We start from the raw sequence: 125,636 nt of genomic DNA, 5'->3' as shown, positions 1-125,636 counted from the left end.
ATGGCACAGGCAGTGCTACAAGGATGGGGATGGGCACAAGTCCCCAGCTCTGTCCTGGGCTCCTGGGGGTGCGGGTTGCGGGGGGAGCCCAGCCTTTGGGGTTGCAGTCCTGGAGTCAGAGGAGGGCCCCAGCTGTGTCATCAGGGCAACCCCCAGGCCAGGCCCTTTGAGAAGGAGACGGTGGTGCCCAGGGGAGGCTTGGCAGGGCGGGGCGGGGCGTGGGCATGGGGCCAGGCCCACGGTCCTCCCTGGCCCTATCCCGGCGGTGATAAGCTGCTTCCCTGTGAAGCCCGGTGAACTTGAAAGGGTGGTGCAGGCTGTAACACCCCGGGTGTGACCCACCCCTGCCCAGCCCTCGTGGCTTCAAAGGGGTGCCTGTGAGCCGCCTGCAGCTGTCCTGGGGTTGCCTGAGCCCGTTGCCAGGGACAGGGTGGCAGTACGAGGCAGAGATGGGGAGGATGTGGGCAGCCCCACCCTGGGCCTGTGGATTGGAGGACTGTGTCGGAGGACTTGGCGGGAGATCACAGCCTTGTCCCAGGCCTGGGCTGGGGGCAGAGGGACAGGGTTGGGAATGTGGGACAAAGGACACAGTCGGGGGTCACAGCTGGGGACAGGGTGCAGGCCGTGTGCTTGGGGTGCAGGACGGGACTCCCTACATGGCAGATATCTGGCCCTGGGTGGTGGGGCTCCAGGACGAAGGGGTCAGCTGAGCTGCTCTGAGCCTCCCTGGGGCACTGTGTGGGCCTGGGACCTGCCCTGGGGCTGGGGTGGGGCTAGAGGCCCCCAGGATTTGAACATGGGAGTTCCTCCTGGAGGCAGAGGCAGGGAGGCCACAGGGCCAGGTGTGTGGGGCGCTGGGCTCCTCAGGCTGGGCTGGGACATGGGGAGTCCTATGGCTGGAGCTGGCTTTCGGTCGAAGCTTCCAGATGTCCTGGGGACAAGAGCGCCCAGCGGAGCCACGCTGGAAGAGGCTGGGGTTGGGGCGCAGCGGGCAGTGTCTGGTGGTCTCGGGCTGTGTCCTGTGCTGGTCTCATGGTGTGCTAGGCCCAGGTGACTGGGGATGCTGGGGACGCTGGGGAAGGGGCTCTCCTTGGGGCTGGTGGGCCTCGTGGAGCCTGGAGCTCAGCCATGCGGGACCCAGGACTGTGCTCGAGGGCTCCGGGGTGCTGATGATTAATTTTAGGCTTGCGTTTCTGTGCCTGAGGAAACCTCCCTGAGAGCACTGTCTCTGCCCGGAGGGTCCAAACTGGCCACTGTTGCCGCCTCCGCTGGGCCTGTCCCTGCCCTGCCTCCTGCCTTGGGAGGAGCGTGGCCAGCGAGGGTGGGCAGGTGGGCCTCCCTGGAAGGCCCCACTGTGCCAGCAGCTTTGTGCTGGGCCTGAGTGGGTGTGGCCAGGGCTGGGGCACCCTGTGGTCTCCTGAAGCAGAGGCGGTCTCCACCCCAAGGGACGTTTCCCAGGCCCGACTGCACTCTTGGGTGGGAGCCCAGGCAGGTCTAGGGTCTGGTCCCACCTCTGGCCTTGTGACCCAGGCTGGTCTCAACACATCTCCTACCCAGCAAAGCCTGCCCCTCTCCTGGGGAGCACGTGAAGGGAGCACCTCCAGTGCTAACTGGAGGGCCCTGTCAACCTGCAGACCCACACTCTCGCCACACAGGCTGGCCAGGGCCCCAACCCCCACCAGGTGTCCAGGTGGCCTCCTTGTGACCTGGGCCAGGGCCCTGCTGGGGCTGGTCCTCCTGGTCACTGACCAGATGCAGCCCCTCAGGAGTCCTGACCCCATGGTGGCTCTGTTCTCAAGCACCAGCTCCCCCGCTAGAGCCCAACTGGGGCAGAGAGAGAGGTCCTCCTCCTAACTCAGGCCCTCCAGGGGACCCCAGCTCTCTTCAGTCCTTGCCTGGGCTCCAAAACCCTCAGACCTGGGTTCCTGGGCCTGGGGGCCTGTGCTGGGGCCACCCATTCAGGCGGTTCCCTTCAGTGACAGGAGGAGAAGGAGGGGCTGGGGTCCCCAGAACAGCTGCCAGGTTCTGAAGCTTCCTTACCCCCAAGGCAAGGTGCTGGGATGGCTGGGCTTGGCACGCAGCATCCAACATCTGTGGGGAGACTGCTCGCCCGGGGGTCAAGAGGTGACCTCTCTGGCCCCCTCACCCTGAACTGCAGCCTGGGTCCCCAGCAGGACCTCTCCCTGGGAGCCGAATCCAAGGGTGGATTCCCATCTTCTGGGAAGGTGAGTCCCGGGTGCAGTGAGGCTAGGGCGGGGCACTCTGGGTGGCTCCTGCAGCCCGAGAGGTGGGCACCCAGGGTGCCCGCGACATCCAGCCCTGCAGGATTCTGTGACAGAACCGGGTCCAGCCTGTCTGTCCTCCCGTGCCGGCGTGTGGACGGCAGCAGAAACTCCCCGGTGTCCAGAAGGACGACCGGACTTGCGCGGTGGCCAGAGTGCCATTTTATTCTCTTCAAGAGGAGTCTGGCCGGCCAGTCCCGGCCTCTGGCAATGCGGCCAGGCCACAGCCGAGGAAAGGGGCGGTGAAGCTCCACTTTCCACAGAGGGAGCCAGGGATCCTGCAAAGGCCTCAGATGCCTGGGACCCCTGAGGAAGGCAGGCTAAGAGTGGGCACAGCTGTCCTGGGAGCCCAGGGCCCAGCTGCCGGGATCCTGGGACCGGGGCTGACCTGGATGTGCCCTGCTGAGCCTGCAGGCCGGTCTGCACTTTGTGGCCATCAGTGTGTGAAAGCCACAGACACAGGTGGGCTTGGAGTGCCTGTCTACCCTGAGGCGCCTGCCCTCACCTGGCCTCTCCTTCCTGGGTATTGGAAGGTCTTCCTTGGTGCCCTCACCCTGAGCAGCACCCCCAGCAGGAATTCAGTGCCAGCTCAGGGCAGGGAGAGGCCCGTGTCGGGCCCCTGTGCACTCCTGGCTGGGGCAGGCTGGTTCCCACTGGGGGATCTTGAGTCTGGGGCACCCTGCAGTGAGACAAAAGGCAGGCTGGGCTCAGACACCCCTGGCAGGCACTGTGGCCTGAGGCTTCCTGGGGCCTCACCCCGATGGAGACCAGCCCACAAAGGGGTCTCTGGCTGATTCACACCCCCTCTGTGCTGGCGGTGTCCCCACCCTGCACCTGCCTCAGTGGGCTGAGCATGGCCTGGGTATGGTTCTGAGGGACGACCCCACCGGCCAGCTTGGGCCCTAGCGTCTTCTCAGCGTCCGCCTCTGCGAAAGTCTTCTACTCCGTGAAGCAGCGGAGTAGGTGGGCCTCTCTGCCTGGCCTGCAGGGCCTGAGGGGGCACAGTGGCTGCTGGGGGCTGAGGCAGATCTGGGGCATGTCCTCAGGGAAGCTGTGCTCTCTGCAGATGTGCTGGGAGAGCCAGGGAGGAACTTTAGGACCAGATAGGGGCAAGATGCCCACTCCGGGGCCCCAGGTGAGGGCTGTTTGGGGGGGCGCCTGAGGCAGCTGCAGCCCTGCCTGCTCCCTGTGGCAGCCGCATCTGGCCCAGCCGGCAGGTGGTGACAGCCACCAGCAGCTGGCTGGGTGAGGGCTGGCGTGAGTCTGGGGTGGCAGTGGAGGTGGGGCTGTGCACCGGGGTCCTCCAGGAATCCCCAGAGCTAGAGTGGGTGGGTGGTGGCCCAGGGAAGGGAGGACCACCTACCCCCAGCCGTGAAGGACCTTTGCCAACCAAAGGCAGTGCAGAGCTCGGGGGACCGGTGGGGTCTGCCCTGGTGCCATTTGCCCTGGTGCTGTGGAGGGCTGGGGACTCCAGAGGCTCTGTCTGCCTCTGGGGGCTCCCCTAGTGGGGAGCAGAGCAGCAGAAGGCAGATGAATGATGGAGGCTGGCTGGAGTTGGGGTCCTAACCTCTCCCCAAGGTGCAAGTCTTTTCTTGAAAGCAGCAGCCCCGCAGTGGGACCAGGCCGGGTGGGCTGCGGCTGGGAAGCCCTGGGGAGAACCCTCAGGCTCATCCAGGAGAACTCAGCAGAGCCCACCCTAACCTTGACTTTCCTGGAAGGGTCCAGGGTCTCCAGCAAGCAGCTCTTCCCACCGCCTAGACTGTGGGGGAGAAAAGGGCAGGGGTGAGGACTGTGGCCTCATCGTCCTCCAGCCCCTCCCACCTGTGCCCAGCTGCATCTCAGTGGCCATTTCCAGACCACTGACCCGGGTTAGCTCTGGTGCTTCCCCTTGGCTGAGACTCTCCACCCTCAGCACCCTGGGGGCTAGGCAGGGTGGGGGAGTTGTGCCCGGGACCCCAGGGGCACCTGGCATCGGGCAGCACCAGCACGGAGGGTAGACCGCCTTCAATGCGGCAAGACCAGCCAGACCCTCGCAGGCCCCACCCTGAGCCACCTGCCCCGTGGGCCTCCCATCGGGCCGGGCACCTGCCATCGTCCCCTCAAGATGCAGCCTGTGCCCGGCCTGCCCTCTGACCCTCTGATGTGTGGCAGGGAGGTGGAGTGCCCCAGGGGTGGCCACCCCATTCCCTCTTGGCCCCGGGCTGCAGGGCCCAAGGACCCCAGCCTCCACCCTCGTCCTCCGTGTGGCCTGGCCAGTGCTGTGAGCAGCTCCCCAGCCACAGTGCCCCTGAGCCAAGAGTCCTCTGGGGCCGGGCAACCTCCCTGCACTGTCAGACCCCAGGCAACCACCTGGGCCCTCTGACCCTCGGCGTCATCTGTGACAGGGATGAGCTGCTGGCGACTGAGTGGACAGGAGGTGAGTTCCAGTGGCTCTGGAGCCTGAGGACCTCGGCCTGGGCCAGGCTCGGGAGGGGTGGGGCGGTCAGGGTGGCGCCGGCCTTCACAGAGGCACATTCCTTCTCTGTTCACAGCTTTTTCCTCCAGTTTTTTTTTCCTCTTTCTTCCTCCACCGTTCCTTCCTGGAGCCCCTCCAAGACAATCGGCACCCGGCTCCACTTGGCCACAAAGCCCCTTTGACGGCCTGGGCTCCCACAGCGGGTGTCGGGGGTGGAGGCTGGGCGGCAGACGCTGGAGGACCGCAGGGCCTGGGCTGGGTCCCGCTGGGTGGGACGGGACAGAGGGGTCTTCTGCTGGGGCCAGTGAGGGCTGAATCAGCCCTGGGGGGTGTTGGGGTGTGGGTGTCCCTTGTACACTGGTGTCAGACCCAGACTCCCCTGCCAAAGTCTCTGCCCAGATGAGCTTGCTGTGACATTGGCGCTCCCTGCCTAGCCAGCCGGGAGCTGCGTGCCCAGAGCCCAGTACCTCCCGCTCCTCTGGTGGGAGATCGGATGGATAGCGCCCGCTTGGGGCTTGCCCTTGTGCCCCAGGTAGTTTGGGGGCAGGTTCGACCTCACTGGCACCTCCTGGCCCAAGGCCTTGGAGTACCATTCCACTGACCCCCATCCCTCCTCAGAGCTGGGTCCTGAGTGTGGGCATCCAGCCAGCCAGGGACCAGACCTGTGGATACCCAGGTCCACCTGGGACGAGATGGTGCCTGCCCTTGGATCTCCTGTCCGCCTCCAAGGGCTGGGGTGGCTCGCGCGAAGTGGCACCTGCTAAATGCTTGGTGGGAGAAGCTGCCGGCTCGTGCTGTGAGGCCTGTAGGACAGGGCAGTGTTGGTGAGGCTTGGCCACTCTCCCCTCCTGGTCCTCTTTGACTTCCAAAAGCCAACCCTGTGCATGGGACCCCAAGGGCCTGGGGTCAGGGAGGCCTGTCCACAGAGGGACCACAGAGTCACTGGCTCTGGGCCTGGCACAGCAGGTGGGCAGTGGTAGGCACTGCCAGACACAGGGGTGGGGGTGCAGGCAGGGTGGGCCAGGGCCCGACACCCTTGAGCCAGGGGCTATGGCACTGAGTGGCCGCACAGAAGGAGGTGCCCATGGGCACAGGCGAGAGGCTGGCCACTGCCGGGATGTGTGGAGGCCAGAGGGAAGGAGCCGTGGTCCTCATGGCATGGGACTGGTGACCGGGCTCCTGGCCTGTGGCTGGTGCTGCCACGCTGTCCCGGCTGGCGGGGCCTACGAGAGTTGGCCTGGTCGGAGGAGCCTCGTTTGGCTGGGAGCACAGAGGTCCGCAGAGCGCTGCTGGGCGAAAGCAGGCAGGAGTGAGCATCGGCCGGGGCGGCGATCAGCCCGAGTGAGGCACAATCCAGCCTTTGTTCTGAGGCGCCCGGCCTGCAGGCCAAGAGGAAACCAGAGGTGAGCCAGCAGCGCCCCCGCCCGCCGGGCAGGACTGGGCCGCCAGGGCCCGGCCCTGCAGAGGAGCCTTGGGGGCCCTGCTCCGGGGGAGCAGGCACGGCCTCAGGCTGGCACCAGGACGTGGGTCCTGGAGCACAGCCCCAGTGCCACCCTGTTAAGAGTACGGAAGGTTCTGGAATTTGGAAGGCCCTGCAAGGCCTGGGGTAGGGTGGGTCCACCGAGGAATAGATACGGTGCTGGGCCCACGGAGGGCCCTGAGAGGGTGGCCCTGGATGAGGGTCCTAATGCGTGGACCGGGAAGCTCCAACCCTGACTGCTCCATGAGCCTGAGACCCAACATCCCACCCAGGAGGCTCCCACACCCCTCCCTTGGCCCCACACCCTCCCTGCCCTCCCCTTCCCTGCCCCGGCCCTTGCTCCTCCTGCCCTCCCCACCCGCCTCCACTGTGTGCTGACCTTTTGGGTGACTGTGCCAGGCACTCGTGGGAGCTTGGCCCGGCCTAGACCTGTAGGGTGCTTGTGGTGGCGGCTGCGTGTGCCCCGTGCTGGCTGCAGGCAGCTCTGAGGTGCAGGTCCTCGCAGACCCACCTCCCCAGGCGGCAGCCCGCACTCTGCCCTCACCCCTCTAGGCCCAGCCCTCTCCTGGCTGCAGTGGGAGGCGGGGTCAGCACAGTGCCCAGCCTGGCAGTCTGGGGGGCTCTGCTCTCCTTGCCGCTCCCTAGGGCCCCGGGATGTGGCGTAGGGGCCTGCCACGCACCTCAGCAGCCCCCCTTTTCCCTCAGCCCTCGCTGAAAAAGGGCAACTGGGGGTCTCTACTGTCAGGCCTTCAGGTCTTCAGGGATGTGTCCCTGGCCACCTCAAGTCTCACTCTCTGCCCCTGATGGGGGTTTGGATATGTGCTCATGTGTGTAGGGTGTACATTGAGACCCTGTCTGTCCCCTACCTCACCCCTTCCTTCCCTGGTGAAGCCGGGGCCGGGGAGTTGGGTGCTGGGGAGCCCCAGAGGGGCCTCGCTCATGTAGCAGTACCCCCGGCTAGCGGCTGCCTGGGGGGGGTCTCCCGGCCCAGGGCTGAGCCAGGACAGCTGAGAGGTCCACGTGTCTCCCGAGCCCTTTCAGGATGCATTCCAGCCTCCCCTGTGCCCAGCAGAAAGGTGGTCCCTGCAGCCCCCTTGCTGGGCTGGTCCTTATCTCGGCCTCAGCTCCTTCCCAGCCTACTTGGCTTCGGGGGCCTGGCTGTGACCCTGTAGGAAGGCAGCCTGGACTTCCTGAGGGGAACACGCGTGTAGGCAGGGCTTTCCTGTCGGCAGCCGTGAGCTCCTGCTCGGGGCCTGGGCTCAGCCCCCAGTCGTGTGGACCTGCTGGACAGCTGGGGACAGCCCCCCTGAATGGGAGGGACCTGGGAGGGGCAGCAGGGCCTGTTGGGGGCTGGGGGTTGTCACTATGTCGCTGGAGTGGTGCTAGGCAGACAGGGGCCGGCCGACTCTGGGACTGATTCATGGGCCAGAGTGGAGCCCCCAGGGCTGAGGGGCCCGGCCCAGGGAGGGTGATGGGGCAGCTGTGGAGCCCCCTCCAGTGAGGGCGCAGCCTTGGCCGCCCAGCGTGGTGGGACCAAGGATCTGGGGCCCCGTGAGCTGGGGAGAATAGGGCCCCTAAGTCTGGGACCCCAGCTCCCTGCCCGAGGCAGGGGCGGTCCGCCCAGGCTCCGACGGCCGTGCATGTGCACCACCTGAGTGTGGCCATGGAGGCGGAGGCCCAGCCAGGCTCCTGCAAGCACCCTGGGCCTGGCCAAGGTGCGAGTGGCTGCCTGGCACTTCGGGGGCCGCACACAGGGTCCTCCCCAGGACCACTTCCCCTGGTTTCTGCAGCGACCCAGCCCACCTGGCTGCCCTGCGTTCCTGATGCCTCCTCCTGGATACCCCCTCCACAGCCCAGGTGGACCACAGCCAGCCTGGGTGGCCTTCTGGCCAGGAGACCCCAGCGCATCCTGCCTCCCCTGCGGTGCTTCCCACTCAGTGCAGGCTGGAGCCTCTCTGATGTCACTCAGTGAGGAGCCTGAGCATGTGGCCCCAGCTCTGCCCAGGGTCACAGAGTCTCCACGACAGGCCGGTGTCCCCAGGCGAGGCTGCAGACACCCCTCTGCCCTGGCATCCCAAGGCTCACCCAGGGAAGCAGCAGAGCCAAGCTGAGCAGGTTGCAGGCCCTGCTGGCCCCCACCCCGCCTCACACGTGACCCTTCTGGGCCGTAGGGAGCTGACTCTGCCCCCTCCACTACCTGCTGGGAAGGGCCAGGGGTGCCGCACACTCAGGATAGAGGGTGCGTGTGTCCCTGACTTCAGGGGAGCTGTAGAGGAGGCACTGGGAAACCCCCGGCCCACCCCGGGCTGGTCCTACAACCCCTCCACAGACACCGAGCACTTCAAAGGACGCCCCAGTGGTGTTGGCCGAGGGTGAATTGAGACGGTTGAGCTTCAGGGCGGGGTGGAGGGAGAGCTGTGGGGTGGGACCTCCTGTCCCTGACACCCCACGAAACCAGGGAACAGGGGATTTTCCCTGGCAGGAATAGATGAAGAGCTGGGAAGTTTCACGCCACAACCTTAAGTATTTCCCAAATAGGTCAGGGCCACGGGAGACAGGGCAGCAGGTCTGGGTCAGGGCCCCACCAGACAGCCTGACCCATTTCCCCCAGCAGCCCCACCTGCTCCCTGAGTGCGTGTCAGCTCAGAGAGGACTGCAGCCCTGCTGGGCTCAGGGAGGGGCCTCGGCTTCACATGGGGCTGGACAGGCGGACCAACGGGGCACCATTCCCAGAAGCTTCTCTGAAATTCTGTTTTTTAATTTTTTTTTCGAGACAGACTCTAGCTCCATTGCCCAGGTTGGAGGGCAGTGGCACAATCTTGGCTCACCACAACCTCTGCCTCCCGGGTTCAAGTGATTCTCCAGCCTCAGCCTCCCGAGTTGCTGGGATTACAGGCGTGTACCACCATGCTGGCTAATTTTTGTATTTTTAGCAGAGATAGGGTTTTGCCATGTTGGCCAGGCTGCTCTTGAACTGCTGACCTCCGGTGATCTGCCCACCTTGGTCTCCGAAAGTGCTGGGATTACAGGTGGGAGCCACCGCGCCCGGCTGCCTCTGAAGTTCTGCCCACCTTGGTCTCCGAAAGTGCTGGGATTACAGGTGGGAGCCACCGCGCCCGGCTGCCTCTGATGTTCTGCCCAGCACCAGCAGCTGAGGTCTCAGAGGGCCACCATTTGTTTGATCTTCTCCACAAACATCCACACAGCACGGGGCGCGCTGCCTTCCAAAGCCCTTCCTGGGTGTGGGGAGAGGCTGCAGTCACGGCTGTTGTCTTCTGCGTTTATTGCTGAAGCTGGTGGCAGGGTGGGCATGCCGTTCCTTCCAGGATGAGCAGTGGCAGGTTTACCCTGCCTGGTGGGCGCAGCCCCTCCAAGGTGAGAAGATCACAGCGGCCATCCCAGCTGCCCCAGGAGTGTGAGAGCAATGAGGTCCTGCCACGTCGGGTGGCACCCGGGCCCACAGACCCCAGAGGCAACCTTTCTCCTGTGGGCTTCGACCACGGCGTGTCGGCCACAAGGGCCCTGTGGAGGGAAAGGCTCTGGCCCTCAGCTGCTGGCTTTCCGTGGCACCTGGAGCAGAGGGGCCTGTGCTGAGCTGCCCTTGAGTTGAGTGACCGCTCCTGAGATAGAGCTTACCCAGCCTTGGCAGGAGGTCCTCAGTGCCTCCCACTTGGCCCTTGCGCCCACGTCTGCCCCGGGCAGCTGCCCTGAGCCTCTCTGGCACACGGGTCTGAGGCTTCAGGTGTGTGGGGGTGGCCGACACTGGGCCGGGGCACAGGAGCTGGTCAGGCTGGGCCCCGAGTGAAGCCTGGCCCCAGGCGTGGCTGCGGTGGTGGGGTTGGGCCTCTGTGAGCAGGAGTGGTTCTGGGCTCGTGTTACACTTTCCACTGGAAAAACAGCCCCGTTTTGCATGTTGGCTCTGAGCTTTTTAAAAATTGCAAATATATCCAGTTTCCCAGATGACTGCTCACCAGGCAAATGTGGTTGTTCTGCCGGCTCTGTGCAGGGTGGGCGCCTGGCCCAGGGGAGTGACGGGCTGGGGGCCTAGGGAGGGGAGGGCTGGCACTACAGTTCTGGGGAACACCCGTCATCATGGCCTAGGGACACTGGGCCCCTGTCTAGGGAGGTGGGGAAACTGAGGCCCTGTGGTCTGGAGCTTTTGGGGGCTGTCACTGAGGAGACCTGGGTCCTGGGCAATGGTCCCTGTGTCCTGAAGTGGGCAGCACCAGCCATACCAAGTCAGGGGGCTCGGCGTGCGGGGCCTTGGCTCCCATGTGCGCCCCAGGTTCTGCATTCCCGCCGCTCGCTCATGCCCTCCCCTTCCCTGCCGGGCCTCCCTGGCAGCAGGTGAGGGACACCCGGTGCAGCCCCAGGCTTCCGACTCTGAGTCTCCACAATCCCTTTCTGCACGGCTGTCACCTGGTGCTGTAGCTGTGTGTGGAGGGCTGGGGTTTTGCGTCTACATGTGTGTGTGTACGTGTGTGTACGTGTACACATGCAGGTGTCCATGAGTGGGATGTACTCATGTGTACTGGCATGTCCATGCACTTGAGTCTGTGCAAACCTGAGTGCACATACATGTGGGGCCCGTGTGTGTGTGCATGGAATATGTTTGTGTGTGCATTGTGGGCAAGCATGTGCATGGCATGTGTGTATGCACACGGCATGTGTGGTGTGCATGGCAAGTGTATTTGTGGGCAAGTGTGTATTGCATGAGTGTGTGCACACATGGCATGTGTGGTGTGCATGGCAAATGTGTGTCCATTTGTGGGCAAATGTGTGCATGGCATGAGTGTGCTGCCCAGGGTCAGGGCAGTGCTCAGTGCCCCCTTTAACAGTGGGGCAGCCAGGACTCCAGAGGGACTCATGGTGAGTGGGTCCCAGGCTGCCTCTGTCTGTCCACCCAGGCAGGGTGGGCTGCCAAGGGTGCTTGTCGGCCCGGTGCCACTGGGATCAGGCTCCCAAAGGTGCCTGTGCCAAAGCTTTGGGGCCTGAAGGGATGTTCTAGCCAGGCAAGGCCCTCCCTAAGCCAGATCAGGGCCCCTGCCCAGTATACGCCTCCCACTGGTTGGCTGCTGTCCTTGGAGGGCAGAGAGCATTCTTTGGAGTGGTATGGTTGCCAGACCAGATGACAAATATGCCCAGTGGGTAGACCAGAGACCCCAGGTCTGCAGCCCAGCTGCACCCCCAATTTCACGGGAGGCACTTTAACGCCAGAAACATCTGGAAATTATTCCAAAAACTGGATTCCAGCCTTCGCCTTTGGAAGTTCAGCTGCCCCTGTGGAGGGTGGAGGGCCACTGGTTCCGCAAGGCTGGAGCTGGGGCCGAGTTTCACAAGCAATTCGGCCTCATGGGTGGAAGGTTCACGCCACTGTGGGGCTGGCGGCACCTGGTCTCCTCCAGCGGCCCTGGCTGATCCACTCCAGCTGCCCTCGCCGGTCCCCCCACCCTGCCGTGCCCCTGCCTGCTGGCGCTGGCCACTCAGGCCCCCGGGCCTCTGAGTGTGGCTCCTGATGGCCAGTCTTGAGATGGTGAGGGTGGTCATCCTAGAACTGTGTGTGTGCATGTATGTCAGTGCAGGTGTGTGCGCATGGGTCTGTGTGTGCACGTGTGTATGTCAGTGCAGGTGTGTGCACATGGGTCTGTGTGTGCACGTGTGTATGTCAGTGCAGGTGCGTGCGCATGGGTCTGTGTGCGCACGTGTGTATGTCAGTGCAGGTGTGTGCGCATGGGTCTGTGTGTTCACGTGTGTATGTCAGTGCAGGTGTGTGCACATGGGTCTGTGTGTGCACGTGTGTATGTCAATGCAGGTGTGTGCACATGGGTGTGTGTGTACGTATGTCGGTGCAGGTGTGTGCACGTAGGGGTGTGTGTGTGCTTAGCTGAGGCTGCACCCTTGTGGTGAGGAGCTGGTGAATGCGCGCGCGTGCGTACACGTATGTGCTGGCGCATCTCAGCTCCTCCCTGCAGGGTGCAGCCGAAGCTAAGCCACCTCCCCCAGCCCCACCAGAGCAGGAAAGGAGCCACAGAGGGGACCTCAGGGGGTGACCCCAGCCCCTGGGGGTCATGTGAATGGGCCTCCACCCAGGCCAGGAATCCTACAGCACTTTTGTTCCCTTTCACAAAGGGCGAGCACGCCGCCGCCCATCTCGTCTCACCGCTCAGTGGGTGTTACAAACGCTTTCCAACAGGCTCTGCGCTGCCCGACTGCAGCCGGCCAGGAGGGTCCGTCGGCTTCCACAGCTCCACTTGGCAAAGAAAACAAACTCAGCAGCGGGGAGGTTCTCCTTGGATGCTCCCGCTGTGCTCGCGAGTCAGCAGCCAGCCTGTCCTCAGAGGGGTCTTGGCTCACAGACGTCCTGCGCTGCTTCGTTTTCTGCCAAATTTCAGTCTAAGACGTAAAAGTGGAGAAACCAGAAGCACTGAAAGCGAAAATAAAATAAAGGGAGACACCACGAGTGGGAGGAAAATCTGAAAAGCGACCAGCACAGCAGGAGGGACACCGGTGCCCCCACACCTGGAGGAGCCGGGGTCCACACCCCACAAGTCCTGCCTCCCCTGGAGGCCCCCACCCACCAGGCCGCTGCTGCTGCCCCCACAGACTCCTGCTGGCCAGAAACATGGAGTCAGGACCCCATCAGCTGCACCTGGGGCCAGGAGGAGCAGAGCCGCCACCAAAGACCACTGCCTCCAAGTCCAGGGTCCCGCTGCCCTCCCCCACTCCCTCAGCATCCTCAAATACTGAGTCTGAGAGTGACCTCCAGCAGGGGCTGGGCAGAAGTTTGTGCACACACACAACACACCCACCCATCCCTCACACCTACGTACACGCACACACCCACATGCACACCCGCCTACCCCACACCGACATATACACACACCCACCCACCCTCACACCTACATACAGGACACGCCCACATGCACACTCACCCACCCCACACCTACATACAGGACACGCCCACATGCACACTCACCCACCCCACACCTACATATACACACCCGCCCACCCTCACACCTACATACATGCACACACCCGCATGCACACCCACCCACCCCACACCTACATACAGGACACGCCCACATGCACACTCACCCATTCCACACCTACATATACACACACCCGCCCACCCTCACACCTACATACATGCACACACCCACATGCACACCCGCCTACCCCACACCTACATATACACACACCTGCCCACCCTCACACCTACATACAGGACACGCCCACATGCACACTCACCCACCCCACACCTGCACGCCCGCATGCACACCTACCCCCCCACACCTATAACGCACACACCCGCATGCACACCCACCCACCCCTCACACCTACATACATGCACACACCCGCATGCACACCCACCCACCCCACACCTACATATACACACACCCGCCCACCCTCACACATACAGGACACGCCCACATGCACACTCACCCACCCCACACCTGCACGCCCGCACGCACACCTACCCCCCTCACACCTATACACGCACACACCCGCATGCACACCCACCCACCCCTCACACCTACATACATGCACACACCCGCATGCACACCCACCCACCCCACACCAACATACACATGCAGACACCCACATGCCACCCGCCCATCCCCCCACACCTACACCCATACACCCACATGCACACCCACCCCCCCACCTATACACATACACACACATGCACACACCCACAGCCACTCACCCTCACCTACACACCCACTTGCACACACCCACATGCACACTCACCCATCCCCCACACACATGCAGACACCCACATGCACACCCACCCACCCCCACACCTACACACCCTCATGCACATACCCACATGCACACCCTCCCACCCCCACACCCACACACACATGCATACACCCACATACACACCCACCCATCCCCCACACCATATACCCACACCCACATGCACACTTGCCCACCGCCCCACACCAACACACACATGCACACACCCGCATGCACACCTGCCTGTCCCCCACACCTACACACACATGCAGACACCCACATGCACACCCACCTACCCCCACACCTACACACACATGCACACTCGCCCACGCCCCACCCCTACACACACATGCATACCCCCCACACCTACACACATGCATATACACACATGCACTCACCCATCCCCCACACCTACACACATGCACAAAACCACCTACCCCCACACCTACACACCCATGCACACTTGCCCACACCCCACACCTACATGCACATGCACACACCCACATGCACACTCGACCACACCCCACACCTCACACCTACACACACGCACACACCCACATGCACACCCACCCCCACACCTACACACACGCACACACCCACATGCACACTCACCCATCCCCCACACCTACACACATGCAGACACCCACATGCACACCCAACCACCCCCACACCTACACCCACGTGGACATTCGCCCGCCCCCACCCCTACACACATGCTACACCCACATGCACACTTGCCCACCCCCCACAACTACATACACCCACACCCACATGCACACTCACTTATCCCCCACACCTACACACATGCAGACACCCACATGCACACCCAACCACCCCCACACCTACACCCACGTGGACATTCGCCCACCCCCACCCCTACACACACATGCATACACCCACATGCACACTTGCCCACCCCCCACAACTACATACACCCACACCCACATGCACACTCACTTATCCCCCACACCTACACACATGCAGACACACACATGCACACCCAACCACCCCACCTACACACACATACACCCACATGCATACTTTCCCATCCCCACCTACACACACGCACACACCCACATGCACATCTGCCCACCCCATACCTACACATAGGCACACCTATACACACACATGCACATCTATACCCATGCACACACCCACCCCCACACCACCCACATGTGTACAACCGTACATGCACACCCCTGCAAACTGCACACATAATATACACATGCAGACACACCCACACCCCTACACACAAGAACACAAACCTACACATACATGCACACACACCCCTACGTGCACACAGAGGCATACACACACACATGCACACCCCATATCCATACGTGCATACACTCGCAGACAGCCCTACACACACCTACATGCGTGCACACACACGTGTATGCTGGCACAGAGCCGTGATGTACAGCCACATTTCCCAGGCTGCCTGAGGTCTAGGTGGCTGCGTGTGGTGCCTTGTGGCTGGGGTGTGCCCCAAGGGGTCAGGAGGGGCTGGGCCACACTCTGAAGGGTCCACACACTGAGGGCAAAGGCAGCGTGGAGGACGTCGTCCAGCAGAGGCAGGCCTCCCGTGCACGGTGTGCAGGCTGCAGGGGAGCAGGGCCTTGGTTTCCCCGACTGCAGCCACAGGCCTGAGCGTGTCTATCCCCACAGCGCCTGCCAACACCAACACTGACAGTCTGTTTGGACGGCTCCAGTGACCACTGGCTCTGCGAGTGATGACTCACACCCATCACTCATCCCCTCCTGAGTCAGCCGAGGGACCCTCTGCAGGGAGGCGTGCGCGTCATCGAGGTGATGCAACCCCTGCTCAGTCACTTGTTGACTCATGGATGCCCCCCACCCCAGCCCAGGGCCTCCCCTTCCATCCCGGATGGGCATGGGATGAGCTGTGGCCAGGCTGGGACCGCAGAGCAGGGGCAGGGACCTGGGGGCAGAGAGGCAGCCAGGGTCTGGTGGTGGGAGCAGGGCTGCTCTGAACCCAGCCTCCCACCCTGCTCCACAGCACCCACTCTGCTCTCTTCATTGGTCTGAGGGACTCTCTGAAGCCCCATTCTCCAGGGCTCATGCGGCTTGAACCAGCCACCCCGTGCTCCCCAGTGGCACTGAGCTGGGTTGAGCCTGGCCCTGTCCATCCTAGTGTTCTGGCGCCAAGCCCCCCAGCCCACCCCAGATGCAGGTTCGAGCTCTCTGGTGCCCAGGCCTGAATCGCAGACAGCCCTGGGCTCTGCGGGGCTTAGGGTCACATTTCTCAGTGTTTCTGTGATGGCAGAAAAGACATTTCCTGAGCCTGGATTCCTGAGGTTTCTGAAGGTCCGTGACTCCAAGCACCGTATTCTTTCCAGTGCTCCTGAGTTCCTGCAGCCACGTTCCCCTCCTCGGGGGATAACGCTGGTCTGAAGGTCTAGAGCAGATGAAGGTCTCATAAGTCCCACCTCCCTAACTGCCAGGGCAGGTGCCTGGTGCTCTGAGGGTCTTGGGGAGTCCCAGTCCCCTGCCAGGCATGTGAGGGGCCTCCCCACCTCACACGTTCTGTGAGGACAGAGCTGGGTCCTGCGCTGCTTTCTGCGGTCTGGACGGCTGGGAACGGAGCTGGGCGTTCTCTGCTCTGCCGGAGCTGGAGCTGGAGCTGCCCTGATGAAGGCCAGTCCTGTGCTGTGAGCCCTGGTGGGGCCACCTGGCGGGGATCCACAAAGCAGTCCACTGACTCCAGTGTTTTCTGCTCCCGTGGTCAGATGGGCTCTTGTGAAAGCAGTTTTCCAGGTAAAGATGGTGAATATTTAAGTCTACTATGTCTGGAAAAATGAGGAGTGGACCTGTAGCCCCTGTCCCATCTCACAGGCAGCTTTGGAGAAAGTCTGTTCTGGGTACTGCCACTGGCCCAGGCCAGCTCCGGAGCTGCCCTTCTGTGGGACTCCGAGAGGGGCTGAGTGTCTGCTCCCAGCTTTAGACCCCTGCCCCGTGCCCATCGCCTGAGACTGGACAGACCCAGCCACGTGTCTGAATGAGCCCGACCCTGAGAGGCATCTGAGCACTGAGCCCCTCCCCACAATGCAGGCCAGGGGTGGCCTCTGCTCACCTGGAGATTCAAGGTTTTGTTATGACTTCCGGTGGCTCTGGCTATCCTCACCCTGGTGTCTGTGTGAGCCTCTGGTGCTAACGGCAATGGCCTCCCTCCCCTCATGGTGGGAACAGCAGGTCCCAGCCCCTGGGGTCCTGGCTCTGCACTGCTCTCTGCCCAACAGCCCCAGGCGCTTGAGGCCAGAACAAAGCCAGGGTGGGGACATCTGTCTCCAGCAGGCACCTGCCCTGTCCTGGCATCACGGCGGAGGTGGCCATGCGTCTGCGGCAGGCGAAGAGCACGGCCGATCCTAGGAAGCACCGGAGTTCTGAACAGGAGTGTGAGTGTGTGCAGCCGCATGCACACAGCTAGCGGAGAAGCCGTCAGCAGCGGGGAAGTCCCTGTTAGGACAGCTGGGAGCCGGTATCAACGCTAATATCGTTAACTTTCCTTTAAGTGTGGAATTCTTTCCTAGCTGGAAATCACAAAAGGCACTATGGATGGGGGTGTGGGCAGAGGGGGGCCCTGAGGGGATGTGGTATGAATGGGTGCAGCGCCCCTACCAGGGCGGGTGCCGCGGCTGTCTGGGCGTTATTCTATGCGCTGCGTCTGCAACGCTGGTCATCCCTATTTGGGGGTGTGGGGGCCTCTCCAGGGCTTCAGAGACGTACTGTGGGCAGTGGCAGGACCTGGAGTTCAGAGCCTGGTGGGGGGCGGCCGCCGAGCTGCCTTTAGAGGGAGGCTCTCAGGGAATGGGCTGCCTCCTCGAGCAAGGCTCAGTCCGGTGCCCTCTGCCTCCAAGCCCTTCCCGAGCCGTGCCTCCCGGCTCCACTCCAGTGTGAAGTTGGTGTGCAGTCTTGGATTTACCACCGAAGAATTTTAGGAATTTCCTCTAAGTCTGAAAAGAAAACGAGTTCAAAACCTCTTTGTGTTTGTAGCCACGTGGGTTTGAACGCGTTTTCGCGCTTCCGGCACTCAAGCTCAAACCTGGGGAGGGGATTCTGTGCTTTCAGGCTGCTGGACCCCAGCTCCCTGTGATTTGGGGTCCAGGCCAGGTCAGTGGCAGGGTGCCACCCGGGAGGCCGGTGAGATGCACGGGCTCCTCCTGCCTGGCAGTGGGTGGGCATACCTGCCTGGAGGTCCGTGTGGAGGCAGAGGTGGGGGACCTCGGAGGAGACTCAGGCCTGGGTACAGGGACTTGAGCATCCCTCGGAGGCTGCGAGCATCCAGGCGAGCGCAGGCTGCAGGGGCGTCCACTGTGACAGGTCTGCAGGGTGACGGGGCCCCCACTTCCTGAGCCCGGCTCCTTCCTGGCCTTCCTGTCAGTTCTGAGGGCTTACTGTCTTGTTCTTTCAATAAAATCAGGTCTGCTGGGGCTGGCGCTGGAAGCCCAGGGCTCCGCCTCCCCAAGGAGCCTGTTTGCTGCCACCCACCACAGGCCCGGCTCACCTGCTCCCGGGTTCCCAATGCCAGGCCTAGGGCAGGACAGCCCCACTCAGGCGCTGTGTCCTGGCGGTGCCTTCACCAACATCCCGTCATCACCCTCTCCAGGCAGCCTGCAGGTGTTTACTCTGCTGCAGTTGGGAAAAGAGTTCGAGCCGGATATTCTTTCACTTTTGAAAAACACATCTAGCGATTGTAAACCAATACCTTGCTTCACACTATTCATCATGGAGATTTTCAAACTAGGAGTGAGATTTCTGCCAGATGGCAGCCGGTTGCACTCCTCGGGGTGCCTGCCAAGGAAGGCCAGCCCCAGCCGGTGAAGAAGGCGGGAAAGGGCAGTGGTGGTCACAACGGTTCAGGTGGAGGAAAGGGAAGGCTGTTCCGAGGGCGGGGCCCCAGCATCTGTGGGGAGCGTCTGCTGCCCCTGGGGCTTCGTGCCAGCCAGAGGGGCCTGAGTATGAACTCGCTCCCATTAGAAATGGAAGCACACCGAGTGCTCCAGACAGACGCTCGTCTGCAGGAGCTCCTGTGGGTGGATCTGCCTCGAGCATGCACTTGTACCCAGGTGACCCAGCTCAGTTAGACTGAAGGGCCTCCCGGAGCACCAGGCACCAGGATCCTTGTGCCTCTCCGCCTGTCCAGTGGGAGGTGCCCACACAGGGGTCTCCTGGGAGGGTCCTTCTGCCTGTCCAGTGGGAGGTGCCCACACAGGGGTCTCCTGGGAGGGTCCTTCTGCCTGTCCAGTGGGAGGTGCCCACACAGGGGTCTCCTGGGAGGGTCCCTTTGCCTGTCCAGTGGGAGGTGCCCACACAGGGGTCTCCTGGGAGGGTCCCTCCGCCTGTCCAGTGGGAGGTGCCCACACAGGGGTCTCCTGGGAGGGTCCCTTCGGAAGGCTGCTGTGTGCGGCAGAGGCTCGGATGTGGCCAGACACCCACTCTCCTGGCCACATGTGGCTGCTTCTGCTTTGTAGTGAGGGATTTTCTAAACCAGGCCTGGCCGTGGCTCTCCACACGCATCTCTTAGGCTGCAGGAGAGACCACCAAATGTCCCAGCCCAGTGGCACTGGCCACTGTCTCCTGTCCCTGTCCCTGACTTGTACCTGACCCAGCCCCAGCGCTGCCCCTTGGCCTCCCACCTGCCGCCCTTCCCCATCTTGGCCGGGCTGGGGCCATCGCTCACGCCCTTCCTCGGGTCCATTCCCACACTGCTATAAAGAACTGTCCAAGACGGTTGGTAATTTATACAAGAAAGAGGTTCAATTGACTCACATGGCTGCGGAGGCCTCAGGAAACTTACAGTCATGGTGGACAGGGAAGGAGAAGGAGGCACCTTCTCCACCTCCACAGGGCAGCAGGAGGGCGTGAGTGCAAGCAGGGGACACGCCAGATGCTTATGAAACCATCAGCTCTCCTGAAACTCACTCACGCTCACGAGAACAACACGGCGGGGAACCGTCCCCACGTACGCGCACAAGAACAGCATGGGGGGACCCACGTCACTCACTATTACGAGAACAGCACAGGGGTGGGGGGGGAATCATCCCCACGCACTCTCACGAGAACAGCATGGGGGGAACCACCCCACTCACTATCATGAGAACAGCACGGGGGTTGGGGGGGAATCATCCCCACGCACTCTCACGAGAACAGCATTGGGGGAACCACGTCACTCACTATCATGAGAATAGCACAGGGGTTGGGGGGGAATCATCCCCACGCACTCTCACGAGAACAGCATGGGGGGAACCACCCCACTCACTATCATGAGAACAGCACAGGGGTGGGGGGGGAATCATCCCCACGCACTCTCACGAGAACAGCATGGGGGGAACCACCCCACTCACTATTACGAGAACAGCACAGGGGTGGGGGGGGAATCATCCCCACGTACGTGCACAAGAACAGCATGGGGGGAACCACGTCACTCACTATCATGAGAACAGCACGGGGGTGGGGGGGGAATCATCCCCACGCACTCTCACGAGAACAGCATGGGGGGAACCACCCCACTCACTATTACGAGAACAGCACGGGGGTGGGGGGGGAATCATCCCCACGCACTCTCACGAGAACAGCATGGGGGGAACCACCCCACTCACTATCATGAGAACAGCACGGGGGTGGGGGGGGAATCATCCCCATGCACTCTCACGAGAACAGCATGGGGGGAACCACGTCACTCACTATTACGAGAACAGCACGGGGGTGGGGGGAATCATCCCCACGCACTCTCACGAGAACAGCATTGGGGGAACCACGTCACTCACTATCATGAGAATAGCACAGGGGTTGGGGGGGAATCATCCCCACGCACTCTCACGAGAACAGCATGGGGGGAACCACCCCACTCACTATTACGAGAACAGCACAGGGGTGGGGGGGGAATCATCCCCACGCACTCTCACGAGAACAGCATGGGGGGAACCACCCCACTCACTATCATGAGAACAGCACAGGGGTGGGGGGGGAATCATCCCCACGCACTCTCACGAGAACAGCATGGGGGGAACCACCCCACTCACTATTACGAGAACAGCACAGGGGTGGGGGGGGAATCATCCCCACGCACTCTCACGAGAACAGCATGGGGGGAACCACCCCACTCACTATCATGAGAACAGCACAGGGGTGGGGGGGAATCATCCCCACGCACTCTCACGAGAACAGCATGGGGGGAACCACGTCACTCACTATCATGAGAACAGCACAGGGGTGGGGGGGGAATCATCCCCACGCACTCTCACGAGAACAGCATGGGGGGAACCACCCCACTCACTATCATGAGAACAGCACAGGGGTGGGGGGGGAATCATCCCCACGCACTCTCACGAGAACAGCATGGGGGGAACCACCCCACTCACTATTACGAGAACAGCACGGGGGTGGGGGGGGAATCATCCCCACGCACGCTCACGAGAACAGCATGGGGGGAACCACGTCACTCACTATCATGAGAACAGCACAGGGGTGGGGGGGGAATCATCCCCACGCACTCTCACGAGAACAGCATGGGGGGAACCACCCCACTCACTATCATGAGAACAGCACGGGGGTGGGGGGGGAATCATCCCCACGCACGCTCACGAGAACAGCATGGGGGGAACCACCCCACTCACTATCATGAGAACAGCACAGGGGTGGGGGGGGAATCATCCCCATGCACTCTCACGAGAACAGCATGGGGGGAACCACCCCACTCACTATTACGAGAACAGCACAGGGGTGGGGGGGGAATCATCCCCACGCACTCTCACGAGAACAGCATGGGGGGAACCACCCCACTCACTATTACGAGAACAGCACGGGGGTGGGGGGGGAATCATCCCCACGCACTCTCACGAGAACAGCATGGGGGGAACCACGTCACTCACTATTACGAGAACAGCACAGGGGTTGGGGGGGAATCATCCCCACGCACTCTCACGAGAACAGCATGGGGGGAACCACGTCACTCACTATCATGAGAACAGCACAGGGGTGGGGGGGGAATCATCCCCACGCACTCTCACGAGAACAGCATGGGGGGAACCACCCCACTCACTATTACGAGAACAGCACGGGGGTGGGGGGGGAATCATCCCCACGCACTCTCACGAGAACAGCATGGGGGGAACCACCCCACTCACTATCATGAGAACAGCACAGGGGTGGGGGGGGAATCATCCCCACGCACTCTCACGAGAACAGCATGGGGGGAACCACCCCACTCACTATCATGAGAACAGCACGGGGGTGGGGGGGGAATCATCCCCACGCACTCTCACGAGAACAGCATGGGGGGAACCACCCCACTCACTATTACGAGAACAGCACGGGGGTGGGGGGGGAATCATCCCCACGCACTCTCACGAGAACAGCATGGGGGGAACCACGTCACTCACTATTACGAGAACAGCACAGGGGTGGGGGGGGAATCATCCCCACGCACTCTCACGAGAACAGCATGGGGGGAACCACCCCACTCACTATCATGAGAACAGCACAGGGGTGGGGGGGGAATCATCCCCACGCACTCTCACGAGAACAGCATGGGGGGAACCACCCCACTCACTATCATGAGAACAGCACAGGGGTTGGGGGGAATCATCCCCACGCACTCTCACGAGAACAGCATGGGGGGAACCACGTCACTCACTATCATGAGAACAGCACAGGGGTGGGGGGGGAATCATCCCCACGCACTCTCACGAGAACAGCATGGGGGGAACCACCCCACTCACTATTACGAGAACAGCACAGGGGTGGGGGGGGAATCATCCCCACGTACTCTCACGAGAACAGCATGGGGGGAACCACGTCACTCACTATCATGAGAACAGCACAGGGGTGGGGGGGAATCATCCCCATGCACTCTCACGAGAACAGCATGGGGGGAACCACGTCACTCACTATCATGAGAACAGCACGGGGGTTGGGGGGGACTGCCTTCACTCACTCTGATGAGAACAGCATGGGGGCACCACCCCCGTGATGCAGTCACCTCCACCTGGTCCCACCCTTGCTATGTGGGGACTCTGGGGAGTACAGTTCAAGGTGAGACCTGGGTGGGGACTCACTCAGCTTCCCTCAGGTCTCCTGCCCTCTTCTCTGGCACTGCCTCCCAGCATAGCCGGCAGCTCCTGCCCAGGGGCGTGGGGCCACAGTTCTTGGCTCCTGTCCCACTACTCAGGCAGGCGATGCTCCAGTCTGTCTCCTCACTGACGCCCTTCTCTGCAGCAGCACTGAGCCCTGCTCCCCAGCCCTGTCCTGACAGGGGAACTGTTGGAATCCTGGTCACCCTTGCCCCTCCAGCCCCCAGCACCAAGCCCGGCCTCCCGCTCCCCTTGGACTCCTCAGCCTCGCTCACCTCCTGCTGTCCCGGGACAGGGTCTTTCAGGCACTGCCTGCTCATGGCTTGCTCAGGGTCTCAGCCCCCGGCCTCCCTCTGTGCCCATGTCCTCTGTCATGTGTTCCATCAGGTGCTGGGCACGGCGCCAACATGGAAGCACTGCCTGTCTGCCCCTCAGTGTGCCCCTTGCAGCTTGGCTGGTGAGTGCCAAAGTGTGGAGGAGGCTGGGGCTGGCAGGAGATGCAGCCCAGGAGGACCCCGGGCTTGGCTCGCCACTGAGGATGATGCAGTGCCCCTCACCGCTGTGCTGCTGTGCCTAGGAGAGGAGGCCCCGGCGCCTCTCAGAACGAAACGCACAGTCGTGGTTCACTCCTGTGACTGAGCTGCAACAGCTCACAGCACGGAACAGTGTGGCCCAATTTTTTTTTTTTTTTTGACACAGGGTCCCACTCTGCTGCCCAGGCTGGAGTGTAGTGGCACAATCTCGACTGCCTGAAACCTCCGCCTCCTGGGTTCAAGTGACTCTCCCATCCCAGCCTCCCAAGTAGCCAGGATTCCAGGTGTGCACCAGCACGCCAGGCTAATTTCTGCATTTTTAGCAGAGACGGGGTTTTGCCATGTTGGCCAGGCTAAGTGTAACACCGTTTTTATTAAAATGAAAACAAAGGACCCCAGTCCCACAGAACAGGAATTCTGAGAGACCAGAAACAGTTCTGGGAGGTGCTGTGCTGAGTGGAGGAGCCCCTGAGGGTGGAGGCCTGGGGACGCCCCTCGGCCACTCCGTCTCCAGGCACCTGCCACGAGGCTCAGAAGCCATGACGACAGCGAGTCAGTCGAATATTGATTTAGTGCCTGCTGCAGTAAAACGCCGATTGCACTCGAAGCGCTCACCGGACACATCTGAATGTCATGCATCGAGCCGCCCGAGAGGTTCGCAGTCGGTCCGTTTTATGCCCATGCTGTGCATTTGCTTCTGAAGGACCGTTTCGGGGTCTGCGCCTCTTGTAGAAACAAGAATCCAGGGTAAGGACTCACCTATGGCTCTGCACGGTCTCTGCGAACTGCAGCTTCTGAGCGCGGCGGCCTCCGCCAGGTCCCGTCCTCCAGTGCCCTCCTGCGGACCAGACCCAGCCAGGCTCAGGCACCGCGCGGGCTCCTCGGTCTAGCGCCCTCTGGCGTGGCCGGCCGGCATTGCCACGGAGGCCGTGGGCCGCTCGGGTGGGACTGGATGGAAACGTGGCTGGGACTGGATGGAAACGTGGCTGAGGCCACCGCGGGTGGGACTGGATGGAAACGTGGGTGGGACTGGATGGAAACGTGGCTGAGGCCACCGCTGACCCGGAAGTCTTTTCCTGCGTTTGTTCACCTGCTATGAAACTAGGCACTCCCCCACTGCCAGCAAAATGACCATTTTTCATTTAATTTGCGTACAACGGCATTACCGACAGCAAACATCTTGAAGGAAACAAAGTGTGGTCAAGTTGAGCCAACATCGCATTACTTCCCCAAAGAAGGCTGCGTGCCCTCGGGGGCTCTGTCGGCATCCGCCAATCCGGGGAACCGTTGCTTTGCTCTTGGCTGAGTTCCTTCCCCAGCATTACCTCCAAATCCTGCCCAGCACTAGTGACATCTGTCTATGAACACTAGTTTTAGTCTCAAATATTTTTTTCCCTCAAAACTCAGAAGCTTGGCAAGAAAAGAAAAATTACAATGAGAAATGTGTCGGCCAGGCGCGGTGGCTCACGCCTGTAATGCCAGCACTTTGGGAGGCCAAAGCGGGCGTATCGCGAGGTCGGGAGTTTGAGACCAGCCTGGCCAACACGGTGAAACCCCGTCTGTCCTACAAATACAAAAAAAAAAAAAAAAAAAATTAGCCAGATGTGGTGGTAGGTGGCTGCAACCCCAGCTACTCAGGAGACTGAGGCAGAATTGCCTGAACCTGGGAGGTGGAGGTTGCAGTGAGCTCAGATTGCACCACTGCACTCCAGCCTGGGGGACAGAGCAAGACTCCATCTCAAAAAAAAAAAAAAAAAATTGCTGGAAAAAAATCCTACTTGGATAACTATGGTAATTTTAGAAAAAAAAAAAAGTAAGAAGAAAACAAAAGAAAAAAGAGAAATGTGTCCACTCCACCAGCACTTCTGGACTTCCCGCAACACCCGCAGAGAGCTGGAAACCCATGCTCTTGTTGGCAGCTGCCTCCCCATGCTGTCGCTGAGGTCCTTGCTGTGCTGGCTGATGAGACGGACGTGGTGCTCAGACGGGCAGGTGACGTGGTTTACCTGTGTCCTTACCCAGGCTCATCTGTGGCTCCCATAATTCCCACGTCATGGGAGGGACCCGGTGGGAGGTAACTGAATCATGGGGGTGGGTCTTTCCCGTGCTGTTCTCACGATGGTTAAGTCTCATGAGACATGACGGTTTTGTGAGAGGAGTTCCCTTGCACCTGCTCTCTGCCTGCCGCCATGTAAGATACGCCTTTGCTCCTTCTTCGCCTTCTGCCATGAATGTGAGTCCATTAGACCTCTTTCCTTTATGTTACCCAGTCTCGGTTGGTCATGTCTTTATTAGCAGCGTGAGAACAGACTAATACAGCAGGGAACCACTTTTTCACCAAAAAAGGCAATTTAGTAAAACATTCAGACAGTGGCACAAACCTACTCTGTGGATAGAGGCGACAGACGCACTGCCCAGGCAGGACTCCCACCTGTCCTCACGCAGTGCATGCATCCCAGAACAGCAGCGCGGGCCGGAGGGAGGATGTGTGAGGCTGCACAACTCCTGGGGGACTCAGCCCAAGGTCATGTCCTAGCCCTGAATCACAGCTACCCCGTGAGTAGTGGAGACAGTCCCCATTGCCTGCAGCCCAGCCCATAAGACACCACCAGGCAGGACAACTCATGGGCAGTGTGTGGGGGGCAGGGGTGAAGGCCTGGCAGCTGTGCATCCACATGGGAGCAGCGGAGCCTGCAGATGAGGCACCGCCCACTCCTAGCCCAGGATGCACATGAAGAGCTGAGGGCACTGCCCCTTACTCTGCAGTCCTGCCCCCTGCCAGCCTCTGTGCCCCATCACAACCGCACGGCTGGCCCTGGGCTCCCTGCCAGCCTCTGTGCCCCATCACAACCGCACGGCTGGCCCTGGGCTCCCACTCTCTTCCTTTCACACAGCTTGCAGCTTCCTGCATCATCCCTCAGGCCTGCGCCAGGCTGAACGTGGGCTTCGCGCATGGTGTGAAGACAGGTGGGAGTCCCACCTTGGCAGTGCGTCTCTTGCCTCTATCCATGGAGTAGGCTTGTGCCACTGTCCAGATGTTTTACTAAATTTTGCCTTTTCCGGTGACAGTTACTGGAAAGGAAAGACAGGTGTGCTGGGGCAGGTCAGCGGCAAATCCAGGCATGGGGCTGCCCCCGGTGAATATCCGACAGAACCAGGGGCTGACAAATGCAGGCTCGACTGTGAAAAACGACAAAAGTAAAGAACAGGAAATGCTACAAGTATGGCCACAAGTTACGTCGACAAAGGTGAAGTGATGGAAGAAACTGAAATTTTAAAATCAGGGGCAATCAGCCCCCAGACAGAAGTGGCTGGCACTGCCTGAAGAGAGGGTGAGGTAGTGGCAGGTGGCCCGGGGGGGAATATTTCTGGGCAGAGTTTTCAAAGACATCCCCTAAGGAAGACCACAGGCATGAGGACAGCCCTGGGCACGCTCCTTCACAGGGCCAGCCCCACAAATCCACCTGCCAAAACCAAGGCAGCTGCTGCAGACCCAGGCCCGCGAGGTGAACCGTGAGAATGGTGGCTGAGGGAAGATAATGGGTCTCCATGGCTTATATTTCACCTGTAGCCTAGAGCTTAACACATGACCTCTCATGCACAGATCACATGACATGCACAGGTCACATACGCACATGGCAAATAACAGGCACAGATCACATGACATGCACAGGTCACATGACACACAGGTCACACGACAGGCACACAGGTCACATGACAGACCACATAACATGCATGGATCACATGACAGGTCACATGACACAGATCACATAGGTCACATAACACGCAGATCACATGACATGCAAAGATCACATAACACAGGTCACAACACAGTCCACATAACACACAGGTCACATACAGGTTATCACATAACATGCACAGGCCACATAACACAGATCACATGACATGCAAAGATCACAACACACACAGGTCATATACAGAGATTAACATGCACAGGTCACATAACAGTTCACATAAAATGCACAGGTTACGTAACATGCACAGGTCACAACACGCACAGATAACATGCACAGATCATATGACACACAGGCCACATAACAGTTCACATAACATGCACAGATCACAACACACAGGTCATACAGCACAGACAGATCACAACACACAGGTCACATAACAGGTCACATGACATGCTCAGATCACATAACATGTACAGGTCACATAACACACCATTCACATAAAATGCACAGGTTACGTAACATGCACAGGTCACAACACGCACAGATAACATGCACAGATCATATGACACAGATCACATGACACAGGTCACATGACACAGGCCACATACACACAGGTCACATGACATGCATGGGTCACATGACATGCACATGTCACATCACGTGCACAGATCACATGACACAGGTCATACAGCACACACAGATCACATGACACAGGTCACAACACACAGATCACATGACACAGGTCACATTACCGGGCACATGACATGCAAAGGTCACATAACATGCAAAGATCACATAACACAGGTCACATGACATGCTCAGATCACATAACATGTACAGATCACATTACATGCACAGGTCACATAACACACAGAGATGCGACATTGATGCCAAAATTCGATTCATGATTTTACAACATTTTGAAATTTCTGGAATGAAACTTAGAACATGAACATCACAAGATTTCTGCACATCTGGCTTCAGCACAAGTTTTCAGGACAAAGTAAGCTCACGGAGGGGACAGCCATGAGTGTGCCATGGCTTCTGGAAGGACCAAAGGCACATGGTGCAGCCCAGGCGTCCTGGCGTCTGAGGGCCCGTGGGGGCGAGGGAGGCTGCCGTGAAGGCAGGTGCGACAGGTGCATGCCTTGGCTTCGATAAAGTCTCTGTGCAGCCTGCAGTGCCACAGCTCCACCTGCAGTGAAGGTGAGGATGCTCCTGCCCCATGGGGTGCTCGGGTGCCATGAGACCAACTCGAGTGAGGTAACAGAGTTCTTTGATACCTTTTAGGTAAATGCAAACTAAAAGATGAGAACTAACCCCAGGAGTGTCTTTTCCAACCCAGTATGGTCCAGATCGGTGGGAGAGACCCGGGGTCTGAGCCTCTCTGGGAGCCGCGTGCACAGGTGTGTATCCTGCAGGGGCCCCACCCGCCCGACGGAGGAGGAGGCTCCCCACATGCAGGGCATTGCCTGCAAGGTGAACTCAGGTCCAGAATTAATCTCTGGACCTGACAGAGATTCCCCCACTGAACCTGGCATCACACGCCAGCTGTGAGTACTGTGAGAACAGAATGTGTCGTCATTGGGTAACACAGGGCATAGCGGAGCTGACCCACGCTGTGTGTGCACCTCACAACTGACCTGCCCGCCCATCCCTGCACCGCCTGCACCGCTGTCCATCCCCGTGCCGCCTGTCCCCTCAGAGCCACAGCTGGAACCTTCTCACAGTGACCTAACAGGCAGGTGTTCATTTTGCCTCCAACATCAACATTTTCAGGAAGTTCCAAGGTGTCACAAGTAAAGTTTAAACATATCGCATACATGCCACCCCGATAATCAGAGAGATACTTCATTCAACGACATTAATTATTTCATCAGGAGAGAAAGGACAGGCGCACGTGCTGGTGGGACGACGGCTGGAGGGCAGGAAGGCGGCGGAGCGGGTGAGCGCTGCTCATCTTTCACGCCTCACTGCCCCAAGGTGAGCAGGTCCTGCAGGAAGCATCGAGTCACAATAAAAACCGGCAGCTCTGTCTCTGAAAGGACCCGCAACTTCACACTGTGGAGGAAAGTGAGGGTGGGCGCGTTACATACAAAAAATAAGGGGGAAGAAGAGTTCACTCACTCAAATGAGTATTTAAAAATCCAGATGTCATCTTAGTGTTCTCATAGAGTATCGTCAATATGTTTAAGTCATAATTTGTGGAAATTCACAATGAATATAAAAGTGGACGTGACTGTGTTTCTCAGCTACGAAGGCAGAGCTCAGAAACACAGCTCTTGAGAACGTTTAGAGCTCCGTGTCTGCCCTTGGCACACGCCTAGGTAAAGAGTTCCTTGACACATGCACTTTCCCAAGAACGTTTTTCCGAGGCTGGCAGAGCACTTGCCTGAACACTGCCTCTGCAGCAGGTTGGAGATGCTGATGGGCAGCCTGGGGGGCAGCCCGGCCTGGGAGCCCCCAAAGCTTGGAGAGCCGCCTCCTGCCAGTCTATTTGGTAACTGTGGTGTTGGCGTTAGCGATGGTCCCTTGTAGGGGATTTGCAGAGGTGGAATCCTAATAAATTAAAGAAACACAAAATCACGAATGCTTCGAGCATCTTTGGTGACATGACAATGAGAGCACTGGCCATTCTTTGGTTTTAAAGGCTGGGATTAAAAAGCGCCTCTGAGCACCTCGGACCAGCAGGGCCCGTGTAGTGCCCACGGCTGATGGCCACATGGGCAGCCTCTCGCTGACTGTGGCGGGGGAGGCCCTCTCTGGCAGGACCTACAAGGATGGCCCCTGAGCGGGTGGTCAGCACTCCTACTGGAGGCCCCCCTGCATGGTGCTGACAGGCGAGTTAGAATCAGTGCCTTCTCCCGGGGCCAGTATCACTAAGCGGCTGAGCAGAAACAATAGAGAAGGCATCCAGGTCTCTGCCGACTCCCACTTGCAGTGCACACCCAGACCTGCACTTTTGTCCCCAGGAGTCGGCAGAGACCATGGGGTCCCCTGGCCTGTGGCTGCCATTGTACCGGGCTCTGACTCTGCCTCCTCATCAAGGCCGGCCCCCTCTCATCAAGAGGCCCTCACTCCATCCTCCCACATAGCCATCCTCTGCTTGCCCCTTAACCTCAGGGGTCCTCTCAGTTTCCACTCTCAGCACTCCCAAGGCTCTGGAAGCTTCTGTGGCAAGCTTATCCATCCGCATGCTTGTGACTGTGCCCTCCAGGTGATGAGTCCTGAATTATGTTCCCAACTCACATCCAGCCTCAGCCTCCTCCCTGGGCTCTGTTTCCTCGCCTGGATTTTGGTGCTCTATCAGTCTTTTCTGTATTTTATGATGGTTTGCTGTCTTGGGGCCTTGCTATTCCTGAAAACACAGGTCTGTCCAGAGCTGGCTAATTCCTGGAGGTGGCCAACAGTATTCATGAACACACTGTTGCCAGGCAAGCCCCCCGGGCCCAGGGCGCAGTCCCTAAGCCCCTCCTTCCTCTCATTCTCACCAAGCCACGCTCCCCTGCCCTGCAGACTGGACATGAAGGACTGCCTCCGTAGCCAGATCCACCACACAATTCCACACAGACGACCCTGAGCCGCTTGTGCTGCCCTGCCTTTCCCCGAGACACACAGCAGGGCCTGCGCACAGGCCCCTCGCCCCTGCCTCCTGGAGGGAACTGCAAGGGAGCTCCCTACAAAGCTGCTGCACCTGCTGTAACTCTACCATACCTGATTCCAACACGAAGCCTGCTTTGTTTTAAAACACATATGTGGACAGCTTTGTGTTCAACCAAACTCGTCTCTGCCTTGCCAAGACCCGCGCTACCCATGCGACCTGTCCATTCCCGTGACGCCCGTTCATCCCCAGGCCGTCCACCCATCCCCACGCTGCCTGTCCATCCCTGCGCCCCTGTCCATCCCGGCACTGCCTTGTGCTGCCCACGCCCCCCGCCTATCTCTGCGTCCCCGTCCAACCCCATCCATTCCCGCCGCCCGTGTCCATCCCCACGTCCCACGTCCATCCCTGCATCGCCCATCCATCTGCATGCCCCTCATCCATCCCCGCTGCCCGTCCATCCCCGCGGCCCGCATCCATTCCTGCGCTGCCCGTCCATCCCCGCGGCCTGCGTCAACCCCGTGCCACCCTGCGCCCCCATCCATCCGCCCACCCCCATCCATCCGCATGCCCCCCGACCATATGTGCGCCACCCGTCCATCCCCGCGCCCCCCATCCATCCGCCCATCCCCCCATCCATCCCCGCGCCACCTCATGCTGCCTGTGCGGCCCGTCCATCCCGGGGCTGCCTGTCCATCCATGCTTCCACTTACTAGAGGGAGACAGAGGCCAGGGTGAGGGGCTGCCATGGCAGGACCCTACCCTGGAGGGTGAGAGGGCAGCCAGTGGCAGACGTGGCAGATGCCACAGGGCCCGTGGGCACCCAGGAGGGTTGACAACCCAGGGCAGTGGGGGCAGGAGGTGAGGGCGTGAGAGAATGCTGAGGCCTGTAGGCAACCCAGGGTGGACTGGACCACAGGCAGCAAAAGGCATTGAAGGGCTCTGCGGGGGCTGATGCAGGAGAGCCTGCCTTTGAGAGACCGCTGGACCTTTGAACACGTGACTTCTGTTGAAAGAGACATTGGTGTGAGCTGAACTGTGCAGCAGATGGAGTGGAAGCCACCCAGAAGTCTGAGAAGAGGAGCACGGGGAGGTGAACTGCGGCCTGTCCCGGGGCTGGGGCCGGGTCCAGCCTGCCACCTGCTTTAGTAAATGAAGTTTCACTGGAACACAGCCACGCTCATTCATTTACACGCTGCTTGCCACAGCCTCCTCAGTACAGAGGCAGAGCTGAGCAGCTGCCCAGAAAGCCAGGAGTACTGCTACCTGCCCTCTGTAGGTACACCTGCTGAGCCACGGCCTGTTCCTCTGGTGAAAGAGCAAGCAGCGTGACATGGGTCTTGTGAAGTTTCCAGCAACAGGGAAAATGCCTACGTGATATCTTAGCTTCAAAACAGCGACTATAAAGTGGCATATACAGCAAGACCTCACTCAAAGTGCATAAAAATCGGGCTGAAAAGCAACATATTAAACTTTTAGAGGTCATTCTCCCTGGTGCATGAGATGACGAGCAGTTTTATTTTGCCGGGGATTTCCTTGAAGAGGCAGTAAGATACCTGAGAGGCTTTCCCACGCTCCTCTGACTCGGCGTCAGGCTGGGATGCTCGGGGCCCCGGGAGGAGACACTGCCTGTGGTGGAACAAGAATAAAACATGAGCTGTTTGCGTTCACATGTCCTGGTGCTTTGAGCATCACAACCAGGCCAGCCTGCCTCGCTTCCTGGTAGCCGTCTCTCCCTCCCCGCCACGAGGGCAGCAGCGGGCGGAGCCGCAAACCGCAAACCGAAAACCGGTCCCTCAGGTCGCTCACGCCCTGGTGGAAACACGACACCCTGAAAAGCCCTGGGTCTTCCAAGAGGGTGTAAATATCCTGCATTTTAACCTTTCTTTTAGGCACCTCTGCAGCTTAGTGACTACGTAAGCCATGTGAATCATTGGCAGCTGGACAGCGAGGCCTGAAAATGAACCGGCCAGTCCTGGCTGAGTTTCAGCCTCACTTAGGGGCTCTCGGCCTGTGGGCTCCTCGAGGGGGGCCTGCCTGTCACGTGGGCAGCCGTGGGCACACAGAGCATGCCTGGCATACACAGGTGCTCCACAAGCATCTGCAGCGGGAGCTCCTCCCCCGCCTCTCCCAGGCCTTGCTCCTGCTACCCGGAGAACTGCCGGACTGAAGGCAAAAGTGCATCCACAGTTCTTTCAGCGGCTGACCCGTGCTTTGCCTTCTCCAGGCGCCTTGTGACATGAAAGGGGAGATGTGGCAACTTGGTTCTCAAGCAGCACTGCTCATGGATCAGCAGACCCCAGGCTGGGAAAGCCCTGGGCAGGGGAGCCCGAGCCTTAGGTTTCCCCAGCACAGTGGCTGGTGAGTGCCAGTGCCCTGCCTGCTGCGGCACGTTGGGGGATGCTGGCCTGTGGGGCAGGAGGCCCTGAGCACAAGGCAGCCTCCATACCCCTGACTGGGGTCTTGTCTGCCCCGTGCAGGGCAAAGGTGCAGACCTTGCGAGGAGGCTGCCTGTGAGAGGCCCCACAACTCCCAAGTCTGCAGGTGACCCTGAGAAGACTCCTAAGAACAGCTAAGAACAAGCAGGAAAGCTGTTTGAGTCCAGCCTTCACTGCCTTTTATAGCTGTTTGGCATCGGGAGGCAGTGGACCTGCAGAGACTGTCCTCCTAGGACAGCCTGTTCCCAGAGGCAGGAGGCCACGGTGAGCATACTTCTGATATGAAAGCCAACAAATCCACAGCCCATGTCCAGAGCCACTCCCAAGCCTGGACGGCCCGTTCCGCCCACCCGCCTGATCCCCAATGAGAACCGCAGCAATGCTCTTGCTAGGTCTCCCCTCACTCCCCGCCGGGGGCTCTGGGGAGCCTCGGGGGAAACTCCTTTCCTCACAGCCATTGCCTCCTCATCAGCTGGCCTCACACCACCTGATGAAAAGGAAACCCTGCACATTTAACACACAGAACCACAAACAACAATGACAGGCATCTTCTGTTAACTTATGCTTAATACTGTATGGTTATTTGAAACTGTTTCCTATTTACTCAATGGGGAGTTTTTGAGATAACCATCATCAACAGAGATGAAGAGACTGAGGACCCAAGAGGCCACAACTCACCTGGGGTCCAGCGAGCAGGGCTCAGAGACCCAAGTGTGGGCTGTGGGATCTCGGACCCAAAAGAACCTGCCGCTCAGGCCCCTGCGTGTCCCACAGGGCGCCTGGAAGGCTCTGACTGAGAATCAAGTCACACCAGGCATCATCTCAAAGAGCAGCGACTCAGAGAAAGGGGCCCTGGAATTGCTAGGGGAAGGCCCGAAAGCCACCCAGACTCGGGCCCCTCTCGAAAGCACAGCGTGCAGGTGTGGGAGGAGCTCCTCAGGGTGCCGGGGGGGCTGTATTTCAGCCCCACTAAGAGGTGGGTGAGCAGAGGGATGATCCATCCCCGCGACACCTCCCAGCGCTGCGCAGAGACCACTCCGGACAGTAACGCGACGTGATGCATTTCACAAAGATGCCCATCTGAACAATTTAACTACAGACATGCCGACATTTGAAGAGGGTAAGTTTCACGATCTGGGTGTGGAACAGCCTGCTTCCCAGTGACACGAGATCTGCCGTGTCGTGTTCCGGAGGGGACTGTGTGCTTCAGAGTGGGTGCCCTGCACCCCTGCCGTCAGGTCAGACAGCCCCACACACTATGCAGTGACCACAGGGCAGACGATGACAGAGGGCCTGCCTGCTCCTCCGGCACGTGAGGGGACTGGGACCTGCCGTTCCCTTACTCAGTCAACCAGGCTTGTTGAGGAGGACTGCTGGCTACAGTGGAGTAGAATCAGCAAAGTATCTCTATGAAACCAAGTATGAAACTGAACAAAATGGTAGAAACAACAGTTCAGGCCTCTGGAAATCGACTCAAAGCAGACAACAAATGGGAAAACATTGGCTCCTGAAATCCACTGCAGCTTTCCAAAGAGCAGGACTGGGCTTCCTGGCCTGAGGCTGCTCCACCTGCCCCTGCTTCACGCTGCCTAGCAAGAGCACAGCTGCACCAGGGTGGATGGCTGATGACCAGCAGCTTTGCTTCCAGAGGGGGTGGGCTCAAGGTGGGAGGAGAACACTTTCTTCAGCCATGAGGGGTCCACTTGCAGGACCTGGAGATGCCCACAGCCTTGGCTGAGGTGGGCTGGGGAGAGGAGGGACCAGTCAGAAAAAATAGCGGGGAGATGCTGAGAACCAGAGAGCCAGAGAGAGGCAGCTCCCCGGAACCCTGGCCGACAGAGGCAGCACAAACAAGTGCAGGGAAGCCCAGTGCAGCTGCAGAAGTGACCCCACGGGGGCCGGGAACCAGCTAGATATCAGCTCCCCACACGCACAGATTGTCGGCCGTGGGGAGCTGCAGGAATGTGTGCTATTGGAGCACAACTACAGACAGAGCACGGGCCGGCTGCTGAGCTGTGAAGACGAGCGGACCCCGGCTCAACACCAACAGCAGAAATCGCGCGAACACATCTGAGGCAGCGTGGACACAGATTCTCCAGGTTAGGTCCAGGTAAAATACCCAAGGAAACAAAAGCCAATCAAACAACCTCATGGAAAAAGATGAGCATCCAGACTTGCTGAAATACAGCACCTGGACTGTCCAGACTGCAGCCCCAGATTATGGGGTCAGCAAGGACACAGAAGTGCAGCCACACGCCGGGGAAAGGCCAACAGCAGGAGCCCACGCTGGGGGCCCAGCTTGCATTTCCTAAGGACTCCAGAGCAGCTACTGAAAATGAGCCTAAAGAATTACAGAAAAGTATGATGATTGTGACTCAGCATACAGGGCTTTCAACACAAAAACCTGCAGGCTTTTCAACACAAAGACAGAAACATAAAAAAAAAAAAGAACCAAGAAGGGAACATTTTCTACGAGGACAGGATGAGATCCCGGTCCCAAAACCGGACAGACGTTGCAAGGAAGGAAAGCTGCAGACCAGTATCTCTCATGAATACAGGCACAAAATTCCTTAACAAAATACTAGCAAGCCAAATCAGCAACAGGTAAGAAGGATCGCAGGCTATGACCAACTGGGATTCATCCCAGGAATGCAAAGTTACCTCAACATACAGAGGTATTGACATACATGTTAACATACTCTATCAATGGATGAAATGACACCTGAGAACACACAACCGTCATAGAACAAAGAACAAAGCCCGACGATCATCTCGAAAGATAAAGAAAAAGCGCCGGAAAAATTTAACACTTTTTCATGACAAAAAAAGGACCAGAGGGAACTCTTAGCCCTCTAAAGGGTGCCTCCAGGAAACCCTCGGTGAACACCACGTGCCGTGGAGAGAGGCTGAACAGAACAAAGACAAGGATACCTGCCCTTGCCGCTTGTATTCAACACTGCGCTGAAGTAGGTTCCAGCGAGGGCAGGTAGGCGAGAAAAATAAATCAAGTCCTTGGTGGGGTGGGAAGTGAAAAACTAAAACTAAAAGTAAGAGATAAATAAAAGGGCCGGGGTTGGAAAGGAAAAAGGAAAACAATCTGTACTTGCAGATGACATGATCTGACATACAGAAGACTCTAGGGAATCCACAAAAAATCCCCAGAGCCAATAAACGAACTCAGTAGACTGCAGGACACAAGATCCATCTATAAACATCAGTGGTATTTCTAAGTACTAGCAATGAAAATCTGAAAACAATTATATTTATAATAGCACCAAAAATAACAAACTACTTAGGAATAAATTTTACCAATGAGGTGCGAGACCTCTTCACTGAAAGCTACAAAACACTGTCGAAAGAAATCAAAGACCTAAATAAAGGGAAAGCTATTCCAACATCAATAGAGTGGGAGACACAGTATTAGTACTAGGTGGCAATGCTTCCTAAATCGACGTACAAGGTGAACTAAAACTCTACCACTTGCTTTGCCAGCAGAAATGGGGAAACCGATCCTAAAATGCATATGGAAATGCAAGGAACTCAAAATAGGTAAAAAAAAAAATCTTAAAAAAGAACAAAATTGGAAAACACACAGTTCATGATTTCAAAAATGACTAAAAAGCTATGGTAAGTGAAAGACAAAAGAAAGTTACTAAAAGCAGCCAGGGAAAAGCAGCTCGTCACCGACAGGAGGACATGACTAACAACTGCCTTCTCATCAGAAGTAACGGAAGTGGCTGGGCACCGTGGCTCACGCCTGTAATCCCAGCACTCTGGGAGGCTAAGGTGGGCAGATCACCTGAGGTCAGGAGTTCAAGACTAGCCTGGCCAACATGGTAAAACCCTATCTCTACTAAAAGTATAAAAATTAGCCAGGTTTGGTGGCAATGCCTGTAATCCTGGCTACTCCAGAGGCTGAGGCAGGCGAATCACTTGAATCTAGAAGGTGAAGGTTGCAGTGAGATCATGCCATTCCACTCCAGCTTGGGCAACAGAGTGAGACTCAGTCTCAAAAAAAGAAAAGAAAGTAAAACTAGCTGGGTGTGGTGGTGCATGCCTATAGTCCCAGCTACTCAAGAGGCTGAGGTGGCAGGATCGCTTGAGCCCAGGAGGTCCACGCTGCAGTGAGCTATGGCCTGAGGGTCAGAGTGAGACCGTCTCAGAGAAGAAAAAATAATAATGGAAGCCAGAAAGCAGAGGAATGACACCATATTCCAAGAGCTAAAAAGTCAACCAAGAAAATCTATATTCAGTGAAATTATCCTTCAAAATGAAGACAAAGACATTGAAATATGGAAAAAAACAATGAAGAGAATTCACTTCTACTCAATCTTCTCTGCAAGGAAAACAAAAAGCACGTCAGTGTGAAAGGAAGTAACACCAGACAGTAACGTGAATCCACGGGAAGGAATGAGGAGCTCTGGAAATGGTTAATATGCATGCTGCAGATATAGTAAAAAATGTAATAACAGATTTTTTTCTCTTAAGGGCTTTAAAAAACATGTTTAATTCTGGAAATAATTACAACACCATATTGTTAGATTTATGAGATACGGATCACATGTACATGTATATAAATAAGTATTCCAAAGCAGGTGGGAGGAAATGGAGCTATATGGGAGCAATGTGGGTACGTTTCACTGGAATGAAGTCAGTGTAACCTCAAGTGTACCGTGATAAGTTCAAGAGGCATGCCGCAACCTCTGCAGGAATCACTAGGAAGATAAAAAAGCACGCAGACAAAGTATCAACAGAAGAACTACAATGTGAGTAGTCAGCTTGCGTTTATATAACACAATACCACAGACCGGGTGGCTTACACCGCAGAAATGTATTTCCTGCAGTTCTGAGACTGGCGAGTCTATGAAGATGGTGGCTGATGCGGGTCCTGGCTTGCAGACGGCTGCCTTCTCACTCGGTCTTCTGTGACCCCTTTTGTGTGTCTAGAGAGTTAGTGAGCAAGCTTGCTGGTGTCTCATTGTGTTTTTTGACAATGATTTTATTATGATAAAAGTCGCTGCCTTATCCATTTTCAGTGTACAGTTCAGTGGCATTAAATACACTCCTAATGCCGGGAAACCATCACCACCATCCAGCTCTGTAACTCTTTTCGTTTTGTAAACCTGAAATTTGGTTCCCACTAAACAGAACCTTCCCATTCCTCCATCCCGCAGCCCTGGACGCCACCATTCTACTCTCTGCCTCTGCGATTGACTTCTCTGAGGACCTCACAGAAGTGGAATCACACAGCACTTGTCTGTTTGCGACTGGCTTATGTACTTAGCATAACGTCCTTCAGGTTCATCCACGCTGCAGCATATGCCGGAATCCCTTCCATTTCGAGGCTTAGTACTAGTCCACTCTATGGATACAGAGGTTTCGCCTGCCCATTCATCTGTTGATGGACAGGTGGTTTGCTTCCATGTTTCAGCATGTCATGTGAATCCTACTACTATGATCTTGGGTATACAAGCGTCTCTTGGAGACCCTGGTTTCAATTCTTTTGAGCATTTACACAGAATCGAAATGGCAGGATCAGATGGTAATTGTTTTTAATATTTCGAGGAACTGCCACACTGTTTCCCACAGCGGCTGTGCCATTTTACATTCCCAGCAACAGCACACGAGGCTCCAATTCTCCCGTGTCCTCAACAACACTTGTTATTTTGGGTTTTTAAAAATGATTACAATAACATTTATTTGAAGTAAAACATGTGCAACTCAAGTAATTCTTAAACTAAGATTGTTTCAGGTTTAACCATCTTCATAAAAAGACTTGGAGGACAGCCGCATCCACAGACTCCAACTATGTGATTATGTCTTTGTCCATTCTTCTCTCTCTCTCTCTTTTTTTTTGAGACAGGGTCTCACTCTTGTCACCCAGGCTGGGGTGCAGTGGTGTGATCACGGCTCACTGCAGCCTCAACCTCCCAGGCTCAGGCGATTCTCCTACCTCTGCGTCCCGAGAGCTGGGACCACAGGTGTAGGCCACCATGTCTGGATAATTTTTTGTAGAGAGGGGGTTTTGCCCAGGCTGGTCTGGAACTCCTGGGCTCAACCTCAGCCTCTCAAAGTGCTGGGGTTACAGGCATGAGCCACCTCGCCTGGCCTCTTTTCTTTCCCAAATAGCCTCTTTCAGTGTGGTTCAAGGTAGAACTTATCCTCTTCCTATTTGGCCCACTGCTCACTAGTCAGGATCTGCTGTCTCACAGTCAGGGCCGCTGCTCTCCTAATGCGAAACATCCTGTCTTAGAAAGGTTCTCAGGAAGGCTTCTTGTGGCTGTTGGTACGTCGTCATACTCATAATAGTGTATCAGCAGCCATTAACCACAGTTTATTCAGTCCTGCAGCACTGTGATACCATTTTTGAATACCATCTAGCCATGAGCCTGGTGCTTCAACAGCTGCCAGCCAATCTGATCTGAAAGCCTGTTTTTGTTTTATTTTACTTTTTTTTTGAGACAAAATCTCACTCTGTTGCCCAGGCTGGAGTGCAGAGGTGCGATCTTAGCTCACTGCAACCTCTACCTCCGGAGGTTCAGGCGATTCTCCTGTCTCAGCCTCCCAGGTAGCTGGTATTACAGGTGTGTGCCACCACAGCTGGCTAATTTTTGTATTTTTAGTAGAAACACGTTTCACCATGTTGGCCAGGCTGGTCTTGAACTCCTGACCTCAAGTGACTGTCCACTTCAGCTTCCCATAGTGCTGGGATTACAGGCATTTGTGCCCTGCCTGTTTTTAAGAGACAGGATCTCCCTCTGCTGTCCAGGTTGGAGTGGAGTGGCGTAATCATAGTTCACTGCAGCCTTGCACTCTGAGCTCAAGCAATCCCACCTCTGTGTCCCAAGTGGCTAGGACTACAGGTGTGATTTTTAAATACATAGTAGCCATCCTAATGGATGTGAGATAGTATCTTGCTGGGTTTTTTTCCTCTTGGAAATGAGGTCTTGCTATGTTGCCCAGGCTGGACTCCATCTTCTTGGCTCAAGCAATCGTCCCACCTCAGCCTCCTGAGTAGCTGGGACTACAGGCATGAGCCACCATACCCAGCTCTGTCTAGTTTTGATTTGGATTGCTCTGATTAATGATGAGCATCTTTTCATGTGCTTATTGACCATTTGTGTACTTTGCTCATTCAAGTCATTTGCCCCCTCCCCCTGCTTTTTTGTCACCCAGGCTGGAGTGCAGTGATGCAATCTCAACTTACTGCAACCTCTGCCCCCCAGGCTCAAGTAATCCTCCTGCCTCAGCCTCCCATGTTGCTGAGACTACAGGTATGGGCCACAATGCCCAACTACTTGTTAAGTTTTTTTGTAAAGACGAGGGTTTCCTCATGTTGCCTAGGCTGGTCTTGAACTCCTGAGCTCAGCCATCCTCTTGCCTCGGTCTCCCAAATGACGGGCTGACAAGTGTGTGCTGCCGCACCCAGCCTCTGCCCATGTTTGAATCGGGTTGTCTGTTGCTAAGTGTTAGTTCTTTATGGATTCTGGACTGTGATCCCTGATTAGATACAATGATGTGCGAGGGTTTTCTCTGATTCCACGAGCTGCCTTTTTACTCTATGGACAGTATCTTTTCATGTGCAAAATTTTAAAATTTCCATGAGGTCAATTTGTGTAAGTTTTTGTTGTTGCTGCCTGTGCTCTGGTATCATATCCAGGAAATCACTGCCAAATCCAACATGATGGAACTTTTGCTCTATGTTTCCTTCAAAGAGTTTTATAGCTTTAGGTCCTTGATCCATTTTGAGTTAATTTTTGTACACGGTGTTAGGTAGGAGTTCGACTTCATTATTCTGCGGTGGATGTCCAGTTTACCCAACACAGTTTCTCAAAAACACTGTCCTCTCCCTCACTGAATAGTATCTTTCTCCATTGAATAGTATCTTTTGTTTTCAGGACATGAATCTTTTTTTAATGATTATACTTTAAGTTCTGGGGTACATGTGCAGAACTTGCAAGATTGTTGCATAGGTACACACATGCCATGGTGGTTTGCTGCCTCCATCCCCCCGTCACCTACATCAGGCATTTCTCCCAATGTTATCTCTCCCCAACCTCCCCACCCCCAGCTATCCCTCCCCAAGCCCCCCAACCCCCAACAGACCCCAGTGTGTTCTCATTGTTCAACACCCACCTATGAGTGAGAACATGTGCTGTTTGGTTTTCTGTTCTCGTGTCAGTTTGCTGAGAATGATGGTTTCCAGCTTCATCCATGTCCCTGCAAAGGGCATGAACACATCCTTTTTTGTGGCTGCATAGTATTCCATGGTGTATATGTGCCACTTCGTCCTCGTCCAGTCTATCACTGATGGGCACTTGGGTTGGTTCCAGGTCTTTGCTATTGTAAACAGTGCCATAATGAACATATGTGTGCATGTGTCTTTATAACAGAATGATTTACAATCCTTTAAGTATACCCAGTAATGGGATTGCTGGGTCAAATGGAATTTCTATTTCTAGGTCCTTGAGGAATCGCCACGCTGTCTTCCACAATGGTTGAATTAATTTGCACTCCCACCAACAGTGTAAAAGTGTTCCTATTTCTCCACATCCTCTCCAGCATCTGTTGTTTCCAGATTTTTTAATGATCGCCATTCTAACTGGCGTGAGATGGTATCTCAATGTGGTTTTGATTTGCATTTCTCTAATGACCAGTGATGATGAGCATTTTTTCATATGTTTGTTGGCCACATAAATGTCGTATTTTGAAAAGTGTCTATTTATATCCTTTGCCCACTTTTTGATGGGGTTGATTTTTTTCTTGTGAATCTGCTTTAGTTCTTTGTAGATTCTGGATATCAGCCCTTTGTCAGATGGGTAGATTGCGAAAAGTTTTTCCCATTCTGTTGTTTGCTGATCCACTCTAATGATTGTTTCTTTTGCTGTGCAGAAGCTCTGAAGTTGAATTAGCTCCCATTTGGGTATTTTGGCTTTTGTTGCCAATGCTTTTGGTGTTTTGGTCAGAAAGTCCTTGCCTATGCCTACAGGACATGAATCTTATTGAATTAGGGCTCCATCCTTATGACCTCCTAAAAGTTCTAACTCAAAATATAGTCACACTGGGGTTAGGGCTTTAACATATGAATTTTGGGGGGACTCAAATTAGTCTATAGCAAAATGGTATGATAAATTTATTGCAAACAAAGGCATAAGGAGATACCAATAAACTAAAAATCCTGTTATACGTAAAACAAAAAAACAGCAAGATAGCAGGCACAAATCCAATCACAAAAGATAATAATTATATTAAATATCAATGGACTAAGCAATTGAACCAGAAGGTCTGGAGTATAAGAATAGATCAAAAAACAAGATCTAACCATATGCTGTCTATCAGAGGCACTTCACGGATTCAGACACAGACAGGTTGAAAATAAAAGGATGGAAAAGGATACGCCATGTGAACTATAACCAACACAAAAATTAAAGGAAGAAAATTCCACCATAAAAATAATGAAATACCTAGGGCCGGGTGTGGCAGCTCATGCCTGTAACCCTAGCACTTTGGGAGGCTGAGGTGGACCGATGGTTTGCAGCCAAGAGTTCAAGACCAGCCTGGTCAACATGGTGAAACCCCATCTCTACTAAGATTACAAAAATTAGCTGGGTGTGGTGGCATGTGCCTGTAATCCCAGCTACCTGGGAGGCTGAGTCACAAGAATTGCTTGAACCTAGGAGGCAGAGGTTACAGTGAGCTGGGATTGCAGCTCCAGCCTGGGCGACAGAATGAGACTCTGTCACACACGCAAAAAAGAAGAAATACCTAGGTACAAATTTATCAAGAAAGTACAAGACCTGTACACTGAAAGTCACTGAAGGTTCTTGAGAGAAACTGAAGCTCTAATACTGAGAGAGACACAGCATATCTGTGGACTGAGAGTCAGAACTGTGAAGATGGCGATTCTCCCTACACTGCTGTAGAGCTTCAGTAAAAATCCTATCAAAATCCCAGCAGACTTTCTTTGTAGAATTTGACATTATCCCAAAATTTCTATGGAAATGCAGAGAACCTGGAATAGGCAAAATTATACTGATTAAATTAACACAAAGGTTAGAGGGCTATGCCACCGAATTCCAAAACTTACTGTAAAGCAAACGTAACCAAGATATTGTGGTATTTGTGAAAGAAGATAATACACTGATCAAGAGAACAGAATACAGGGTCCAGAGGAAGCCCTCACCAGCCATTTTGCTGTTTATTGTCTACTGCCTATTTCTCCTTTTTCCTTCTATTGTCTTTATTGCCTTTGTGTTTAACAAATGCTTTACAATGTCATTTAAAAATTCCCCTTGATTTTTCAGCTGTGTTTTTTAGTTACGTTTGGTGTGGTTGCTTCAAACAAGTCTAATTCTAGTCAATGCTAACTGGATTCTAGCTAAATTCGGCCGCTCTGCTCCACCGCAGCTCCCTCCCTTCACCCCTCCTTTGTGCTTATTATCCTATGTATTACATCTACTGATAAGTTGAACAATGCAATGTTATAATTGTTGCTTCCATTTTATGTTTCGTAAAGTAATGAGAAGATAAAAAAACTCAAAATATAGTCTCTGGTTCTCATCCCCACATTCACCATTCCTGATGCTCTTCCTTCCTTCTAACAGATGCGAGTGACTGTGTGGTGTCAGCCTACATGCGTTCCTGTAGGGCAGGCCTGTTAGCAATGGATTCTGTTTCTGTTACTCTGTGAATGTTTATTTAGTCTTCATTTTAAAATGTTAATTTCACTGGATACAAAATTCCTGGTCGACATTTTAAAAATGCATTTTGAACATGACCATATCTGGGAGGATTTGAGCAGAAAATACAAACCTCTGAACAAAAGAGAAATCTGTGAATCTGGCTGGGTGCAGTGGTGGCTCACATATGTAATCCTAGCATTTTGGGAGGCTGAGAGAGATTGATTGCATAAGCCCAGGAGTTCAAGACCAGCCTGGACAACATGGCAAAACTCCATCTCTACTAAAAATACACACAAAAAAAAAATTAGCCACGTATGGTGGCACTTTCCTATGGGCCCAGCTACTTGGGAGGCTGGGGCACAAAAAAAACTTGAACCCAGAAGGCAGAGGTTGCAGTGAACTGAGATTGCACCACTGCACTCCAGCCTGGGTAACAGAGGGAGACTCTATCTCAAAAAAAAAAACAAAAAAAAAAAACGAAAGAAAGAAAAATCCATGAATCCATATTGTTATGAATTAGTGAATATATAGATACCTGAATTGGGTAAAAGAAAAAGCTCTCCTTTATAGTAGAGTGACAATTAATACATAAAGAAGGAACTATGGAAATGGAAAAATGGATGAGGCAGTCATCAGAGTGGTGGCTGATTGTGGAGGGGTGAGGCCTGATGAGGAAAAAGGTATCAGTGCCAGTTGGACTCTCTCTCCATAAGACACTCATCCATTATGGGGAACATAGTGACTACAGTAGGGAAGGCTGATAGGTGCCTGTGTGGTCAGGTGAGCAAGGTGAACATCCTCCTGGAGGAATCAGGAAACCAAGGTGAATATCCTCCTGGAGGAATCAGGAGACCAAGGTGAACATCTCCCTGGAGGAATCAGGAGACCAAGGTGAACATACCACTGGAGGAATCAGGAGACCAAGGTGAATATCCTCCTGGAGGAATCAGGAGACCAAGGTGAACATACCACTGGAGGAATCAGGTAACCAAGGTGAACATCCCCCTGGAGGAATCAGGTAACCAAGGTGAATATCCTCCTGGAGGAATCAGGAGACCAAGGTGAACATCTCCCTGGAGGAATCAGGAGACCAAGGTGAACATACCACTGGAGGAATCAGGTAACCAAGGTGAACATCCCCCTGGAGGAATCAGGAAACCAAGGTGAATATCCTCCTGGAGGAATCAGGAGACCAAGGTGAACATACCACTGGAGGAATCAGGAGACCAAGGTGAACATCCCCCTGGAGGAATCAGGAGACCAAGGTGAACATCCCCCTGGAGGAATCAGGAGACCAAGGTGAATATCCTCCTGGAGGAATCAGGAGACCAAGGTGAATATCCTCCTGGAGGAATCAGGAGACCAAGGTGAACATCCCCCTGGAGGAATCAGGAGACCAAGGTGAATATCCCCCTGGAGGAATCAGGAGACCAAGGTGAACATACCACTGGAGGAATCAGGTAACCAAGGTGAACATCCCCCTGGAGGAATCAGGAGACCAAGGTGAACATCCTCCTGGAGGAATCAGGAGACCAAGGTGAACATCTCCCTGGAGGTAGGGCATTCCTGCCAGTAGAGGATGGTCTGATCTCCTGAAGAAATACCAGACAACCCAGAGTATGGGTAAGCCTTTAGAATTTTGTTTTTTTTTTAATAAAAGAGAGAAAAAAAGAAAAAGAAAGAAAAAAAAGGCCGGGCGCGGTGGCTCAAGCCTATAATCCCAGCACTTTGGGAGGCCGAGGCAGGTGGATCATGAGGTCAAGAGATCGAGACCATCCTGGTCAACATGGTGAAACCCCGTCTCTACTAAAAATATAAAAAATTAGCTGGGCATGGTGGTGCGCGCCTGTAATCCCAGCTACTCAGGATGCTGAGGCAGGAGAATTGCCTGAATCCAGGAGGCGGAGGTTGCGGTGAGCCAAGATTGCGCCATTGCACTCCAGCCTGGATAACGAGCGAAACTCCATTTCAAAAAAAAAAAGAAAGAAAGAAAGAGAGAGAGAAAGAAAGAAAAAAAGAATAAAAGAGAGAAAGAAAGAGGGAGAGAAAACGGGAGTCTTGCTTTATTGCCCAGGCTAGAATGCAGTCTAAAAATGGGTACTGAAAACCTCTTTTATGCCAATAATTGTGCCTAACAATGGAGACAGGAAGGAATAAGGGAGGAACATAACAAACAAGCAGCCAACCAATATTTCATTTAAACCTGTGAAATGCTATGCAATTGCTGAGGAGTGATTTACTTCCAATTATGTAGTCACTCTCAGAGTAGGTGCAACGTGGTATTGATAAGAATGTATGTTTTGTGGATTTGGGGTGGAGAGTTCTAGAAATGTTTATTAAGTTTACTTGTTCCGGGTCTGAGTTCAAGTCCTGGATATCCTTGTTAATTTTCTGTCTTGTTGAGCTGTCTAATACTGACAATGTGATGATAAAGTCTCCCACTATTAATGGGAGTCTAAGTCTCCCATTAATGACTTATAAAGTCATTAAGAACTTGCTTTATGTATCTGGGTGCCCCTGTATTGGGTGCGTATATATTTAGGATTGTTAGCTTTTCTTGTTGCATTGATCTTTTTACCAGTATGTAATGTCCTTCTTTGCCTCTTTTGATCTTTGTTGCTTTAAAGTCTATTTTATCAGAGGCGAGAATTGCAACTCCTGCTTTTTATTTATTTTTGTTGTCCATTTGGTTGGTAAATCTTCCTCCATCCCTTTGTTTTGAGTCTTTGCGTATCCTTACATGTGAGATGGGTCTGGATGCAGCATACCGATGCGTTTTGACTTTTTATCCAATTTGCCTGTCTGTGTCTTTTGATTGGGGGATTTAGTCGATTTAAATTTAGGATTAATAATAATATATGTGAGTTTATTACTGCCATTTGATGCTAGCTGCCTGTTTTGCCCATTAATTGATGTAAATTCTTCATTATGTTGGTGCTCTTTACCTTTTGGTATATTTTTGGAAAGGCTGATACTGGTTGTTCCTTTCTATGTGTAGTGCCTCTTTCAGAAGCTCTTGTAAAGCAGGCCTGGTGGTGATGAAATCTCTGAGTACTTGCTTGTTCACAAAAGATTTTATTTTTCCTTCGCTTATGAAGCTCAGTTTGGCTGGATATGAAATTCTGGGTTGAAAGTTCTTTTCTTTAAGGATGCTGAATATTGGCTGCCACTCTCTTCTGGCTTGTAGGGTTTCTGCTGAGAGATCTGCTGTGAGTCGGATGGGCTTCCCTTTGGGGGTGACCCGACCTTTCTCTCTGGCTGCCCTTAGCATTTTCTCCTTCATTTCAACCCTGGTGAATCTGACGATTATGTGCCTTGGGGTTGCTCTTCTTGAGGAATATCTTTGTGGTGTTCTCTGTATTTCCTGGACTTGAATATTGGCCTGCCTTGCTAGGTTGGGAAAGTTTTCCTCAATAATATCCTGAAGAATATTTTCCAGCTTGGATTCATTCTCTTTGTCACATTCAGGTACACCTATCAAACGTAGATTAGGTCTTTTCACATAGTCCCGTATTTCTTGGAGACTTTGCCCATTCCTTTTTATCCTTTTTTCTCTAATCTTCTCGTTTTATTTCATTGACTTGGTCTTCAACCTCTGATATCCTTTCTTCTGCTTCATCGATTCAACGTTAAAACTTGTGCATACTTCGCAAAGTTCTCGTGTTGTGTTTTTCAACTCCATTAATTCACTTATATTCCTCTCTAAATTGTCTATTCTCATTAGCATTTCATCAAGGTTCTTAGTTTCTTTGCATTGGGTTAGAACATGTTCTTTTGGCTCACAGAAGTTTCTTATTATCCACCTTCTGAAGCCCGATTCTGTCAATTCATCACAGTCATTCTCCATCAGGCCTTGTTCCCTTGCTGTTGAGGAGCTGTGATCCCCTGAAGGAGGAGAGGTGTTCTGATTTCGGATGTTTTCAGCCTTTTTGCGCTGGTTTCTTCCCATCTTTGTGGATTTATCCACCTGTTGTCTTTGTAATTGCTGACTTTCAGATTGGGTATCTGAGTGGACGTCCAGCTTGCTGGTGGTGATGTTATTTCTGTTTCTTTGTTTTCCTTCCGCGGACGCCCCTCCCACACAGAGCTGGACCTTCCTGGATTCAGCTGTGCTTGCTGTGAAACTCAACTGTCAGCGTTTCCAATTGCTGTTTTCTTGTGGGGTAAGGGACCAGCCGAGCCCGATCACCTGGCTCCCCGCCTTGGAGCCCCGTTTTTTTTCTTTTCCTAATTGAATGGTCGATTCTCTCCCAGGTGCCCCAGTCGCCCACCGGAAGGGCACCAGGATCTATGCAATTTCCCGTGCAGCGACCGCGCCGGCTGAAACAGCGGCGCTGAGATTCGTGGTGCTTTTCTGCCTGGGAATTTCCCAGTCTGGCTCCTGGCTTCAGTCCCCCTCTCAATCAGCTAAATGAGTGACTCTGCCTTCTTGGAGCTCCAAACGCCAACTAAAGGGGCACCCAGTTCCGCATACTCTGCACTGAGAACTGCCGCGCCGGGATGCCAGCAAAACAGCTGCGCCGGCCAAGAGAGTTGCGCTGGTGACCCAGGGGGCTCCTCCGTTGGCAATCTCCTGGTCCGTAGGCAACAAAAATTCGTCTGGAAGTCTGGCGTCCACTCACTCCCTGCGCCGTCATTGGGAGCTGCAACCCTGAGCTGCTGCTAGATGGCCATCTTGTATCTCTCTCCCACCCTTTAGAATTTGAGGCCATTATTCTTCAACACTATTGAGGACAAGAAGAAGTAAGAAGGAATGTTCCAGTCTAGAGGAGACTGAAGAGATGTTGCAGTTGGATGTAGCTCCTCTTTCCTGGAGATTCCAGACCAGAGGAGATGAGAGACTGTGGCAACAGCTGATGGGATGGTAGACCTGTGTCAGTGTGAATGCCTGGCCTGAGTTGTGGGTGGTTTTGTAGAACTGTGTTCCTGGTCTTCTAGAGATGCTAGGGCACCACGTGGGTAACATGCTCAGTGGTTCAGAGAAACACCAATGATGATAGATAGGGAGCAAATGAACAAAACGTTAACAGTTGGGGAATCGGGGCAAGGGAGACATAATAATAATAATACTATTCTCACAATTTTTTCTGTGTAAGAAAAATTATTCAATTATTCTTACAATAATACTATTCTTACAATTTTTTGTGTGAAGTATTTTCAAAATAAATTATTAAGAAAAACAAGTTGGATGCTCATATTACAACATACCTCAAGATAAACTCCAAATCATTTAGAAGGTAAACATTAAAAACTAGAAGAATTCTGTTCTGTGAAAGATAATGTCAAGAGAATGAGAGAACAAGCCACAAAATGGAAGAAAATATTTTCAAGACGCATATATGGCCGATAAATAAACTCATAAAAAAAACAAAAAAGACAACAAAAAAAATATCATCCAAAATAAACACAGGACTCTTAAAACTCAGCAATAAGATAACAATCCAGTTTAAAAAATGGGCCGAATACCTTAACAGATACTTCAGCAAAGAAGATATGCGGATGGAAAATCAGCATAAGATGCTCCTAGTCATATGTTATTAGCAGAATGTAAATTTAAAAAGCAAGATACCACCACACACCTAAGATGCCCAAAACCCAGAACACTGACGAATGCTGGTGAGGGTGTGGAGCAACAAGAATTCTCATTTGTTGCCGGGGACAGGAAAAGCTGCTGACACTTTGGAAGGTAGTTTGGCAATTTCTTTCAAAACTATGCACCCTCTCACCATCTGATCCAGCACTCACAGGCTTTAGTATTGACCCAAAGGAGCTGAAACAGGTCTGCACAAACCCCTGCACATGGACATCTACAGCAGCTGAAATCATAACTGCCCACACTTGGAAGCAACCAAGATGCCCTTCAGTAGGTGAATGGATAAACGATGATATGTCCAGATCATGGACTCTTAGTCAGTGACTAAAAACATGAGCTAGCAAACCATGAGAAGAGATGGAGGAACCTTACGTGTGCACTGCTAAGTGGAAGAAGCCAATCTGAGAAGCCTACATTCTGTATGATTCCAACTCCAGGAGGGTCTGGAAGAGGAAAAAACTAGGGCACAGTAAAAAGATCAGTGGTTGCCAAGGGTTGGTGGGAGGTGGGGAGGGATGAACAGGTGGAGCACACAGGATTTTTAGGGCAGCGGCATTATTCCGTATGCTACTGCAATGGCGGGGGGTACATGTCACTACCTGTTCAAACCCATAGAACGTACAACACCCAGGGTGAACCCTAGTGTAAACCATGGACTCTGGGTGATAATGATGTGTTGATGTAGGACCATCAGTTCTAACACATGGAGTGCTCTGGTGGAGGACGTGATGATGGTGGGGCTGTGCATGTGTGGAGTCATGAGGTATATGGGAAATCTGTACCTTCCTTGCAAGTTTTCTGTGAACCTAAAACTGCTCTTAGAAAAAGTTTAAAAAAACACCCTATTAGAAGACAGTGGTTGGCTGGGTACAGTGGCTCATGCTTATAACCCCAGCACTTTGGGAGGCAAAGCGGGAAGATCACTTAAGGTCGGGAGTTCAAGACCAGCCTGGCCAACATGGTGAAACCCCATCTCTGCTAAAAATACAAAATTAGCCAGGTGTGGTGGTGGGCACCTGTAATCCCAGCTACTCGGGAGGCTGAGGCCAGAGAATCGCTTGAACCTGGGAGACGGAGGTTGTGGTGTGTGGACAAATCCTCCCTAAGCATAAGAACTTATGAAATAAAAAGGATAATAACAATAGATTTGAGTACATAAAAATATTAGGTGTCTAAAATTCAAAGGTCAAATATGAAATTACAAAGCGAAGCGGGTAAAAGGTTAATATCCTGCACATAGGGACTTCCACATAAACAGCAAAGGAATAAAGCAGATAATTCATAGAAAAAACACAGAGGAGTAGGTTTAAAACATTTGGAATCATTAACAGTCACATACATGCAATCAAAATGACTATTTCCTTTCAGACTGGCAGAGAGGAAACGAAACAGACACAGTGGGTGTTCTGAGCGTGTCCAGGGAGCCCTCAGCCTGCTGGGGCAGAAACAAGCTGGCCCTTGGTAAGTCAGCACATACTGGAAGCTTTTAGAGAGTTGGTGTGTTCCCTGTGCCTTCTAGAACTGAACGCTAGGAGGAACATCCCGTGTGGAAGGACGTTTATGCAGAAACACAGTGAACCTCTGGAAACCGCACACTCCGGGAACAGGGGGCTCGACCGTGGGATGGAACAGAAAGAAGCTGCTAGACCTGGCCCCGTGGGAAGATGCAGGAGACAGCGTGTGGGGAGATGGCCTGTGCCACTGAGGTTGAGGTGGTAATGGACCAGCGATTCAAAGCCAATTACTAGGAAGCAAATCCAGTGACACTATTTTTGCTTAAAACCAAGAGCACACAGGATGCAAAGGAGCCAGTTTTCTCCTGCGACTTCTGAACATGGTCATCAGGAGCTTCTCCCTGGAAGGACTCAAAAGCTGCACCATTTTGGTAAGTACGTAGCCTCCCATGCTGACCTGGTGGAAGGACCACACCCACTTGGGTAAGTTCTGACAGCTTTGATTAAAATGGCCTTTCGGGGAATATATTTTAATCGATATGTGCATCGGTGTGAGGTAAGGTTACGGGAAATTTACTTACCCATGCGTCCATCTTGAGGTGGACTAATCATGGAGATTCTCGAAGGGCCGGCTGCTATCTCGGGCTAAGTATGAACAAGAAAACAAGGATAAAACTCCAATACTGCCACTTCCAAGATTCCAGCTCCTGCTGCTCATTTAGAAGCACATTCCCGGAACTCCATCTCCCTCATCTTTATCGCCCTCTGACAAGCTCCATCCAGCTTGATTCCATGTTCGTTTATCTCCCTACTGCCTGCTGGTGGTAAGGAGGGTGTGGTGGGCATTACCTGTTTTATTGCCTCTGTTCCACCAGGGCCTAAAACTGTGAATGGAGAAAGGACTCTACTAGGAATTTCAGGAGAAAAAAACAAAGTTTTCAGCTGATGTTACAGAATGTGAAATCCTGAGTAAATCATCTTGGGTGCCTAACTTTGTCACCTTGAAATCCACATGCTGATGGACAGGGTGGAGCTAATGCTGTGTGGAGCTGCGTGAGCCAGGCCCGGCTGTGTGCTCATCCGCCCCCCCCACTGCCCAGCAACCATGAGGCTGCTGCTGCCACCATCCCTCCTCAACCCTCAGGAACCTGTGAGCCCAGAGCTGCCAGCCCCGGTTCTGAGACTGGTGAGGGAGGCTGCTCTGCTCTGAGCCCCTCTTGCCTCAGTACGACCTATGGATGTGGCAAGGTGCTTTCTTTCTTCTTTTTTTTTTGAGATGAAGTCTCGCTCTGTGGCCCAAGCTAGACTGCAGTGGCACAATCTCCGCTCACTGCAACCTCTGCCTCCCAGGTAAGGGATTCTCCTGCCTCAGCCTCCTGAGTAGCTGGGACTACAGGTATGTGCCACCACACCCAGCTAATCTTTTTGTTATATTTTTAGTAGCGACAGGGTTTCACCATGTTAGCCAGGATGGTCTCGATCTCCTGACCTCATGATCTACCCTCCTTGGCCTCACAAAGTGCTGGGATTACAGGCCTGAGCCACCACACAAGGTGCTATTTCTAGTGGCTGCCCCTCCCTGGGCTCACTCCTCTGGCTCTCCACTCACTGCTGGCATCTCCTGTTCACAGGCTTTTGCCTCGCCCTGCTGGTCTCCAGGCTCTGCTGTCATCAACTGTGCCGCACCAAGACCTCTACTGCACATCTTCCTGGCCCTGCCCCTGGCACAGCCACCCCACAGATCCTTTAACCCACAGGCCCTTCCAATATGCCCTGGAAATCCCTCTGCATCCTCGTGTCCTCTCTACCAGCACAGGAGTGCCCTGCTCCAGCAGCACTCTCTGCCACGCCCTTGGCCCCACCCTGCCAGTCCTCTGCTCCTGCTCACTGGCAAGACTAACTTTGGAAGAACGGAGCCCCCCCGCTTGGCATGGCCCTCTGTACTGCCTGTGGGCCAGCTTTCTCACGGAGCTGTCCACTGGGCACATTCCCCATCCACCTGAAGCTCATGACCTCATGACCTCATTCCTACCCCCACCAAGACAGAATCTTGTGAAATCGGGAGCTTTTCAGCCTCTGCCTGCCACTCTGAACATCAGACATGCTCCTGCCTCATCAGGACAGGCTCCAGGTACTTGCTCTCACCTGCCTGGAGTGCTGCTATGCCAACATTTCTGGGTCCTTCCCACCTGCTATGATGTCTGCAATATTAAAGTCATCCTAAGAATCCCCTTGACATCACCGCCCCTTGAACTGTGTTCCATTTGCCACTCCATTTAGAGAGCAGCTCCTCCACGGAGTGTTGGAGTGCTGGCGTCTCTCCCCGCCCGGTGCTGCCTGACAGCTGTGAGTTGCAGGAGAGAGTGGTGCAAGCCTGTCTTGTCCACGGGCCACGGTGGACTTGGCTGGGCACAGACACGGGTCCTGCCGTGTGAGAGGAGCTGTGTTCCCATCGGCGTGCTCACATCTGCGTCCTGGCTGCTTAAGCACGTTTGCTCTTTGGAGTCTCCTTTAAACCAGTTTTCTATTTGACTGGCACATTAGGCCACTCTTGCACTGCTGTAAGTACCAGAGACTGTGATTCATGAAGAAAAGAGGTTTGACTGGCTCATGCTTCTGAGGCTGTACAGGAAGCGTGGTGGCATCTTTTTCTGGGGAGGCCTCAGGAGGCTACAATCAGGGCGGAAGGCAAAGGAGGAGAGGCACGTTGCAGGGTGAGCAAGCAAGCGACTGGGGGCGGTGCCACATGCTTTTAGCCAACCAGATCTTGTGAGAACTCACCCACCACAGCAAAGACAGCACCAGCCATGAGGGATCTGCCCCCATGATCCAAAGATCGGCTGCCAGACCCCAGCTCCAGCACTGGGGATTATGATTCAACACGAGATTCGGGCAGGGACACCGGTCCACACGATACGAACTGGTTTCCCTCATGAACTCATAACCTCTTCTTTCTTTTTTTGGCAGGTTTCACTCTGTTGCCCAGGCTGGAGTGCAGCGGGGCAACGACAGCTCCCTGCAGCCTCGACCCAGGCGGCGATTCTCCCACCTCAGCTTCTCAGCAGCTGAGACTACAGGTGCACACCACCATGCCCAGCTACTTTTTTGTGGAGATGGGGTCTTGCCGTGTCACCCAGGCTGGTCTCAAACTCTTGGGCTTAGGGGATCAGCCTGCCTTCAGCCTCCTGCACCTCCCTACCTCACACCCTGTCCTCAGTGTGGGCCAGTTGCCTAGGGAGGAGGTCCACTCACGAGGCAGTGTGTATCTCTGGAAGCACAGCTCCAGTGCTGCCGGTGGGTGTGGGCGCGGCCATGAGCATGGGGGAAGTGAGCTGGGCAGAAAGAGGACACGTGTTTGACCCAACTGCCAAGGAACTGGCGTTTCTCCTTCACCAATGCTGTGACGGCTCTTTGTTCCCTACTGAATGCAGTTCTGCCTTCTGATCTGGACTCCAGGTTCCTCCATCATCTGGCTCCAGGTGATCTCCCTGGAAATGGGTGTGATTAACTCACTTCACAGGGCTGCTAGGATGACTGAGTTGATGTTTATAAAGGGCTGAGAACAGGGCTTGCCAATGAGTCACACTGTGTCGCACAATCCTAAGCAACACATAAATCAAATAAGCCAATACCAGGCACTATGGCACACAGACACCCCTGCCTTTAGAACCCACTCGTTTTTCCTGCCCTTTCTCCTTGGCCCCTCCTGCCCCACAGGCTTCTCATGCCCTGAGCCCACCCACGGGTGCAGCTCACTCTGCCCTGAGTCCTTCCCAAACTGCCTCCTCTCTCCTGTTGCCGAGATGCTGCTCTGTGGCTGATGTAGTACATCTGGCGCTGAGCTCCGCCCACCCGCACAGATGACTGGAGAGCCAGGCCTGGGGTCTCCCTGAGTTCTGGTCAGGTTTCCTCTGGTCTTGCTTCTCTCCAACTTGAAGGTGTTGCTTTCTGTTTCCCAGAGTCCTCAGCTTTTCTGGCCCATTTCTCTTCCTGGGCTGACGAAGTTTACTCTTGTCTTCTTCAGCACTGTTTGTCACTTCTCGAGACAGCAAGTGAAGGCAGGTAAAGCACAGGGCCGCCAGCTTTGCTGCTATTTCTCCTTGACACCAATGGGGACCAGCAGGGACCAGCATGGGACCAGCACAGGATCAACACAGAATTAACATATGACCAGCACAGGATCAACACAGAATTAACATATGACCAGCACAGGATCAACATGGGACCAGCATGTGATCAACACAGGACCAACACGGGACCAGTACAGGGTCGACATGGGACCAGCATGTGATCAACACAGGACCAACACGGGACCAGTACAGGATCGACATGGGACCAGCATGTGATCAACACAGGACCAACACGGGACCAGTACAGGATCGACATGGGACCAGCATGTGATCAACACAGGACCAACACGGGACCAGTACAGGATCGACATGGGACCAACACGGGACCAGTACAGAATCGACATGGGACCAGCATGTGATCAACACAGGACCAACACGGGACCAGTACAGGATCGACATGGGACCAACACGGGACCAGTACAGGATCGACATGGGACCATCATGTGATCAACACAGGACCAACATGGGACCAGCACAGGATCAACAGAGTTAACATGTGACCAGCACAGGAGCAACACAGGACCTGCATGGGACCAGCACAGGATCAACACAGGACCTGCATGGGACCAGCATGGGATCAACACAGGACCAGCATGGGATCAACCTGGGACTAATATGAGACCAACGTGGGCCCTGCACGGGGACAACAGAGGACCTGCGTGGGACCCTGCTACGCTCTGCATTTGCCTTTGTGTTTCCAGATGCCACTGTGGTCCCAGCTATTCAGGCAGAACAGGAGCTTTCTCATAACGGTATTTCAGGACCCGGCTTATGGCCACAGCCCAACCCTCTCACCCGCTGGGGCAGGCACACAATGCAGATCCGTGAGAAAGGACGGAAGGACGAAGCCTGTCTACTGCTGCACGGGCGGCTATGTTTTTCAGTGCTGAGGAAAGCGGCAAATGCACATAGCAAGTATACGGGCAATGAGGAACACAGCAGGAGAAATGCACTTACCTTTCTAACTGGAGAAGGAGAGAGACCAACGTCCATCGACTCCACTCTGTCAAACACATAGTGAAGTGCTTTGAGTGAACCCAGGACTTACCTTTAACAACACCAGTGTAAACACACACGACAAGACGACACGTAAGTGTCTAACTCTTGCTCTAGCTTCGTGCCACAGTTACAGCTTAGTCAAGTAGGCATCTGATCACTGTCCTTTCCCTCCCTCTTTAGGGCCACCCACCATCTGTACTGGGAAGCAGCCACTCCAGGACAGAGGCCGCTGGCCGGCCCGTGCTGGCTGAGGTCTCCCTGGTGTGCCTCTCCTGTGCCTCTGCACCCTCGGCTTCTCCCTCCAGACCACCCTTCTCTTCTCTCTGCCAGCACCTGCCTGGAGCCTGCAGGACTAAGACCTCCTGAGAGTGGGATACCAAACTGACTTCTATTATCACTCACTGCCTGGCCACACATACCACACCATGCACACACAATACACTTGAGTTCCTGCATTTGCCAAAGGGAGACAGGAAAACCTCATTTGATTCATTTTGAGCTGGCCCTACCCTGGCCCTGCCATCCTGACAGCTCATGGTCTCTGCAGAAAGAGACTCACTCTTTACCAACAGCTCCAGCGAGAGTCCCAGGGATGACTCCCATTACTTCAGCCTGGCTGGAGTGAATTTTTATAATTTTAGGTGGCCTCAGCATCCATTTTGAATACAGGTTTAACTTTTTATCTTTTTTTTGAGACAAAGTCTCACTCTGTTGCCCAGGCCGGAGTGCAATGGTGCGATCCTGGCTCACTGCAATGTCCGCCTCCCGGGTTCAAGCGATTCTCATGCCTCAACCTGACTAGCTGAGATTATATTCTCGTACCTCAGCCTCCTGAGTAGCTGGGATTATAGCACTGGCCATCAAGCCCGGCTAATTTTTGTATTTTTAGTAGAGACGGAGTTTTGCCATGTCGACCAGGATGGTCGCAAACTCCTGACCTCAGGTGATTCACCCGCCTCGGCCTCCCAAAGTGCTGGGATTACAGGGGTGAGCCACTGCGTGTGGCCAGGTTTAACTTTCTCATAGCAGAAGCAGGGCTCAGTCACCTTCAACAGGTTCCAGTTCTCCACCTGCTCCCAGTGCCTCATCATGGTCCATCCAGACACCTGGCTTCCCCCACTGCCTCCTGGTGGCCACCTCCCTGTGGGAGACTGGACGCAACCCACTTGGCTGGCCCCGCTGACCCCTCATCCTGCATGAACCATGCAGATATGCATAGTGACACCCTCTTAGTCACAGTGGGACCCAATGGAGCTTGTGCCTGCCTGCTCTAAGCCTACCAATTAAAGCTCCCCATGGGAAACCTGCCTGGATGATGCCCTGAGCCCCAGTAAAGTGTTGCTGGCCCATGGGGCCACCCCTCTCTGCCTGACCCTTCATTCCTGCCTCTTGCTACCTGTGGACAGAGCACTGTCCTCCCCACGCATGGTGCCTTCCCTGTCCGGGACCTGTAATAACAAATCTGAATGTGTTTCCTAACACAGGGGTGGACTAAATTTGTGCTTCCATCTGAAGAGCTAGGAGCTACCCCAGGCTGGGTTTTCACTGGGACACTGGAGGGAACATGAGCGATGGCCAGGCAGGCATGGCCTGGACACAGGGCATCTGTCAGTATAGACAAGCTTCCTGTGTGAGGGGCCTCCGGCCATGGGTTTGGTAACTGGGGTTCAGGCCATCCACCAGGTGAAAGGAGGTCCCATGAAAGGCAGTATGTCAGCCCCCTTCATTTCCTGCTAGGGCAGGGCTGCCAGCTGCTGGCTCACGGGGACCCCAGCTTAGCTGGGGACACGATCATTCCCAAACCAATTGCTGTGGCTGCAGGGATGGAGTGCTCTGATTGGCCAGCCTGGATCACACACTTGGTTTGGGACCTGAGCCTCACCGGGACAGGAAATAAGTACCAAAGTGAGCTGGACTCCAGTCAATCGTCTGGATTAGAAAAATCTGGGGGCTTGGAGAGGGGATGGGGTTGGGATGGGAGGAGAGATGCAGGAGCATCCACAGAAAAGAACTGCGGGTGCCGTGATTTCTGCAGGCTCCGCGCCTCCCACCTGACCCACACACCTGTCGGGCTCTGATGAGTGAGGTGGCAGCAGCAGGCATCCATGTGGTTTTGCTGGAAGAGCGATGACAGAAACCCTAACGTCAGTGCACACAGTGTGATTCAGCGACCTGCATCTCTTTATTTTTTTCTCTTTCTGGCATTGTTTTACTTACTTGAAACTGAATTTTTTATTGTGCTGGAAGCTGTTTGTTGTGATGATCTCATACTAAATAGATGGAGAAAAGGTACTGAATTAAACCATAAAAACTGACTCCCCCAAGTCATTCCGACTGAACGTATAAGAAGGCTCTGAATCAGTGAAATGTTCTTACTGGGTTTGCAAAGGGCATTTCACATGAATTCAACAGTTCCCAAAGCGTCCTGGGAGGCCCCGCTCTCCCCAGCGCTGAAGCAAAGTGAAACCAACACTTGCTACCATTTACACCACTGGCTCTTGCAACTGCAGCTGTCACTCAGCAAATGGCCACTGCTGGTGTAAAGGTACGAAATGAAGACCTGACAACAGGAGCCAGGAATGCACCAGCTTTTCGAGGCCAGTAAGAGGCCAGGCATGGTGCCTCACGCCCATGGTCCCAGCACTTTCGGAGGCCGGGCTGGGAGGGTTGCCTGAGCCCAGGAATCGAAGCGTGCAGTGAGCCGTGATTATCGTACTGCACTTCTGGCTTGGGCGACACAGCAAGAACCCATCTCAGAAAAGAGAAAGGGGAAAGGGAAGGGAAATAAAAAAGAAAATAAAGAAAAATAGGCCAGCAAGATAAATACAGACAAGTTACTTGGTCATGTTTTCCTGTCTAGCAGCCCCGGCTGATCTCCGTGACAGCCAGTAGCAGAGATGGCCTGCTGTGTCCTGTGACTCCGGCCACAGAAGGCTGCCACACCTGGGTCCTCTCTGCCTCATGGGGCCTGGTGGACATGCTGAGATACACGTGCAAGACTGGGGGAGCGTGTCTGTTTCCGCAGACACACTGAGGTACAAGACTGCAGATGAGGAGGGGGGCTGTCTCCTGGTACCCTGAGCGCCTGTCTATGCTGGCCGGGCTTTTGAGATATAAACAGTCTGCCCTCAGCAGTTGGGACCGAACTAGCTAGAAATAGGCAGCTGTGCAACAGTTGAACCACGTGGGCCTCTGCTCTGCAGTCATCTCCCTAGAGCCCACCCTGGCACTCCCCCTCAATCTCCTCACCCACAGTCACTTACCCTGGCAGCCTGTGTCCCAGCCTGACCTACAGGTTCACTTTCTACCTCCTCTCTCCCAAACAGAAGCTCCCAGAGGATGGGCACTTGGCTTGTTTGGCTTACTCTGAATTGCCAGTACCCAGAAGAGCACTGATGCGGCTGGTGCTCAAAGAAGACTGCCTGCTGCCAGGTGGACCATGGTGGGTGGAAGCACCTGAGTTTCTGCGTCTGGCAGGGCTGTGGTGGGTGTAAGGGACTGAGTCTCCGTGTCTGGCAGGGCTGTGGTGGGTGTAAGGGACTGAGTCTCCATGTCTGGCAGGGCTGTGGTGGGTGGAAGCACCTGAGTCTCTGCGTCTGGCAGGGCTGTGGTGGGTGTAAGGAACTGAGTCTCCGTGTCTGGCAGGGCTGTGGTGGGTGTAAGGGACTGAGTCTCTGCGTCTGGCAGGGCTGTGGTGGGTGGAAGGGACTGAGTCTCCGTGTCTGGCAGGGCTGTGGTGGGTGTAAGGGACTGAGTCTCCATGTCTGGCAGGGCTGTGGTGGGTGGAAGCACCTGAGTCTCTGCGTCTGGCAGGGCTGTGGTGGGTGTAAGGAACTGAGTCTCCGTGTCTGGCAGGGCTGTGGTGGGTGTAAGGGACTGAGTCTCTGCGTCTGGCAGGGCTGTGGTGGGTGGAAGGGACTGAGTCTCCGTGTCTGGCAGGGCTGTGGTGGGTGTAAGGGACTGAGTCTCCATGTCTGGCAGGGCTCTGGTGGGTGTAAGGGACTGAGTCTCCGTGTCTGGCAGGGCTGTGGTGGGTGTAAGGGACTGAGTCTCTGCGTCTGGCAGGGCTGTGGCCTGGCTCCTCTCAAGGGCCCTTGCTCCTGCTTCCAACTACTCTAAAACATACTTTGTTTTGTGGGAGGAAGATGACAATGAGAACAACAAGATGACAACAAATGTGGGCAGAACGAATGCCACCCCAGTGAGGCTGGCAAGACGGGAAGGGCGCAGTGTTCCGGGGTAGGTCAGCTGGGCTGGCACAGCACATGGGAGCTCTCTCTGCAGGAAAATGCAGACGATAGCAGATATGTAGAAAGTGGGATTGACCTGTGCAACCTCAGCAGAGATCACCAGAAATATACCTCCTCGAGTGAGAGTGGAAGAAAAGAGGGCCGATTTGGATTCCTGAGGGTATTGGGTAAGGGAAATAGGAGGGCTGCCTGTGAAATGACTACATGAAAGACGAAAATGCAGCAGGGAACAAGGACTATTTTCCAAATGGTGAAATGAGCAGGAATGTTCTAGGGACAGAACAAAACCTCAACGAGGATCGGGCACAGTGGCTCACGCCTGTAATCTCAGCACTTTGGGTGGCTGAGGTGGGCGAATCACCTGAGGTCAGGAGTTCCAGACCAGCCTGGTCAACATGGTAAAACCCCATCTCTACTAAAAATACAAAAATTAGCCAGGTGTGGTGGTGTGCACCTGTAACCCCAGCTACTCGGGACGCTGAGGCAGGAGAATCACCTGGGCCTTGGGAGGTTGAGGCTGCAGTGAGCCGATATCATGACTGCACTCCAGCCTGAGTGACAGAGCAAGACCCTGTCTCAAAAAGAAAAGAAAAGAAAAAAAAGGAAAGGAAAGCGAATACACTGCAGGCTGGATTTGGCCTAGAGTTTGCCGACACCTGGAACACACCCTTCACAAGACAAGTCCATGGCGACTCTCAGAACCCAAACTAGTAATGGGAAAGAAGCTCCTTTTCACCAGAGACAATCAGAACCTCGTATCAGGAGCAGGTCACGAGCCAGTGTGACTGGCATCCCCAGCTTCCCTCAGGCCCCATGGCCCCAGTGAGGCCGTGCCACGCTCAGCTGCCTGACACAGCAGGGAGGCGGGCACCTGCTCACACACTGGAGGCTCACCTGCTCCTGCACACACAGCCACTGACTCCTCAATCTCCAAGTTAGTGTGCAGCCACCAAACGGGGACTAGTGACTACGCAAAACACAGCTTATAAAATCCAAGGCGCCGCCAGACCTGAGACGCACCGCATCTGTGCAGCACTGTGTTAACTGAACTTTGGCCTGTTGCCGATTCCAAATTCCAGAGATGCTGAACGCAATACAAGCGCACTCGGAACAGATGCAATAGGGCAAAGGCACGGATGAGCAGCACGCACGAGGAGGGTTTCAAAGGGCTAGGCGCTCTAGACACTGAAAGTAATGCGTTCAGGCCTAGCACCCCTGGATGCTTCTTCCGCAGATGCGTCACCCTTTCACGGCAGCGCCTTTACACACACACCACGCCACATATTCCTACCTTTCAGACGCTTTGATGCAGAAAGCAGGCCGCCAGGCTGCGGGCGGATTCCAGAGGTCCCTTGCTGCGGGGCCACCCTGGGGAGGCCGGGGGTGCCTGCCGTTCTCCCAGGCCCTTCCCACTGCCTCAGGCATCACTGGGGCGCCTGCCCCGGGGGGAACCACTCATGTCTTTTTCACTTTTTCTTTTTTGTCTCCCTTCTTTCCTGCAGTTTTCCGACAGCATTTTTGCTCTGACACAAGTTTCCAGTAAGTGAACGAGCCCTTCCCTCTGCATCTGCTGTCATCTTTCCTTCCTGATCTTGGACAGCCAGACAAGCAATGCACATGGCAGTGGCTGCCTCATCTGCACTCACCCGGGGGAGGCGGGGGCCTTACCTTTGTAGCTGTTCTATCTGCAGCACTGACTTCCTAAGGGATTCTTCCAACCTAGAAATCTAAACAGAATTACACACCCTCTTGTTAGCAGACGGGCTATGCTGAGTGACAGTGACCCTCTACATCTCTTAAACCGTGAATCTGAATGTAGGCTACTCTGCATGGAGTCACCCTCATGCTGTTTATGAGTAAACCTCCGTGAGTCCAGTCCATCAGGTACTTAGGAAATTGGCCTTGGGGGCCATGCAGAGCTAAGTCAAGGCCAAGCCCCAGGAGATGAGTTTCAGTGCAGCACCCTCGACAAGCTGGCATGATGCGAATTCAGTGGTCAGCCCTGCCAGGGGAGCACCCAGCCTCAAAGTCAGACACAAGTACCTTCCACACTCCATCACTGCCAGTGTCCACTGTCAGGCTGGAACCTGGCCCTGTGTGTGGCAGCTGCCAGACCCCAAGGGAGTGACTAGATTCGGGGATCCCACTGTCCTGTCTGCAACTATGGCTCATGACCATCCTCGAGGTTTGCTGGGAGGATTAGGAGGTAACATACACAAAATGTGACAAAATAGCCCAGGCTGGCCCCTGCAAGAAGTCTCCAGGCAGGATATTGGGTGGCTGTCAAGGAGTACGATGGGGCTGTGGTGGCCTGGAGGGGTGGAGGAGAGAGAATGGCATGGTGGTGGCAGGACAGCGGTGGCTATGAGAGGATGGATGGGTGTGAGAGGATGGGTGGGGATGAGAGGATGGGGCTGGGGAGAGAGGATGAGGTGGGGGTGAAAGGATGAGGTGAAGGAGGGAGGAGGGGGGTATGAGGAGATGGGGTGAGTGTGAAGATGATGAAGTGAGGGTGGGTGTGAGAGGATGGGGTGGAGATGACAGGATGGGGTAAGGGTGACAGGATGTGGTGGGGGAGAGAGGATATGGTTGGGGACAGAAGATGGGGTAGGTGTGAGAGGATGGGATGAGGTGAGAGGATGGAGTGGGTATAAGAAGATGGGGTGGGTGTGAGAGGATGGGGAGGGGGTGAGGATGTGGTAGCGGTGAGGATGGGGGGGTGAGAGGATAGGGAGGGGGTGAGAGGATGGGGTGGGGGTGAGAGGATGGGGAGGGGGTGAGGATGGGGTGGATGTGAGAAGATGGGGTGGGTGTGAGAGGATGGAGTAGGGGTGAGAGGATGGGGAGGGGGTGAGGATGGGTGGTGGTGAGGATGGGATGGGGTGAGAGGATGGGGTGGGGTAAGAGGATAGGGAGGGGGTGAGAGGATGGGGAAGGGGTGAGGATGGGGTGGATGTGAGGGGATGGGGTAGGGGTGAGGATGTGGTGGAGGCGAGGATGGGGTGGGTATGAGAGGATGGAGTGGGTATGAGAACTGGGTGGGTGTGAGAGGATGGGGTGGGGGTGAGGATGGGGTAGGGGGGAAAGGATGAGGTGAGAGTAACAGGGAAAGGGGAGTGACAGGACTGGGGAGAGGCCAACAGGACAGGGTGGGTGTGAGGACAGGGGAGGGGGTGATAGGATGGGGTAAGGGGCAACAGAATGTGCCGAGGGTGACAGGATGCAGTGGGGTACGATATGGTTTGGCCATGTCCCTACCCAAAACTCATCTCAAATTGTAACCCCATGTTTCAAGGGAAGAATCTGGGGGAGGTGACTGGATCATGGGGGTGGTTCCCCAGGCTGTTCTCATGACAGTGAGTTCTCACAAGATCTGATGGTTTAAAAGTGTTCGGCAGTTCCCTTCCACCCCCTCTCCTGCTGCTGTATGAGTCGTGCACTGCTCTCCCTTTGCCTTCTGCCATGATTGATAAGTTTCCTGAAGCCTTGCAGCCATGTGGAACTGAGTCGATTAAACCTCTTTCCTTTATAAATCATCCAGTCTCAGGTAGTGCTTTGTAAGAGTGTGAAAATGGACTAATACAGAGAATGGGTGACGGCAGAGTTGGGCACTGCTATAAAGATACCTAAACATGTGGAAGCAACTTTGGAACTGGTAATGGGCAGAAGTTGGAACAGTTTGGAGGACCCAGAAGAAGACAGAATGTGTGAGAAAGTTTGGAACTTCCTAGAGACTTGTTGAATGGGTTTGAGCAAAATGCTGACAGTGACATGGATGGCGAAGTGCAGGCTGAGGAGGCCTCAGATGGAGATGAGTTTATTGGGAACTGCAGCAAAGCTCATGCTTGCTATGCTTTAGCAAAGAGACTGGAGGCATTTTGCCCTTACCTTTGAGATCTGTGACTTGAGAGGTGATTTAGGGTATCTGGCAGAAGAAATTTCTAAGGAGCAAAGCATTCAAGAGGGGACCCGGCTTTTTCTGAAAGCATATAGTCATACACATTCACAAAGAGATGATCTGAGATTGGAACTTATGTTTAAAAGGGAAGCAGAACATCAAAGTCTGGAAAAAGTGCAGCATGACCATGCAGTAGCAAGGAAACCCCATTTTCTGGGGAGAAAGTCAAGCCAACCGAAGAAATGTGCATAAGTAACGAGGAGCCAAATGTTAATCACCAAGGCAGTGGGGAAAATGTCTCCAGGGCATGTGAGAGACCTTCACAGCAGCCCCCCACTCCCCATCATAGGCCCAGAGAGAAAAAAAGTAGTTTTATGGGCCAGGCCAAGGCCCACTGCCCAACTCTTGTGCAGCCTCAGGGCATGGTGCCCTGCATCCCAACTGCTCCAGCTCCAGCCATAACTAAAAGGGTCCAAGGTACAACTGAGCTGCTGCTTCAGAAAGTGGAAGCCCCAAGCATTGGCAGCTTTCATGTGCTGTTGGGTGTGCATGTGTGCAGAAGACAAGAGTTGAGGTTTGGGAACCTCCACCTAGATTTCAGAGGATGTATGGAAATGCCTGGATGTCCAGGCAGAAGTCTGCTGCAGAGGCAGAGCCCTCATGGAGAACCTCTGCTAGGGCAGTGCAGAAGGGAAATGTGGGGTGGTTGCTCCCACACAGAGTCCCCAGTGCAGCACTACCTAGTGAAGCTGTGAGAAGAGTGCCACTGTCCTCCAAACCCCAGAATGGTAAATCTACTGTCAGGTTGCACTGTGTGCCTAGAAAAGCTGCAGGCACTCAACCACAGCCCAGAAAGCAGCCACTGGGGCTGTACCATACAAAGCCACAGAGTGGAGTTGCCCAAGGCCTTGGGAGCCCCCACCACTTGCATCAGGATGTCCTGGATGTGAGACATTGGGTAAAAGGAGATTATTTTGGAAATTTAAGATTTAATGGCTGCCCTGCTGGGTTTCGGACTTGTATGAGGCCTGTAACCCCTTTGTTTTGGTCAAATTCTTGCATTTGGAATTGGAACATTTACCCAATGCCTGTACCCCATAGTATCTTGGAAGTAACTAACTTGTTTTTTATTCTACAGGCTCAGAGGTGGAAGGAACTTGCCTTGACTCAGATTGGATTTTGGACTTGGACTTCTGAGTTTATGCTGAAATGAGTTAAAACTTTGAGGGACTGCTGGGAAGATATGATTGTGTTTTGAAATGTGGGAAGGACATGAGATTTGGGAGGAGCCAGGGGTGGAATGATGTGGTTTGGTTCTGTGTCCCCACCCAAATTTTATTTTGAATTGCAATCCCCATGTGTCAAGGGAGGGACCTGGTGGGAAGTGATTGATCATGGGGGCAGTTTCCCCCATGCTGTTCTTGTGACAGTGAGTTCTCACGAGATCTGATGGTTTAAAAGTGCTTGGCAGCTCCCCCTGCCCTCTCTCTAGCTGCTATGTAAGACGTCCCTTGCTTCCCCTTTGCCTTCTGCCATGATTGTAAGTTTCCTCAGGCCTCCCCAGCCATGTGGAACTGTGAGTCAATTCAACCTCTCTCCTTTATAAATTACCAAATCTCAGGTAGTTCTTTATAGCAGTGTGGAAACAGACTGATACAGGGTGACAGGACAGGGTGGGGGTGACAGGATGAGGTGAGGGGTGACAGGACGGGATGTGGTGACAGGACAGGGTGGGGATAGCAAGATGGGGTGAGTGGTGACAGAATTGGGTTGGGTGACAGGACAGGGAGCGGGTAACAGGATGAGGTGGCAGGATGGGGTGAGGGGTGAGATGGGGGTGACAGGACAGCGCAAGGTGACAAGACAGGGTTGGGGTGACAAGATGGAAGGGAGTCACCAGTTGGCAAGCCAGGCAGGTATGACCTGTCCCCTCCAGGTCTGGGTATACATAGAATGTTCACCCACAGACAGGAGGCATCAGGGTCACAAGCTAGCTTCCAGACTCGGGGAAGCCACCCCAGGGTCCCTTGTCTTTAAAGCTGGGTTCCTTACTTTACCTACTACATAACCTTCAAAGTTTTTTAAAAAGGACTTAATTTTTAAAAATGAGATGGTTGGGCAGAGAAGCCTTTAAGCTGCCTCCCAAGCTCCAAAGGCCCCAACAGCGCCCCCAGTGGCTGAGGGGGAAAGGGTGGCCGAGCGGGGAGGCCCATGGGTGCTGCGCCCAAGGGGCCACTTGGTGAACTACAGACAAGGGTTGGGCAAACAGGCTGATGGTCAGAAGGGGACTGAGACAACATCAGCACAGCTGCAAACACAGAGAAACAGATGCTGCGTCTAGCAGCCTGTCCCCTTTGAGAACAAGGTGTTAATTAACAGGCCTGACATTTAAATCTAAAGGTCAAAAATTCAAGTGGCAATGAATCAACTTGACTTACCTTTTCTCTATAGAAGGCTAACAATCTCTTCCGGTGATTTTCTTGAAATTCTGAAATCTGAAAAGATCATACATTTCAGCTGCTGACAGGTGCATGGTTTCTGTGGCTGAAATTTTGTTGGGGGATGAGGAGGCTGGAGGGAATGTCAAGACAGCTCACAGTGCTTGTTTTGTGTGTGTCCTGCCGCAGGCAGATGCCCCACACATGTGGGCAGAAAAAGCGTGAGCACCAGCAGGCAGGGCCAAGTGCAAACACAGGTGAGGCTTAACGGGCACCATGGGAAAGTCCCTCCAGCAACCTGCTCTGTTTGAGTTGTGAGTGGTGCTCCTGCCGGGCCAACCACAGGGTGCTGTCCCTCTGATAATGGCAGCTGGTTTAAGGAATGGCCTCCTGACCAAACAGTGATGGACCAATGTCAGGAGCGGGTGGAAAGAGAGCCAGCCAAGAATGAGGCCAAGCGAGACCCGCAGAGCTGGCAGATGTCTAGTGGGCCTGTCTGCACTCCCAGAGCCAGCCATGCCTGACACCGGCACCCTCCCTGGTCTTTCCAGTTACAGGAGCCCCAGATTCCATGGCTGCTGTCTAGACAGCTTGAACTGAGTTTCTGAGAGTACCAACATAAGGAGGAAAGAGAGGCCTGTGATTTACTCAGAGGAAGAGCGAGCTATTTCCTAAGAGTCAAGTGTTCAGACAGCGGTGCCTTCCCTACTTCACTGCACCCCACCGTCTGCCTGCGGTGATGACAAGCAGGAGGGAGGGGCCTGCGTCTGCCCACTGCTCATGCCCAGTGCAAACACAGGGCAGGCTTCTTCCCTTCTGTGGAAAGGCGGGCCTTTGTTCCCATCCTCCTCCATGGGAGGGCTCCAGAGGACAGGGCGGCACAGGAGCCCCTCTCCAGGACAGCAGGGACAACAGCCTCATGGTCTCCTGGCTGCTGCATCCTCGGAGTGACTCGGAGCTCTTGAAATCTCCCCTACTCAACAGGGGACTCTCTCCCCACCAAGGAGGGAAGCCAGTCCCAGGTGCTGCCCCATGGGCTATGAAGAGGAGTGGACAAAAGACTCTTCCGGCTGCCCTGACCGCAGTTCTCATGAACATCACCGGCCACAGCCGGGGCAGCTTTCCACCAGTGCCGATGCTTCTCAAGTCCTGCGGCCTGTCGGAGGCACCTGCGCGTGCCCCTCAAGGCTCCACTCAATTGTGCCTGTTGTGAAGCTTCTCCCAAGCACCCTCAGTGGGAACATTCCACCCTGCAGGCGAGGGCCTCTGCTCCTCAGCTTCACATGCTCGCGGAGGGACCTGCAGGCAGATGCGCCTGATCCAGACTGCAGGGGGTGCCCAGTCTGTTCTTAGAGAAAGGCCTTGGTGAGACGACAGTCAGTTTGGCTGGCCCTGATTTGGCATGGCAGGCATGGCTGCAGCAAGGACTGGGCTGCAGGGAAGGGCTCTAAGGGCACCCGAGCAGCAGATGGGATGAGTTCTACTGAGTGCGGAGCTGGGGAGACTCTCATGAGCTTGGGGGGAAGCTGATGTCCATGTGTTGTGGGGTCTGCTAGGGGAGCCACACAGGTCTGCAGCCTCATGCTGCCCCTGGGGTGTCTATACTCTGACCAATGTTGGGCCCCAGAGACTTGAGACACTGTGTGTGGCCTCAGAAGAGGGTAAATTTTAAAATAATAGAACAGTTTAAAAAGAACAATGAGCATTTATCTTGCAGAGAATATGCCTCTTGAACTGAGCCAGAGAAACAGGTCAATGAAATTACTGCAAAACTCCAGGGATGGGATGGTCATGGAGGCTGTGCTGGGCCAGGTTGGCCCAGGGCCCCAGGGCCCCAGGGAAGAGCTATCCCGTGACCACGTGTGTTTTGCCCACATCCCGTCAACCGGGGGCAGCGAAGGCCTGAGAGTGAAGGCAGTGGGTGAGAGCACAGGTCACTCATGCGGACTCTCGTGAGGCATTTGTGCCACGAGGCCAGGAGAGGCAGCTGCCTGGTCCAGAGCACACTTCTCACGCTTCGGTTCGCTACCAGTTCTTGTCCATGAGTGGCCTGTGCCTGCATTCGTCAACATGAGCTCCTGAGCACGCCAGGACCAGGGGCTGCAGGCTCAGTGCTGACAAAGCCTGTGGTAGGGCAGAGGCTGGGTGGACAGCACGGATCTCAGAGGGGTTACCAACTAGACTAGGAGGGGTGACTGCGGCAGGCAGGCGCTGAGGTGCTTTGTTGACACCTCAGGGCGGGTTCCAGGGCCTGGGCCTTGGGGCTCAGAGTTTCGGTCTTGGGCCAGTTTTGCACTTTTAAAAATCACTGAGGACCCCAGAGAGCTTTGCTTATGTGGGTCTCATCTGTCGATTTTTACCCTACTAGAAATTGAGAGTGAGACAGATTTAAATGTATTTATTCATTTAAAAATAACAATAAATCTATTATGTGTTAACATGTAACAAATATTACAGTATTTATGTTATGTTGATACAAGAGCATAAATATTAGAGTATCACGTCACGTAGCTGCTGGAAAATTCTGCCTTGTGCTTGTGGCGCCCAGCTTTGCAGTGTGACTGACAAACAGTGGGGCTGTGAGGTCGTGGGGCAGACGGCCGCCCAGGTTGCAGCTAGCCATCTCCACCGTCCAGGCCTAAAGGCTGAGAGGCAGAGCAGACATGGTGGCTGGAGGGGCTGGCCATGTCCGCTAGGTCTTCTCTCCTGAGACAGTACCTGGCCTCTGCGGAGGCTGCTCCGGGAAGGCCGCTGCACTTGGCAAAACTACACTGGAGCATGAGCCTGTGGCTCTGATGTCTGTGATAACGTATGTGTTTTATGAACTCAGTGACTCCTGGCCCCAAGGTGACTTGTCTTGAATGAGGGTCCTGCTGGGACGGAGCAAGGTGGGCAGGTGAGGTGCGTTCTGGATGGTGTTTCCGTGGGAATCTGGCTGGGCTCTGGATCCCAGCGTCCTAGTCTGGGTGCCTTGTTGTGCTGGCCCAGTGTTCTCTGGTCTCCAGCTGCTGCTTGGCTTCCATGTGTTGAGCCTCTGAGAACCTCCCTGGAGGATATGGCTGGGCATAACTTGAGATGGGAACAGCCCCAGGACAGTCTGAGATACTGTGGGTGATTCAGGCTGTTTCAGAACAGCCCCAGGACAGTCTGAGATACTGTGGGTGATTCAGGCTGTTTCACAACAGCCCCAGGACAGCCTGAGATACTGTGGGTGATTCAGGCTGTTTCGTAACCAAGGAGCCTTGCTGCAGGAGGATAGCCTCCCAGAGGAGAGAGAGGATAGTCCTGGTGACCTGGCTGACCACAGCCCAAAGGCACAAGCCTGGGAAGGAGAGTGACATGCTGGGGTCCTTCCTCAGCCTCCTGCCTCAGCTCCTGGCTGCCCTGACTAGGCCTCTTTCCCCACAAGGCAGGTGGGAGGTGGCCAACGGTGGGATCTGTACCCTTCACAGAAGAAGGAAAGGAAGCACAGGGTGGGGGCCAGGGGAAAGACCCCTTCTTTTCCTGGCAGCTTTCCCCCAGACTGGTGGACTGCAGCTGTCCAGTGACAACCAAGGAGGCCTGAAGTGCCGCTCAGCATGTGGGTGGGCACAGAGGACAATGACCTGCGACAGTAGCTGGCGGTGGGGAGGCTTGGCCTGCAGGTGCGTGCTGACTGGGAAGAGGGTCAGGAAGAAACAGGTAGGGGACGGACAAGCCACAGCCGTGAGGATCGGCACAGCAGCTGGCAATGCTGCCAGCATGGGGACCACAGAGCCAACATTGCCACATGGGGCTCAGTGGGAATCACAGGCCTGGCCAGCAGAATGCCCGGGCAACTGTCAGGAAAACACAGCGTCAAGAAGAAACCTGCTTCCCTGAACCCAGAGAGCCCTGACCTGCGAGGAGGACTCCCAAGCCTGAGATTCTAAGGTGTGAATATGGGGAGGGGGTGTCTTGCCCAAAGGACCCCAGAGCTGACGGAGACCACTTTGTCTTAATGGACACCAAAAGTGCAAATGACAGTAAAATAGATCAAGTGAACTGTGTCAAAACCAGAACCTTTCGTATGTAAATGTAGCACCGTCAGGAAAGCAAACACGCAACACACAAGGATTTCTGCAGAAACTATTGCTGATGAAATATCTTCAAAGGAACTTGCCTCCAGAACATGTAAAACCCATGGTCTTGGGGCAGTGCACCTGGCTCAGCACAGAACCAAGCCGCACCTCCCACACTCACCTTCCAGGTCTCCCTGGAGTACTTCCTGCATAGACTGTCTATGCTCATGAAGAATGCCTGGATGTCTGAGTTGGTCTGAAAGAGAAAGAACTCACTCTACATTTTTTAAGTCTAATAAATAAATCCTTCCGGCCACCAGTTAAAAACTGTACTTCAAGACCTAGAACTAGCTGTAGATGACTCAGTACACTGTGAATGGCCTCTCGGGGCCCTGCCAGGGACAGCCCCTCATCCTGGGTGCATCCCTCTGAGGGCTGGGCTGGGCCGTGGTGAGGGCTGGGAGGCAGAGCGGCCTGGTAGCCGCTGAGCCCCTCCGGGCTAAAACAAAGACGTGCTCCCTCCTCAAAAGGCTCTTGGTGAGGGCAGAAGGTCACTGTGAGTGAAGGCCTCAGTGCAGCCTCCTGCACAGTGGAGACATACTAAAGTCAGGATGACGGTAAGCTGACGAGTGTAACTTACCACTGTGTAGTCACAAGTCCATGCTGAGTTATTTAAAAAGCAAGTATAAGACCTTAAGAAAGGATGCAGGTTTAAGAAACAGCATCTGGTTATGAGCCCTCATGCAGACACTCTCCATTTCCTTCTAAAGTGCCTACAGTATGCCCTGCCTCACCTCCTCACACCCCTGGCCTTCCCTCACTTTCCCCACCCAGGACCACATTAGCACAAAACACCCAGTGACAGCTGTCCTAGGCATGGAGCTGACATGAGCCAGAATCTCGAGCAGTCCAAAGAAAAGGGGCTCATGCCTGTAATCCCAGCGTTTTGGGAGACCGGGGTGTGTAGATCGCTTGAGGTGAGGAGTTCAAGACCAGCCTGGCCAACATGGTGAAACCCTGTCTATAGCAAAAATACAAAAATTACCTGCGCATGATGGCAGCTGCCTGTAATCCTAGCTACTTGGGAGGCTGAGGCAGGAGAATCGCTTGAACCTGGGAGGTGGAGGTTGCAGTGAGCCGAGATCACACCGCTGCACTCCAGTATGGGCATCAGAGCAAGTCTCCATCTCAAAAAAATAAACAAATCCCCAAACCACAACAAATAAAGGGACAAACACCAGAATGACAAGATGTAGAAAGAGCCTCGTGACTCCTCCCATTCTGTGGTTCAGGATGGTGAGCGCGCAGAGGGTCAAGACAGTCATCTGAGCCCCTCCACCTACCACCTGTGGCTCCCCGAATCTCAATGAAATGACAGAAAAATTAAATTTAGGAAAAAATACTCAATTTGTGATAGAAAACAGGAAATGATATCTTGAATTGACCAGCCTCTGAGGAATTCTGGAAGACACAGTATAGACTGGCTTAGATCAGGATTAAGGCACCAGCTTCAACACCCAGGGGAAGTGCAGGTGAACAGGTCCTGGAATCCATTCCAGCACCCACTCCCAGGCACCTAGAGGCAGAGGCCAAGCAGAGCGTCATGGAGGTGAGCTCCTCCATGTAGGAGGGACTCCTCCTCTGTAGGAGGGACTGAGACCCAGCAGAGGGAGACCTGCCCTGGCTCAGATGGGGTTGGAGCTCCTGCATAGCACCCTCCCATACACACCATACTGCAAAGACACAGGCAGTGTATCCAAGGGGTCGGAGCCAGGAGCTGAGAGTGCAGCCTAAATCCAGCTCTGCACACCATTCACTTGCAACCCTGGTTCTTCACCTAACTCCTCCATACCTTGGTCTCCCCGTGTATAAAACAGAAGCAGAGAAGATAACACGGTAGAAGCAACTCAGGATTGCAGCTCTCAGTGAAGGCACAGAGGGTGAGTCCAAGCCGCATTTCCAGATGGATCTTTGTTGCTCACAGAACGGGGAAATTCCCAGGTGCAGGAGAGACACGGGATGCCAGCACAGCCCTTTCAGCTGGTGCGGCTGTTTCGGCCAGCGCCGCAACACAGCGGCACTCCATACAAAGCGCACTGGTCTGGGTGCCTGTTAAACCGGCAATCTGAGATTTGGGAGGGTAGATTAGCATATCCATCTGATTAAACGGGACTTGGACAGTGAGCCAGACCAGGAGATTCCCAAGAAGCGACAATTGAGCCGGCGCAGTGGGTTGCTGCACGGGAAATCACACAGATCCCGGTGCCCTAACAGCAGGCAACTGGAACACCTGGGAGAGAGTCAACCATTCAACTTAAAAAAAAAAAAGAAAAAGGGCTCTGAGGCAGGAAGCCAGGTGATCAGGCTCAGCGGGTCCCACCCCCACAGGGACAAACAAAACGGCGATTTTAAACGCTCGGGGTTGAGAGTTTCACTGCAGGCACAGCTGAATCCAGGATGGTGCAGCTCGGTGGTGGAGGGGCGTCCACCATTACTGAGGCATTCCGCCCCAGCTGAGGTACACTCCCATTGCTGATGCAGCCTGTCATTGCCGAGGCAACCTGCCATAACAGAGAGACTCCGCCAACAGGGCGGAGCCCACAGCAGCAGGGCAGAGCCCATGGTAACAGGGCGGACCCCACGGTAGCAGGGTGGAGCCTTGGCAGGCAAATAGTGACTAGACTGCCCCCTAGCTGGGCAGAACAGTACAACGGATACTCATAATGAAAGCCCTAACTCCCCGAGACAGAGCATCTGAGGAATAAAAAGGAAATTTATAAGTTCTGCTGCCGCAGACCTAAACACACCTGCCTAACAGCCCTGAATGAACAACGGAGCTCACAGCTCAGCACTTGAGCTCCTATAAAGTAGAGTCCGTCTCCTCAAGCAGCTCTCTGACCCCTGTATATCCAAAGAGTCACCTCAAAAAGGAATGATCAGACTGACATTTGGTGGGCATCATCCTGGGACAAAGATAGCAGAAGAAGAAACTGGTAGCATCCCTCACTGTTCCACAGCTGCTACAGGTGTACCCCAGACAAGCAGGGCCTGGAGTGGACCTCAGCAGTCGTACAGCAGAGGGGCTAGATTGTTCGAAGAAAAACTAAGTAACAGAAATACTTCATCATCAACAATCTGGATGTCCACTCAGAGACCCAATTGAAAAGTCAGTAACTACTCAGACGACAGGTGGATAAATCCACAAAGATGGGAAGAAACCAGTGCAAAAAGGAGGAAAACACCCGAAACCAAAACACCTCGCCTCCTACAAAGGACCAAAACTCCTCGCCAGCAAGGGAACAAAGCTGGACGGAAAATGAGTGTGACGAAATGACGGAATCAGACTTCAGAAGGTGGATAATAAGAAACTTCCGTGAGCTAAAAGAACATGTTTTAAATCAATGCAAAGAAACTAAGAACCTTGAAAAAAGATTTGAAAAAAGATTCGAGGAAATGATAACAAGAATGGACAACTTAGGAATATGGGTGAATTGAAGGAGCTGAAAAACATAACACGAGAACTTCACGAAGCATGCACAAGTTTCAACAGCCGAATTGACCAAGCAGAAGAAAGAATATCAGAAGTCGAAGATCAACTCAATGAAATAAAACGAAAAACCAAGATCAGAGAAAAAAGCACAAAAAGGAATGAGCAAAGTCTCCAAGAAATGTGGGACTATGTGAAGAGACCTAGCCTATGTTTGATAGGTCTCTTCACATAGAGAATGTGACGTACCAAAATGTGACAAAGAGAATGAATCCAAGCTGGAAAATACTCTTCAGGATATTATCCAGGAAAATTTCCCCAACCTAGCAAGGCAGGCCAATATTCAAGTCCAGGAAATACAGAGAATACCACAAAGATATTCCGCAAGAAGAGCAACCCCAAGGCACATAATCGTCAGATTCACCAGGGTTGAAATGAAGGAGAAAATGCTAAGGGCAGCCAGACAGAAAGGTCCGGTCACCCACAAAGGGAAGCCCATCAGACTCACAGCAGATCTCTCGGCAGAAACTCTACAAGCCAGAAGAGAGTGGGGACCAATATTCAACATCCTTAAAAAAAAGAACTTTCAACCCAGAATTTCATATCCAGCCAAACTGAGCTTCATAAGTGAAGGAAAAATAAAATCCTTTGCAAACAAGCAAGTACTCAGAGATTTTTGTCACTACCAGGCCTGCGTTACAAGAGCTCCTGAAAGAGGCACAACACATAGAAAAGAACAACTAGTACCAGGCATTCCAAAAACATACCAAATGCTAAAGAGCATCAACAAAATGAAGAATCTGCATCAACTAACGGGCAAAACAGCCAGCTAGCATCAAAATGGCAGTATCAAATTCACACATAACAATATTAACCCTAAATGTAAATGGGCTAAACGCCCCAATCAAAAGACACAGACTGGCAAATTGGATAAAAAAACAAAACCCATCAGTGTGCTGTATCCAGGAAACCCATCTCACATGCAAGGATACACAAAGGCTAAAATAAAGGGATGGAGGAAGATTTACCAAGCAAATGGAGAGCGAAACAAAACAAAAAAAAAAGCAGAAGTTGCAATTCTCGTCTCTGATAAAATAGACTTTAAAGCAAAAAAGATCAAAAGAGACAAAGAAGGACATTACATAATGGTAAAAGGATCGATACAACAAGAAGAGCTAACGATCCTAAATATATATGGACCCAATACAGGAGCACCCAGATATGTAAGGCAAGTTCTTAACGACTTACAAAGAGACTTAGACTCCCACACAATAATAGTGGGAGACTTTAACACTCCACTGTCAATATTAGATCAACCAGACAGAAAATTAACAAGGATATCCAGGGCTTGAACTCAGACCTGGAGCAAGCAAACCTGATAGACATTTATAGAACTCTCTACCCCAAATCCACAGAATATACATTCTTCTCAGCACCACATCACACCTACTCTAAAATTGACCACATAATTGGAAGTAAAGCACTGCTCAGCAAATGCAAAACAACTGAAATCATAACAAACAGGCTCTCAGACCATAGTGCAATCAAGTTAGAACTCAGAATTCAGAAACTAACTCAGAACCGCACAGCTTCATGGAAACTGAACAACTGGCTCTTGAATGTTGATTGGATAAACAATGAAATGAAGGCAGAAATAAAGAAGTTCTTCGAAACCAATGAGAATGAAGACACAACATGCCAGAATCTCTGGGACACATTTAAAGCAGTCTCCAGAGAAAAATATATAGCAGTAAGTGCCCACATGAGAAGAGTGGAGAGATACAAAATTGACACCAATTGTCAAAATTGAAAGAGCTAGAGGAGCAAGATCAAAAAAACTCAAAACCTAGCAGAAGACAAGAAAGAACTAAGATCAGAGCAGAACTGAAAGAGATAGAGACATGAAAAACCCTTCAAAAAATCAATAAATCCAAGAGCTGGTTTTTTGAAAAGATCAACAAAATAGACAGACCACTAGCCAGATTGATTAAAAAGAAAACAGAGAACGACCAAATAGATGCAATAAAAAATGATAAAGGGGAAATCACCACAGATTCCACAGAAATTCAAACCATCATCAGAGAATACTACAAACAACTCTATGCACATAAACTAGTAAACCTGGAAGAAATGGATAAATTCCTGGACACCTGTGTCCTCCCAAGCCTAAACCAGGAGGAAGTTGAAACTATGAATAAACCAATAACAAGGTCTAAAGTCGAGGCAGCAATTAAGAGCCTACCACACAAAAAAAGCCCAGGTCCAGATGAGTTCACAGCCGAATTCTACCAGACACACAAAGAGGAGCTGGTACCATTCTTCCTGAAACTATTCCAAATAATCCAAAAAGAGGGAATCCTTCCCAAATCATTTTATGAGACCAACATCATCCTGATACCAAAACCTGGCAGAGACTCAACTCAAAAGAAAACTTCAGGCCAATATCCATGACGAACATAGATGCAAAAATCTTCAATAAAATACTGGCAAACCGATTGCAACAGCACATCAAAAAACTTATCCATCATGATCAAGTAGGATTCATCCCGGGGATGCAAGGCTGGTTCAACATACGCAAGTCTATAAATGCAATTCACCACATAAACAGAACCAAAACCAAAAACCACATGATTATCTCAATTGACGCAGAGAAGGCCTTTGACAAAATTAAACAGCCCTTTATGCTAAAAACCCTTAATAAACTCGGTACTGATGGAACGTATCTCAAAGTAATAAAAGCTATTTACAACAAACCAACAGCCAATATCATACTGAATGGGCAAAAACTGGAAGCATTCCCTTTGAAATCCGGCACTAGACAAGGATGCCCTCTCTCACCACTCCTATTCAATATAGTACTGGAAGTTCTAGCCAGAGCAATCAGGCAAGAAAAAGAAATAAAGTGTATTCAAATAGGAAAGGAGGAAGGCAAACTGTCTCTATTTGCAGACGACATGATTGTATATCTAGAAGACCCCATCACCTCATCCCAAAAACTCCTGAAACTGATAAGCAGCTTCAGCAAAGTCTCAGGATATAAAATCAATGTGCAAAAATCACAAGCATTCGTCTACACCAATAACAGACTTAAAGAAAGCCAAATCAAGAACGAACTGCCATTCACAATTGCTACAAAGAGAATAAAATACCTAGGAATACAACTAACGAGGAACATAATGGACCTCTTCAAGGAAAACTACAAACCACTGCTCAACGAAATCAGAGAGGACACAAACAGATGGAGAAACATTCCATGTTCATGGTTAGGAAGAATCAATATCATGAAAATGGCCATACTGCCCAAAGTAATTTACAGATTCCATGCTATCCCCATCAAGCTACCATTGACTTTCTTCACATAACTAGAAAAAACCATTATGAACTTCATATGGAACCAAAAGAGAGCCCACATAGCCAAGTCAATTCTAAGCAAAAAGAACACAGCGGAGGACATCACACTACTGGACTTCAGACGATGCTACAAGGCTATAGTAATCAAAACAGCATGGTACTGGTACCAAAACAGAGATATAGACCAATGAACAGAACAGAGGCATCGGAGGCAACACAACATATCTACATCCATACAATCTTTGATAAACCTGACAAAAACAAGCAATGGGGAAAGGATTCCCTGTTTAATAAATGGTGTTGGGAAAACTGGCTAGCCATGTGCAGAAAGCAGAAACTGGACCCCTTCCTGACACCTTACACTAAAATTAACTCCAGATGGATTAAAGACTTAAACATAAGACCTGGCACCATAAAAACCCTAGAAGAAAATCTAGGCAAAACCATTTAGGACATAGGAGTAGGCAAGGACTTCACGACCAAAACACCAAAAGCATTGGCAACAAAAGCCAAAATAGACAAATGGGACCTAATCAAACTCCACAGCTTCAGCACGGCAGAAGAAACAGTCACTAGAGTGAATTGGCAACCAACAAAATGGGAAAAAATTTTTGCAGTTTACCCATCTGACAAAGGGCTGATATCCAGAATCTACAAAGAACTCAAACAGATTTACAGGAAAAAAACAAACAAGCCCATTCAAAAGTGGGCAAAGGATATGAACAGACACTTTACGAAAGAAGACATATATGAGGCCAACAATCATATGAAAAAATGCCCATCATCAGTGGTCATCAGAGAGATGCAAATCAAAACCACATTGAGATACCATCTCACGCCAGTTAGAATAGCGATCATTAAAAAATCTGGAGACAACAGATGCTGGAGAGGATGTGGAGAAATAGGAACACTTTTACACTCTTGGTGGGAGTGTCAATTAGTTCAACCATTGTGGAAGACAGTGTGGCGTTTCCTCAAGGACCTAGAAATAGAAATTCCATCTGACCCAGCAATCCCATTACTGGGTATATATCCAAAGGATTATAAATCGTTCTACTATAAGGACACATGCACACGAATGTTCAATGCAGCACTGTTTACAATAGCAAAGACCTGGAACCAACCCAAATGCGCATCGATGATAGACTGGACTGGGAAAATGTGGCACATATACACCATGGAATATTATGCAGCAATAAAAATTGATGAGTTTGTGTCGTTTGTAGCGACATGGATGAATCTGGAGAACATCATTCTCAGCAAACTGACACAAGAACAGAAAATGAAATACTGCATATTCTAACTCATAGGCAGGTGAGGAAAAATGAGAACACATGGACACAGGGAAGGGAATACTACACACTGGGGTCTATTGGGGGGAGGAGGGGAGGGACAGCGGGCGGGGGGAGCTGGGGAGGGATAGCCTGGGGAGAAATGCCAAATGTGGGGGAAGGCAGCAAAACACACTGCCATGTGTGTACCTATGCAACTGTCTTGCATGTTCTTTACATGTACCCCCAAACCTAAAATGCATTAAAAAAAAAAACAGAAGCAGAAACAGTACCCCCTCACCCCTGACCATGGCAAGCAGCAAGTGACACAATACAGAAAAAGTGCCCCCAGCACAGCGTGGCCCATGTGCGTGCACATGGAGCGAGGACTGTCACTGTTATCTAAGGTATATTATAGATACACAGATGCCTCAAAAACAAGACCAAGGGCTCCACGGACCAGAAATGGGAGCAACTGAAGAAGCTGTCACAGATCGATCTGGCTCTGTTGCCTTCTAGGTGAAGGGAAGTGAGTCATTGTACACATGACAGAGACCCCAGAATAGTCCAGGAGATGAAGTGGAGACAGAACAGCCAAGAAGTCTACAAAACTTAACAAATGACATCACAGCACAGATGCACAGACCTCAGGGAGGCCTGAGCAGGAAAACACGGACAGCCATTCCTCCAGCCCCAGCACTCACGTCGCAGAGAGCCAGCCAGAAGCCAGGGGCTGTAATTTTCCAAGTGCTAAGGTGCATTTATTTTCAACAAAGAATTCTAAAGTCTATGAAAATGAGCTTCAAGAAAAAGAGGCATTTTTTTCAAACAAAAACTGAGAATTTGTCACTAACAGCCCAGCACTAAAATAAATAATAAAGGAATTCCCTGTAGGTAGGAATAATAGTTCCTAATAGAAGCACGGAGATTTGGGAGGCAGTGAGAAGCAGGGAAGAGAGGAAAACAGGGGGAAATCTAAACGAGTATTAGCTGTCCACGGCAGCACTGCATTGTGGGGCTTTAGCGCAGTGAGAGCCAGTGTGGCTGGAGGAGCAGTGTGGAAAAGGCCAGCAGAGGGGGAGTCTGGTGAGAGCTGACGTCCTCGCACCACCAGGAAAATCTACTTTACGTTAGACTTCTGAAAGTCAAGACCGTGTGCACAATCCCTAGGAAAATCATAAGCTAATGTTTTCTTTCTGTATTTAGTTTTTTTGTTTTGTTTTGTTTTTTTTAATTTTTTATTGGATTATAGGTTTTGGGGTACATGAGCAGAGCATGCAAGACAGTTGCGTAGGTACACACATGGCAGTGTGCTTTCTTTTCTTCTCCCCTTCACCCACATTTGGCTTTTCTCCCCAGGCTATCCCTCCCCACCTCCCCCTCCCACTGGCCCTCCCCTTTTCCCCCCCATAGACCCCAGTGTTTAGTACTCCCCTTTCTGTGTCCATGTGTTCTCATTTTTCATCACCCACCTATGAGTGAGAATATGCGGTGTTTCATTTTCTGTTCTTGTGTCAGTTTGCTGAGGATGAAGTTCTCCAGATTCATCCATGTCCCTACAAACGACACAAACTCATCATTTCTGATTGCTGCATAATATTCCATGGTGTATATGTGCCACATTTTTCCAATCCAGTCTATTATCAATGGGCATTTGGGTTGATTCCAGGTCTTTGCTATTGTAAACAGTGCTGCAATGAACATTCGTGTACATGTGTCCTTATAGTAGAACGATTTATAGTCCTTTGGATATATACCCAGTAATGGGATTGCTGGGTCAAATGGAATTTCTATTTCTAAGGCCTTGAGGAATCGCCACACTGTCTTCCACAATGGTTGAACTAATTTACACTCCCATCAACAGTGTAAAAGTGTTCCTTTTTCTCCACATCCTCTCCAGCATCTGTTGTCTCCAGATTTTTTAATGATAGCCATTCTAACTGGCGTGAGATGGTATCTCAATGTGGTTTTGATTTGCATCTCTCTGATGACCAGTGACGATGAGCATTTTTTCATATGATTGTTGGCCTTATATATGTATTTAGTTTTTAAAGGGGGGTGTGTGCTCCGCAATGGTACACTAACGAGGATACACAATTAACCCTCACAGCGTGACCGAAGGCCTTAGCGGAGAAGATCCATGCTGGTGCTGACCAGTTGAGGCCCCTCGGGCCCACGGCGCAAGTGGAACGGGAGCACCACAGCGCTGGGTCCACGGAACTCTCCTCACGCAGCTACAAAGGCGTGCTGTCGGCGATTCACTGTCAGACACGGGAAAGGGGCGCTGCAAAAGAGCGCTGTTATCGTCATGAAGGCTGACTCGGCCACCCCAAGCAGGCGGGAGGCGGGGTTCTCTGGCTAGGAAGGCCAGCCCTAACTTACTGTCTTGAAACAGACACAGACTGCACTGGCTACAGCACGATGCCTTCCTTGGGGTGCCAGGCTTACACAGGATTTTGTTGGAGTCTCGGCTGTCAACGCTGATTTTATTCTTTTGCTTGCTGCTTGCACAGACTTGGCATGGCTTCAGAATTGTGCAGAGCTGATTGTTCTCCTGTGATACTTCTAGGCTTATGTCTCATTTTGTGTTTCTGTCAAACATTCTGAAGTTATTAAGACCCAGTCACAACCCTGTCAGATCCATTCCAACAACATTACATTTGTCAGACATGTGGTCATTTTCACACAGTGCAGTTTACTTCTGAGCTACTCATGCACCTGTTACATTTCCACAGGCATTTTCCATACACACACACACATATATATACACATATATATACATATATGTGTGTGTGTGTGTGTGTGTGTATATATATATATATATATATATATATATATATATATATATATATATATTTGAGATGGAGTATCGCCCTATGGCCCCGGCTGGAGTGCAATGGTGTGATCTTAGCTCACTGCAACCTCTGCTCCCCAGGTTCAAGCAATTCTCCAGCCTGAACCTCCCAAGTAGTTGGGATTACAGGGGTGCACTTATGAACCCTAATTTTTGCTATTTTCAGTTGAGATGGGGTGTCACAATGTTGGCCAGGCTGGTCTCAAACTCCTGACCTTGGCTTCCCAAAGTGTTGGGATTACAGGTGTGAGCCACTGCACCTGGCCGTGTTTCACATATTGAAGTTCCAACTTTTGACTAACAAATGGTCTCTATCTTCATATTTGACCACTATGGCTGAATTTTACACCATAAACAAAGAAGATGATTTCAGACAAAAATGACCCATGACTAGAATCATCAGGTTCTTCAGTAAAGAATGGCTGTCACAGAGGGCAGACGCTCTCATGTCACATGAGCAAATGGTTCCTTTACTGCTGCTAGATACAAATGTGTGACAGCTGTTCATGTGGAATTCCGTGGCTGAAAGCATCTGTTAACTCTTCAACACTGTCAGGCTTGAGAGCCACAATATTAAAACTCCTGTCTATAATTTCCAGATGCCAAAGACTTGATTTAAATCTACAAACCACCTGCAGATAAATATGTTTCAAAATCACTAGTGGCAGGAATTGCGTACGAGCGCTGGCAGATGCCCTCTGTGGAGTGACCTCGATCACTCGACCCATGGGCCTAAGGACTGGCACTCACAATGCAGTAACCGTGGCAGCTTCTCTACACATGCCATCTTCCTCTTCAAGCTACCTCCTCCTGGTCTTTTGTCCCTTTCACTGACTTTCCATAATTTTATTGTTTCATTATTGTAGACCATCAAAACTAAGCGGAAGTTCTCTCAGGTAACCACCTAGTTTTGTTGAATTTTTTCTTTTCTTTCCAAACTTTTCAAGTGGTCGAACTCTGGCTCATGGTTCTGAAAGGTGCCGTAACGTGGTGCTCCCTTCTGCTTAAGGTGAGATTTTGTTCATTTGCTCCCGTTGAAGGATTATGACTGCCACTTTTATCTCCAGTTCCCACTAACTCTCCAGAATGATTACATTCCCTTATGGAAGAAAAACGCCAATGAAATAGTTATGGTCAATAGTTATGGAATAATTAACAAAATTCAACACCACTCATGACATCATCTGCTACATCACCATTGATTGCTCTTTTCACCTCAGAAATCACTACTATCATTTCCTCCTCCAGCCCCTGCGGTGGGGAAACAGAAATACACACACGCCCTCACTACGTTTTACTTTGTGAAGTGCTCGTCCTTCTCAGTGCAAAAGTATCTGCATATACACCTGATAAAGCTTGGGGCAGGGGGCGAAACTACTTTCCTTGACCTAAATGTTGATAGCAACCTGATTGTGAAAATGTACTAGGTAAACACTTACAATGTGTGTACTTGTCTACGTGTTATACTTCAATGAAAGTTCATAGAAGTTATAACTAAAAATTTGCAAATATTTAAAAACTAATAGACTTCTAGTAACACATGGGTCACAGGAGAAACTGAGTAGAAATTTCAAAATTGACGATAAAAATATAACATCATCAAATATGTCTACTGCAGGCAAAAATGAACAGAGGGAAAATTATGACCCTATCATGTAAATATTATAAAGAAAATGTTGAAAATTAATCCTAAGCACCCATCTTAAAGAACAAATTAAACCCAGACAAAAAGGAAATGATAAAGAGAATTAACAAAATCAGAATCAAATGTAAAATGGACATGAGCAATAGAGCTGAAAATACAGTTGTCTTCCAGTATATGAGGGGAAGTTGCTTCCAGGACCCCGAATGTGCCAAAATCAAGCATACTAAAGTCCCACAGTGGCCTTGTAGAACCTGCATACAGAAAAGGTCAGCCCTTCATCTGAGCAGGTTTTGTATCCCATGAATACTGTATTTTTCATCTGCATCTGACTGAAAAAATATCTATGTATACATGGACCACACGGTTCAAACATGTGTTGTTCAAGTGTCCACAGTACCAATGAAAATCACTAACGTTTGGCACAACTTGTCAAGAGAAAAGAGAATTCATAACAGCCACTATTCAACGAGGGGCATCCTTACAGATCTTCTAGACTGAAGAATACGAGAGGATTACAAGCAAACTGATGACAAGAAATTTGAAAATTCTGATGAAATGCACTAATTTCTAGAAAAACACAATTTACTTAAATTGACCCGAGAATTAGGAACTTTAATTAGTTGCATGTCTAATAAAGGCATTCAATCCCTAGTTTAAAATCTTTCCACAAAAAACTTACCAGGCCTAAATAGTGTCACTCCTGAATTCCACCAAACATTTAAAAAATAACCCCGATCTTACAAAAAATTTTCCAGAAAGAGAAATAAAAATAATTTACAACTTGTTTTATGAAACCAGAATAGACCTGATTTACCAAAATGTGAAAAACACATTACAAGAAAAGAAATGTACAGGTCCAGCTCTCATATGAACAAAGGTACGAAAAACCCATGCAAAATGGTAGCGAATTGATTTACTTACATATACAAGCTGTCTTACATCACTGCAAAGTTGAATTTGTTCCTAGAATCTAATGTGGGTTTCAAATTCTAAAAATAAATGCAATTCACCACATTAACAAAATAAAGCAGAAAAATTAAATGATACTCTTGCCAGTTGTAGAAAAAGCTAATAATATAGTCCCATAATTATAGAAAAAATAACAAAATTCAATACCATTCATGATGATTAAAAAAAAAAATCCTTAGCAAAAAACTTCATGCACACATACTACTTGATAAAATGCTGAAAGCTTGACCCTGAAATCAGGAAAATGACAAGGGTGCCAGCTAATGCCAACCATTTCTACTCAGCACTGAACTGGAGAAAAAGGAAGGAAGGATTAGAGAGATCTAAGCAGTCCTTATTCAAAGATAACATGTTTGCATATGTATGCTAGAATATGTAAATATTCTAGCAGAATCTACACATAAACCAACAGAGTTATCAAGTAAAATTTTGCAAGGTCACTAGTGAAAGTTAAGAAAATGAATTGCATTTTTATATACGAGCAATAGCACTTGAGATAAATTTTTTCGAAACTACGATAGTAAGCTGGGCACAGTGGTTCATGCCTGTAATCCCAGCACCTTGGGAGGCCGAGGTGGGCAGATCATGAAGTCAGGAGTTCAAGGCCAGTCTGGCCAACATAGTAAAACCCTGTCTCTGCTAAAAACATAAAAAATTAGCTGGGTATGGTGGTGTGCACCTATAATCCCAGCTACTTGGGAGGCTGAGGCAGGAGAGCCATGTGAACTCTGGAGGTGGAGGTTGCAGTGAGCTGAGATCATGCCACTGCACTCCAGCCCAGGCAAAGAGTTCGAGACTCCAACTCAAAAAAAAAAAACCTAACTCTGATGTCCAAAGCCTCTCTAAAGAACAGTAAGTGCAAAATAAAAATCTCAACAGGGTGTGTGTGTGGAAATTGATGAGTTGCCTAAATGTATGTGGACATGCAAAGATAAATGTAGGCCAATTGCTGTATCAGACAACCCCAAATCTCAGTGGCTTATTGTGGGGACACTTGTTTCTTGACCATACAACATTTCAAGACCTGGTGGGTGGCCTTCCACACAGGCCCTGGGCCCAGGTCACCTGCCCCAGCAGCTCTGCTCTGTTCTCCTGGGCATCTGTGGTGAGGGAAGGGAGATGGAGGGCTGTTCAGGGGGCTGTTTTTATGGGCCAGGCCTGGAAGTGGCCTTCATTGCTCTTGCCTGCATTCCAGCATGGGAAGGCAGGTGGGGAGAATGAGTACAGCCAGGTGTCCAGGAAGAAAGGGAGCAGGTGTGTGGATGACGACCCAGCCTGGCCCAGTCTGCCCTTCCGGTCACTGGTATCCACATCGCTCCTCCCCTCCACAGGAAGCCACTCCCCAAGAGCGGGGTGCCCCCAACACCACCATCATGTCCATGCCATAGCTCAGGTTCTTGGGCAGCAGGTGGTCCCTTCCCTCGGGTCTTGATCTGGCCTGCAATCTATGAGCTAGAAAGACAAGGAATGTGTCTGCATCCTCGCCATAAGCTGACGTTTGATGGGGGTATGGGGCAGGAGAACTAAGAAACACTTCCAGCTGCACCAAGAAAGAAGAACACAGGTCCATGTCATGAGGGGCGTAAGGACAGATGCTGTGGGGCTCCTCCCCTGGGGAGGCTCGGCTGGACTGCTGCTCTGCCTCCTGGGGGAGCTCTTTTGACTGCTGTCTCCAGGCCCTGGTTCTGCTTCCTGGGGTTCCCCAAGTAAAGTGAGGCAGAAGTGCTGCCTCAGCCTTTGGGGCCCTCACCCCTAGAGACGCATCTCTTACCACTTGGAGTTCAAAAGTAACTGGCATGTCCATGAATGTGGGGCATCCTCGTCCTTCATCTCCTTCCTGTAGCTCCTCCTCTCCACATTTGTATAAAAACTGGCCTGGTCTAGCCTACGCTCTCCCTCCTCGAGGAGGCGGATGCGGGGGGAGCACACCCCTGCTCTGCTCCGTGCTCACCAGAGTCTTCCTTCCTGGCGTCCAGCCACCTCCTGCATCCCACAGGCACCGGCTTCAGTCTGCCCGGCTCCCTGGCCATCCACCACCTGGCCAACATGGTGGTGCCCCATTTCATGCGTTCAGTGGGGTAATGGAGGATTTTAATGACAAACAAATCAATATATACATATATCTCAGGTGGTGACACATGCTGTGAAGCAGAATAATGCAGGTCCAAGGACACAGTGTTGGAGGGTCATTTTACACGGTGGTGTCTGTCACACACGGGTCTGGGGAAGTCAGCTTACAACATGTTTTATTTTAAAGAAAAAACAACATGTTTTATTTTAAAGAATAAACAACATGAGACTAGAAACCATCAGAGGGTACTGTACTTAGGATAAGAACTGCTTTGTGAAACTGCTTTCACGGATATGCTCACACATGGATGCCTCCACGTGCAAATGCACACGCTGCCGTGATATTAAGTGTCCTTTCTATCGCAGGTCAGAGTCAAAGAAGCCACCACGACACAGAGCAGTTGGTGACGTCTCCCGACATTCCACAGACCTTCAGGCTGCGCGGGATGGAGCCTGCTGCCTCTCAGAGGACACTCCAGTGAGAGCGAGCAGGAAAGCCAGGCCCTGAGGTGGAAGACCCTGGCTCCTGGAGAGGCTGCAGGCCAGAGGTGCTGCCTGGCCACAGAGCCTGCAGGCGTGGGGGACTTTGGCATTTCAGCAGATCCCTCTGGCTGCAGGGTGGAGAAGAGGCTCTAGGAAGCCAGAGAGAGAGGAGGGGGAACCAGCCCCTCCCATGGGGGTACAGCAACAGGGAAAGGAAGACCTGCTTTGAGGAAAGACTCCTGAAGAAAGAGCCCACACAGTCTGTGATGGTTTAGAGAGAGAAGCAGAAATGACTTCCACATTTTAAAGAACTTTGCTTACACACACACACACACGCGCGCGCACACACTCAGACACAGAGAAAAAAGAACACATGCTTTTTAAAACACACATTAAATAAGAACAGTTACCATGAATTAAATCGCAATGAAAATACTGATAATTAAAATAACCACAGAGCCATATTCTCTCATCAGAATGCCACAGGACTAAAAATTAACGATGACAATGACAGGGGACCTAAGTGGTTAGCACTTAGAAATTATAGCATATTCTTTCAAATAATTCTTGAGTTAAAAACCTAAAAAGATTAGAGATTATGTGGAAATGATGCAGAAAAGCAGCACCCAAAGCGATACAGAATAGCGGTGCACGGAAGGAGACATATGGTCTTCAACACATTTACTAGGGAACAAGAAAGCAAGTACATGACCTCGACATTCCACCCAAGCTAGAGAAAAGCCAAGGGCTCCTCCCACGCGCCTTCAGCCCAACCATGTGACAGGGCTTAGTGAGAGGAGCAGGGACAGGCAGTCACTGGGCCGCCGAGCTGCCACATGTTTTCAGGAAAAGAAAGCATTTTCTGTGAAAAGTGTAAACATTTAAATCTTTTGCCTTTGCTTTTTCATCACTTCGGGAATTTATGCCACAGAAATATTCTTACAAGTGTGGAGAGATATTGGTTAAAAATGTTCACTGGAAGGTTGTTTGAAACAGTGAAAAACCAAACATCCAAAGGCTCTCCGATAGGAAAATAGGAAAATAGAACGCAGTCGTTTTAAGAGTGAGAGTGCCCAAAATATAATGTCAACTGAGAAGAAACCATTTTTATGAAAAGGTAAATCACAATAACATAGAACAGGTGCCAAACTCGTGGTCACTGTCATCTCTGGGAAATAGCATCTGGGGACTTTCACATCTGCCATTATACTTTTCTGTATTTTTTTAATGTTGTGTAACTTTGTATTATATTTGTCATCAGATTAAAAACCAATGATCATATCTGAACTCATCAGACCAAATGCGCATTTTGGAGACCAGGCATAGAAGAGACCAAGCCTGTGTTCATGTCAGTCACAAGTTGAGCTGAATCTTTTATAGAGCGAACAAAGGCATTGTTTTAAGCCTTCAGCAGTAATCGATTTTAAACTCACTTTATGAACAACACTTTTTTTTTTGAGACAGAGTCTCGCTCCGTCGCCAGGCGCCAGGCTGGAGTGCAGTGGAGCTCACTGCAACCTCCGCTCCCGGGTTCAAGCATTCTCCTGCCTCAGCCTCCGGAGTAGCTGGGACTACAGGTGTGCGTCACTATGCCCAGCTAATTTTTGTATTGTTAGTAGAGACAGGGTTTCACCATGTTGCCAGGATGGTCTTGATCTCTTGACCTCATGATCAACCTGCCTCAGCCTCCCCAAGTGCTGGGATTACAGGCGTGAGCCGCTGTGCCCGGCCCGAACAACACTCTTAATTATATATGACCCCTATACAAATCCAAACTCTATCACCCTCTCAAGGAGCTTCTATTGTGCTGAAGAAATCTATTTAACCCACTTTCATTTCCAGGAACACAGCATGATTCAACAACCTAGGAATAAGGTCAATCTATGGCTAAGAAAGAAAGTTGTACTGAAGTTTAAAAGACCAAACCCTAACTGCATTTTGATTACTCAGTTATCTCTGTTAACACAGCAAAGTGACAGAAAATTTTACACCACAAATGATTAAAAATTAAATATCAAGTTTGAAAGGAAATATGATTGTGATTAAGATGCAGATACTGCAGATTTCAACTTACATGTTTTGAAAGTAAAACTGTACGACAAGGAGCTTTACAAATCAAGCATTCGTTCTTTTCACCTATGGAATAAAAACGGGTTTTATTATATTACACTGACTACTGCTTTTAAATATGCATGCATGCAGGCTTTACAATGTTTAGTCACAGAACAGACAGGGTTACACCGCAGGTGTTCACGTTCCGACAGGATGAAGCTGTGGGTACGAGTACAGTTGCAAGGATTGATGGAACTAACATCCTTTCCCCTGCTTTGCAGATATGCACAAAAATAGTGACCATAAAGATTAACAACACTAAGGCTAAGTCTATCCCAGGTATTTATTACAATTAGGCTTTCTAAAAATTAAAATTAAAAAATTTTCGGAGACAAGGTTTTGCTCTGTTGCTTGGGCTGATAGGCAAGTGGCATGATCACAGCTCACTGCAGCCTTGACCGCCCGACGCCCCGGCTCAGCCATCTTTCCATCTCAGGCTCCCTGAGTAGATGAGACCACAGACATGTGCCACCATACCCATCTCATTTTTAATTTTTTCGTAGAGATGGGGACTCACTATGTTTCCCAGGCTGAGCTTGAACTCCTGGGCTCAAGCAATGCTCCCACCTCAGCCTCCCAAAGTGCTGGGATTGCAGGTGTAAGCCACTGTGCCTGATCATAATTAGTTTCTTATTTTTTTTGAGACAGTCTCACTCTGTCACCCAGGCTGGAGTGCAACGGCACGATCTCGGCTCACTGCAACCTCCACCTCCTAGGTTCAAGTGATTCTCGTGCCTCAGCCTCCCAACTAGATGGAATTACAGGCGCCTGCCACCATGCCCGGCTAATTTCTGTATTTTTAGTAGAGATGGGGTTTTGCCATGTTGGCCAGGCTGGTCTTGAACTCCTGACCTCAGGTGATCTGCCTGCCTCGTTCTCCCAAAGTGCTGGGGTTAACAGGCATGAGCCATCATGCCCAGCCCATAATTAAGACTTTATAATGATATCTTAAATCTAAAATTTTTAACTATTCAAAATGAATCTCAAGCTTGAATTTCTCACTAGACAGCTTAGAGCCCAGGACTGATCAGGCGTTATGAGCCTTCACGCTCCTGTGTTTCTAGGGAGGACACCAGGCCCAAACCTGATCAAGCCCAGTGGTGCTCTCCCTCCTCTGGGCCAGTGGGGCTGAGAACTAGAAACGAACATCCCTTAAGTGAGAGGTGGATTCACCTCTTGCAGATTCCAACGCTGCTGGGCAATCCTGCTTTCCATTTCCCACGGGGCTGTTCAAACCAGGCCCCTCATACCACCTACTCAGGAGGAAGAAGCCCTGGCCCATGAACGACCTCAGTTTCCCTGCCTCTCCTCCAGACTGACCCACCCCAGAACGACCCGCTTCACTCTACCCCCTTCCTTCCTGCCTTGGAGGGAGCATCTCTTCCAGCCCAAGCCCAGGCTTCACTTGTGTATCCACACTCACCTCAGTGTCTGCAGCGCCCAGCACACAGAATGGCATCCTACTATGGAATGGGGGGTCCCCTTCTAACAGCCTCCAGAATTGCCTCCTTTTTTTTTTTTTTGGAGATGGAGTCTTGCTCTGTCACCAGGCCGGAGTGCAATGGAGCAATCTTGGCTCACTACAACCTCTGCCTCCAGGGTTCAAGCAATTCTCCTGCCTCAGTGTCCCGAGTAGCTGGGACTACAGGCACGCACCACCACACCCAAGTAATTTTTCGTATTTTAGTAGAGATGGGGTTTCACCATGTTGGCCTGGATGGTCTCGATCTCCTGAGCTCGTGATCCACCTCAGCCTCCCAAAGTGCTGGGATTACAGGCGTGAGCCACCGTACCCAGCCTCCTCTCTTCATCAAGTTGCCCTCATCCTAAAAACCTGTACCCTTGACAGTGTGTCCCCTCCCTTCTAGCTCTTTGACTAGAAATTCTGGAGCAAGAAAATTTCTCTTAAGCACCATCACAGCCAGAAATCATGCAGTAAAAGATTAACAGACCTGACTCATAAAAATCTAAAAGGTTTTACAGGGGAGGATTCACAGACATGACAGAGAGGAAATCATGTGCAGCTGATAGACAAAGGGATTGATACCTGACCCATAAATAGTGCCTACAAGTCAACTAAAAAGAAACACCCAATAAAAGGCTGTGAGGAGACCTGAACAGACACAGGAAAAAGTGCAGACAGCCAATAAACACATACAATGAAGGTCAAGGTCACTATTAAGAGACACCAAAGAGAAGAGAACAACAGGAGCTCAAGTGTCATGCCGAGAACAGAAACAGGCACACCCTTTGTGAGAACACCCCCAGCCCAGCCACTGCACCTCTAAGAATATATTCCAAAGGGAAAATCAAGTAAGAGAACACATGGTATCTCATAGCAAAAGAGCAGAAAATATGTCTTTGAGTAGGGAATCAAATAAATTACAGTATGATAACCAAAAGATGCATCATGCAAGCACAGGAATGATGATAGTGACGTATTTTACCACCGAAAGAGGCCCCTGGCTAAGCAATCAAAGCAGATTACTGCATGGTGGACACACTGTATTGTTTCTGTTTTAAAAATTGGCATCTATAGGAAATGCTTGGAAGGATATACACCAGAGTTTACAAGGGCTTCCCTCTAAGTGACACACCACTGGACAGCTACGGAGCTAGTCAGGGCTCTGCCCAGAGCCTCCAGCCCTTTTCAGCATTTTTTGTGTGTCCTCGGATTTGGTGTGGTCCCAACATGCAGCATCTGTGGCTTTTTGGAGGAATGCACTCAGGTCACTAGAATCTGAGTTGACCTCAGGCTTTAAGAGCTAGACAAACCTGTGAATCTGCACCTTAACCAGTCGCCTGCCAACGTATGGTATGCTGACCTCAAAAGCTATGACACTCTGAGCCCTGTCCTCACACTTCCCAACACCATGAAGGCACACGTCTCCATCACTCCCAACAACATTATCTTCAGGGCATATTATCTCGGGTCCCCAGTGCCCTCCTCACTGGCAATGGACCCTTGCAAACCAATGCTTTGACTTCACTGGGATGTCCAGTCATCAACATCTTTCTTTTTTACCTGACATCCTTCTACCTTCCATACCTCCCTCAACAAATGCTCTTTCCAAGAAGACAGCATCTTCCAGTTTCCTTCGCCTTTGGGGCTCTCTACACTCCAGTATCTGGGATTATGCTCCCATGTTAATGGCTCCCCAGATGCATTCCTGGCTGTCTTGAGTTCCAGACCCACATGTGCAGCTGCCTCTTGTCTCCCACTGGATGGCTATCACAGGACACATGCCATGTGAGCATGTGGGCCAAAGGTGAGCTCAGGGGCCCTGCACCCCATCCTGCTGCACCCCATCATGCTGGGTTCCCTCCCGCTGGGCTCCTCTCCAGCGTTCTGTCTAGCAGCAAAAACCCTGTCCAGTTCTCCAGCCCTTGTCTAAAAGTCTGCTGAATCTACCTAACTTCTTTTTTTTTTTGAGACAGAGTTTCACTCTTGTTACCCAGGCTGGAGTGCAATGGCACAATCTCGGCTCACCACAACCTCTGCCTCCTGGGTTCAGGCAACTCTCCTGCCTCAGCCTACTGAGTAGCTGGGATTACAGGCACGCGCCACCATGCCCAGCTAATTTTTTGTATTTTTAGTAGAGATGGGGTTTCAGCATGTTGACCAGGATGGTCTCGATCTCTTGACCTCGTGATCCACCCACCTCAGCCTCCCAAAGTGCTGGGATTACAGGCTTGAGCCACCGCACCTGGCTCTACCTAACTTCTGAATCCAGCACTGCTCCCCATCACCTCTCCTGTGCGCATCTGCACAGTCCCTCCCACAGTTTCTATCTCCCTCCAATCTACTTTTCACCGGCTGCCAGAGAGACTTGTTTTCAAATACACACCTGAAATTAGCAACTCCACTCCTAATTACACACCCAACAGAAATGTGTACCTAAGATCACCAAAGACAGGAGCAAGAAGGTTCACAGTAGCACTATTTCTACAGCCAAATCTGCAAACAACCCGAATGACCATGGACGGTGGAAAGGATGAGGAACTTGGGTGTATTCATACAATGGATACCACGTAACAATGAAAGCAGATGGACTGCTGCTACATACAAAGACGAATTTTGCTGATCCCACACTTCAGGAGGTCAAGGCGGGTGATCATTAGAAGACAGGAATTTGAGGCCATCCTTGGCAACAAAGGGAGACCCCTCTCTGAAAAGTTTAAAAATCTGGGTGCCTGGCTGCACATACCTGTAGCCCCTGCCACCCTGAAGGCTGAGGCGGCAGGGTAACTTGAGCCTGGAAGGTGGGGCTGCAGTGAGCGGAGATCTCACCACCAAACTCCAGCCTGGGTGACAGAGCAGAGCTCTGCCTTGAAAGAGAAAGGTAAGGACGAGAGGGAAAGGAAGAAAGAGCGCAGCGGAGAGTGGCCGCGCTGAAGGGCTGGTCTCAGGGCAGCTTTCACCAATACCCCGTGGGTCTAAGGCCATCTCCGAGGATGGAGGTCAGCACAGCGGGGTCCCTGGGGGGCTGGAGGGCTGTGAGCCACCGGCACCCAGCTGGGTGCTTTCACAGGGAAATTCGCTTGGTAAAAGCTCCATGAGCTTTTGCTTCTGTTCTTGTATAAACATCACTTCAACACAAGATTTTCATAGAAAGAAAAATAAACACCTCCCTGACAATGCAACTGCCAGCTTGACACCGGGGCCCAGAGCTCCACTGAAATACCCCAGCTTGGCTGTAATGAATACATTTCAAACAAACCTGCTAACTCCATTTTGCCCACCCTGAGCTATGCAGGGCATTCTGTTCTGACAGCTTGTGGTTTGAGATATCTGGCCTCTTTGTAACCAGTTTTCTGAGAAACAGGGCCCACTGGCCTGGAACTTGCAAAGCGGGGCAAGTGCTTACTCCCACATTCTGAGTAATAAAACAACTTTAAGTAGAAGTGTTTTTGTTAGGCATTCCCCCCTTCCCTAAGCTGCTCCTTCTGCTCTCTAACAGTCTGCTGACCGCCCCTCGACCCTAAACTGACATAACAATGTTGACCGCCCTTGGTTCGTGGCCGAGAGGTTTGAGCTCTAGCTGACCCAGTATTAAAAGTGGACTCGCAACAAACTCAGAGCGTGGCGCTTCTGTTTCAACTCGCTGGGGTGTAACACCATGGACAGGGACGGGCTCCTTCGGGAGCGCATGGCTGCCACCCGCCCGCCACCCGCCCGCTTCTCCCCCCGGTCCTCCACGTGGGACCCACGGCCCTCAAGCCAGAGCCCGACCCCCTCCTCCTGGCTGCCCCTCCCTGCTGCGGCCCCCTCCTGCCCACGCCCCCTCCCCCAGCATCCCCTTCCCCCTCATACCCCCTCGCACCCCCCATGGCCACTGCCCTGGCGTCCCCCTCCTCCCTGCACCCCCCACCAGCTTCGGTCTCCCTTCTTCCCCCCACACCCCAGCCCCTCAGTCTCCCCTCCCTCCTCGCCCCTAACGCGCTGTCCCCGTCTCCCCAGTGGCCCTTCCTCTGAATCCCCGTTTCCGTGGTCCCTCACCCCCCGTTCCACGCGCCCCCACGGCCCTCCCGCCTCTGGCCTGCGTTTGGGACGCCCTGACCTTTGCTGAGGCAGGCGTCGCAGTACACGTGCCCGCAGTTGGTGAGGCTGAAGCACGAAGTCCTGTGGGGCGGCTGGAAGCAGCGATTACAGAACACCCAGTTGGCCATGCCAGGCAGGCCCACTCAAGGCCCACGCGAGGCTGGGACCGGGTTCCACGCGCGGGCCAGAGGCGGGCAGCTCCGCGCCTGCGCAAACCGGACCGCAGCTCCGCGCCTGCGCAAAGTCGACGGCAGCTCTGCGCCTGCGCACTGGCGCTCGCGCCTTCCCGCCAACCCTGAGGGTTGCACCGCGGCACCCCGAGGGCGCGTCTGACGCCTCTCCCAGGTCGTTTCGGCTGGCGTAGGCGGAGGAATGCACCGCGAGCACCGACGTGCCGCCCCTGTCGTTGGGGTCCTCAGGTGTTCTGTGGAGGCGCGGCCTGGGTGGTGGGCGCGGGGAATGGCGGCTGAGCTGAGGAGGCGAAGGGCGCGACCGCAGTGGGAGAGGGGTTGGGGGGAAGCGCCGAGGGCAGGTGGCGCGGGCAGGCCCACCACGAGGGCTGGGAGCTGGGCTGGAGGCCGGGGCGGCCAGGGGATTGTGGGTGGGGATGGGGAGCAGTGGGGAGAGTGGGCTGGGGGCCCTGGGAGAGGAAGGGGAGGACGGGAGGGTGGGGGGTGGGGGTGGGAGCGGGAGCTGGGGTGGGGGCGGGGCGTGGGGGGCGGGCCGTGTGGGGCTCGTGTCCAGGCGGCCCTGAGCCTGCTTCCCGTTCAAACAGGACGCCGCGGGAAAGGGGCCTCTGCTGCTTCCAGCTTCCAGGACGGGGAGGCGACTTTTTACAGAATTGCCCTCCGCGTGGTGCTTGAGTTTCCACCCGCGGGAACGCTACGCACTTCGGATGCTCGAGAGGCTCAGGCACGTGCCTGTGCGGGGACAGCGCGGCGTTCCTGGGCGTTCCTGGGAGCTGCGGGCCAAGTGGCCCCGTGCCCTGAAAGGCGTGGGTAAAATACAGCTGCTTCCAGGGCTTCCTATGGAAAACATCGTAGTAATTTTGTATTGATTACATGCTGAAATGATATTTTTGATATATTAGGTTAAATATATATCACTACCATTGATTTGACCCTTTCAAAAAACCCTTTTTAATGTGGAGTCTAGAAAACTTAGAATGAGGAGAAGAAAAGCAAAGCACACTCCCATGTGTGTACCTACGCAACTGTCTTGCATGCTCTGCTCATGTACCCCAAAACCTAAAATCCAATAAAAAATTAAAAAAAAAAAAAAAAGAAAACTTAGAATGATACATGGGTTGGGTATAGTGGCTCACGCCCGTAATCCCAACACTAAGGCTGAGACCCACGAATCACCTGAGATCAGGAGTTGGAGACCAGCCTGGCCAACGTGGTGAAACCCCCTCTACTGAAAACGCAAACATTAGCGGGCATGGTGGCAGGCGCCTGTGATCCCAGCTACTCAGGAGGCTGAGGCAGGAGAATGGCCTGAACCCAGGAGGCGGAGGTTTCAGTGAGCTGAAGTCACACCACTGCTCTCCAGCCTGGGCTACAGAGTGAGACTCCCTCTCAAAAAAAAACACCACAGACCAACCTAGAATCATAGATGTAGCACATTTTTATTTCTGTTCGACAGTGCTGATCTGTATACCAAGTTTAAAATATTAAGACCAGCAACGTGGCAAAACCCCATCTCTACAAAAAATACAGAAATTGGCTAGGTATGGTAGTGGGCTCCTGGGGTCCCAGCTACTTGGGAGGCTGAGATGGGAGGATCGCTTGGGCCCTGGAGGTTGAGGCTGCAGTGAGCTTGACGGCACCTGTGCCACAGAGCAAGACTCTGTCTCAGAAATAGGTAAGAATAGGGTGAGGTGCCTAATCTATCAAATTCAGAAGCGGCCTTATAAAAGTAACCTTCTATCAATGTTGCAATGATGTAACATTAATTTCAGTTTCTGGTATCTTTGAAATCATTACAGTGATACACGTTTATGCAGGTATTTTGATTTATTAACTAAAACATTATGCAAAATATTTTAAACAAGCTTCTTAGCTATAAAGAAGTCTTTCAGGTACTTCATTTGGAAAATTCCAACTGAGATAAAGATTAGTATTTGTGCAAAAGCCCACCATAAAACATTGCTATTTGTATCTTCGCTGATCATTCGAAAATTTTCTTCACGGTCCTATGCAGAAAAGAAATAGGCAGGTTTAGTGTCATAAAGTACTTAACTCATCATTCCGAGGGGAGGGTTGTTGTGGGCAGTTCAAGGTCTTTAATATCTTACACCAACATCAATGTGCTGTCTGCTTTTCTAAGCCAGAATCTATTGCTTAGCCAAGTATAAGAGAGTAAAAACCAATCTTATAAAAGATGTTTTTGTATTTTGGTGTAAAGTATCAGGAATTTGACCTATCTATATGTTCTATTTGCTACCATCAGGCAAAGTGAACATTACCCAATAGTGACAGATTTAATCATTTGAGTCCAGCCTTTATGTCAGGCATTAGGCCAAGCACTTGCATACCTTATCTGATCATACCTGTCCCTATCTTCCTGATAAGGACACTGAAGCTTAGAGATGACACAGATTACTGACAGGTGTATCAGATTGAAGCCCATATCTGACCAGCATCCACTTAGTGAAGTGACTCAGAAAGCACCTAATGTCATAAGAATAAAATTGTGATTTGGAAAGCGAGCACACATCAGCCTCTACAAATATATGGGGTTCATTTGGAAGCATATTCATTCTGCAAGCTCACACCCTGTGCTACTGGGCACTTTGTTAGGCACAGGGCATAAAAAGATGAATGAACCAAAATTCTCTTTCCTAGAGGAGCTCATGGTCCAGCAGACAGAGTGAAGAAAGATTGCTCTCTCCATTCCCTGTGTCCACACAGTTCTACCTCAGAGAGAGAGTGAGAAATAGGCAGTTCATTCTTTCCTTGGTCCCGGGGCTTTGTGCTGAGAAATGCATTGCTGGCAGCAAGAGATAAAATAAGCTGAATAGGCAGACTGACCCTTTGATAGTTTTGTTCTTTGATTATTTGCTTAATTTGTTCAATTAGATGTTCAAGCTCAAAGGTAAGTTCATTAACTTTGTCCTTTGCCTGAGCAATGGCTGCATCAAGGTCGTGTTCTCCAACTCGAATATCCAAGTGGATCCGCTGTATCAACAGTACGAAGGAAAAATGGCATGTTTTTAAAAACAGCTCCACTCTTTTTCCTTACTTTCTCCCTCTTGCATCCTCCCATTCCTCTGTCTTTCCTCTTTCTCCCTTCACCCTTTTCATAAGCAGGGGCACTGCTTCCTTCTGGAGCTCGCTTTTTCCCTCATTGTCACTCTATTCCTTATCCTACTTGGTAGTCTTTCTTGTAATAATAATGCATTAAGTGGTAAGTTACTGACCTTATAGTATATTTATACCTTCCTGAACATCAAATTAACTGTTAGGTACATGACTTTGGTGTGGAGAAAATTTGATTAATGTTCTGAGGGAAATTTTCTTTACGTATAACTAAATTTCCTATTTAGTACAAATTGTTTTCATCAGTTCTGAACCCATTTAGAAAATAGCCAATCACCATCTACTGTTTAAGAGTTTTATGTGTTGAAATTCCATTATTAATTCACCCTTCAGCCTTCACTTGTTTTCAAGCCTGAATAATCACAGTTCTTTTAACCTTCTCTCACAGCTCTTATTTTTCAAACCCCTTAATCAACTTCATGGCTCTCCTTTGAACCCCCTCCAAGCTCTCCAGCTCCTTCTTTGGTCGCTGTGCTGAGATCTGGACGTAGGACTTTAATAAGTTTCTAGCTAGTTTGAGTGTGAAGTTCTGCATACCAGTGTCATGCCTGAATAGTGCTGACGCCGTGTTTATCAACAGGGACATGGGAAGCGTGTACTCACCAGCCTACTCCCTCCAAATGACACAAGCTTTGTAGAATTAGATTCTAAGCAAATGATGTGTTCACCAGGTGAATGTGAAGTAAAATGGAAAGTTCCTTGTGGGCCATATAACTTCGACAGTATTACCTAGGATTAAGGATTTCCATAGATTGAGTTTATTATTTTCTAGTTTCCATTCTTAAAAATAAATCTACTTTATATTGTCTAGTTAAAAATTGCAAAGTTTCTAAACAAGAAATCAAATGGCTAATAAACAGGAAAAATATTCAGCCTTGCTAGTAATTAAAAAAATTCAAACTGTAGTAAGATAGCCCTTGTTCATTGTCAGACTGACAAAGATTTAAAAGTATCCAGGGATAGTGTGGAGAAATAAACACTCCCCCACTACTGTTGTCCCACAGAATACCCGAGAACTGTGGGACAATTAACTACAAAAGGTGTAACTTGACACATAATGGGAGTATCAGATGGAGGAGAAACAGAGAAAAGAAAAGAAGAAATAGTTGAAGTAATAATGACTGAGAATTTTCCCCCAAATTAATGTCAGATACCAAGCCATAGATTCAGGAAGCCCAGAGTATACCAAGCAGGATTAATCCCCTCAGCCCTCCAACTCCAAAATGAAACCAAAAACTACACCTAGGAATATCTCATTAAAACTGCAGAGAAGCAAACACAAATAAAAAATCTTGAGCCGCCAGGGGTGGGGAACCTTACTTACAGAGCAGCAAAGGTAAATATTGCATCTGACTTCTCAGAAATATGCAGGCGAGAAGAGAGTAAAATAGTTAATGTATTGGGAATAAAGAGCCACTAACTAGACTTTGGCATCCTGCAAAATTATCCTTCAAGAGATAAGAGGGAATAAAGCCTTTCTCAAACATAAACTGAAGGAATTTTTCGCTGGAAGATCTGTGTAAGAAATGTAAGAAGTTCTTCAGAAAGAAGGAAAATGTTGTAGGTCAGAAACTCAAATCTACATAAAGAACGAACATTAGAAAACTAGTAAGTGGAGGTAAAATTAAAACTTTCTGTTTTCTTATTCTAACGTGACCTAAGAAATGCCACTTTATTCAAAATAATAGCAAAAATGTTTCCGACGATCACAGTTTACATGTAAGTGAAATTAATGGCAGCCATCATATAAGGGCAGCAGGGCAGAATTACGAATATTTTGTGATTAAAAGGCACTTGTAGCTGGGCATGGTGGCTCACGCCTATAGTTCCAGTACTTTGAGAGGCCAAGGCAGGCAGATCACCTGAGGTCAGGAGTTCAGAATCAGCCTGGCCAACATGGCAAAACCCGTCTCTACTAAAATATATATATAAAACAAAAACTTAGTCGGCATGGTGGTGGACACCTGTAATCCCAGCTACTTAGGGGGCTGAGATAGGGAGAATTGCTTGAACCTGGGAAGTGGAGGTTACAGTGAGCTGAGATCGCACCACTGCACTTCAGCCTGGGCAACAGAGCAAGACTCTGTCAAAAAAAAAAAAAGTGGGGGTGGTTCTTGCACTACCTGTGAAGTGGTAAAATATATAGTGTTATTTGAAAGTAGACTTGGACTAATTATATACAGCAAACTCTAAGGCAAGTTGATAGGTTAAGAGAGAGAACGGAATCAGAAAATGCTCAATTAAAACCACAAAAAGCATGAAAAGGAGAAGAAAAAAATGGGACAAAGAGTGAGGGCAGTGAATGGAAAATGGTAACAAATATAGCAGATATTAATCCAATTTTATAAATAATCACTTTAAATGTTAGTGGTCTGCGTCTTTGGCCTGGGTAGAGTGGCACCTGGTTGGTGGTGCCCATCTTATTATCAGCCAGGGACGAAGCAACCCCTTGTTCATCCCAGCTTAGCTTTTGATCTGTACCCATACCTGGTTCATGCCTTGGACACATGGGAAAGAAATGTCAATGGTCTAAATACACCAGGTAAAAGATAGAGTGGGCCGGGTGTGGTGGCTCACACTGTAATCCCAGCACTTTGGGAGGCTGAGGTGGGTGGATCACATGAGGTCAGAAGTTCGAGACCAGCCTGAGCAACATGAAGAAATCCCATCTTCTACTAAAAGTACAAAGTCAGTCGGGCATGGTGGTGCATGCCTATAATACCGGCTACTCAGGAGGCTGAGGCAGGAGAATCGCTTGAATCCAGGAGGTGGAGGTTTGGTGAGCTGAGATCGTGCCATCCTGGGCAAGAAGAGTGAAACTCCGTCAAAAAAAAAGTGGATCAAGAAATGAGACCCAACTATATGTTGTCTATAAGAAAATCACTTGAAATGTAAAGATCATAGATTAAAAGTGAAGGGATAGGGAAAGATAAGCCATGTTAACCTTAATCAAAAGAAGGCTGGAGTAGCTTTGTTAATTTCAGGCAAAGTAGACTTCAGAAGCAATATAAATTATCAGGGATAATTACATAATGGAACAGTACATATGATAGAGGGGTTAATTCTCTCAGAAGGCCTTAACAGTCCTCAGTATGTATGTACCTGACAATAGAGCATGAAAATATGTGAAGTAAAGCCTGATGGAACTGCAAGGAAAAAGTAAATGAGCACTCTGTTATAGTTGGAGTTTTCAACCCCTCTGTCAGGAATGGACACATGCAGCCGCAGAAATCAGTAGGGACAGCGGTGAACTCAGTAGCACCATCAATGGACTGGACATAACTGACACCTGTGATTACTTTATCCAATGATAGCAGAGGACACATCTTTCTCAGGTTCACATGGAACATTCACCAAGACTGACCGCATTCTGGGCCATGTGTCATCCCTCAACAAATCAAAAAGAACAGAAATCATAAAATGTATGTTCTCAGGCCACAGTGGAATTAAACTGGAAATCAGTAAGAGGGAGGTAGCTGGAAAATCCCAAAATACTTGGAGATTGAACAACACACTTCTAATTAACACATGGGTCAAAGGAGAAATCTCAAGACAAATTGAAACTACAAATTTTCAAAATGCGTGGGATGCAACAAAAGCAGTGACCAGAGGGAAACTGAAAGCATTGAATGCATATACAGTTGGCTCTCTGTATCACCACGTTTCACCTCCACGGATTAAACCTGCCATAGATTGAAAATATTTGAAAAAAAAATCAAAATAATACACATGAAAAACTACAGTGTAACTATGCAACATTTACATTGTATTATAAGTAATCTAGAGGTGATTTAAATTAATGGGAGGTTGTGCACTGGTTAGCTGCAGACTGCACCGTTTCATGTAAGTGACTTGAGCGTCTTCAGAATTTTATATGTTTGGAGAGTCCTGAAACTAGTCCCCCATAAATACCAAGGGATGACTATATTAAAAAAACAAGATCTAAAATTAATAATCTAAGCTTCCACCTTAGGAAACTAGGAAAAGGAGAGGAAATAAAGTGCAAAATAAGCAGCAGAAGAAAAATAATAAAAAGTAAACCAGAAATCAATTAAAAACAAGAAATAGAAAAAATCAGCAAAACCAAAAGCTGATTCTTAGAAATGATTAATAATCTTCTAGCCAAGCTAAGAAAACAAGATGACACAAACTGTAAATACCAGAAACAAAAGAGGGGACACCATTACAAATCCCATGAACATTAAAAGAATAATGAATACTATGAACAACTACATGCCCACAAATTTGATAACCTAGGTGAAACAGAACAATTCTTGAAATATGCAATCTAATAAAATACAAGAAGTAGACAATCTGAACAGGCCTATGTCTAGTAAGAAATTGAATCAATAATAACTTTTCAAAGCAGAAAGCACCAAACCCAGATGGGTTCACTGGTGAATTCTATCAAACATTTAAAGAAGAAATTGTGCCAGTTCTCTACAGTCTCTTCCAGAAGACACAGAAGGAATGCTTCCTAATTCATTTTATGAGATCAGCAGTACCCTAATACCAAAACCAGACAAAGACATTGTAAGAAAACTACAGATCATAATACGCCATGAATATAGGTGCAAAAACCCTGAACAAAATATTAGCAGATGAAAATCCAACAATATGTAAAAAGACTTATATACCACAATCAAATGGGTCTTAATGCAGATATGCAAGGCTGGTTTAACATTAGAAATCAATTCGTGTAATCCATCACATTAATAAGTGAAAAAAAAATCAGGCAATCCTATAAGTAGATGGAGAAAAAGCATTTGACAACATCCAGCACCCATTTGTGATAAAAATGCATCCAACTGGGGATTCGGGGGAACTTAATTTGTTGAAGAACATCTACAAAAATAACCTACGGCTAATATGCTTACTGGTCAGAAACTAGAAGCCTCTTTTTTGGTGCACTGGAAGTCCTGGCTAATGCAGTAGAAGGAAATAAAACGTAAGGAGTTTGGGAAGGAAGAAATAAACTGTATTTGTTCACAGGTGACATGACTGTGTATAAAACCCAAGATAATTGACAAACTGCTAGAACTAAATGACTATAGTAAGGTTGCAGGATACAAGATGAATATAAGAAAGCGAATCACTTTCCTTTAGACTAACAATGAAAAAGTGGAATGTGAAATAAAATGTACAGTATCACTTATATTAGCACCCTCCCCCAAATTACTTATTTATAAATCTAACAGAATATTTGTAAGACCTATGTGAGGAAAGCAAAACTGTGTTGAAAGAAATAAAAGACCTAAATGAATGGAGAGAAGTCCATGTTCATAGGTAAGAAGACTTGATGTTGTCAAAATCTCAGTTCTTCCCAACTGGATGTATAGATTCAACAGAATTCCAATAAAATCCTTGCAAACTATTTTGTAAATATTGACAAGCTGATTGTAATTGATATGGAGAAGCGGGCCCACAATAGCCAACACAATATTTAGGGAGAAGAATAAAAGAGGACTGAGACTACTCAGCTTTAATATTTACTATAAAGCTACAGTCATCAAGACAGTGCTATTGGTGAAAGAACAGACAAACAGATCAATGGCACAGAAAGGAGAGTCCGGAAATAGGCCCACATGAATACGGTCAACTGGTCTTTGACAAAGAAAGGCAATGCCATGGACAAAAGATGTTTTCAAAAAATGATGCAGGGTCTGGGCATGGTGGCTCATCCCTGTAATCCAGGTACTTTGGGAGGCTAAGGAATGAAGATCCATTGAGCCCAGGAGTTCAAAAACAGCCCTGAAAACATGGTGAGACCTTGTCTCTACAAAAGAAATGACAAAATAAAACTCTGGAACAACTGGACGGCCACATGCAAAAGAGAAAATGAGAATCTAGACACAGACCTTGTATCTTTTACAACATTAACTCAAAATGGATCATAAACCTAAATGGAAAATGGAAAACTATTAAACTCCTGGAAGATAACATAGGAGAAAACCTAGGTAATCTTGGTTCCATGCTGATTATTTAGCTGCATTCCCAAAGGCAAGATCCATGAAAGAATTGATACGCTGCACTTAAGAAGTTAAAAACCCATGCTCTGCAAAAGACATTGTCAAGAGAATGAGAAGACAAGCCACAGGATGGGAGAAAATATTTGTTAAAGACATCCCTGGAAAGGATTATTATCCAAAGTACACAACAAACTCTCTTTTTTAAGAGTCTTGCTCTGTCACCCAGGCTGGAGTGCAGTGTCATGATCTTGGCTCACTGCAACCTCCCCTTCCTGGGATCAAGCGATTCGCCTACTTTAGCCTCCAGAGTAGCTAGTATTACAGGCACCCGCCACCACCCCCAGCTAATGTTTGTATTTTTAGTAGAGACAGGGGTTTCACCATGTTGGTTAGGCTGGTCTTGAACTCCTGACCTCAGCTGATCTGCCTACCTTGGCCTCCCAAAGTGCTGGGACTACAGGCATGAGCCACTGCATCCAGCCAACAATGAACCCTTAAAACTCAGATGCTTTGGTGCATATCTATAGTTCCAAGCAACTCAGGAGGTTGAGACAGGAGGATCACCTGAGCCCAGAAGTTAGAGGTCAGCCTAGGCAGTATAGTGAGACCCCATCTCTCTCTCTCTCTTTTTTTCTCTCTCTCTCTCTCTCTCTTTTTGAGGTGGAGTTTCACTCTTTTTGCCCAGGCTGGAGTGCAATGGCACAATCTCAGCTCTCTGCTCCTGGGTTCAGGCACTCCTGCCTCAGCCTCCCAGGTAGCTGGGATTACAGGCCTGCATCACCACACCCCACTAATTTTTTTGTAATTTTAGTAGAGAAGAGGTTTCTCCGTGTTGGTCAGGCTAGTCTCAAACTCCTGACCTCAGGTGATCCATCCACCTCGGGCTCCCAAAGTGCTGGGATTACAGGCACGAGCCACTGTACCCAGCTGAGACCCCGTCTCTTACACACGCACATGCACACGCACACACCCCAAACAAGCAAAACCCCTCAACAATAGAAAACAACTTAATTTTTAAGTGACAAAAATCTGAACGGACACCTCACCAAAGAAGAAGACCAAGAGATGGCAAATAAGCATGTGAAAAGATGCTCAACACCATTAGCATTAGGGAATTGCAAATTAAAACCATGAGAAACCATAACACAGCCATTAGAATGGCCAAAATCCAAAACACTGAAAACACCAAACGCTGACAAGGACCTGGAGCAGCAGGAACTCTGATTCCTGCAAAATGAAGAGCCACTTTGGAAGACAGTTTGGCAGTTTCTTTCAAAACTAAACATACTTTTGCCTTATGATCCAGCAGTCATAATTCTTGATATTTACTCGAATGATAAGAAAACTTAGGTCCATACAGAAACTTGCACACAGACTTTATAGCAGCTTTATTCATAATTGCTCAAACTTGGAAGCAACTAAGGCATTCTTTTGTAGATGCATATCTAAATAAACTGGTAACTTCTGACCATGGAATACTATTCAGCAGTAAGAAGAAATGAGCTCTCAAGCCATGAAAAGACATGGAGGAGCGTTAAATGCATACCAAGCGAAAGACATCACTCTGAAAGGACTATATACACATTGTATGATTCCAGCCGTATGCCACTGGGAAAACGGAAGACTATGGAGACAGTAAAAAGGTCAGTGGCTGCCAACCGTTGGAGAGAGGGAGGGATGAACGGGCAAAGCCGAGGATTTTTAGGGTAGTGAAATTATTCTGTGTGATACTGTAATGGTGGATACCAGTTATACATTTGTCCAAACACAATACACAACACCAAGAATAATGTAGTGCAACACAATGTATTGTAAACTATGGCGTCTGGGTGATAATGAGTGTCAGTGTAGACTTGTCAGTTGTAATGAGCAGACCTCTCTGGTGAGGGATGTTGATAGTGTGTAGGGGCAGAGGAAATACGTAAACTAATTTCTCCTCAGTTTTGCTGTGAACTTAAAACTGCTCTAAAAAGTGAAGTCTATGAAATCATTTTTAAAAAGGAGAATATTACAAACAGAGAAATGCAATAAAGATTATCCTTTTTAAAACCTATTTTGAAGAATCTTCACAGGTACTTAATTTTCTTTAATTGACAATTGAAAGGGAAATTTTGTAAAATAAAACTGCATTCAAAGGTCAGGTTTTGTAGTTAATTTTATTTTTGTATGAATAATAACTCCTCCCTGAAAAAACATTGTGACCAGTTATTACCTAGTAAATTACATTTCTGAAATTTAATTTCCTATTTAAGGCTCTACATAGTCTTGTTCCAGTGAATATTCAAGTCAGCAGACATTTTTTGAATTCCTATTAGCTTGATGTGTTGGAAAAAACATACTTGAGTTTAAATCTTAGTGTTGCTAGTTGCTGACAATGTGACCTTTTATTTAACATCAGAACTGCAGATTCCTCTACAAAACTGGATAGGAATAATGGAAGTGGAGTAATGGAAATGGAGAATGGAATATAGAATGTGCAAGTTTTTATGATACGTGTCTATTGTCTGCTGTACCCACCACACCAGCCATGTTATTCCCTTGGGCTGCCACAAGAATGGGTACACAATCAGGTTGATAGCTTAGAGTAACCTGTGCTCCTAGTCACATTGACAGGAAAAGTCAGAGTACTTGCCAGGTACTTTTAAGGATCGTAAAGGGAGCATCAGGTTATAAGAAGTGCTTCATCTAGAGCTGTTTCTTGTCATCTTACCTGCAAATGGAGAGAGCCTTCCTGAGAATAAGGCCTATAGTGAGAATTCTGTCCCTCTCCTAAACTAAGAAGAGTTTGGAATATATTAGGCCCATAATAAATATTCGTTGAATGTTTGCAGAATGAATGAAAATATTTTTCCTCCCTTCTAGAAAGCACTATTTCAGGCAATTTCAATTTTCAAAGAATAAGTCTTCTGTGTCTTTTTAAAACAGTGAATGGGTTTTAATATGATAGTTTTTGGCCCAACTAAAATTTGGCTCCAGGTTTAATATGCTTTGGAACATTTTCAGATTGGTCATTAAGGATTATTGGGAAGGTACAAAAGAGAATTGATTTTGATAAAACAAGGAACAGCAACTATGGGCTAGAAGCAGAGATGTGGGTGCGTAGGGAGGAGAGGTAGATGTCTCTTCAGGTGACTGGGGCTAGGACAACAGTCCCAGTGGAACTATTGTCAGTGAGGTGCCAAATGTGCCAAGAGAAAACTGTTGAACAGGTAAAAACCAAGTGGCCAAAAATCCAACTGGATTGGAGTCTTCAGCAGCACAGCTCTCTGTCTCCACATAAATGGGGGGAGGTTCCAGTGTCTTCCTGAGCTTGGGCCAACCAACTATCCAGTTTCAGGAGAATGGGAGCCCTGTCCTGCTTACTTCAAGCACCCTTTTCTTGCCGGCTGGAGAGGCCTGTTCTGTTCTACAAGTCTTTGGTCCACCGCCATACCGCTACCCCATGAGCCCTGCTCCTGGACAAGTAGGTTTGAGTCAATGGACTGAGCGATTCTTTTCTTGAGCTTACATGCTGGGGGAGGGACCTCTGCGTTATATCCATTGTATATACGAGAAAGCAGCGTCAAAGCAGTCAGGTCACCTGCCCAAGGTTTTAGCTTGTATGTGACAATCTATGCTTGAATTTGACTCTCTCTCCAAAATCCATATTCTCTTCACATTACCTGGTGACTTTTCTACTGCTCTGCGAACTGCTAGTGAGTGAGAGGTATATAAGACCCCAGAAGCTGCTGCACTAGAGAAAGCTCATGCCAAAATGGGAGGAAGGAGGAGTTGACTTATCTGACCCTTGTGCTTGGGTAGGGCCGCAGCAGCAGCAGAGCACATGGGGCCTGCTTGGTGCAAAACCACATGGGTGCTTTGGCCCTGAGGTCCCTTATGCCTAGCAAGATCAGCAGACCTCAAGATAACAAATGTGAGGCTCCATATTTTATTTTTTTAAGCCTTTTATGTTATGAAGCCTGTCTCTGCTTCCAACTAAACTATGGGCTCATCGAGGGCAGGCATTTTGTTTGTTTTTGTATCATGCTCTCATTCAATGCCATATACATTAAAAATTATTAATGCTGGTTAGTGAGTGCTTACATAGAGGTTTTAAAACTGGGCTCTATGATACCTGAATTTTTGGCAAGTGAAAACTTTTAGTCAGAAAGTATAAAATAATGTTTTACCTCATCATTGTAAGTTGTAATAGTTACAAACATTCCCAAACCAGGAGCAGATTCAAGGAACGTATGTCTGCCTGTGTCCCACTGCTGTATCTTGAAAGTCCCTGTTTCAAAAATAGAAGACATTACAAAATGTAAGGAACAGTAAGACTGCTTATTACATGTTACTGCTAAATTAAATGCATGTTCTTTTTCAGTTTACCTAAACCATAAAACACTCTTAGTCTGAACAGCTATAGCTTGGCAATTAGGTGGTTAACAGAGTAGAGCACTCGGAATACAGAGCAAGACTTGAGTTCTTCGTTCATTTCTCATTCTTGGTAACTAGGTGACTTGACAAATTCTTTCACCACTCTAAGCTTCTCATTTCCTATTCAGCAAAGTAGTAGTAATACATCTCCCTCTCAATTCTCAGAGTTATGAAAACTACCGAAAATAAGCCTGTGAAAGGTTCCCATGTGAGCTGCCCTGAGAGATAGAACTCTTAGACCTTTCCGATATCTCCCTAGCACTCTCCCCTTTAACTTCTTCCTCTTACAAAACTTAGAACTTCCGGCAGAGTTCCTTGCTAAAACATTGGTGTCGTCATGTCAAATCTTTCATTTCATTGTCTCCAGAGGTTTCTGCTGAAATTTGGATCTGAAGGAACCTCCAGCTTTCTCCCGTTAGGATATGGCAGCTATCATGTGGCTTAACTCCCCCCCACCGTGCCCTTGAAAGGTACAATGGGCATGAAAACCCAGCTAACATTTGTTGGACCCATATTATTTGCCAGGCACTGTGCTAAACACTAAACATGCATCATTCATGTATAGATTTATATAACTATAATATATGCTTGTAAAGTACAAATATTATACAGTTTTGTAAGGGTTAGGGAACAGACACTACACTGCCTGAGTTTGAATCCTGACTCTGCTGCTTGCTAGCTGTGTGGGCCAATTCATTTTTCTATACTTTAGTTTCATTGTATCTAAAATCGTTATAAAGGTAAAAGTACTATTTACCAGCTGGGCACAGTGGCTCGGGCCTGTAATTCCAGCACTTTGGGATGGTGAGGTGGGCAGATCACTTGAGGCCAGGAGTTCGAGACAAGCCTGGTCAACGTGGCGAAACCTCATCTCTACTAAAAATACAAAAACTAGCCAGGTGTGATGGCACAGGCCTGTAATCTCAGCTACTCAGGAGGCTGAGGCAGAAGAAAAGCTTGAACCTGGGAGGTGGAGGCTACAGTGAGCTGAGATCGCACCACTGCACTCCAACCTGGGCGACAGAGCAAGACTCTGTCTCAAAAAAAAAAGAAGTAGTATTTACCTATGGGGGGTTGTTGTTATGAAGATTTAGATGTTTGTAAATTGCTTTGTTAGAATGGTGCTTGACACAATTAGTACTGAATAAATGTGTTATATACAAAGGTATACACATATATAAATTATAAATACATATATGCAATTATGCCCCAGTATCCATGAGGGATTGGTTTCAGGATGTCCTCAGGACATCAAAATCCACAGATGCACAAGTTCCTTATATGAAATGGCATAGTATTTGCATTTAACCTATGCACATCCTCCCATTTACTGTAAATAATCTCTGTTATAAGGCCTAGTACATAAATGCTGTATAAATAGTTGTTATACTGCATTAGCTTTTTATTTGTATTTTTATTGCTGTATTGTTACTGTTTGTTCCACAGATGTTTTCCATATGCATTTGTCTGAATCTGCCATTGCAGCATTTGTGGATATGGAGGGCCCGCTGTATACACTCACACACTTTTTAGTAACCAAGGTGATTTTTCCCTTACCAACACATTATGCTATCTCCATCTGGAGAAAGGAAACTCCATGCAGGAACATATATGCAAAAGTCCTGAGGGCAGGAGCTTGCTTGGAGTATTCAAACCGAAGCAGAATGGCTGGAGTGAGATTAGCAGGGGAAGAATGGTAGGAGGTAGGGTTGAAGAGGTAGCAGGGGCCAGATCACAGAGAGTCCCTATGTCCATTGTAAGGATTTGGGGAAGCAGCTGGGTAGAGGAGTGACACGATATGACTTTCCTTTTAAGTTGCTTATCGTTGCTGTTATGTGGAGAACAGGATGAAGAAGGGTCAAGGGTGGAAGCAGTGACACTATTGTAATCTAAGTGGCTTAGACTATGTGATAATGGAAGAGGTTGTAAAAAGTACTGGTTTCTGTATTATTGTCCCCATCTTACAGGTTGGAAACTGGTTCTCAGATAAAGTCACATAACCAAGAAGTTGTAGAGGCAGAATTAGAACTAAGGCAGTCTGATTCCAAAGCCTGGAACTACTAGCTCCGTTATCACAGTGCCTCTTTGGAAGGCAAGAGAGAGACAGTTCCCTGACAGTGGTTTAAGAAGGGAATGTGACCCTGGATATTGACCACAGCGGGCATCCCACGGAATCTGTACTCTTTCGGAGACAACTAGAGGGAACACTTCCAGGGATAAGAAAACTTCAACTAACTTTCAAGCTCTGCCTGCACTTTAGTGTGACTTCAGTCTTAGGCACCTTTCAGATAGTTCTGGCCCACCTTCCCTACCCTGCATCCCAACGTTTGTTAACTCTATGTGTGATGTGTATTCAGTACTTTTTAGTATTATCCATTTTAATGAGATTTTTAAAAATGTATCGTTGATGGTTCCGGACCAGATGGGATAGGCCCATTCCACCCTATTTTTCCTGCTGATTACAAGTAAAAATTCTGGGCAAAATGTATAAAGCAACTTCCAGACGACTCTGAAAGGTGGAGAAAAGAAGATAGAATTGCTGAGGACCTCAGGACTCATAGCACAGCTCAGCAGTGGGTTATCTGTTTGTGTTCCTTCTCCTGTATATCCTGGTCTGGGTGCTATGGTAGTCCGCAGCCTACAACTGCAGACCAAATTTTTAAAAAGAACCTAATGTCTCTAGCCAAAAGATCTGGAATAAGATGCCCTGCAAGATGAAACTTCTTTGAGTGTACCTCCCTGTACTAGGCTGTTCTTGCATTGCTAGGAAGAAATATCTAAGACTGGGTAAGATAGGGAAAAGAGGTTTGGCTGGCTCATGGTTCTGCAGGCCTTACAGGAAGCATGGTGCTGACATGTGCTTCATGTCTAGGGAATCCTCTGGAAGCCTGCAAGCATGGTGAAAGGTGAAGGGGAGCAGGCACATTACATGGCAAAAGCAGGAGCATCAAGACCAATGAAAGTCTCAATAAAAAATAAAAGAAAAAAAGCAGGAGCAAGCAAGAGAGAGTAGGAGGAGGTGCCACACACTTTTAAATGACCAGATCTTTTGTGAACTCGGAGTGAGAGCTCACTTATCACCAAGGAGATGGCCCAAGCCATTCATGAAGAATCTACTTCCATGATCTAAATACCTTTCACCAGGCTCCACCTCCAGCACAGGGGATTGAAATTCAACATGAGATTTGGGTGGGGACAAATATCCAAACTACATTACTGCCCTACTCCAGAGGAACACCTTAAGTAACTGTATCATGGAATACTACTCATCCATAAAAAGAAATGAATTAATGGCATCTGCAGCAACCTGGATGAGATTGGTCAGCATTATTCTAAGTGAAGTAACTCAGGAATGGAAAACCAAACACTGTATGTTCTTAAAGTAGGAGCTAAGCTATGAGGATGCAAAAGCATAAGAATGACACAGTGGACTTCGGGGACTCAGGGGAAAAGGGTGGAAGGGGGTGAGGGATAAGAGACTACACACTGAATGCAGCGTTTACAGCTTGGGTGATGGTGCCCCAAAATCTCACAGATCACCACTGAAGAACCCACTCATGTAAACAAACACCACCTGTTCCCCAGTAACCTATGCGGAAACATTTTTTAAAAAGAAATTATAACATTGTCTGATATGCTTTTCAGTGTATATAGAGGTAATAGTTAAGACAACTGTGTTATGAAGAATGGGAGAGCAAAGGGACTGAAATGGTGTTAAGGTTTCTGTATTTCTCTTGAAATGGTAAAATATTGATATTACTAGACTGATAAGTATGTGTATGATAATCCCTAGAAAACTACAAATAAAAAATATGGAAAAAGATAAAGTGATAAACACTATCGGTAAGCAAAATGGAGTATTACAAATGTTCCAATAGCCCACAGGAAGGCAGGAAATGGAAAACAGGGGAATAAAAAACAGAGGGAGAGAATAAAAATAAAATAGTAAAATGGCAGACATAAATCTTGACATCTGTCATTACATTACATGTAAGTAGTCTAAACAGATTAGACAAATATTGTCGGAATAGATTTTTTTAAATGACCCAATTATAATGCAGTCTACAAGAAAATCACTTTGAATATAGTGCTCTAGGCAGGTTAAAAGTAAAAAGACATACCACTTTGACATGGATTTCTGAAAATCTTGAGTGGGTATATAAATATTGGACAAAGTAGGCTTCAGAGGGCTATGTGTGGTGGCTCATACCTGTAATCTCAGTGCTTTGGGAGGCTGGGTCTGGAGAATTACTGGAGGCTAGGGTTTGAGAACAACCTGGGCAACATAGCAAAACCTTGTCTCTACCAAAAAGTTTAAACATTGGCCAGGTGGGGGCATGCACCAGTAGTTCTGGCTGCTCAGGAGGCTAAGGTGGGAAGAGCCCTTGAGCATCGAAGTTCAAGGTTAACAGTGAGCTGTGATTGAACCACTGCACTCCAGCCTGGGCAACAGAGTGAGGCCCTACCAAAAAAAGAAAAAAAAAGTTCACTTCAGATAAAAGAAAATTGCCGGGAATAAAAGGAGACATTACACAATAATGGCATGGCTTCACCAAGAACACATAACCACCCTACATGCACCAAACAACAGAGTTTCAAAACGTGCAGTAAAACTGACAACTGAAAGAAGTAGACAGATCCCTATTTTTAGTTGACACTTCTGTAATCCTCTCTTGATACTTGATAGAACTAGACAGATTAGCAAGGATACAGAACTGAACAGCATCATCAACCAACAGGACCTGCTTGCCATTTTGTGAACATTCTCCTGTGTAGCAGAATACACATTTCTTTTAGAGTGCATTTGAAACATTTCACAACACAGACAACAAAGCCCTCAAAGCGATTAGGTACCTTTGCTGAAGCAGCTGAATGTTTCTGGAGAAAAGCACAGAGCCAAGCTTTCCAAGTCTCTTTCCAAATTTATGACCACCTGGAAATCACTGTTATGTGTGCTCACTGTTCTCTAAAACAACTCGTTCATGTGTGTCTTTTCTCCTTAGCCTATTCCAGTACCTTCCTGCCTCACTCCAACTTCTCAGGTGGTTACCTTGCTTCTTATGGAAATGGTAAGAATCTCCACCTGTTGTGGCTTGAAAGGCTCCCCCAGAGCTCATGTTGCTATTTAATTGCCATTTTACCAATATTTGGGGTGGAGTCTTCAAGAAGTGATTATTAGATCACGAAGCCTCCACTCTCAGGAAGGGATTAAACCATTATCGTGGAAGTGAGGTCTTAATAAAAAGGATGTGTTTGGCCTACTTCTCTCTGTCTCATGCACTGACTTGGCCTTCCACCATGGGCTGACTCTTGCCAGATGCTGGTGTTATCCTGTTACACCTTCTAGCCTCCAGAACTGTGAGCCAAATAAACTTTATAAATTGCCAAGTCTGTGGTATTCTGTCAGAGCAGCATAAAACAGAATGAGACAGCAAATGTCCTAACCCCCCACATTTACCCTTTCTGGCTCCCTCTTGTTGGGATGGGTGGGGGTTCCCTGTTCTGTCAGTGGCCACCCCGTCTTATTTTCTAGGACTTTGCTTTTTTTGCTGCCCCCACTTGCTCGTATGGGGCTAGTCTTGTCAGCATACCAACATGTTCTGGTGGCCCCCCTTGCCTGTATTCTGTAAGGTACTGGAGAGCAGGAGATGTATTTTATTCCTTTCTTTGGCTGTCTGGAGCCTGGCAGTGAGCCTAGGGTGGTGTTTGGCTCCTTTGTAGGGGGCCAGTCCATCTTTGTGGAATGAATGAAAGTGTGTCCTATAGTACACGCTCAGCAAATGATTTTGAATGAGTGGGTGCCAGTTGCCCCTCCCTCCATTAAAATACCAGTATTCCTGGCATACTGCCTTGAGTTACCAGAATGGAAGAGGAGAATTTCTGCTTGATTTTGCCAATATCCTCCAGCCCTAAGCACACGCCCCCTCAGGTGTCATGCCCCATGGTTGCCACCAGATGGCAGAAGAGAAGCATTGCTCCTGGGCTGAGTAAGCCTGGGAGAGCGCTCAGTGCAGTGTAGATGAAATATTCGTGATAGGAGGTGTGTGTACAGAACACAGACATCCACAGATGAGATGCTGTGTCATGCTGCCTACTGCGTGACGAGAGAGCCTGCAGGGTTTACTGCTAGGAACTGGGACGGAGCTTACTAGCTTTGCCATCTTGGACAAACACCGAGCTGCTCAGTGCCTGTTTCCCCACCAGTAAGCAAGGATAATCATGGCGTAACTCATGTGGGTTAATATTTGTGTGCTGTTTAACACAGAGATTAGCACCTTGGAAATGAAGCTCCATGTAAGTACTTGATACATTTTTTTTTTTTTGAGACGGAGTCTTGCTCTGTTGCCCAGGCTGGAGTGCAATGGCATGTCTCGGCTCACTGCAATCTCCTCCTCCCAGGTTCAAGCGATTCTCCTGCCTCAGCCTCCCGAGTAGCTGGGATTACAGGTGCCTGCCACCACGCCTGGCTAATTTTTGTATTTTTAGTAGAAACGGGTTTCATCATGTTGGTCAGGCTGATCTCGAACTCCTGACCTCAGGTGATCCACCCACCTGGGCCTCCCAAAGTGCTGGGATTACAGGCGTGAGCCACCGCACCCGTCCCAGCCTGGATACATAATTCTTTACATTCTTATTAGGCTTTTAACTCACAAAGCTTTTCTATCGACAGTCCAGTTTAACCCCATAATGCTGTAAAGTGGGTCTAGCAATACCCAGTTTTACAGAGGAGGGGCTTGAAGCCTGAATAGGCTAAGATGATGTATCTAAAATCCAGATAATGAGTGGCAGCACCAAGATTAGAATTTAGCAGGGTTGATTCTCCAGTTCAGGGCATTGGCCACCAGAAGCTACACCGCCACTCCCTACAGACTTGGATGTGGTGTGTGTGTGTAATTAACCCACCCACATGTGGTTCTTGCAGAGCCTCCAGGTAGAGGCCTTACTCCTCTTGGGTGTTCAGTAAACACTGGGCACCTACTGGGTGCCAGGAGCATCCGGACTCTGTGGGAGGGGAGCTGCCCCAGGGATGCAGATGCTGTCCCCCAGGCTTTATCTCTCCTGGTCTCTCTGGAACCCTGTGCTCACCCTTGTTAAGGCAGCCAGCCTTTCCCTGTGATCCCTGGCGTGGCTGCCCCATTGGCTCCAGATGATGAGTCCTTGAGGCTGGCACTGTGGCTCATTTGGGTTGGTATTAGAAAAATAAAATACATTCATTATAGAGGCTTTAGAAAGTAAAATCTCCTCTAGAAGTTTTTGGTATTTCATAGTAACCTTTTAGCCTTTTTCCTATAATTACATTTTTATATTTTATAAAAAATGAGATCATACTGCACATAGTATCTGTAGATTGATTTTTCTGCCCAATGTTTTGTGACTGTATTTCTGTTTTAAATATTATTCTGTAATGTAAATCTAGGTCTATTCAGAGGGCTGAAGAAAGACTCAACACCATCTTCCCAGTGCTGAGTACGAGCTCAGCGTGGCAGACACTGAGGGTCATTCTGTGCTTGAGGAAAGGATGAGGGAATGGGAGGCCCTGCCACATGGTGGTTTAAGGCGGAATTATCTGGTTGACTCTGGCTCTGGCTCCACCACCTCCAAGCTGTGTGATCTCGGGTGACTTTACAAAACCTCTCAGAAGTAAGAGGAGGAGGAGTAGCAGTCTCTGTGTAAGGGTGTTCATGGAAATTAATCAGTGTATTCCCTGAGAACACTGCCTGCCTATAGTAATCACTGAAAATATGCTAACTACAGTTAATTCATGTCTACATAAGGCAGAATGGGGTAAGTGACTGAAGAGGGATGATAGTTGCTTAATTTCTTCAATGTCTCCTTGTTCTCAGAAAGAAATCCGGATTCACTAAAGAGGTCCTCAGGCCTCTAGGACATGGCCATTTTTTCTCATTGATCATACTGCCTACTCCTGTTTGGGGGGTAACAAGAGCCTTGAGGAGGGTGAGTGAAATTTAGACTGAGACTCCAAAGGTGAGGGGAGACTTCCAGGCTGGAGGACGAGGTCTGTAAATTCCCACTGTCACGTGGGAGGAAAGATTGTCCAGCGGGTCCTGAAGTTGGCTGCACATTGGTGCCATCTGGGGACCTTTACATGCTGCTTATGCCCAGCTCCTGCCCCACATGCTCTGATTTAGTTGGCGAGGTGGAGACCTGGGCATAGAAAGCAATTGCTTTCAAGAGTAGCTGTGAACACGCTGATCTCTTGTAGAATGTCCCCGTTTCCCAGGGGGATCTTCTGCTCCCCTGTAATGCTTGGAGAGTCTCAGTAGAGGAAGCACGTTGCTGACAAAAAGATCGAGTACAGCTCAGCACATTCTCACAGACAGAACCCCCCTGATCCAGACAGCATCAGCATTCCAGATCACCACCCCCAGCAAAGGAGCCATGACGCTGACTTCTGAAGACAGACTGTTTTTGTACTTTACATAAAAATGTATGCTCGTCTGGCGTCTTTGAATGGACACTTTGTGAGCGCCACCTGTGTTGCTGTACGTCCATGTAGATCCCTGACGTTGCTGTTTAATACTGCTTTTCTGAATGCACAGTGTATTCTTACACATTTTCCTATTGATGGACGTGTAGGCAGTGTCCAGTTTTTGGCTATTACACCTCGTGCTGCTGTGAAGATTCTTTTCATGTCTTGTGGTGAACCAGTGCGTGCATGTGTGTTGATCATATCCTGTGTTTATCCATCATGGGATGTGCCCGTGTTCAACTCGGTAGATACAAAAGCGGTGGTGCCCGTTTGCAGCCCACAGTGTGAGGGCTCCACATCTGCTTGTACGTTTGTTATTCTCCGTCTTGTTCGCTTTGGCATTTGTTGAGTGTGTACTCATATCCCAGTGGGCTTTGCTTTGTGTTTTTCCTGCTGATTAACAAACTCAAGCACCTTCTCATCCACTTCCTGGCCATTTAGGTCTCCTCTCGTGAAGCATCTTGATCTGTCCATTTTTCTGCCCCGTGAATATGGGATAGCCCTCCATGACCAGTCTGTTGTCTTCAGCGTTGGCATTGTACACATTGACCTTACATTTATTCTTAGGTGTGTGGCATTTTTCATCACCAAAGAGAAACAGTTGACAGGGCAAACACGTTCCCCAAGTCAGCATCTTTAGAAACCATGAGTATTTGCAAAGGGCCTGTGGCAAGGCAAGGTATCAGCAACAGTCCTGAGGTGAGAGCACTTTTCCTTGGCCACAGAGAAGATGGCTGCCGTGACTCGGGCCCACAGGGCTGTGGTGGCCACTGCTGATGGCCCCCTGGCTCTTAAGGTCCCTCCGTGCTCTGTAGCCACCCCTGGCTTTGGTGTTTTTGGCTACAGCCTGTGGCCTTAGAAGAGGCCTCGGGTGCCAAAGCCATACCCCCCACAGAGGACAGGGAGAGCCTGAGCAGGGTCTGCACTGCCCCAACCTGAACCAGTGCCAACGAATGCCATGCAAGTACAAATGCCCAGCTCCTTTGCCTAGAGGTGGGACAAGCTCTGGCATATCTTATCCAGATTTTTTAAAATGCTTTTTTAAGATGTGGTAAAATATATATAACAGAAAACTTCCTATTTTAATCATCTTAGGTACAGTGACATTAGGTATAGTCACACTGTTGTGTAACCATCACTACCATCCATTTCCGGGATGTTTTCATCTTCCTGAGCAGAAAGTCTACCCACTTAAGCAATAACTCTCATCCCCCCAACTCCCGCTAGTCTCTGTTTGTCTCTACGGATTTGGCTACTCTAGGTGCCTTACGTGTAGTATCACACAGTATTTCTCTTTTTGTGTCTGGCTTATTTCACTTACCGTAATATTTTCAAGGTTCGTCTATCTGTGCTGTGGCATGTAACAGATTTCCTTCGTTTTACGGCTGGATGATATTCCGTTGCATGGATGGGCCACATTTGTTTATCCATCCATTTATTGATGCATGCTTGGGTTGTTTCCACTTTTTGGCTGCTGTGAGCATTGGTATGCAAAGATCTGAGTCCCTGCTCTCAGTTCTCTTGGGTATGGATCTAGGAGCAGAATTGCTGGGTTTGTAGTTATCTCATGCTACTGGGCTCCTCCAGGGCTTAGAATGAGTCTGGGGTTAATCTGAAATAATGCCCTCGCTTGGCTTCTTCCCCTTCCTTCTTCTAGGAGCACTTTCTTAGCATATCACTTACACTTGAATCCTTGGCTCAGGGTCTGCTTTGCAGACCACCCAACCCAAGACAATGCAGAGAGGGCATGAGGTCTCCCATGAAGACAGTAGTGGAGTCTGCCCCAGTGGAATGATGAAGGATGCTACCCATTTAACTCACTCTCCTTTCCCCCTTCTAGTCTCTAAGACTTTGAAAAATAAAATGATGGATATTTTGCAGAATGTTTGCGGTAGATCGGGGGACCCTTTGAAAGAGCCTCCAGGAGCAGACGCTTTAGCTCATTAGTTTTGAATTCTAAACATTTTCTTTGTAGTCACCAGTCTCCTGCATTATGATCACCATGCTTCATGGCACTTCTCCCTTTTTAACAGTCCTTGCTTTTTATAAGGGACTAACAACTTTTTTTTTTTTAATGCCCCAAGGACCAGAAAGCAAGTCGCTTTAAAGGCTTTAAAACTAAAACATGGCCAGGCACAGTGGCTCACGCTTGTAATCCTAGCAGTTTGGGAGACCAAGGCAGGCAGATCACCTGGGGTCAGGAGTTCAAAACCAGCCTGTCCAACATGGTGAAACCCCGTCTCTACTAAAAATACAAAAATTAACTGGGCATGGGGACACATGCCTGTAATCCCAGCTACTCGGGAAAGTGAGACAGAAGAATTGCTTGAACCTGGGAGGCAGAGGTGGCAGTGAGCCAAGATGGTGCCACTGCACTCCAGGCTGGGTGATAGAGGAAGACTCCATCTCAAAACAGTAAGTTAACAAAGAAAAAGGCCGGGCGCGGTGGCTCAAGCCTGTAATCCCAGCACTTTGGGAGGCCGAGGCGGATGGATCACGAGGTCAAGAGATCGAGACCATCCTGGTCAACATGGTGAAACCCCGTCTCTACTACAAATACAAAAAATGAGCTGGGCATGGTGGCGCGTGCCTGTAATCCCAGCTACTCAGGAGGCTGAGGCAGGAGAATTGCCTGAACCCAGGAGGCAGAGGTTGCGGTGAGCCGAGATCGCGCCATTGCACTCCAGCCTGGGCAAAAAGAGCAAAACTCCGTCTCAAAAAAAAAAAGAAAAAACAAAGAAAAAAAGTAAAACTCGCTAGACAGGTGGGAAGAACATACACAGTTACCACCAGAGTCTTTCCTCCCTGTTCCTCTCAAACTTACCATCAAAGTTGCTTTATCCCTTTTTTCAAAAAAAATTCAAGGCAATTTGGAATTTATTGTTAAGGGACATTAATTAGAAGGCCTAAGAGAAACAAGATAAAAAAGTCCAGAGTATATTTGGCTTAGGAACTTTCCAGGAAGTTTACAGGCCCAGGCTTTCTAACCCCAGGTCTGTCAGCTGGGGCTGCTGGCAGGAGCACAAGCCCTGTATCGCCCCTCTCAGTGTCCAGTCAGGGAATGCAGGCCTTTCTCTGCTTCTGGAGCAGCTTCTCTTTCTTTCGGGGAGAGCTTTGAGCAAGAGTCAGAGCCACACCTGCTCTCTAGCAGTCTTCGGCCACCCAGAGGCCAAGGTAAAGAGAGTATGGGAACCCGCACTGATGGAACACCTGCAGCACTGCTAAGGAGGTGCCAAGTGCCCTGTGCTCTGCTGCTCCAAGTCAGATGTTATCTTCAGTTTACAGAGAAGGAAACAGATCCAAAGTCACCTGGCTATTAGGCAATTAAGGTGGATTTTAAGGCTTGTGCTTTTGTGATTTAAAGCCTTACTCTGTGGTGCTTTCAGCTACCTCCACTTGGGGAAGATGGAAGACCAATTCCTTGCAAACTATTTTTAGTCCCAATGAGAAAAAACAAACTTTTAGGTAGATTTTGATGACTGGCTCTAAAGTCATCTCTCTTGAATTTTATTCTTTGAGATAGGGTCTCGCTCTGTCGCCCAGGCTGGAGTGCAGTGGTTCAATCTCAGCTCACTGCAGCCTCTGCCTCCTGGGTCCAAGCAATCCTCCCACCTCAGCCTCCCAAGTAGCTGGGATTACAGGTGTTGCCACCGTGCCTGGCTAATTGCTGAATTTTTAGTAGAGATGGAGTTTCACCATGTTGGCCAGGCTGGTCTCAAACTCCTAACCTTAGGCGATCCACCCGCCTCAGTTTCCCAAAGTGCTGGGATTACAGGCGTGGGCCACAATGTCTGGCCTCAACATTCTTTTAAATGAAGTTCATGTCAGCTGAGTAGGAGGCACCCCCTAAACATTTTTCTGTTATTAAAACCAACATTGGTGATTTGTGTACCCCTTTAACTCCAGTAATATTTATTTTCTTAAAGTCTACCTGCACTATCTTTCTCTTTGTTCTTAATTGCATGGTATGCCTTTTTCTACTCTTTTACTTTCTGATATTTAAAGTTTTCTTTTGTAAACAGCATGTAGTTGTTGTGGTTTAAAGTCTAGTCTGACAGTCTGGTCTTTTAATTGGAGTGTTTTGTCCATTTACACTTCGTATAATGTAAAATATGTTTAGGTTAAGTCTACCATATTGCTATTTTTTTTTCACTTGTCCTGTTTGCTCCTTGTTCCTTTATTCTTTTCTTGCCGTTCTTTGGATTACGTATTTTTTTTGTTTTTCATTTTTTCCCTTCTAGCATATTAGTTTGCATTCTTTCAGTACAGTATTTTTTATTGACCACCTTGGTAATCATAATATGCAACCTTGTGCTACCTTCTTCCTTAAATTAGCATATTTACCACTTGCTGAACATTGCGAGAATCTTTCAGCTGTTTAACTCCATTTACCTGCTTTCCTCCTTTGTGCTATTGTTTTTATATATTTTACTGCTACCTGTGTTGTAAACTCCGCAAGCCAATATATGTATACTTTAAGAGCTCCCTTCGTATTTCTTGTAGTAGAGATCTGATGGCGAAATAATCTCTTGGCTTTTGCTTGTGTGAAAACATTTTTATTTCATTTTCATTTTTGAAGGATATTTTCATTGAGTACAGAAATCTAGAAACCTAACTTTGTATTTTTTTCTTTCCTTTTAAAACTTTATTAGGTTTATTTTATTGTGGTCAGAACACAACATGAGATCTACCCTCTTAAAAACATTGTAACATTACAGTACAGTATTGTTGACTGTAGGTACAATGTCGTATAGTAGATCACTGGAACTTATTTATCTTGCTTAACTGGAGCGTTACACTCATTAATTAGTAACTTTTCATTTCCCCCTCCCCCCAGCCCATGTCAACCACCATTTCGCTCTTTGATTGTATAAATTTCATTGTTTTAGATACCGTTTGTAAGTGGAATCTTACAGTGTTTGTCCCTCTGTGACTGGCTTATTTTACTTAGCATAGTATCCTTAAGGTTCATCAATGTTGCTTAAGATTGCACAATTTCCTTATTTTTTAAGGCAAAATAATAATCAGTTGTATGAATAGACCATATGTTCTTTAATCGTTTGTCTGTCAATGGACATGTAGGCTGTTTCTACATTTTGACTATTGTAAATGGTACTGATGTGAACATGGGGTGCTGATATTTCTTTGACTCTCCTAAATATATATGCACCCAATACAGGAGCACACAGATTCATAAAGCAAGTTCTTAGAGACCTACGAAGAGACTTAGACTCCCACACAATAATAGTGGGAGACTTTCACACCCCTCTGTCAACATTAGACAGACCAACAAGACAGAAAATTAACAAGGATATTCAGGATTTGAACTTAGCTCTGGACCAAGTGGACCTAATAGACATCTACAGAACTCTCCATCCCAAATTGACAGAATATATATTATTCTCAGCACCACATAGTACTTATTCTAAAATTGACCCCATAATTGGAAATAAAACACTCCTCAGCAAATGCAGAAGAACAGAAATCATAACAGTTTCTCAGACCACAGTGCAATCAAATTAGAACTCAGGATTAAGAAACTCATTCTAAACCACACAACTACATGGAAACTGAACAACCTGCTTCTGAATGATTACTGGATAAATAATGAAATGAAGTCAGAAATAACTAAGTTCTTTGAAACCAATGAGAACAAAGACACAATGTACCAGAATCTCTGGGACACAGCCAAAGCAGTGTTTAGAGGGAAATTTATAGCACTAAATGCCCACAAGAGAAAGCAGGAAAGATCCAGAATTGACACCCTAACATTATAATGAAAAGAATTAGGGAAGCAAGAGCAAACAAATTCAAAAGCTAGCAGAAGACAAGAAATAACTAAAATCAGAGGAGTACTGAAGGAGATAGAGACATGAAAACCCTTCAAAAAATCAATGAATCCAGGAGCTGGTTTTTTGAAAAGATCAACAAAATAGATAGACTGCTAGCCAGACTAATAAGGAAGAAGAGAGGAGAATCAAATAGACACAGTAAAAAATGATAAAGGGGATATCACCATTGATTCCACAGGAATACAAACAACCATCAGAGAATACTATAAACATCTCTAGGTAAATAAACTAGAAAATCTAGAAGAAACAGATAAATTCCTGAACACACATACACCTTCCGAAGACTAAATCAGGAAGAAATCAAATCCCTGAATAGACAAATAAGTTCTGAAATTTAGGCAGTAATTATTTGCCACTAACCAAAAAAAGAAGCCCAGGACCAGATGGATTTACAGCTGAATTCTACCAGAGATGTAAAGAGGAGCTGGTATCATTCCTTCTGAAACTGTTCCAAACAACAGAAAAAGAGGAAGTTCTCCCTAACTCATTTTATGAGGCCAGCATCATCCTGATACCAAAACCTGGCAGAGACATACACACACAAAAGAAAATTTCAGGCCAATATCCCTGATTAACATCGATGCAAAAATCTTCAATAAAATACTGGCAAACCAAATCCAGCAGCACATCAAAAAGCTTATCCACCATGATGAAGTTGGCTTCATCCCTGGGATGCAAGGCTGGTTCAACTTACGCAAATCAATAAACGTAATCCATCGCATAAATAGAACCGATAACAAAAACCACACAATTATCTCAATAGATGCAGAAAAGGCCTTCAATAAAATTCAACACCCCTTCATGCTAAAAACTCTAAATAAACTAGGTATTGATGGAACATATCTCAAAACAATCAAAGCTATTTATAACAAACCCATAGCCAATATCATACTGAATGAGCAAAGCTGGAAGCATTCCCTTTAAAAACTGGCACAAGACAAGGATGCCCTCTCTCACCACTCCCATTCAACATGATATTGGAAGTTATGACCAGGGCAATTAGGCAAGAGAAAAAAATTAATAGTATTTGAATAGGAAGAGAGGAAGACAAATTGTCTCTGTTTGCAGATGACATGACTGTATATTTAGAAAACTCCAGCATCTCAGACCAAAATCTCCTTAAGCTGATAAGCAACTTCAGCAGTCTCAGGATACAAAATGTGTGCAAAAATCACAAGCATTTTTATTTGCCAGTAATAGACAAACAGCCAAATCATGAGCAAACTTCCATTCACAATTGCTACAAAGAGAATAAAACACCTAGGAATACAACTTAGAAGGGATGTAAAGGACCTCTTCAAGGATACCTACAAATGCTGCTCAAGGAAATAAAAGAGGACACAAACAAATGGAAAAATATTCCATGCTCATGAATAGGAAGAATCAATATTGTGAAAATGGTCATATTGCCCCAAGTAATTTATAGATTCAATGCTATCCGCATCAAGCTACTATTGACTTTCCTCACAGAATTAGAAAAAAATCCATTAATTTACTATGAAACCAAAAAAGAGCCCATACAGCCAAGACAATCCTAAGCAAAAAGAACAAAGTGTGAGGCATCATGCTACCTGACTTCAAACTATATGACAAGGCTACGGTAACTGAAACAGCATGGTACTGGTACCAAAACAGATATATAGACCAATGGAACAGAACAGAGAGGTCTCAGAAATAACACCACACATCTACAATCATCGATATTTGACAAACCTGACAAAACCAAGCAACGGGGAAAGGATTCCCTATTTAATAAATGGTGTTGGGAAAACTGGCTAACCCATGCAGAAGACTGAAACTGGACCTCTTCCTTACACCTCATAGAAAAATTAAGATGGATTAAAGACTTAAATGGGAGACCCAACACCATAAAAACCCTAGAAGAAAACCTAGGCAATACCACTCAGGACATAGGCATGGGCAAAGACTTCATGACTCAAACACCAAAAGCAATGGCAACAAAAGCCAAAATTGACAAACGGGACCTAATTAAACTAAAGAGCTTCTGCACAGCAAGAGAAGGTATCACAAGAGTGAAGAGGCAACCTACAGAATGGGAGAAAAATTTTGCAATCTATCCATCTCACCAAGGGCTAATATCTAGAATCTACAAAGAACTTAAACAAATTTACAAGAAAAAAACCAACACCATCAAAAAGAGGATGAAGGATATGAAGAGACACTTCTCAAAACTACTATAAGGACACATGTACACGAATGTTCATTGCAGCACTGTTTACAATAGCAAAGACCTGGAATCAACCCAAATGCCCATTGATAATAGACTGGATTGGAAAAATGTGGCACATATACACCATGGAATATTATGCAGCAATCAGAGATAATGAGTTTGTGTCGTTTGTAGGGACATGGATGAATCTGGAGAACATCATCCTCAGCAAACTGATACAAGAACAGAAAATTAAACACCGCATATTCTCACTCATAGGCGGGTGATGAAAAATGAGAACACATGGACACAGAAAGGGGAGTACTAAACACTGGGGTCTATTGGGGGGAAAAGGGGAGGGCCAGTGGGAGGGGGAGGTGGGGAGGGATAGCCAGGGGAGAAATGCCAAATGTGGGTGAAGGGGAAAAGGAAAGCAAAGCACACTGCCATGTGTGTACCTACGCAACTGTATTGCATGCTCTGCTCATGTACCCCAAAACCTAAAATCCAATAAAAAATTTAAAAAAAAAAAGAAGACATTTATGCGGCCAGCAAACATATGAAAAAGTGCTCATCATCACTGGTCACTAGAGAAATGCAAATGAAAACCACAGGTACCATCTCACACCAGTTAGAATGGCAATCATTAAAAGGTCAAGAAACAACAGATGCTGGAGAGGCTGTAGACAGAGGGGGACACTTTTATACCATTGCTGGGAGTGTAAATTAGTTCAACCATTGTAGAAGACAGTGTAGTGATTCCTCAAGAATCTAGAACCAGAAATACCATTTGACCCAGCAATGCCATTACTGGGTACATACCCAAAGGAT

General features: G+C 49.9%; 2 protein-coding genes, 1 long non-coding RNA gene and 1 other non-coding gene across 7 annotated transcripts; 1 reads left to right on the top strand and 3 right to left on the bottom strand.

Annotated features, from left to right (window-relative positions):
- Positions 1-8,954: 8,954 nt before the first annotated feature.
- LOC128931652 (uncharacterized) lies at positions 8,955-24,429 on the bottom strand. Its single transcript, XR_013533238.1, has 2 exons — positions 24,342-24,429; positions 8,955-12,641 (listed from the first exon to the last, which is right to left on the bottom strand). It is a non-coding gene; the product is annotated as an uncharacterized LOC128931652 (long non-coding RNA).
- A 1,404-nt stretch (positions 24,430-25,833) lies between these two features.
- On the bottom strand, positions 25,834-94,809 carry LOC100387222 (putative E3 SUMO-protein ligase RNF212). Of its 4 annotated transcripts, XM_035294383.3 has the most exons (12): positions 94,607-94,809; positions 89,008-89,069; positions 70,985-71,059; positions 66,764-66,820; positions 62,096-62,154; positions 58,395-58,447; positions 58,242-58,293; positions 56,136-56,181; positions 51,630-51,693; positions 32,438-32,510; positions 29,673-29,839; positions 25,834-29,341 (listed from the first exon to the last, which is right to left on the bottom strand). In XM_035294383.3, exons 1-12 carry the CDS (start codon positions 94,713-94,715, stop codon positions 29,337-29,339), a joined length of 822 nt encoding a protein of 273 aa, XP_035150274.2. In that variant the 5' UTR covers positions 94,716-94,809; the 3' UTR covers positions 25,834-29,336. The 4 variants fall into 4 exon arrangements, with proteins under 4 accessions (XP_035150274.2, XP_035150275.1, XP_035150276.2 ...); XM_035294384.3 differs by lacking the exon at positions 70,985-71,059; XM_035294385.3 differs by lacking the exons at positions 58,242-58,293; positions 58,395-58,447.
- LOC118152384 (uncharacterized) lies at positions 69,153-70,506 on the bottom strand. Its single transcript, XM_054253598.2, is given in 8 exon segments — positions 69,153-69,374; positions 69,377-69,428; positions 69,430-69,545; positions 69,547-69,599; positions 69,602-69,726; positions 69,728-69,760; positions 69,762-69,868; positions 70,369-70,506. Coding segments are annotated over 8 exon segments (732 nt in total). The 3' UTR covers positions 69,153-69,266.
- Positions 94,810-100,282: 5,473 nt separating the features above from the next.
- On the top strand, positions 100,283-100,418 carry LOC118152605 (small nucleolar RNA SNORA48). Its single transcript, XR_004741348.1, has one exon. It is a non-coding gene; the product is annotated as a small nucleolar RNA SNORA48 (small nucleolar RNA).
- The last annotated feature ends 25,218 nt before the right edge of the window (positions 100,419-125,636 follow it).

The sequence above is a fragment of the Callithrix jacchus genome, chromosome 3 (genome assembly GCF_049354715.1).
Source record: "Callithrix jacchus isolate 240 chromosome 3, calJac240_pri, whole genome shotgun sequence".
NCBI classification, from domain to species: Eukaryota; Metazoa; Chordata; class Mammalia; order Primates; family Cebidae; genus Callithrix; species Callithrix jacchus.
The sequence above is the reverse complement of the archived record's forward strand: the minus strand, read 5'-3'. Positions and strand labels throughout refer to the sequence as shown.

What these genes read in the sequence shown, in the direction of transcription:
- LOC100387222 (XM_035294383.3), bottom strand. Translation starts at nt 94,715, where the DNA reads ATGGCCAACTGGGTGTTCTGTAATCGCTGCTTCCAGCCGCCCCACAGG. An exon ending in CGACGCCTGCCTCAGCAAAG is followed by an intron (nt 89,070 to 94,606) that starts GTCAGGGCGTCC and finishes TTTATTCCATAG; the next exon opens with GTGAAAAGAACGAATGCTTG. An exon ending in TAGCCTTCTATAGAGAAAAG is followed by an intron (nt 62,155 to 66,763) that starts GTAAGTCAAGTT and finishes AATTCTGTTTAG; the next exon opens with ATTTCTAGGTTGGAAGAATC.